The sequence below is a fragment of the Arvicola amphibius genome, chromosome 5, assembly GCF_903992535.2.
Source record: "Arvicola amphibius chromosome 5, mArvAmp1.2, whole genome shotgun sequence".
Taxonomy (NCBI): domain Eukaryota; kingdom Metazoa; phylum Chordata; class Mammalia; order Rodentia; family Cricetidae; genus Arvicola; species Arvicola amphibius.
The window spans coordinates 108831412-108975590 of NC_052051.1; the positions used below are offsets into that span (position 1 = coordinate 108831412).

At 42.0% G+C, this 144179-nt stretch overlaps 2 protein-coding genes and 1 non-coding gene across 7 annotated transcripts; 2 read left to right on the plus strand and 1 right to left on the minus strand.

The window, feature by feature from the left end:
• Nucleotides 1–3732: 3732 nt before the first annotated feature.
• Slc25a46 (solute carrier family 25 member 46) lies at nt 3733–30877 on the minus strand. The gene is made up of 8 exons (XM_038330460.2): nt 30487–30877; nt 27124–27166; nt 25664–25721; nt 22366–22443; nt 19793–19893; nt 16460–16516; nt 13884–13941; nt 3733–5936 (listed from the first exon to the last, which is right to left on the minus strand). Exons 1-8 carry the CDS (start codon nt 30767–30769, stop codon nt 5358–5360), a joined length of 1257 nt encoding a protein of 418 aa, XP_038186388.1. The 5' UTR covers nt 30770–30877; the 3' UTR covers nt 3733–5357.
• On the plus strand, nt 27581–27712 carry LOC119815968. The gene has a single exon (XR_005285639.1).
• A 9183-nt stretch (nt 30878–40060) lies between the features above and the next one.
• On the plus strand, nt 40061–119911 carry Sap130 (Sin3A associated protein 130). Of its 5 annotated transcripts, none has more exons than XM_038330933.2 (21): nt 40061–40169; nt 52849–52966; nt 64479–64711; nt 65566–65724; nt 67158–67269; nt 68367–68491; nt 70993–71117; nt 75152–75299; nt 75405–75495; nt 75678–75782; nt 77041–77182; nt 79947–80068; nt 83426–83728; nt 85153–85327; nt 91836–91940; nt 99205–99563; nt 112607–112855; nt 113012–113137; nt 116547–116650; nt 118428–118541; nt 119038–119911. In XM_038330933.2, exons 2-21 carry the CDS (start codon nt 52855–52857, stop codon nt 119194–119196), a joined length of 3168 nt encoding a protein of 1055 aa, XP_038186861.1. In that variant the 5' UTR covers nt 40061–40169; nt 52849–52854; the 3' UTR covers nt 119197–119911. The 5 variants fall into 5 exon arrangements, with proteins under 5 accessions (XP_038186861.1, XP_038186860.1, XP_038186862.1 ...); XM_038330932.2 differs by lacking the exon at nt 40061–40169 and adding an exon at nt 51178–51323; XM_038330934.2 differs by lacking the exon at nt 40061–40169 and adding an exon at nt 51989–52274.
• The last annotated feature ends 24268 nt before the right edge of the window (nt 119912–144179 follow it).

Sequence of the window (144179 nt, forward strand, 5' to 3'; positions counted from 1 at the left end):
ACCCAAAAAGATGAACATGGGATGTACTCACTCATAATCGGTTTCTAGCCATAATTAAAGGACATCGAGCCTATAAATTTGGGATCCTTGAGAAGATAATAAGAAGGTGAACTCCCAAAAAAGGATATAGTAATCCTCCTGGATATTGGAAGTAGACACAATCGCCAGGCAAAATTGGGAACTTGAGGGTTGGGCAAGACTGGGCCAAGGGAAGATGGGGAGAGAAAAGTGTGAAGGGGAGAACGGGGGGAGCTCGGTGGCTTACACTTTCAAACTACTGTTCTTCATTGAAGGAAGTCAGGATAGGAACTCAAACAGGGCAGGAACCAAGAAGCAGGAACTGATACAAAGGCCATCAAGGAATGTTGTTTACTTGCTTGCTCTTCATGGCTTGCTCAGCTTGCTTTCTTATAGAACCCAGAACCACCATCCCAGGAATGGCACCACCCATAATGAGTTGGATCCTCCCACTAAACTTCTTCAACTCCATCAAGGACTCCAGAAGGATATAATACTGCCTAAGTAAACAGGAAGTGCATTGTAAGCAACTTCCAAAACTCTAGAATTGACAGAGACATCTCACTGCCTGGACAGTCACCCAAAGTTCTTCTGTACTATTGGGGCATCCATCTTAAGCCTCAGGCCCATAGTATCCAATAGACTTTTCCACAAAGCAGGAAATTTCAAAGACAGTTCTGCCTATATTGGCAGTTTGTCAGTCACCTTCTTCTGTATCCTGCAGAATGTCTTGCAGACTCTTTCATGAAGCAGGAACCCCGAAGGATCATCTCACCTTTGGGCAAGTTCAGCAGTCATCTCTCTGTAGGTTTTGCATGTTCAGTTAAGCAGTCCAGGAAAGAGCAGTTTCTTGCCCAAATGGATAGCAAACTCCATAAGGAGCCTCTCCGATATCCATCTTCCTCTTGAAGTAACTAGTACTGCCAGGAGCAGACGTGTCACATTGTCATGAAAAGTCCTAAGTTATTAAAACATTTTAAAGCAATATTCTGAAGGTCTCTGAAAGATTAAAAGAATACCTATATGACATATATCTCTATACATCTAGAAAATCTAACATGACTACAAGCTTGACTATTAAAGATGACTATTAACCTATATTTCTTAATTATACATTACATTTTAAAATAAACTACATAATCACAATACCTTAATCAAGAGCAGAAATATACATATAACAAAATTGACCTTAAATTTGTATCAATAAACCAAGAATCATACCAATGCAAAACTCTATAGCATATCCCCCTTTAAATGTAAACAAACATTTATAAACCATATTTGGGAATATGGGCATAGTTTTGTTCATACTACTTCCTGCTGTTTGGGGACGCTGTTAAGTCTTTCATGGTGTATCCTGTGTGCTAGATTCATCTCAGTCAGCAGTTGGGCAAAGTAATTTTGGGGAGTGTTCTCGGCAACCTTTCAGGAGGGCGTGGTCTATCAAACCATATTTGTTTGGATGTATTCCACAGGTTCTCATCTTCTGTGGAAACAAGAGAAACCTCTTTTCCAAAGCAACTTATCCTTAGACCCAAATTATGAAATCATGGTACCTTTATAATATACATGCTGGTTTAGCTTAGCAGCCCATACAATGAAATATCTCTCTGTACTGAGCTCTCCCTGACTCTTTCTTTCTCCCAGCATTCAGTTCTGTTTTCCACGCCTACCTAAGTCCTGCCCTAGCAAAAGGCCAAGGCAGTTTCTTTATTCATTAACCAGTGAAAGTAACACATAAACAGGACCTTCTACACAGGACTACTCCAAAAAAAAATGCCACAGGGTAGCTGTGTAAAAACTGTTAAGACTTTTTAACAAGATACAATGCAGAAATTTACCTTAGAAAATATGCTGTTTTGTGTGCCACATCAGCAGACACTGCTCTGTGTGCCACATCAGTTATCCTATTTTTATGATGCAAGAGAATTTTTTAAATATGCAGTTTCAAATGTTAAATTTTACATATGTATATTTCTCTTTAATTTAATTTTTATTTTGTTTTGTTTGGGGTTTGGATTTTTGTTGTTGGTTTGGTCTGGTATGGTCTGGTCTGGTGAGGTATGTTGTGAGTTGATTGGGTTTGTTTTGGTGTGGTGTGGTGTGGCTTGGTGTGGTTTGTTTGGTGTGACTTGATTTTATTGGTTTTGTTGTTGATCTTCATTTCTATCTAGAAAAAAAATATCACCCCACCCTGAGTAGTACTCTAATATCAGTAAGAGAAATACCTTGGCTTGATTTCAACATTTTACCAAGCCTTTCATATTATAATTTATAATTAAAACATTTAAAATGGTAGTGTGACATTTAAAAAACAAAAGAAAATAAACTGCCTGGATGAGGTAATAAAAGATGAGTCAACATCAAACCACAGGTTTTGCTACTCTGCTATACAAACTATTATTATATTAATGAAAATGATTCAAACGTAAGATGTTAATCTATTCGAGAGAGGGAGGGGAAAGAGAGATGTATCATGCCACTTACTTGGAAACAGAAAGGCCAGCAGTGAAGTTCTGATAAAGCCATCTCTAGAGCCAGCTATGAGTAGTCAGACACCTTTGCAAAGTGTCCCACCTCCCCAGTCACACTACTGAAAACACTGGGTGAAGTACCAAACACCCCTGCCTGGGATCCACAGGTGAGCTTGCTTTTAGCATTTAATAACATCTGCTGCCGTGAATCTAGAGGATTGAGTAACTTTATTATCAGGGACTTTAAGGAGCCCATAATAAATTTCAGAAGGATATCTCGGAATTTTCAGTACTCACTGAAAACTTCCCTCCTGATACTATCCTATATGTTTTCATTTTCATTTCATTTTCATATTCTATACTATAGTTCTAAATTCCCAAACCTCCTCTAGAGAAAGGTATTTTTGTCGAGGCTGGCCCCCAACACATGGTGCCACAACATGGGGCTGACAGGTGAACCACGAAAAAGATGAGTGACCAGATGTACGAAGAACATGAGGAACCCACGAGAAAACTGCACCACAGGTAGAAAGGTAAGTAATAAGCACTCGAAAATAAATAGTAGATATAAAGAAGGAAAGCAAAGACAGGGCATAAAATCGGGAATAAAACTGTAAATATTTATAAAAATGGAGAAGGATATCTCAGGGAAGTGGATGCTAGATTTTGGCTTCTATAAGATAACAGAAATTTTTGAAAGGGAAAAAGTGAATCTTATGGCTATTATTTTTTCAATTCACTGAGAAACATCTGACCAGCTAAAATATGTTTTGCTTTCAAAGATTGTGTTTTAACCAATTCAGAAGAGCAGAAAAAAAAAAACCCAAAACAAAAAAACAATTAGGACTTTATCATTCTCCAACTTTAGTTTTTAAGGTAATTTGTGGGTATTTCTGCAAACAGTTAAATGAGACTCCAGATACAACAATTTATACTATCAAATTCATGGTAACTGCAAATAAATAATCCTTAAACATCTACACTTTAGATACATGGAAAATTTCACAGAATTAACCTAGGAAATACTTGGTTCCATTTAGACTGTTACAGGAATTTTCAGGAAACCGTAATCTTCTGGTTTCTTCTCGGAAGCAACCTTGACTTGTATATAAAATGTGATTCTGAGGATGGGGCCTATAAATATCTACAAACTTAGATGCTTAAAGTCAATAAAAACAACTTTAGCCCCATTTTTAGATAGAGAAAAACATATTTTAAGAGATTAATCATAAGTGCAAAATGTGATAAACAGCATTTATTTTCCTTTTTTGAGGAATTAAACAGCAGACATTACTTCAGTAACACAGGGCGGGGAGAGCCGCTTACTTACACATTACTTCATGCTTCTCCTTGTCCATGTTAAGTTCTTATCCATCACACTGACACTCTCTGCAACACTGAACATGTAACACCAGTTTTAGTTTGCATGCATTCTAGGTTGGCCAACATCTGTAGGCACTGCACTTCAGTGTTTGTAAACTTGATCATGCTCATAAAGAAATAAAACATTAAATATTGCATAAATGATCATTGATATATATATATATATATTGCTTTAAATGAAACGTTTAATGTTGCAATGTTGCATGAATGATCAGTGAACTATATTTCACTTCATTACAAAGTCTAATCCACCACAGGAAAACATCAGCTTTATTTTATTAAACTGATTAACAAGTTTCACTTGTTGAAATATATTGGTTCTCCCTCTCCTTAATAAAACATAAAGGCAACTTTCCTATGAGGTTTGTGTTTTTCTTCAGTACTTATCCAAGCAAGTTTAAATAAAATGTAACAAAGGATGTCTCATTTTTAGCTTTGGGTTAGCTCATTTGGAGAATAACTTTTCACAAACACACACACACACACACACACACACACACACACACACACACAAAGAAAGAAACATTGCAGTCATTATTGATGGTGAGCAAGAAGCCCAAATTCCCAGGTGAACTTTAATTTTGCCCCCTCTAAGATAAGTTCTGTTAGAAATAAGACAGGTGAGGCTCCTTTAGGTAAATGTGGAAACAGTAATGGCTGCCATGATTGTTAGGTATCTTTAAAAGTGGCTCTAAAATCATCTGATGATCCAAACGTCACAAGCATATGAAAAGTTTCAAGTTTCTGGTACTGCAATGCTGGGGGTGCTGCAACAAGAAAGCTATTTCCTGACGTTTTGATGTCATACTCTTGATGTTCAAGCAGAAAGTGTCTCCCTCCATTCGATGCAATAAGCTGGTCTATGAGAACTTGCAGGGATGAAGGAGTTCCCAAGTTACATGTACACACACAAATGGATCCATATAATAAATATATACAGCAAATAAAAAGGTTACATACAGTTTAAAACCCTTCAACTCCTGCTTACAGAGTGCCAAATCTAATCATTGGTTTTGCTTAAAGGAAAAAAACCCTGATACTATACACTGCATTAAGAATTAACACACTGACCTGAATCCAGGTTAAACAAATACCTAACAAATATTAAGGTTAATAAAATAGATTCAAGTCACTGCAATTTCATTTTATATTTGATACATTTTTCCTTCTACCCAGGATCAATCTTACTTCAGCATGAGTGCTATACCAAAATGTAACTTTACATTTTAAATTTAAAGTATTACCTTTATTGAGTTTTCATTTTTGGAAAGTTTTGATCCAGTATTATTTATATAGCTATATATCTATCTATTTATACCTAAGAAAAATGAGAGGTCAGTATAATCAGCACGAGCTTTCCACCAGTCTCAATTCCCAGCTTACTTCTCTCCACCCAGCATTGTACATTAATTATTACTTGTAATTTCAGAGAAAATTATCCACACCACTTCTTTTGGACCAGCCAATGATAGAAGCTAAATCTCAAATGCTATTCTGAAGAAGTGTGGAGTAAATAATTTTGGTAATCTGCAAGATGGCTGCATGCAGTGTATACTGTATTATAACAGCACCAAACCCTTTATAAAAACCAAATACTCCTTCCTCCTGCTTAATAGTGTTTATACAGTCTCTCATTCCCTCATACTGAGTATTAATTGGAAGTACTTCATAGCCAAGGTCTGTATTGTCAATTATTGTGCGTGTTCCTTGAATATGAAGGCGATGCAGAACGGTTTCCAACGGGTAAAGGATAACGTCAGAGCAAAGGCTGGCGGCAAAGTTAGCAATAAGTTCTGGAAAATAAGCATCCAGCATACTCTGCATGGGACTAGTACTCTCAGTTAGGTGGCTATTGTAGGTCTTTCTCTTCAGAATTAGGAGGACAATCTTCTGGATGATGGAGCTGATGATGTAATGAAGAACTCCATGCAGGACTGTCGGGAAGATCAGTGAGAGCAGTGGAAGAAGGCGTTTGCTGTGAGGCACTCCCAAGCCTATTACTCTTCCAATCCCTTCTTTAATACATTCCAGGATGCCAGTATTATCTCGGATTATCTCACTCTGAAACAAAAGTGATGAAAAAGGTCAATTTTACCAAAAAAAAAAAAAAAAAAAAAAAAAAAAAAAAAAAAAAAAAAAGATTTATTTTGTTTCATGTGTGGTTGTCCTGCCTGCATATGTATCCATGTGCATGCACGGCCTACTGAGTCCAGAAGAGGTCATCGCATCTCCCAGAACTGCAAGTAGTCAGTGTATCTTTACCACAGAGCTCTCTCCAGGACCACCAACTGAACAGTTTTTAAAAATTGCCATCAAAAGAACTGTTATTAGGTCCCTTTGAGATAAATGTATTGACAAAAGAAGAAAACATCACTGATTTACTGACTTCAGCTATAAGATTAGATTAGTACTAGATTCATTTTTTCAAAGAAAATATCAAAAAGAGACAGCAATGAGCAGGACATGCTCCACCTGCAGTCTACCTACAATGCCCTTCAGCTCCTCACTGACCCACCCAACCAGCCACTTCCCACTTCCTGTTCCAATGTCTATCCCAGTCCACAACTTGGAAAATTTAAGCCTGGTTTTTAAAACCAGTACCCTGGCCTAGGCCACCCCTACCTGAAATGCAACCAGCCTCTAGGCTTCCGCCAGTACCCGCCCTACCTGCAACCACCTACAGGCACCTTCTGTGTCATGTCCAGCCTACCCCCCCCCCCCCAGCCACACTTTCCACATCTTTCTCCGGAGTCTAGCCCCTGGCGGTCTCCCTGACCTCCCCATCCACACCTTCTCCCCAGCTGGCCAGATCTACATGCAGGTCCCACATCCAATGTCCTAGCCTACTTTGGCCTACCTTGCCTGCACAAGAAAAGTATCCCTGGGCTTTGACCAGGACCCTCTTTATCTACTCCCCGCCACCCACAGGACCATTAAACACCATATGCAACCTTTTCAACTTCCATATTCCAGACTTAGACCAGGAATCACAGTCCAGTCCCTTCTGTCCCCAACTCCACTCTACCCAAGCCATTTCCAACCTCTAGTCCAAACCTGCCCCCTACATCCTCTCTTTTACTTCAATCTACTCTGTCCATATCGGACTCAGAACTAATGAAAGAAGCTCACATGACCAGATCTCATTGCAAAATATCCCAATTATATGACAGATCAAGCTGGTATCTTCTCTCAAAAGTTTGAGAAATGTTTGACAATGTGAAATATTTCTAGATAACCCCAAGGATACAAAATTTGAAAGAACAATCATAAAATTCATCAAAGATGAAACATTAAAACAGACAACACAAAGAAAATTCAGAATATTATAAATGATTGTTTAAAAAAAACTGTACTCCATTAAGCTGGAGACCCTAAAAGAAATGGATTAATTTCTAGATTTAGGTAAATCACTAAAATTAAACCAAGAAGTTTAATTTTACTAAACAACCTAAACAGACCCTAACAAATGAGACTGAAATTGTAATAAAAAGCCTTCCAGCTAAAAACATCCCAGGATCATCAGATGGACTTGCAGCAGAATTCTACCAGACAATCAAAGAAAATCTACAGCCAGTCCTTCTTAAACTATTTAAAACAAAAACAAAAACAAAAAAGGGACAGCAATCTAAAACTACTCCTACAAAGATAGCATCACTAAATACAAATACCAGGTAGAGATAAAACAAAAAGAAAACTACAAGTCAATCTCCCTGATGAACATAGGCTCAAAAATATTCAATAAAATACTTCTTAACAGAACACATAAATACATCAAAAAGATTACCCACTATGACCAAGTTGGCTTTATCCCTCAAATGCAGGGATGGTTCAACATAAGCAAGTAAACAATGTACTAAACCACATAAATAGACTTACAAAAATCACATGATTATCTCAAAAGGTTCAAAAAAGCCTTTGAAGAAAATCCAACATGCCTTCATTATAAAAGTTCTAGAGAATGTAGAGCTAGAAAGAACAAACCTCAACACAATAAAAGTTATTTACAAGAAATGTGCAGCCAATATCTTCCTAAACTGAGAAATGCTTGAAGCAATCCCATTGAAGTCAAGAACTAGACAGGGATGTCCACTATTCCCAATCCTTTTCATCATTGTGCTTGAAGTACTAGTTGAAACAAATTGCCAGAGAGTTGGGGGGCAATAGAGGGAGAAAAGCAGAGTACAGGTGACCTAATTGGGGAAATAGGAAAGGAGGTCTCTACAGGGAAGGGGTAGAGGGATGAATTCAGAAAAAGGCGGGAGAAGGGCAAAGAGGAATAGCTGGGTACAGGTGGTCTGGTCATGGAAAAAAAGGAAAGGGGCTATTTAAGAAGGGAGGAAAGTACACTCAGAAAAAGGAGGGAGGGGTAAAATAATAATAAGGACATCTGAAAATATTATAAGGAATTATACTATCAATTATATTTTTAAAAACGTATAATACATGGAATTATGTGTATAATATACATATATAGTTTAAATAAACTTTTCTCATTTACCTCCAATAACCAAAGACCACCTAGCAGAAACCCCAATACTAGACTGAGTTCTCTTTTGAGTTGTTGGCCAGGATTGTCGAAGAAACTCTCAAAACATACAGCCTTTGCTATTGCCCAAAATTGCCCCCCAAAGCGGGAAGGTAATCCCTATTGCTGAAGACTTCATGCACTTCAGAAACAGGGCCCAGAGACCCCTGATCTGGAATTGGCCTGAATAACTCTTCCTGGAAGAGTAGCTTTCATGGTACTACAAGTAGCCATACAAACGGCCTAAGGAGGGAAGCAACCAAAGTCCAACTCAGCTATGCTGGATAAGAACCACAACAAGCATGGCAAGATTACCTTAAGGGCGCAGTAGTGGCACATATACGTTAGTGTAACCAATAGCTCTCTAATTGGACTTAAGTCTTAGCAAGAGGGAAACCGTATCTTGTGCTAGAAACCTAGCCAACAACTCCATGTTATAAAGTCATGGATCTTGTAACAGAAACTATAACCACAACTTTACTAAACTAAAAACAATCCAAACATTTGTCCTTACCCACAGATAAGTCAATCGTTAACAAAGAAACTACTTTTTGCATCATATGGAAACCATTACAGAAAATGATAACAAATCAAAATACAAGAGTTGTGGATCAGTCCCACAGGATGGATACATTTACAAACCACTCCTACACCTAAGGTTCAGCGAAAATTGCAGAAGGGATGAAAGATTGTAAAAGGCAGAGGACCAGTGATTTTGCTATAAAATTGTGATTCCTGGCAATGTCAGAAGCTGCACCCATCAAGTCTAACCAACATGACTAAACATGAGCTGAACAGGACAACACCAACAGAAATGCCAAAATGGACAGGAAAGAGTTCATGAGGCCTCAACCCTACACAAATACAACAGGCAACAAAGAAACACTGAGAGTGGGAGAAATAGTCTTCTCCAGAGAAGAGCACACCAAGTGGTTTTCCAATACCAAAGGTCAGCACTGAAAACACACATATGAGTATCATTATATAGACTGAGCAGGTTATATTTAGGAATATATGTCTATACATACACATATATGAATATAACAGCAAATAAAGGAGGTCATGAAAGGAACAAAAGGGGATATATGGGAGAGTTTGGAGGGAAGGGAAGAGGAAAATGGTGTGGTTATATTATATTCTCAAAAGTAACAGAAAAGAAAAAGAAAAGACAGCAAAAAAGTAGAAAGCTATTCTTGTGGGGAACTGAGATACAACAAGGAGAGTGGAAAGTCTGACTCATCCTCAAAACACTCAGAAACATAGCATGTGAAAAGGCAACGGTGGATGCTGAAATATCACCAATGTATGAATTTAAATCCTGTCTCCTTACCTTACTGCTGTGTAACAACTGTTACTATACTGAGCATCTCCTAAGCCTCAGTTCAACATTCTATAGAAATGGAAGATAGTATAACCTATTATTTATACGGTTGTTCTGTAATAGCTTCCTCCAAGATTGAAACATTCCATCCTGGGGAAAGCTCCTAAAAACAAAAAGGTACACAAATCAAAATAGCTTCAGGAAGTCCTTGAAACTGATCAAACTCATTAGACCCCTTCCTGCCAGAGTAAGCAATAAAAGCTGAGAATCATTCTTAGAAGAGTAGAGTTGAGCTGCAAAGACTCTCAGACAAGCTAAACTGCAGAGAAGATTCTCAGATACTACAAGCTACAAAGAAGGCTCTGAGCCCAAAGCAGCTGCATGGAAGAAGTAGAAACTAGCCAAGTTGCCTGGAAAAGGTTTGAGCTGCCTGCAGGCTATGTACTGTGCTCCAGGCTCCCAGCTTTGTAAGCTGTCACCCACACTGCTGCAGACTTTGCTAACGTAGCTATCTTTGTGTCTTTTCTATATTCTGTCAACTATACTCCAGTAACTCCAATAAGACTCATTGGTTCACCAAGGTGGGCTTTGGTTTGGTCTGTCGTGGGCTTCCTATCTGGGGTAAGTAGATGTATGTTACATCTCTCCAATAAAAGCTTTGTCATATTAAATAAAAGAGGCCTGGTACTCAGTACATCCTCAATAAATGTTAAGACTGATATCGCCTGAAATGTCTGCCTTTTCATGTTTGTTAAGAACAGAATGTTTATGATGCAACAACAGCGTTCTAGAGAGTCAAAAACAGAAGAGCTAAAACATCAATCACAGAACAATCACAGAAGAATGGAATATGAAGTTTAAAATGGCAGACAATGGCTATAAGATGTTTTTTTAGATCAGAGTATAATCTTTGGCTTCTAGTCATATGGGAAATAACTGCTTAACTTTAAGCAAAAGAACAAACTGGTGCAATCTAAGCTTTAAAATAACACTGCCTGTCGTGCCTAGAGTGACAAAGGTGGACGGTGAGTGTGATAGAGTTCCTGTGACTCCCCAGTGAAGAGGCAGTGGGGCTGACCTGGAAGGCAGCAGTGCAAGCCAACCAATTCAGTTGTGCTGCTAAGAGCAGAGTTACAGAAACTACTGCTGGACTATACTTGTGTGTCAAGGCAGAATGGCCAAGGGGCTGGAGATACAGCTCAGCTAGTAAAGGACTTAGCTAGCACACATAGCCCTCAGATCTCCAGTACCACATAAACCCAGGTGTGGCCGCAAATCCCTGTAGTCGCAGCACTTGGGAGATGGACACTGGAGGTTCAGAAATTCATAGCTACCCTTGACCATCTTAACAAGTTTTTTAGGCCAGCCTGGGGTACATAAAAGCTTGTCTCATGCAAGGCTGTTGGTGAGAGACACTAGAAAGGTAAGTGAAAGGCACTGCTTTGCTGAGACAAGGAACACTGCAGGGTTGACATTCTGAGAGGAAAGACTAAAGTTCATAAATCTTGGCATCAGTAAGATGCTAAGCCAGATTATAAAAAAAAGATCCAAGCTAGACATAAACTAGAAGTCTTCACGAAACAACTGTTATTTGAAACCTTGAGGCTAAAATAAGTTCACCTGACTGATAAGCCCAGTTTGCTGACCCTAACTATGGCCCCTTTCCTATGTGATTTTTTTTCCAATGTCATCAGCCAAAGTGATTCTAATAAAGATAAGAACCAGATTACATCACTGTTCTGCTCAAATCCACATCTCTTTAATGTAAGACTAAATGCTCACATTAGTTATTACAATGTGTATCATGATGAGGCCCCTCTTACTCCTCTAAAGTAATCAACTGTTTTCTCTCGTTTATTCAGAGCCAGTCCTCGCTACTCATCAAACCAGGTGATACAATCTCACTTAAAGGTCTTTGCATTTGCTTTCCCTCTGCTCAGAATATTCTTCAAAATAATCATGTTTCTCTCAGCCTTAGACCTTTGCTCAAATATCACCTCCTCGTTGAGGCTTCGCCTGATCTTCTTTCACAAATATTAACTGTCCCTCTCTACCCCACAGCACATCATCCTCGCTTTGCTCTCTTTAACACTTACAACTTTTCTCACATATAGAGATGTCTTGTTTATGTCTATCCTCCCCACAGGCTTTTAAGTTCTACAGAAGTGGAGGATTTTTGTCAGTATTATTTGCTAACGCATTATACAAGTCTATGACCCTCTCTGATATAGGTTGTTTCTCAATAGATATTTGATGAATTAAGAAAAATAAATTTTAAAAAGATAGAAAAAAGAGAGAAGTCAATAAAAAAACTTTGATACAACACTATTCTGAGAAGTCTGAAATTGATCTTGGGGAATCAATATGGGCCCTTATTTTAGTAAAGGTACATAACTACTGTAACTTAAACACTAAACTTTCAAGTGCATATAGACGGAACTCAAGCATTTTAAACAGTGGTTCTTCTGGTGATCTACATATCTCAAAAAAAAAAAAAGTTCTCTAAGAGGTCAAGGGTTCCTTACAAGGGCACAGGAGCACAGATGATACGGTAATGAGCAAAAGAAGTGGGAAGAGTGAGGTCCCCTGGTTAGGAGAAGGGACAGTCTTAGATGCCTGCTGATTCTCCAAAGGCATGATAGCCTATTAGTTATGCAGAATCAAAGCCAAAAAAAAAAAAAACAAAAAAACAAAACAAAACCCCTAAAACTAGAGTTTAGAAGATAGCAAGTTAGTACAGATAGAAAGGGGGAACTCCCTTTGAGGGTAACGAGGTTGCCTGAAGAAGCTGAGTCTGAGAGGAAGACTAGAATAGACAAGATTCACAGACATACAGAGCTTCCTAAGAGCTGAGAACAGATGAAAAGCAGGGAGGACCCAGGACTGAGACAGGTACAAGACAAGAAGCAATGGAAGGAAATGAGGCCACCAAAAGAAAGATGTTCACCAGGGCGGAAACCTAAGAAAAGAAAGATAAGCTTGTCAATACAGACAAAGGGAGTGGAAAGGAAAGCAGGGCACTAACAAGTGAGATACCAAGGACACACACAAGTACAGCATTAAACAGAGACAAGCAAAAACAGCACAGAGGAAAAGCTATTACTGCAATCTGGAGATCTACATAAATATAGGAATTGAGTTATTAAATACTATTCCTATTCTATGGAAGATAAAAATTGCAATTTAAAATGATTTTTAAAAATCTGTCTAAAGTCACAGTTCTAATTTAAATAGACAAATATGACTGTGGCAAGTCTGTCCCATGCTAAGACCTCTTTCCTGATATAGCATGTTGCTTAGTTATCTTGCCTAAAGTTATTATCTTTCTGATATTTTTTATCTTTAAAGTGAGACCACCTAATAGACGCCTAGCTCTGCAAACTACACAGCAGCACCACCACCCAAATGCAAGAGGACAGACAAGTCTGTTTAGGTCATAAGACATTAATTTCAGTTAACCAAAATTAGTTCTAACAGCAACAGCAAAATCAGAAAGTAATGATGTAGTAGGGACAGCAAATTAAGAGAAAACAAAACAAAAATCAGAAAGGCAAGGATGGCCCAACAAGCAGTTTATAGATCAGGCACTGACACAGGTGGGGAACGTATTCTTGAAGATCGGGTGCTGGCAACAGAAGACAGCTGTATAAACACTTTCATCTCAGTTTTAGCAGTAAAAGATGGTTAGGCTTCAAGTGCCACCATGTGGTTAGAAATAGTAAAACAAGCAAGCAGAATTTAAATACTAACAGGAGACTGCTTAAGCTTTATATTTATTGTACCAACAATGTTCCATCAGAGGGATGTTTAAAAATAATGCTGTTAGTAAATTATCTATGGGTACTACCTTATGCCCAGACAATTATTAATGAACTTGTATGATACGCCATAAGCATTTTAAATTGTTCTTGCACCTTGAAAGAGAGTTATATATTCAGAACAAGTCATAGTTCAGTTCTAGGATACCTGAATGAAGACTATAGTTGTGTATGGGAAGGAAAAAAATAATTAAAACTGTGTGACCCAAATTTACAATGGAAATATTACACCAGTGGTAATGTATGATAAATATATGTACCTGTGAAATAAACATTTAAAATCAGACATGTGCAGTGTACTGAATATGCTAAAGGTACTTAACAAAAGTTACAAGACAGCTCACCTGCACTGTTTCAATCAGACTTGCTGAATAGAAAGGCATGGCCACCATATATGTTAGGCTGCAGAAATAAACCAAACTTTATCAGTACAACCAAGTAAATTACAATGAAATTTTAAGATCTGTGTTAATGTATTCACCTAATATACATTCAAACCCAAAATGATCTTGATAAATTTTCTACTGTACTTCGGACCTAGTGATAGTAACTCAGAATGCTGAAACAGAGAGTACTTTAATGAATAGAAATGGAAATTAAAAAGTAATAATAATAAAGACAATCTGCCAAAAATCAACTAGATTATAGATTATACCTTTAGCAGAACGCAGACTGATTTATGATTAACTGTGTGGACGTCAACCCACTCTTAACTAGTGCTGCCTCTGTTTCTAAACCTTTTGGATGAAGAACTGTTCCATAGTCTGGTGTTTTACTAATATATCAGGATCCAGCAATACCACTCTTGGGAACAGACCCAAGAGATGCCCTATCATACTACAAAAGCGTTTGTGCAACTATGTTCATAGCAGCATTATTTGTAATAGCCAGAACCTGGAAACAACTTAGATGCCCCTCAATAGAAGAATGGATAAAGAAAGTGTGGAATATGTACGCATTAGAGTACTACTCAGTGGTTAGAAAACAATGACATCTTGAATTTTGCATGCAAATGGATGGAAATAGAAAACACTATTCTGAGTGAGGTAACCCAGACCCAAAAAGATGAATATGGTACTCACTCATAAGTGGATTCTAGCCATAAATAAAGGTCAGTGAGCCTATAATTCGTGATCCTAGAGAAGCTAATATCTGAACAAGAATAATTTTTGCTATTCCCTTATTATCACGTTCTGTGTCTACATTTCCCATCAGCAGACTAAGCCAGCTTTTAACCGTAAACAAAGTTCCCTGTTATTATGGAAAATAAGATTGTACAGCTTTCTAAAGCTGTTTCATCATCAATATTGTAACATTACTGCTTTGCAAGTCTGCAAAGTATAGTTATTAAAAATCATTTCAAGGGTGGGACTAAGCTAACAACACCCTTAGGGACCAGGTCCTCATAAGTACTGGCCTCCCAGATGAATGGAACATCAGCAAGTGACTATGTGCTAGACTGCCCCGCAGAGGGAGCGAGCAAGCTAAGCTAGAGGAATTTCCAATTCATAATCTTAAAAAATAAATAAACTTCTAATATGTAAAAATAGTCACTGAGCAAAATCACTTTAGACTACAATGTGACTATCGTTTTAAGTTTTCTCTTTACCATTCATATCTCTGACTAATAGCAAGACAAAGGTTTAGTATCCCTTCTATCAGAAATCCTTGATCAGATGTGTTTTAGATTTGGGGAAATTCACATATAACTAACTAGAGATCTTGATGATGGGAACCAAGTTTAGATACAAAGTTAATTTATGTGTTATACTCATTTACCAGCAAAGCTTGACAGTGTTTTTATGTAGTAGTTTCTGTGTGACTAGATTCTGACACTCCACCCCTAATTAAATAGGATCAGGTTAGAGAGATTCAACACATTTGACATGTACTGGTGTTCAAATCCTTCAGATTTTGATGTATTTTGGATTTCAGATGTTTGGCTTAGGAATGTTCAACACATAGTAGTAATTTTTATCTACCTACCTACCTACCTACATCCATCTATTTATCTATCTATCTATCTATCTATCTATCTATCTATCTATCTATCTGTTTTTAAGCTGGGCCAAGTGACTGGGGAGATCTCAGCTAGTGAAGTGCTTGCCATGGAAGCATGAGGACCCAAGTTTGATCCCAAGAATCCATGTATAAAGTTGGGCATAGTGGCATGCCCTTGCAATATCAGAGCTAGGTAGGTAGAAACAGGTATATCCCTGAGGCTTGCTTGCTGCCCAGCCTAATCAGTAACCCCAGACTGCACTCCAACTGATAATCCAATACCTAATGATCATCCCTAAAAACATATACATATAGTAACATTATGTAGACTGAGAAAGTTGTGTGTATGTAGCAATTTATCTTTGATTTTTCTATAATTGTTGTTACTTAGTGTATGTGTGTATTACTACATGCACACACCAAGTAGCAACAGTTAAAGAAAAAAGGCAATAAATTTGAATGACAGCAAGGAGAGACTTACATGGGAAGAGTTGGAGAAAACGGAAGGGGAGAAATGATATAACTATATTATAATCACAAAAAAAAAAAACCCACCTTAAAACAAAAACAAAAAACAAGGTTGATGGCTCCTCAGGAAACTCTGGCCTCCACGTTCACACAAGTGCACCCAAACACACAGACCCACCCCATCCCACCCTCAAAAATGAATAAAATGAAAAGTAACTTAAACAAAAGTAAGAAGTTGAACCATGACTTTTACCTTTCAAATGCCTAAGAATCATTTTAAACAGCATGTGTATTTCAGGATCTTAGCCTAAAACCTTGATACTTAGATTCTGTGAAGGTCTATTCCTATTACTCTAGCTTCTTTTACTATATTATGAATAAGGTTTGTTTCAGTTCTAACACTAAGAAAGCTAATGGAACTTTCTGCTAACAATGTCATTGCAAAACTTACCATTTCAGAAGAAGGTGTTCACCTATTAGTTTAGGATTCCACTTGTGTGAAACTTCCCTAAAATGTAAAAATAAATGTAAATAAACAAAATTGTGTGTTATTTTAAACATTTTTAAGTTAATGTTTTGATGTTTGGGGGTTGCTGTTGTTGTTGTTTTGATTTTTTTCGAGACAGGGTTTCTCTGTGTAATAGTCCTGGCTATCCTGGAACTCGCTCTGTAGACCAGGCTGGCCTCGAACTCACAGAGATTCGCCTGCCTTTGCTTCCCTGAGTGCTGGGATTAAAAGCGTGCGCTACCACCACCCAATTTTAAACAGTAATAATTTCTGTTTTGTTTTAGTCTTTAGGAAGGTCCTCCTTCTGGACATAATCTGACACGTGTGGCAGTTTAAATGGAGACAAGCGACTGTGTCTGCGGCAGAGGGGCTGCAGGGAGAAGCTGTGACTGGTGCATGGTGGCTACTGCTGTGTGACAGATGAGAAGGCCTAGGAGACACCCCAGGCACGTCTGTGAGAAAGTTTCAAGCCTGGGTGGATCCATGGGCTAGGATCCTGGACAGAATGAAAAGAGGAAGTTAGCTGAGCACCAGCACACACACCCTGCTTACTAAGAAAACCCAGGGTAGTGTTCTGTATCAGAAATGCATAGGATCGGATGTGTCCTAGACAGATGGCCCATTTTTCTCTGGGGAGTACCACTACTTTGATAACTGGTCTTGTGGCTCTGTGCCTATGGAACAGGTCTGTCAATTCCAACTTCCCCCTTCATCTCTCTCCTCACAGCCAATTTCCTACTTTCAGTTGTTTGCCTATGGCTCTGACACTTATGTTTCAGAAGCCAAACCACAAATATTATCATTGCAGATACTGAATTTTTACCACACTACTAAACTGAATGCCTACACTTTGTTAGCTTTTTAAAGATCTCTGTTTTGGCGGAAGCCTCAAAAACAAAGAGTCTGGTAATATCTATACTTTCCTGTGACATAAAAGTTGTAACAGATATAAAGTTAGCCCAGCATAGAAACTCAATTCTTAGAGTATGAGTCGAAAACTTTTAGCTAGCCACATGTTCCTCACTTTTAGCAAAGCTGTATTAATAAAGGAGTTTGAGAATACACAGTTCTTTGAAAGCAAATACATTAGAAAAAGTTTGCTCTCAGCCTCTTGCCTTCATTTCCTTCCCTTACAAACATATCCCAACATTGAGTACACGTGCAATACTAGTGGTTAGACTTTCAACTGACTCCCTTTCTTAACAATGCAAAATAATGTATTCTAAGGATTAACTTTAGATAAACAAGAGCTATTCAAAGGCTTTAACACTATCCACGAGTTCGTGCAGAGGAATCTAGTACTGGAAACAGAAAAGCGGCCAGGCAAAGAGTAGTCAAAAATTACAATCTCTCATTACTATCTACCATATCTTTGCTGCAGGTGGCCTTGTTGCCAACTGCCATTACTGTAGGACACTATCAGTCTCTCAGAGCTTTCTACAAGGCCAGTGATATCTTTTCTGCAACCAGTTTTAGCTGAATTTGACTGAGAAAAAAACTCAGCATATTTCCCTAACTTTATCTACCTGCTCTCTCCCAGTGTACCTATAATTGAAGTTTACAACCTTTGACTTCTAGAAACTATGTCATGAATCTTAACACTAATTCTGTTTTGAGGGTATCACAAACTTCAACTACTGCTCACTGCCCCCATATGACATATGACATATGCCCACATATGACACAGATATGTAGACGTACAGGTGGTCCAGGACTCTTCCCCGTCACATTTCAGAACTGTGGTCTACAATTCTCCACTAATTGAATTTCACTGAGTCTCATATTCTGAATAACATTTTATGCACAATACTCAAAGCTATCTCTTTACTTAAATAATTTCTGCAGCATCCTGATCCACAGTTCCAGTCACCTTTTAGTCATGTCCCCCTGTGGTCGTTTAAATGAGAATGGCCCCCACAGGCTGGTATATTTGAGGATTAGGAGGTGTGACCTTTTAGAAGGTATTCTGTCACTGGATGTGGGTTTGAGGTTTCTAAAACCCTTACCATTTCCAGTTAGCGTGATCTCGTGCTCTCTCTCTCTCTCTCTCTCTCTCTCTCTCTCTCTCTCTCTCTCTCTCTCTCTCTCTCTCTCTCTAACTTGTGCATCAGATGTAAGCTCTCAGCTACAGCGCCGTGCCTGCCTGACTGTCAATGTTCTTGCCATGATGGCCATAGACTCTACCACCCTCTGAGGCTGACTCCCAAACTAAACGCTTTCTTTTGTAAGTTGCCTTGGTCATGTTGTCTCTTCACAGTAATATAAAAGTAACTAAAACAACCCCTACAGGTCTGACAAAAATTTCAAGCTCCACTTATTGAAAGTTACATTTCTTATCTCCTTTATTCTTACTGAATTCTCCACCTTGGTTAGTATTCCCATTTAAAAAAAAAAATCTCACTTCCTGATACTCCCATTTCAAACCTAAAAGCAGCTACACATGTAGTGTATATTCCTAACTCAGCACTTTCTGTTCTGTTCCATAACTCAGAATGGCTCCAGTGTGGTTAGGATTAACACATAGCTCTCCACAAGCCAGTCTGAAGCAATACTCTCATATTACCTCTTGGGAATATCCTTGAGTAAAACACATCAAGAACAGATAAAATGTTTGATTCCAGGCCCAGAAATAGCCATTACAAAGACACAGTCATGGAGGGAGGAGACGCTTTGAGTTGGCTATGACCTAGATACTCGTATACATACAAATTATCAAAGAATAAATAAAAACATTTTAAAAGACATGCCCATACTTTAGCATCTCTGCTTCTTCCCATTCCCAAGCACAAGCTGCTTCTTTTCTTTTTGTCACCAAGATTGTCTAAGTTCCATGAGACCGACCAGGTATACTGCACCTTTTCTTGGAAGGAGCTTCTTTCCTGCCAGGTCAGTTATTACTCTAATTCAGACTCTATCTCAATTCTCAGGTTTTTTTTAATACATGCCAATAACTCCAGGTAAGCATCCTGGTCATCTGAAAGGGGCTTATTTAACTATGACACAAATCACACCGTGCACTATAATCAGATGAGCTACTTAAAGAGGCTGTAACATACTCCTGTTTGCCACTTGGCTGCCAGTGCAGGTACACAGCAGTAGGAAGGAAAGACACTAGGACATGGAAATCCCTACCATACCCTCACTCTGCAAGGTGTAACTAATAGAGTAGCTTAACTGTCCTCCTTCTCTGTGCTATTTCAGACACGTTTTCAGATTCGAGATATTGGCTTCCATATCTGATTATAAAACTAAGATGGAAAAAGGCTACACATGTACCTTGGTAAAGGTGTAAATTCACTAATTATGCCTTCTGCTCCAAGTGTGACTCCCTGGACAATAAATGTGCTTCCCATTCCTTTCCATAGAGCTCGTGGTCCCTAAAATCAAAACAAAAACAATAAAAATAGTTCTGTTAATGCCTAAATATGAAACATAAAACTTCTTAATGAAACTTAACATTGAAGGTTTACTGATATTTCCTAATATGTTATTATTCTAATATAAATCTTACCAAACTGTAGCTAAATCTAATAGTGGTAGATTTCTACCACTTTGTTCTTGTTCCACTGAGGCACACTCACACATAACCCATGCTGGCCTCAAATTCCTATGTAGTAGCTCAGGCTCACCTTGAACTTCTGATCCTCTTTCCTCAACCTCCCAAGTCCCAGGATCCCAAGTTATAGGCCTGTGGCACTACAGCAGCCTCAATTGTTAATGTTTCATGGTAGCTTAGTTTAGTTGGACCCAGATGAATACTCCATTTAATTAGGTGCTCCAAAATGACCTATTAAAAACCTCAGTTATCTCTATATTCAACTCCCTACTAGTCCAGCTGTTCCTACAACCTACAGATATCTCAAATTGTGTACATCCCCGACTTCATTGACTCATACCCATTAGCATCATTTCTTTTCCTTCTTTCTTGTAGTTCTTATTTCCCTTAACAGCTCCTTCATGATACTTATGTCCAAATCATGTATTTCTCATTCCCCCATCTAATCAAAGTTCTATAAGTTCTCTCAGACTCCTATAATTTTATGTTCTTTCCACCATTCTTACGTTATTACTTATATACATCTAATACTACAAGAGTTCATTGTTTCTACTATAATAACAGCAGTGGTGTTATTACTATCATTATTTATCTATGAATGAGAAAATAAAATATCAATACTGTAAAATTAGATGCAGCAATATAGTACCAGGAGAAAAATGTGTTTCTATTTCATCCTAGTCCCTCAGCAGAGGCTTTTATCTTCCAGTCTGCAGAGACAGCTCAGCATGTAACAGATATCTGTGTGCATGCAAAGATGTACAATTTTCTGGTTTGGTCATTTTTAACAGATATATCTTGAAACATAAAAAACAACCCAGTACACACAGAGTAGTTACTTATCTGTACAGGCCACCTGGTGTTTTACCACATGAATGTATCATCGTTGTTTTAGTGGTATCCTTTTGCTAGATATTATAATTTCTTGGTTCATTATTATGAACAATATGAACCATATTATGAACATTATTACCAGAATATGACATCCTTGATACACAATTTTTTTTTTGGGGGGGGGGGCGGGTTTCGAGACAGGGTTTCTCTGTAGTTTTGGAGCCTGTCCTGGAACTGGCTCCTATAGACTAGGCTGGCCTCAAACTCACAGAGATCCACCTGCTTCTGCCTCCTGAGTGCTAGGATTAAAGGCTTGCACCACCACCACCCGGCTTGGTACACTATTTTTACACATGTATATAAACATTTATGTAGAAAAGTCCTAGAATTCAAATATACAAATTCCAAATTTGATGCAAACAATCCATTGGTTCGCAATGCCATTGTCACTCTAAAACATCTTCAATGGTTCTCTTCTGGATTTTAGGATAAAGTATTAGGCCAGGGAAGGCCCTTTATGATGCTGTTACTTCTCTGGCTCTTTTTTCATCTTCCTCTCACCCTCCACCTCTGCTACAAGGTACTATTTACTGCATAATACCTAGTACCCAAACTTACAACCTCTTTTCCTTTTGCCTTTGAACGTCAACACATGAAACCTTTGCCCTCAGCTGTAAGAAGCAGACTTTCTGACAAGTGAGCGTACAGGCATGCGAGTCAGTGTCTCTTCTCAACAGCTTTCCCTCATCATACCCTGTGATCAGCCACAGCTGTGGAGCCAATATTCACTGAGGAAGACCCACCCTAAAAATTGGCAGCATCATTTCTTTACCATCGAGAGCTAAAGAAAGGCCAAAAAAGTTGTGTCTGCACTTATGTTTCTCCACCTCCCGATTACGAACCAAATGTGGTCAACTAGGTTGAGCCCAGGAGGCATGTTATCATGTTTTAAATTTTGAGTCATAATAAACCCCTCCTTCCTTATATGTTTCTGTCAGGCATTTTGTTACAGCGATGAGGAGACAAATGATGAGCTGTGACGATGCCTCTCATCTATATGATAATCAGGACTTTATCATTCTCGTACTGGACCGCAATCTTCTGCTGACATTTCTGTCTGTGACTAACTGTAACTCTCTTGATTGTATAAACATTACCTTCTCTGCTGCTAAATTCTTGGAACTTAGCATAGTTCTTTGCAATTTCGTTGAATTAAGTAAAATTCTGGATGACTCAAAGGAGGATTTTTTTTCTGAGACAGGGTTACTCTGAGTAGCCCTGGCTGTCCTAGAACTCATTCTGTAGACCAGACTGGCCTCAAACTCGGAGATTCACCTGCCTCTGCCTCCCAAGTGCTGGAATTAAAGACATGTGCCACCACCACCCGGTCTCAAAGTAGAATTCTTACTTTAATGCTTAACAAGCTTAAATATACAGCTTTAGTAGAATAGATTCTCACCTGCGTTTTGTTGAAGCTGTACATAATGTTGATGATAGTAAATGGTGTGAGATGGTAATGCCGAGCATGGTAATTAACCTGGAAAACACATATTATCTTTTCTGTTTTGTCAAGAAATAGTAAGGTCATGAAAATCTAAGGAGCAGATTAAACAACAATTAAGTTCTAAAGTCAAATAATAAGCACTTCAAATAGACCATTTCATGTTAGCATATGGCAATATAAATGCAATATGCAGAAAACTACATAAAATACCTAGTAATGAAGATATAGACAGGATCTTGCTGTTTGACAAATGAGGTTTTTAAGCTTTGGAATTAAATCTCATACTCATTTTGGCCAAGCAATTTTTTAAACTATGGCTTATAAAAAATAGACGAATAATAAATCAGCCAAATGTGTCAAAATGATGCAATACTAGATCATAATGTAGTTACCATCACAATTTAAATATATGCAAATCAATCTGACTGTTCTGGGGCATCTGCTATTCAGGTAGTTATTTCTCTATGCATTCCTATTTTTCAGTGACAAGTATAAACAGATTAATTTGTACTGGTTCATATTATCATAATGTTATGTGGGGAGATGATTTGGCAAAGAACTGAAATCACATTAACAGGACCTGCTACTATACAGGCCAGTAACTGCTGGGAGCCCCGTTACCTCACCAGGGGCCTGACAAGTTCAAAATTTTTACTCAGGCACCGTTTTCCATTTTCATGTGCTGACAGCACACTACGGGTGTAACAAGGGTGAATAAACTGCTGATTCTCTACAATGAATCGAAGCAGTAGCATCGGTTGTATTTCTCAATGATATTCTTCACCATCGCTACTCACAGAAAGGAAAAGCAATCTTCATCTAAGAGTGTCCTTGGTGAAGCAGTACAAAGGGTAATTATATGAATCTGATCTATAAGTACACACCACCTTTCTAATTAACATTTTGTGTGCTACCTAAAGAAGACAGCTGTCATGAAGGAAAATTCTTACATGATGCATTGCAAACTACTTAGCCACGTTTTATCACAGAATTTTTAAAATACCCTGTCAAACTTTTACTTTCATACAAACTATTACTTTCACACTTGGGACATACATCTTCCCCTTGCAGTAATGATACTTGAACCTAGGGCCAAGTGTATCCTCAGCCACTCAACTATATACTCAGACCAAATGTGTGCTTGTAAATTATCAAAGTGAGCTTGTGTGTTGTTGTTGTTGTTGTTGTTGTTATTCTTGATGGTGGTAGTGGTAGTTTTTTGTTTTGTTTTGTTGTTGTTTTTGAAAAAGAAGAAGATTCTCAAAGTGTTTGTTTTCAATTTTTTTCCAAGTACAAATGGGAAACACCTTAGTAAGATTTAAAATGTTGTTCTGGCCAAGAAACACATAGGAACTACACTTTAAAATCCTGGTGAAGGCTAGGGCCTTCTGAAAAGGACACCAATAACTTGGGAATAGTAGTAAGAATTGACAAATAGGACAGCATAAATTAAAAAGCTGCTGTTCAAGAAAGTAAACAAAGAGCCCACAGAATGTGAGCCATCTGACAGGGAACTAACTATCCAGAATATATACAGAACTAAAAAGATTAAACACCAAAACCCCCAATAATCGAAGCAGTTAAGTAGGCAAAGAAAATACTACTATTAGCCAAAAAGATTAAATACCACTATATAGCAGAGAAATGTAAATCAAAACCGTACTGAGATTCCATCTCAACCCTACTGGAAGGGCTATCACAAAGAAAACAAACAAAAGCAAATGCAGGTGACTATGTGAGGAAAAAGACACATAAGACACCACCACCTTCAGTGCAGTTACTGTGGGAATCTCTGCAGAGGTCCTTTGTGGAAACTAAAACCAGAGCTACTGCCTCTTCAGTTGTATGCTGGATTATAGCAGATGGACCGCAGTCAGCAGACACGGAGACACCTCAGCAGCCTTTCCTTGTTTCACTGATCACAGAAACCAGCTTATGGAATCAGACTAGACACACACACATGCACACCCATGCACATGCACATACACACATACACACACGCATGCACACACGCACACACAGACATGCACACACATGATTATCATTATGCAGCCACAAAGAAAAATACATTGGAAGAAACTAGAGATCTGACTACAAGTAAACCAGACTCAGACAAACAACAGACATTTTTCTCATTTGTAGAATATAGGACGCTCTGTAAATTAAAGAAATAATAACAAAATAAAAAACATGAAAGCAGGAAGTGCACTTTTGGGGACTAAAAAGTAGACCAGAAGTAGTTGGGTGGAAGGACAAGGGAAGGTAATGGGACAAGAAAAATCAAAGGACATGATATAAATGTATGAAAATGTCATAATTTTGTATAATTATTTTGTATAATTAATACATTTTAATAAAATGTAAAAAAGAACTTAGGGGAATGTACATCTCATTAAGAATATACACTGATAAAAGACTTCTTGTGGGATCACTGGTGTTTTAGAATCTGAACACATAACTCAGTGAGTCAACATCTTTCAAATAACCAATCCAGGGTGATAGAAATGTGTGATATAAATTATAATGCATCTGGATGCATTATAAATCAGTGTGAATTTTTGTTGTTGACTGTCTTAGGATTCACTCTGTAGATCAGACTGGCCTCAAACTCAAGAGATTTGCCTGCCTCTGCCTCCCAAGTGCTGGGATTAAAGGCGTGCCCAGCTCAATAGGAATCTTTTAATATAATGGAGTTTTTAAAAAAATTGGTTACTTGAGGTCTCACATTGTACACAAGACACCACCACTTAGTGAGTGCCGGTGTCGCATCAGAAGACACAGAAAAGAATAAACATACTCCTGTTTTCAAGGGCATCCCGTGTAGGAGGCTGATCATTCTTGTTTCTCTTAAAACAACATTCTACGACAGAGTAGCTGGAGGAGCAGATGTGAGGAGCTCGCTCCTATTATGACAGACATTTGAGAAAAAAACAACAAATTTCTGCAAGATTATTTGTTAATATCTGATGAGTGCATTATTATTTTAATGAGATCAGTATTATATCAGTTTTAATTTCTGAAATGGTAAATCCTGGCAGAAATGACCCAAATAAGCAAAACAACTTCAGAGTCCTGATAACTTTTAAGGTTTTTGAAGAAGTTTTAAGACTAAAAAGTTGGAGAATTGAAGTATTATAGATTTGGGGGCATTTCACATAGAATAACGGGTGTAAGATTTCGTGTCATTTTATCAGAATTCTGTGCTTCTAGTTAGGATTAGGCTTGTCTCAGAAGTCCAAAAGCTTCTATTTACCTGACACTGGCGGCGTAAGACAATGCAGGGATGGGCCAGCACATTTTCTGTGAAGAGACTACACAGAAATTATTTATATGTGAGTACAAATATAATGTTTTACACACATTTTATTTATAATATACATATACCCAAGGTTATTCTTACATTTCTGCAATTAAAAGAATTTAATATCTATACATCTGCAAATAATGCAAACAGCAAATTCAAAATAAATAAAATCTAGATTCACAAACTTGTAAATAGGTATTATCTATATAGTACAAAGATAAAAATAGAGCTCCATATAAAAAAGATTAACCATTTAACTTCCCTTTCAGAAAATACTCTATGAACAAAATTCTCACATGAAAAGTCATTCGCTTTTCAAGATCCTCATTCCAGAAGTTTTTATTTTGATATACTTGGTATTTAAGTTACAGTATTTTTAATGAACATGGCAGTTACTACTTTAAGTATCAAATATTTCTTTTGAATATGTTCTCCCCAAAATAATTATTTGTGTATTTAAGTTCTAATAGTGACATATGCATTTATATATGTATGCATATGTTTATATAGTATATTATATATGTGTGTATTATAAATATTATAATATACATACATATTATATAAACTAGCATTAAGCTTTAAGAATAAAAATTAGGCTAAAAAAAGATTAGCAAAATAGAAAATAGACTTTATCTATGCTGACACAAATATCCCTCAGTTTTTAATATGCAAATAAGATCATTCTACTGGTTATTTAAAATGATAGCCAGTTTGGTATGAATGATAAGCAATGCACAAGTCCAATATTTGTGAATCTTCATAATAGCATAAATAATACTGTTGAATGTTATAATGACCATTATAAGCAGTAATAAAACCAAAAAAGGAGATTGACCACCAAATGGTAAATAAAAAGAAAAATGAGTCTCTATGCTGCAAAACTACCTGGGTACCACTGCATGTTTAGAGAGCTGGCTCATCAATCACATCACTTTGAGAGGGAAGATTACATTCTATTCAATTCTGATAGAGTCATGAAAGTTACTATTATACTCATTACAAAATTACTTTTCTTCCTTTCTTTCTTTCTTTCTTTCTTTCTTTCTTTCTTTCTACAATGAGATGACTGGTTCCTACTTCTACTAGAAAAAATCAAGTTATGAATTCTTTCTTTTGGGGTTTTTTTGGGGGGAAAAGGGGGTTTTATAGACAGGGTTTCTCTGTGTAGCCCTGGCTGTCCTGGAACTCACTCTGTAGAGCAGGCTAGCTTGGAGCTCAGAGACCCATCTATCTGCCACTGCTTCCCGAGTGCTAGGATTAAAGGTGTACGCCACCACTACCCAGCAAGTTTATGAATTCTAAATAATCAAATTCTACAAAGTTAATAAAACCTAAAGGAAGAAATGTTAATTACTTAATATTATAACTAAAGAAAAATTCTTAAATTAAAAAAAAATTTAGAACATTACCTTGCAAGTCCAATACCAAATCCAGCAAATCTATTCAACTGCTCTAAAATAAAAATGATAAGATTACTTATAACCAATATTTACAACCAAAATATGTATAACCAAAATTTTAGAGTAACATGCTTTTATTCATTTACACCTCAGAATATGATGTGGGATAGGGCAAGTTCAATGGAACCACCCTTAACGGAGCAATTCTGTCTTTCATTCCAACGAACTATTGCCACAAGGACTTGTAAGCTGGGACATTTCTAAATTGTGACTATTTTAAATAATAAAATCTTGAAAGTTTAAATATTATCAAAAGCAGCTCTCTGAAAAAGTGTTAAAGCCCTGTAAGGACTATGTCAAATTTGTATACAGATGGAATCTAAGCATTGTCAGCTTTCTGATTACAATCATTCCAAAATTTTCTATGGGTGGCCATGACTGATACACTAAGAAACTGACTACTTTGGGCCTTTTGTCCATTGGGCCGTGGGGATCACATTCCTCCTCAGCCAGGGCTGGAGGCCAAGATGATCTGCGAGTGGCATCGTCGTCAGGACTGCCATGAGCAGGCAGTCTTGTTTTCCGGCCTCAGACATTGACAGAAGCTGGAGTGGGGTGGGGGAGTGAGGAAAAAAAAGAAACTGACTACTTGTGCTGTACAGTCAGTCATCTGCTATGACTAAGGGACAAGAGTTCTATGTAAAATACCTGAAAATTGTTCTTTTGAGAATACTGGTGCTATCAGTATAGGTTAGGTAGAGCTTCTCCCTATGCTCTTACATTGTAAAGAGTTGACGAACAGTTGTTTAATCCAGTCTAAGTGGCAGGACCCTAGGTACACATGTGCTCCCTTCTACAGCCCTGTAGGAAAGCTAATGGCTGAAAACTCCTATGCACCGCCAGAATAGAAGTCTTCCTCCTGAATAACCCTAACAGTGACCTAGACGGGGAGCAGACATGAAATAGCAACATTCACAAGAGACAGTCTCTTCGCTGTCATTTCAAATGAAGCAATGAACTTTATCACATGAATACTCTTATAAGAATAGGCCATAGGGCTGGAGAGATGGCTCAGAGGTTAAGAGCACTGACTGCTCTTCCTGAGGTCCTGAGTTCAATTCCCAGCAACTACATGGTGGCTCACAACCATCTGTAATGAGATCTGGTGCCCTCTCTGGCGAGTAGGCATATATGCAGACAGAACACTGTATACACAATAAATAAAAAAATTAAAAAAAGAAAAAAGAAACCGTGTTTAAAAAAAAAAAAAGAATAGGCCATGTAAGCATGTTCCTGAGGAAACTACCTGCTTCACCTGGAAAGATGTACAATGTAGTGCTGTTTCATTTGCATTTTAATAAATAAAGCTTGCCTGAAGATCAGAGAGTAAAACAGCCACACTGGTCAGCCTTACAGACCAGGCAGTGGTGACACACACGTTTAGACCCAGAGCCACACTAGTTTGCCATAGAAACCGGCAGTAGTGATGCATGCCTTTAGTCCCAGTCTTAGAGAGGAATATAAAATGGGAGGAGACAGCTCTCAGATACAGTCTCATTCTGAGATTCCTGGAGGCAGGATCGCCATTTGTGAACTGAGGTAGAGGTAAGAGCCAGTGGCTGGCTGTTTTGCTTTTCTGACCTTCAGGTTGAACCCCAATTTCGGTCTCTGGATTTTTAATTATGCTACAGCACAAGCTAGAAAGCTTCTTGTCATACTGAAGTACTTTCTTTTGGGTGCTTATTTATAATTCCCAAATACTAAAGTAAATATGACATTTGTGAAGAGTTTTAGGAAGGCTTAGTGCTGTTAATTATGTGGAAGGACTACTTGCTGCAAAGTTTTACTCAATTACTAGGTAACAACTTCAAAATAAACTGGTTGTGTTAGCAAGTTTCCCCTCACTGGAACTACCAAAATGTAATTTAAGAAAAGATTAAAAACTTTACTGCCTAAGATGGTGACTTTCCAGCAATCATACCTGTGTTTTGAATCATTTCAGAGCTTCAAAGAGTTTCCCAGCAGTATTCATACAGCACAATGAAACAAATGAGATGACAACCAAAAGCTTAACTATCAACCCTGGATGAGCCAGGGATCCTCCTTCACCTCATGTCCTCACTAATAATCAGGATCTTCCAGCTCAGTCAAGCATTTCTGCACTCCAAGTAAAAACTAAGAAATGAGTATTACGATCATGTACAGCATGTTTAATACTTAATGATACAATTTGTTATTCCCAGAAAATGAAGTCAGCTATTATATATCAAGAAAAAAACGAATTTTAAATGTATGTGGTTCGTGAAGTGTTGCAACTTAAAGCTCTCTGACAGTCCATAAAGAGTAATGGCTTACAAAGTCAAGTTATGGCAGTGTTTCTAACTCTTAGTGGAGGTTTTAGGTCAGATGAAGAGAAGGGAAAACTGCAGAGGTTTATGGATTTGGGGTCTAAAATCAGAACTCTCATGCTGAAAGGGGAAAGGAAGGAAACGAATAATTATCCTACTGTGCATAATTAATTATTATACTGTTATTCACTTTATTTAGCACTCGGAAAAATTACATCATTCGGCAAGTCTTTTTTTTTTTTTTGGTTTTTCGAGACAGGGTTTCCCTGTAGTTTCTAGAGCCTGTCCTGGAACTAGCTCTTGTAGACCAGGCTGGCCTCGAACTCAGAGATCCACCTGCTTCTGCCTCCCGAGTGCTGGGATTAAAGGCGTGCGCCACCACCGCCCGGCTCATTCGGCAAGTCTTAACGAGGGATCAGACAAAAATGTTTAAATTTATGATTGGTAAGCCGGGCGGTGGTGGCGCACGCCTTTAATCCCAGCACTCGGGAGGCAGAGGCAGGTGGATCTCTGTCAGTTCGAGGCCAGCCTGGTCTACAAGAGCTAGTTCCAGGACAGGCTCTAAAAAAGCTGCAGAGAAACCCTGTCTCGAAAAACCAAAAAAAAAAAGAAAAAATAAAAAAAAAAAATTTATGATTGGTAGAGCCAGGCTCCAAACCCAAATCTGCCTGTGCTAAAAAACCTCTTTCCAAAACACAAAGATAGGAATCAATTAACCAAATCTGCCAGAGATCTGACTGTGAATCAGACAACAATAATCTAATTTATTTCTTCCCTCCTTCAGGCCACCGGTGGTAACGTTCTCGGGCCCCTGAACACTCCAACCAATGCATCCTAGGCTACGCTGATGTCACCTAGAGTGGTGAGACCGGAGCACAAATCGCGTGCACAAGAGGCTCCCTTCAGGGCAGAGGACGAAAGGAGGGCAGAGGGTGTGGTTGCCTGTGCAAGGACCTAGGCGGGCCCTGCTCGCGCTTCCGGAGTCCGCCGGCCCACCCGCCCGGCCGGGCCCCGCACCCCTCACCGCTGCTCGGGCCCGGGCGCGGGCCGTCGCCGCCGCCGGGAAAAAGCTCCTCCGCGGGGCCCTCGAGCGTCGTGGGCGCGGACGGCACACCGTACGTCGGGCTCTTTTCGCCCCAGTGCAGATTGCGGCTGCCCGGGATGTCCGGGGGAGTCGTCACCCAGTGGCCCAGGTCGGTCCCAGAGCCGAAAGAGCGCGCATGGAAGGGGCCGCCGAAAGGCGGATCGTCCCGCACGCCTCCCCGGTAGCCCAGGCCATCGAAGCCGTCGGGGCGCCGCGGATGCATCTCGGACGGGCGGACGAGGACGAGAGGGGCCGGCCCGCCGAGCCCAGGCCTCCACCGCGTCCCCGCCGCAGTCGCCGCGCGTCAGGAGACTGACAACCGGAAGTCACGACTGAAACCCGGAAGTCCCGGAAGCACACGTGACTCTGCCTCGCCTCTCTTCTACCCAATTTGGTTGCCAGGGAGACGCGGCAGCGGTCTTAGGCTGGAAGGGGAAGGATGCTTGCTGGGCCTGGTTGCAGAAGATGCAGTGTGTATTCTCTGCTTTCAGGGATGCTTCGCATGGTACAGCAGCCCCGAATGACTTCGGCCGGTTGCAATATGCCGTCTCCCCTCACCCAGGTGCCTCTCCCTTCCCAGGGGAACCCCACATGAGGACAAGAGTGTCATTCAGTCTCCCTTTGTCTCCTGTTGTAGGGGCCACCAGGCATTAGCAAAGTACAAGTCAAGAACACCCTCCGTGCGAATACATACTGCCCTCTACAACACAGGAATAAAGTGTTTAACTTTTCTAAGATCACAAGGCAACTATAAACAACTTTCTTCTGATGTATCCAAATAACTTGAGGTGCTAAGATCACAGCGTTGATCACACCCCTCCCCATGAAGACTTCTATTGATTCCCCCCACTACCTGTTTTTATTAGTCTCTTTGGGTGTTGAGGCTGGGTGGTTCTCGATAGAGCTGATTGTGTTTTGCATGCCTTCTTCCTGAGCCTTCTTCCCAACTGAACGCTAGAATCTGAGGGCGTTCAGAAAAGAACCCTGACGTATTGCCCTCAAAAGCCATGAACCTTCGTTTAAAGGGATAACCACTTTTTTAGCAACTTGACAATTCTTGTGTTAAGTTGTGCTTTGGCAAAATGTGGTGAGTCTGAGCTGGTATTCCTTGAGTGCTAATATCAAATCGCTACTGGACATGGCAATGAAAGAATTTCGTTTCCTCAGCTTGCCAAAGGGAAGAAGTTTGCTAGCCCTGAGCCCTAGATGTTTCTGTATGTTTAGTGGTTTGTTTTAAAGAGTAGAAAGACAGGGAGTTTTAATACAGAAATGTTGCACTTCACAATTTCACATCCTTGAAAGTAGAGGGAGAGAATGAATTATACCTCAGGAGCTAGCTAAAGGGAAACAAAGCGATAAAAGTCACTACTCATAAATTACAGCTGTAATGCACTATCATCTTCCTTGTTTAAAAAATTGGAAGAAAATATGTGGATATTTTTATATAGTAAATTGGAAGACTTTCTAATCCAACATCAAACCTAAAAGTCATTTAAGGAATTGGGAAATATTGTAATTCATTTTACTGTAAATTTTAAATTCAATAAATTAAAAACAGCTGTAATCAACATTAAAAAATAAATGACAAACTGGAAAATGACATTTTAGGATGGCTTAGACGATACAGCATAACTCTACAAAGAGCTTTTGCCAATGAATGACAATAAATCAGTATAAATATAAGCAAAGAAGATGAATAAGCTATTTTAAAAGGTGAGTAATCATATAAACTATGTCTTCCAGCAATGAATCACTTTACATAAAGTCACCTTTCCTCAGTTAAAATGGCAATCTTGGCTAGGCATGGTGACTGAGGCCTACAATCCTGGCACTTAGGAGACTGGACAAGAGGAATGCCAGGAGTTCCTAACCAACCTGAATTACAGGTTGAAACCCAGTCTGAGACAAAACCAAAACAATAATGTCAGTCTTTATACAAAAATGCACATTGTTGTTACAGGTGAGAAGAAGTATCTTTCGCATAAAGAATGATTATAAAAATATAACAACTTTTTTTAGGGAGAGCAGTTTAGTAGTGTGCTGCCTTTTAAACTCTTAAATTTTAGGAAGTAAATCTAACATTTGTGCCCTATACATGCTTTGAGCTTATATAATATACGTGCTTATGACATACTTGCTAACATTAAGAAAAGCTTCAGGGCTCTAAGTAACAAATCAGTATTATCTTACTAATCATTAATAACCTAAATAATTACTAACCAACTAACCATTAAGTAAATATCAGTTCAGATCATTAATTAAAACATAGGTCATCTCTTGAGACAGATGCTGTTTGGGTTTGGTGTGTGTGTGACTTTTTTTTGCATGCATGTGTTGTGGGCATGTTCATGTGTGTGAATGTAAGTGCACATTCATATAGAGGTCCAAAGTTAACATTAGCGGTCTTAATTGATCTCTGCTTATTTATTGTAGTATAGCCCCTTATTAAAGAGGAGCTTGCCAATTGCAAATAATCTAACTAGCCATCTCGCCCCAGTGCTGTGGGATAATCCTTCTATACTCTATGAATATGTTTTAGTCTCATTGGTTAATAAGAAAGCTGATTTGGCTTGTAACAAGGCAGAATAAAGCTAGGCAGGAAAGCCAAACTGAAAATACAAAGAGGAAGAAGGGCAGAGTCAAGAGACAGGAGCCAGTTGCTGAGGAAGCAAGATACTAGAAGATAGATAAAGCCACAAGCATATGGCAAAATATAGATTAATAAAAATGAATTAATTTAAATATAAAAACTAATTAGCAATGGGTCTGAGCTATCGGTCAAATATTCTGTAACTGATATAAGCTTCTTTGTGTTTATTTGGGACCAGGTGGTCTCGTTTGCAGCCCAGGAATATGCTGCCTCTACCTATTGAGTGCTTAGATTACAGTCCGCCTCCACACCCACCTGGCTTTTATTTGGGTGTCGGGTGGGCCATCTAAACTCCTGTCCTCATTCTTGCACCACAAGTGATTTATCCAATGAGTCACTCCCATGCCCCCTCCCCATACTGTTTTAAACAATAGGCATGCAATGTTAAATGAGCCAGACATACAGTTTAGAGAGACAAACAGCAGATGTGCATGTACATGCAAACACACAATGTCAAATAATAAAGCAAACACAAGGTAATGTCAAGTGATAACTTTGAAAAAACTGAGCAGTAATTTGGCCTTTATAGACTAGTTGCTCTAGAAGATAGTCCTCTCTGAAGAACTGGCCTTTGAATTCTGAAAGAAACAAAACAAAACAAAGGATAGTTGAAGGGAGTAGAGCCATGTCTCACAGGCAAGCTGGATGCATCCATAATTAATAAGAAGTTTCTGTGTCGTTATTATTAAAAATTTGTACTCTACCAACCTGGAAAATCTGACCCACAAAAATTAATCAAGGTGAAGTGGGAGCCAGAGCCCAGGGCCAGATGGATTCAGAATTCTGTCAGGACTTCAAAGAAGATAGAACAGCAAGCAGTATGTTTTTAGTTCATTGATTTCTGTTCTGATTTTTATTATCTCTTGTTGTCTTCTTGGTTTTGGTTTGGTTTGTTATTATGTCTCTAGATTCTTAAAGTTGAATTATTAAGTATTTTTGTGCTCTTTCTGATTTTTTTAATGTAAGCACTTAAGCCTCCAAATTTTTCTCCTAGGGCTGCTTCTAACATGTCCCAGAGGTTCTGTTGTGTTGTGCTTTCATTTCCATTGAGTTCCAATAACTTTTTAATTTCTTTCTTGATTTCTTGTTTGACCTAGTCAACATTTAACAATGAGTTATTTCCTCTTCCTGAGGGTTTGTACTCACTAGAGTTTGGTTTGCTATTGATCTTATGATCAAATAGGATACACTGTTATTTAAATTTTTCTGAAGTTATTTAAATTCTCTTTTAAGATTTGCTTTGTATCTTCAAATATGTTTATTTTAGAGAAACTTCAGTGGGCAATTGTGTAGAAGGTATTTCTTTGTTGTTTGAATGAAATATTCTGTAGATATCTATTAGTTCCATTTGATGTGTAATGTCATTTATGTCTGATGTTTCTCTATATTTTTGTACAGATGACCTGTCTATTGGAGCATGTGGAGGTATTGGAATCACTCACTATTAATGTGTTGATGTGAATCTTCATTTTTAATTTTAGTAGTATACATTTTGTTAAATTGTATCCACCAGAGTTTATATATAATCATAAATAATATATATAATCACATATTATATATATAATCATATAATATATATGATCATATAATCATATATATAATATATAATCATAAATAATACAATGTAATGTTATAAATAATACAATGTAAAGATATGTAATATTACATATAATACAATACAAATATATGTAATACAATTATATATACACAATTGTATTGTCTTCTTGGATAATTGTTTCCCTATTTAGAATGAAGTGTTCACTTTATCCCCTCTACTCAGTTTCATTTTGAAATCTGTTTTGTCAGTATTAAGATGGCAAGCCTGCTCGCTTTCTGCTCGATTCCCATCCCTTTCGTCTGAGTACCTTTTACCATCTTTTCACTTTTAGGTGGTGCCTATTCTTAAAGAGAAATCAACAGAAAGATGAGTTTTGTTTCCCAATCCATTCAACTAATCAGTGTCTTTAGACAAGGGGATTGAAACTATTAATATTAAACTTGTTATTGAAAAGTGCTTGTTTATTGTAATCATTTTATTTTTTAATGTTTTGTTGTTTATTTGTTTTGCTTTTCTGTTTTGTTTTGATAAAGGGTTTTTCTGTGTAGTCCTGGCTGTCCAAGAGCTCTCTATATAGATCAGACTGGCCTCAAACTCACAAAGATCTGTGTATTGCCATGTGGTTGTGACCTACATGTGTTCCATCCAGTGTCCAGCGTCTGTCTCCCATGTCGGCTATATGGCTTCTCCTTGATTTTGTCTATTCTCTCTACATCTCTGTTTGGATTTTGCACCTTCCCTATTCTGGGCTGGCACAGGACCAAAGCAGCTTCTTTAGTAGCCAATGTAATGAAGCATATTTACAGTATACAGAGGGGAATTCCATCCACATCAGGTGTTTTTAATTCGTGTAAGTATGGACTGCTTGTAGGCCTGTGTACCACTTGCATGTAGTACTCCCAGGGGCCAGAAGAAGATGTCAGATACCCTGGGACTGGAGCTACTGCCCATTGTGAGCCTCCATATGGGTGCTGGGGATTGAAGCTCAATTCTCTGGAAGAGCCGTCAGTACTCCCAACTGGCGAGCCATCCCTCCAGCCCTATACACTTCACGTTTGGATGGAATCAGAAGCAACGCTATATTGTGGAAAGGCCCATCAGGGATAACAGGAAATTTTAGTTTAGATGTTGTACTCTTCGATGAGTGCAGGCTGAGATTTGTATTTTCAGAAAGGTAAGTGAATCTGTGGTCAAAGAAGATTTGAAGGAAAAGCCTTACAGTGTTGAGGTCATTGCAGAGGTCTCTGAAAAGACAGTTCATCCTCTGCTTCCAAACTGTCTGGAATTGAAATGTCTGAATACATTTCATACTGATATTAAAAGACAAAATGATGTGAGGAGACAAGTGACCCAGAGGGACTATCAGTTCAGACTTGATTGAAATAATTGGTATGGAATAAAGCCATTCCAGCGGGCTGAGGCGATTTAAAGGGAGAAGTGTGTGTGTCACTTTTCCTTAGCATCTGGGTCACCAAGAGCATAGGAAGCAATTGACTGAAAATGTGTTTCTGATGTGGTGATCCACTTAAAGGAGTTCATGTATGGGGGGAATGAAGAATATTCGCACGTTAGGAGCTATGAGTCATAATCTCAACATACACTGTTAGCGATCAGAACTATGCATTATCTTAAAGGATGGTCTGAAAATGTAGGCAAAGACTTTCATATGTGTGGTTGGCAGTTCTTGTCAACTTGTCACAAGTTGCCAAACTAAAGTCACCTGGGAAGGGGGAAACTCAATGGAGGAATTACATTTGTCAGATTGGCCTATGGGCATATCTCTGGGGTATTTTCTTGCTTGTTGATAGATGTGGGAGGGCCCAGTTCAATGTGGATGGTCCTGGGCTATCTAAGAGAGTAGGCTGCCACAGTATGGAGAGCAAGGTGGTCAGCCATATTCCCCACCATCTTTGCTTCAGCTGCTCTCAAGAACTTCCCTTGATGAGGAGCTATAACCTATGAGATGAAGCAAACCCTCTCCACCCCCTACCTTACTTTTGTTCACTGTTTTCTCACAACAGAGAAGCAAAGTAATTTATGTATTTGGGCTTTGGGGTGAGTTGCTTTTAGCTTTTTAACTTTGAAACAGAGTCTCATTGTGTAGTCCCAGATGGATAAGGTCTCACTGTCTCAGTCTCCTGAGACCTGGAATTCCAGGCTTCTACCACTATGATATATATTTGTTTTTAAATAATATAAAATGCCTTTATTCTTGAATTTCATACGTGTAAACCACAAAATGTGATCTTATCTATACCCATATCCTCCATTTAATTTCCCCCAAATCACCCCAAACAGGCCTTCCCAAACTTCATGGCCCCCTTTTTGGTGTGTCTGCTTCTATACTCACCCAGCATTGCAGCCACATGTGTCCACATCCCAGGGGCTGGCGTATGACAGAGGCCCAGGCTGGGAGAATGATGACCACTGGCGCTGCACAGCAGAGATAGAGATAATAATGGCTTCTCCAGCTGCCTGGAGCAAACAGTCTGAAGAGTCGTTAAGCTGCTTCTGTGTGTGTTTCCTAATAAATAAAATACATGGTGCAGGAGTGATGCTTGGGCCACGTGTTGACATTCGCCTTTTGTTGGAACTCAATTGCTTTGTAACGTGGGCAAGGAACCTATTGTAGTGGAAATTACTAGAAAAAAAAACAGTTTGGTTGAGAACATGATTTCAGAATTAAGGATTTGCCTAGTGCTCTCTATCCAGGATTTAAAGTTCATATATGTGTCAATATCTGAGTAATCCAATGTTCTGTGACCTATAATGGTAGTGTGTTGTTTTATCTTTTATTTATGCAGATGGAAGGCTAAGTAACTGCCTCTGTAATTCTCTGTATTGGGTTAAGCAGTTGACAGGTTGGAGTTGGCTATTAATAAACAGAGTGCTGGGCTGGAGAGAGGGCTCAGAGGTTAAGAGCATTGCCTGTTTTTCCAAAGGTCCTGAGTTCAATTCACAGCAACCACATGGTGGCTCACAACCATCTGTAATGGGGTCTGGTGCCCTCTTCTGGCCTGCAGGTACATACACAGACAGAATACTGTATACATAATAAATAAATAAATAAATAAATAAATAAATAAATAAATAAATAAATAAATAGACAGACAGACAGACAGACATACAGACAGACAAACAGAGTGCTACAAAGACTGCCTGCAGGTTCACAGGTTAAGCCCAGCTTTTAAATACTGGTTTCCAGGATGTTTTAGCCACATCCATCCCATTTCCCCTGAATCTAGTGTCTGTGATTTTTGCTTTAGACATTCTATACATCACTGTTGAGTGTAAATTTTAATTTACCAAGATCGGTATAGTTTGATTTACTTTCTTTTTTCCTTTTTTTCAATTAAGATGGAATGCCTGGACATCCCAGGCAGTGTCTGAAGAGTGGTCTAATAAATGCCCATTTTGGAAGAATGCCAAAGAAATGATAGCTACAGGGAACATGAGTTATGCCCATTCTTGAGTGATTTCCTCACCATACTTCTCATGTAGCCATATAAAGTACACATTTTTCAGAAATCACATAAACAGAGTACAAACAAATGGTACAGTTCTAATTTGGACATCCACAGAGACATTAGAAATGGTTGACAAGTATCACCTGAAATGCTTACCACTTTGATTCTGTTAGCTCACTGTCTTCTGGTCTCTGAAATCCCTGGTGGCAGATACCCTTGCTATCTTATTGATGGCCTTTGCCTGTGTTGCCATTTCTTGTACTTGTGTACTGAAGACTCACTTTTTACCTAGCTGTGATGACACAAATGTGTTCTCTAGCACTGAGGAGCTTAAGCTAGGACAGCTGCAAGGTTTTGTGGAGCCTGAGAAAACCAGCAAATCCCTGTCTTAGAGCAACAATAGGATTCTTTGTTATTGTTTTTTCAAATTTTGATTTTAAAGAGTATCAGGGTAGGTCTGAGTTTATGTTGAAATTCGTTGAGTTTCTTTGTTAGCTATACTACTAATAAAAGGATATTACTAAAATTTAAAGTTTTCAGATATTTCTTCACCTATCCTCTCTGTTACTTTCTATTCTCCTCTGGTGATTCCCATTGTACAAAAATATTTTGTGTGTCTTGAATAGGTATATGCATATGAATGCAGGTGACTACAGAGGAATTGGACCCCCTGGAGTTGGGAGTTACAGAGAGTTATGAGCTGCCTAATGTGGGTGCTAAAAATCAAACTTGCTTTTTCTGGAAGAACAGTTTGTGCTCTGAAATGCTGAGCCATCTCTCCAGACCTGTTCATTATAAATGGCTTGGAGGGATGCAAGTCAGCTGTAAAAGTCACACAGCATATAGATATGGCTGTAAGGGACATGTTATTTCCTGAGATTGCTGAGAGACAAGATACATTTTGGGCATTGGAGAGATGAATTCATTGGTAAGAGCACTTGCTGCTTTTGTAGAGGACCCTAGTTTGGTTCCCAGCACCCATATCTGGTGACTCACCACTGCCTCTATCTTGAACTAAGGGGATAGGACTCTCCTCAGGACTCCAAGGGCACTTCCATACATGTGGTACACAGATACACACTGAGGCATGGACACAGACAAAAACAAAATAAGGAAATCTTTGGGAAAGCAGAATGTCATTGAAAAGAAAACTTTTAGATAAAAAGTTGTTTTGAAGCCAGGCGGTGGTGGCACACACCTTTAATCACAACACTTGATTAAAGAGTCAGGCTGAACGCTATGAGTTCAAGGCCAGCCTGGTCTATAGAGCTAGTGCCAAGACAGCCAGAGCTATGTAGACAGAGACTGCCTGTTTGCTCCTGGATTCCCAGATCCAAAACAATTACACAGAAACTATATTAATTGCAATACTGTTTGGTCAATAGCTTAAGTGTATTTCTAGCTAGCTCTTACATCTTAAATTAACCTCTTTCTATTATTTTATATTTTACCACGAGACTCATGGTTTACCAGTAAGGTTCCTGGGTGTTTGTCTCCTTTGGCAGCTACATGGTGTCTCACTGACTCTGCCTTCTTTCCTCCTCTATCTGCTTGGAATCCCCACCTTGCTCTATTCTGCCCTGTCAGAGGCCCAAAGCAACTTCTTTATTAACCAATGGCAGCAAAGCACATTCACAGCATCCAGAGGGGAATCCCACATCAGAGCTACACGGAGAAACACTGTCTCAAAAAAACAATTATACTCAGTGGTTAGACTGGAGTGGTAGCTAGACACTGCATAGCATGGAAGTGACAGCATCTCTCACCTTTGGCTTCTATGCTGACACAGGGATGGTGTTTACTGTGGACTTTGATGTTTGATTTGGGGATCCTGTGTGCGGAGATTAGGAGTAGCTTTCTGTGTTGGATTCTTCCAACAGAGAATGATCCCGTGGAGAAAAGCAGGAGTCCTGTCCATCTGCACTTCTCAGACCCTGCAGACAAAGTGGTAGGCGTGTGATGGGGTTGCCCCTTTACCATATGCACCGGGAGAGCCAGACTCCGACGTGTAGGGCCAGGGTGACTGGGCAAGTGGAAGTCTGCACTCTGCTGTAGGGAGGAGCTGGTGACCCTTTAACATTGTCCCTACTTGCTCCAGCATGGAGAGGGCAGGCTGCCTGACACATGTGCACGCTGCTGCTCTTTGTAGGGAATCATCACACCGCCATAACTGAGAGTAGCAGGGATTCTGGAGGCATGTGGCCATCATGACGCAAGGCCACCTCAAAACTTTTTTGTCTGATTAGGCAGGTTATTTAACTTTTTTGCAAAACCAAAGCTTTGTCACAGTGGCAGCAATGGCGGAGGTGGCAGCAGCAGCAGCAGCTACTGATGCTGCTGCTGCTGTGTAATTTTTACCTGAGTTGTTCAGGGTGGTACATGAGAGAGTTTTCGGGTATCTGGTGGTTTTATAGCCTGTGTCTATCATGTATCTATCGTGTTCGCATAGACAAGATGTTATAAATGTTTGTAACAGACACATGTGACTTGTGTGTGTATACTTGTAGCAGTGGTAGGTGAATATTCAGGCTAAGTAGAGTTTTTTTTTTCTCTCTGTGAAAGTTAGCTAGTAGCAGGTGTTATGAGTGTGTATTCAGGTCTGTGTAGCACTTAAGATGTGTGTGTTCATAAACTATAATGGGTGAATGTCTGGAAACATGTGCTATGGCTTGGGGTTTGTAGTGGAGACTTTTACATGATGTCATAGTTAGGGTTTATATTGTTGTGAAGAAATACCATGACTTCTAAAGGAAAACATGTAAATGGTGTAGCTTACATTTTCAGAGGTTCAGTCCATTATCACCATGGCAGGGAGCATGATAGTGTGCAGGCAGACATGGTGCTGGCTACATCCAGATATGCAGGCAACAAGAAGTGGACTATGACACTGGGAGCAAATAAGAGGCCCCAAAGCCCACCCCACAGTGACATACTTCCTGCAACAAAGCCACACCTACTCCAACAAAACCACACCTCTAATAGTGCTTGGTACTCTCTTTGGGGGCCATTTTCTTTCAAGTCACCACACATAGGGAGCAGGTAGATTGTGTACTATAGTCATATGGCAAGAACTGACTTTTGATGGCAGATGATGCTCATCTCTTCCCAGTTCTGTGTTCAGTAGCATCAAATTGGTAGGTTTACATTGGTCCTCATGGCATTATATGATGCAAAATCAAACCTCATCTTTCTTCCCTGTAGACTATCTTAATATTTACTGGGGTGTGTGTATGTATGGGTGTGTGTATTCATGCATGTGTATTTATACATGCATTCATGTGTGAAATATATGTGACCAGATGTTTTGTGGAGAAGATTCAGGAACAATGAGTTGTCTATATGAATTGTTAGTGGTTCATCAGGATATTGACCCTGGTCATTCTGAGCTTTTTAAGGTCAAAGAGTTCACTTCAGGGTTGAGTTAGGGCTCTTTATTCAGATAGATTGAGAGATGTCTGTATCATAGGCAGGTGCTCCTTCAAACTTTCTGTGGAGTGGGATGTGGGTGTCAAATTGCTTGTCATAGGCAGATGGCTTGTAGAGTACATAACTTATGTAGTGTGTTATCTGTATGATGGGAAGCAATCACAAAATTGTGTTCTTTGACAGGGATTTGAGTGAACTAAGTCCTCTTATATGTCGGTCCTCCCTGAGAATCACCTGAGTAGCCAAAGGTCTCCTGACTCCTCTGTGGCAGAGACACATTTCCTAGAGTACAGCCATTAAAAGGCTTCAGACCTGTGTTCCCCCACTGCCATCTGTCCTTCATGTTTGGAGAGGTGTCTGCAGTCATCTGTGTCTCTAGTTTTGAGCCGACATGTCTCCATGAAATCTGGGGCTTCAGACACTAGATACAACCTCCGAGAGTCCCTTGCCCTGAGAAAATGTTTTGCTTTGTGTTAGGGAGGTCATATTTTCATTGGTCATGCTTAAAAGAAATGGCCTCATCTCTGTTGGCTAAGAATTCCTCAAACTCTGGGTAGCTTGGCTCATCTTTGTGTTTTCCCAATCTGTATTCTGATTTTCTTTAATTTCTCTACTCCAGAGCATTGTTGGCTCTGGAAGGGTGTGCATCTCAGAGTTGCCTTCAGCTGACACCTCTTTCACTATGTCTCTCTCACTTCTCTCTGACCTTTCTCTTCTAATATAATGCCTGAATATTACCTCTCTCTCTGCTTCCTATGTCCACTCTCCTTCCCCTCCCCTGTCATTTGCTCTCTCTCCTCTCTCCTCCCTATTCATCCTTTCTTATATTTCTTTTCCCCTCTGCTCTCTCCTCTCACAGTCTTCATACTCTTGCCTCTCTATCCCCTTACTCACATCTCTCACCCCTCTCTTACTATCTCTACTCTCTCTCCTACTGTCTCCACTTTCTCTTCTGTCTCACTCTATCTCTTCTCTTTTCCCTCTATCCTTTCTGCCCCCTCTGCTCTCTCTGTTCTCTCTCTGGATTCCCTATCTCTCATTTCTTACCCATTTCTCTTCTCTCACCTCTCTACCCCTTCTTGTTTTCCTCTCTCTCTCTCTCTCTCTCTCTCTCTCTCTCTCTCTCTCTCTCTCTCTCTCTCTCTCCTCCATCAATCTTAACCCTGTCCTGTCTCTTTTCTCTCTTTCTCCTCCCTGTCTCCTCTTTCCTCTTTGCATATTTATGTAAATAACAGGAAGAGAGAAAGAAAAGAGAGAGAGAAGAGAGGAGAGAGGAGATGGAGAGGAATGAGTATGAGCAAAAAGAGGGAGAGAGGAAAGAAGAATGAAAATAGATCCATATCTATCACCATGCACAAAACTCAAGTCCAAATGGATTAAAGACCTCAATATCAATCTGAACACACTGAACCAGATAGAAGAGAAAGTGGGAAGTACTCTACAACACATGGGCACAGGAGACCACTTCCTACGTATAACCCACAGTAACACAATAAAAACAACATTGAATAAATGGTACCTCCTAAAACTGAGAAGCTTTTGTAAAACAAAGGACACTGTCATTAAGACACAAAGGCAACCTACTGACTGGGAGAAGATCTTCACCAACCCTACAACAGACAAAGGTCTGATTTCCAAAATATATAAAGAACTCAAGAAACTACACTTTAAAATGCTAATTAACCCAATTAAAAAATGGGGCACTGAACTGAACAGAGAATTCTCAACAGAAGGTGAACCCAAAGAAAAACATATAGTTATCCTCCTGGATATTGGAAGGAGACAAGATTGCCAGGCATAAAATGGAAACTGGGGGGTGGGGTGGAATGGAGTTAAGGGGAGATGGGAAGAAAAAACTGAGAAGGGGAGGATGGGGAGAGCTTGGGGGAATGGGACGGTTGGGATGGAGGAAGGGTGGATAAGGGAGCAGGGAAGTATATATCTTAATTAAGGGAGCCATTTGAGGGTTAGCAAGAGACTGGACTCTAGAGGGGTTCCCAGGTGTCCAAGGAGATGTCCTCAGCTAGTTCCTTGGGCAGCTGAGGAGAGGGAGCCTGAAATGGCCCTATCCTATAGCCACACTGATGAATATCTTGCATATAACCATAGAACCTTCATCTGGTGTTGGATGAAGCTAGAAACAGAGACCCACATTGGAGCACTGGACTGAGCACTGGACTGAGCTCCCATGGTCCAAATGAGGAGCAGAAGGAGGGAGAACATGAGCAAGGAAGTCAGGACCGCGAGGGGTGTGCCCACCCACTGAGACAGTGGGGCTGATCTACTGGGAGCTCACCAAGGCCAGCTGGACTGAGACTGATATAGCATGTGATCAAACCGGACTCTCTGAACATGGCGGACAAGAAGGACTGACGGAGAAGCCAAGGACAATGACACTCGGTTTCGATCCTACTGCATGTACTGGCTTTGTGGGAGCCTAGTCTGTTTGGATGCTCACTTTCCTAGACCTGGATGGAGGGGGGAGGACCTTGGACTTCCCACAGGCCAGGGAAACCTTGACTGCTCTTTGGACTGGTGAGGGAGGGGGAGGAGGAGGGGGGAGAGGAAGGAAAATGGGAGGGGTGGGAATTTTTAATTAAAAAATAAATAAAAAATTAAAAAAATAAAATAAAGAGATGGGGACAGTTGGAGGAAAGAGAGGAGATGGTGAGAAAGAAAGGAGAATGAGCAATGAAACATGGGAAAGAGTGGGGGACACTGTAAAGAGATAGAGAGGGTTGAGTGAAAGGAGAAACGGACAGGGAGACAGAAGGAGAAGGAAAAAAAGGAGAAAGAAGGGTGATGCAAATGAAAAGTAGGAAAAAGAGCGAGGGGAGAGAGAAGAGAGGAGGGGAGAAAGAACAGAGGATAGAGAGAGAGTGAAGAAAGAAGAGAGAACAGAAGGAATGAGGAGAGAAAGACAAGTATAGATGAGAGGTGAGAGAGAGAGAGAAAGAAATGGAGAGGGTGATGAGAGTAGAGAGAGGAGGGGAGGAAGAGATGGGAGAGAGGGACATAGGGAAAAGGAATGGAGCAGAGAGGAGAGAGAGGAATGCAGAGAGAGGAGAGAACATGGAGAAAGGAGAGAGAGGCAAAAAGTTGCAGAGTGATGACAGAACTTTGAGGAAGATCAGAGAGGGAAAATTGCTAGGAGAGTGAGAGAGAGGGGGGAAGAATGGAGACAGAGGAAGAGAGAGGGAAGAGAAGGGATAGAGAAATGGTTCAGAGGACCAAATGTGAGAGAGGAGAGAGAAAGGGGGAAATGAGTAGAGAGACAGATGAGAGAGAAGGAAGGGGAGAGCAAATGAGGGGAAACAGAGGGTGGGGATCAAGGGAGAGAAAGAAGAGAGAGAGGAGATAAAGCTGGAAGAGAAAGGAGAAAAGATGAAGGGGAAAGGAGAAGAGGAAATGAGGGGAGAAACATGAGAAAGCAGAGAGGGGGAGAGAAAAAAGAAACAGTGGGGAGAGGGGAAGGAGAAAAACAAAGTTTCAGTGCTCTGAGAAAAGGGGGTGAGAGGAAAGAGCAGAGACTGAACTTAGCAAGAGAAAGGAGACAGAAGGAAGAGAGGACGGAGAGTAAAGAGATGATAGAGAATGTGAGACAAGGAAGAGAAAGACAATGAGGGTGAAGTAACAGTAAGAGAATGGAGAGGCAGGGAGACATATTAAGATAGGAGAGAGAGCCGGGCGGCGGTGGCACACGCCTTTAATCCCAGCACTCGGGAGGCAGAGGCAGGCAGATTTCTGAGTTCGAGGCCAGGCTGGTCTACAAGAGCTAGTTCCAGGACAGGCTCTAGAAACTACAGGGAAACCCTGTCTCGAAAAACCAAAAAAAAGATAGGAGAGAGAAGACAGAAATGCAGAAGAGAGAGAAATGTGAGGACAGAGAGTAAGAAAAATGGTAAGGAGACAGATGCCAGAGGAGGAGAGGAGACAGGAAGAGAGAGAAGAGAGGGGAAAGAGGAAGAGGAGCGTGAGGAGATGCATAGAAAGAATGGGGCAGAGGGAAGAGACAGAAGGAGAAAGAGTAAGGAGAGAAAGATCTGAGAGTGAAAGAGCTTAAAGTTCAGAGAAGAGAGGAGAGATGGGGAGGAGGCAAATGGGGAGAGGAAGAAGGGAAATGAAAGAATGGAGAGAGAGCTCTGAGAGATGGAGAGAGACGTGTAATCAGAGACTCTGTTTTGATTTCCAAGATGCCCAAGCCCAAATAATCACACAGAAACTATATTAATTAAAACACTGTTTGGTCAATGGTTCAGGCATATTCCTAACCAGCTCTTACATCTTAAACTAGTCCATTTCTAGTAATGTGTGTATCACCATGAGGCTGTGGCATGCCAGTAAGGTTCTGTTGTCTTTCTCCTTCAGCAGCTACATGGCATCTGCCTGACTCCGCCTTCTTTCTCCCTGCATTCAGTTTAGTTTTTCTGCCTAGCTCTATTTTGCCCTGCCATAGGCCAAAGCAGCTTCTTTATTACCCAATGGCAAAAAAAAAAAACATATTCACAACATTCAGAGCGGAATCCCACATCAGAGAGGAGATACAGAGAAAAGGCTACGAGAGAAAGGAGAGGAACAAGATATACAGAGGGGAAGGACAAGAGAGATAAAGGGGAAGAGAGAGAGGAATGAGAAAGAAGAAGAGAGAGGAGAGTGCCTTCCAGTGCCATGAATACTAGTCCATAGGGGTGAAGGCCCTAGGAAGGCACCAGCTCTAATTCTCCATGTTCAGTGAATTTTGTAGGTGTTATCTTACAAAATAGGACATTATCGTTGGTCTATGAGGAACAACCACTCTCATCTCTCCCTCATCTGTCCCCTCTCACTCCTCTCTCTCTCTCTCTCTCTCTCTCTCTCTCTCTCTCTCTCTCTCTCTCTCTGTGTGTGTGTGTGTGTGTGTGTGTGTGTGTGTGTGTGTGTGTGTGTGTCTTTCTCTCTCCTTCTCTCTGCTTCTCCCAGGGTTGAGGGTTTAGAATGAATACCACCTGAGAGCAATGTTGTGAGAATTCATTCAGCCAATAGCTTTTGGGATACCAACCCTTAGGGCATGGTCTGAGATGCTACATATGGACTAATAAGCAAAGAGAAAAGCATGCTCGCTCTCTTGGGAGGTTGGAGCAGAAGCAAGCATGTGCTTGTTCACATCTCCCTGAGGCATAGCAACAGTACAGGGCAAATTCCACCCTGTCCAGTATTCTGTGAGTCTGTGTTTTCACTTTGTATCCCCATAATAAAGACAATTTGTAACTCTTGCAATACCCCTCCTTATCGCAATACTGTATTTCCTACCTCTCTCATTAGGACTAGGTTACTGTGCAACCCAGTACATTACTTACTGTAGGATATAAAGTTATCAAGATCACTTCCTTCCCTCTCACTCTCTCTCTTATTTCTCACTACCCTCTGTCTCTAGTCTCTCTTCTCAATCACTCTCTCTCTCCTTTTTCTCTACCCTCTATCCCTTATCTCTTCCTTCAGTCCTTTCTTGTCTCTGTCCTCTTTCTCGCTTGCTCTCCTCTTTCATAGTCTCATGGCTCTCTCTTCTTTCTCTGATCTCTATTTTTTAATTCTTTTTCTTCTCTTCCACTCTTCTCTGTCTGGTCTCTCTGCTCTTGCTCTTATCACTTCTCTCTATCCCTTCACTCTTCTTTCTCTCCTCTCTCTCTCTCTCTCTCTCTCTCTCTCTCTCTCTCTCTCTCTCTCTCCCCCTCCGTCCCTCTCTCCCCCCTCTCCCCTCTGTCTAGTCATTCTCTCTCCTCTCCACCCCTCTCCCTCCCTTTGCCATTTGAGGGTTCAGAATATGTGTCTCACCTAAGATCAGTCCTGCCTTTCCTACTCCTAATGGAGACCTGGTGTTTTTACTCTTACAATGTGTCTAAAATGATAGGTGAGCCTATCTCCTCTCTGTGTCTGTGTGTCTGCTTCTATCTATCTATCAATCATCTATCTATCTATCTATCTATCTATCTATCTATCTATCCATCCATCTATCCATCCATCCATCCATTTATCTATGTATCATCATCATCTCTCCTATCTCTCCTTACCCTATGCTATGTCATCTCTCTCTACTGTCTCTCATTCCTGCTCTATCCTTTCTATCTCTCATCTATTTCTCATCTCTTGCTGTCTCTTCTTCTCTCCTCCCTGTCTCTTACTCTCTGTCCTCCTATATCTCCTCTCCCACCTCTCTTCTCTCTCCTCACTATCCTCTATGTCTCTCTCTCCTCCCTCTCCTTTGCTTGTATCTCTTCTTCCCTCTTTCCTCTCTCTGTTTACTCTCTATCCTCGCTCTCCTCTTTCTGTGTGTCCTCTCTGTCCTTCTTATCTCCTCCCTTCTCTCTCATTCCCCCCTCTTACCTCACTCTGTTCTCCCTCTATGCTCTCCCTTTCTCTCTCCTTTCTTTTTATTGGTTCTCTCTACTCTGTCTTCTCATTCCCCTTATTTCTCCTCTCCTCTCTTTCCTCTCCCCCCTCTCTTTCGCTCCAATCTCACTCTCCTCTCTCTGCCCTCTCTAACTCTATCCTCACATTTCTCCTTATTTTCTCTTTATTCCTCCCTTCTCTCTCTCCCCTTTCTCTTTTCTAACTCCTCTCTCCCTCATCTCCCCATCTCTCCTCCCTGAATTTTTTCTGTTTCTCCTTCTCTTCTCTCTCCTCTTTCCTCTCTTTTCTTTCTCTCTCCTCTCATCTCTATTGTCACTCTGCCTTCTCTTTCTTGTCTCCTCCCTCCTCCTCCTCCTCCTCCCTCCTCCTCCATCTCTCTCCCCCTCTGCTCTCCCTTTTCTCTATCCTCTCTTCGCTTTCTCTCCCATTTTTCCTCTTTTCTCTGTCTCTTCTCTTTTTCCCTCTTTGTCTCTCTCTCCCCCTTCCTGTCTCCTTTCTCTCTCACCTTTCTCCCCCCTCTTACTGTCTTCCACCCTCCTCTCCTTTATGTCTTTCTCTGTAGGAGGCACAGAGGTCTTTGTGTTCACAGATAAACACTAAGGGAACCTGGAATGTTAAACACAGGAGTTGTTCCTTCCAAGGAAGGAATGCATAACCAGTTATACCGCCAGAAGGCAGGGAGTATACACGGTTATTTGTGCTATCTGTGAGGCTGTAGACCACACTGGATCCTTCCCCAGACCTTATAAATCTTTTTTTTTTCTTAGTTAATCAACAGAATCAACCCATGAACTTTACAAAGAGTTTTGAGGCAGTCACATCTGATCTGTTCAGCTTCATAAATGTGCCATGTCCCAGTACTCTCATGTAATGGCACATGCATGCCTGTTCAGACACATGGCATATCCCATTGCTATCCCATGGCAGTATGGACACACATGTCCACATGTGTGCCATGTCCCAGTCCTCTTAGGTGGTCATGTGGGCATGTCTGTTCACACATGTCTATCACCATCACATGGTTGTACAGGCACCCATGTTCTCATGTGGTTCATAGTTCTCATGTGGTTCAGCATGTGTGTTCACAAACCAGCTGTGTCTCAGCAACATTATGTGTGGCATGTGCAAGCCTGTTTACATGTGTGTCATGTCTCACTACATTCAGTGTTGACTTGTGCACATCTGTTTATGTACATAAACATGTACATATGTTACATATGTTAGCATGCTGGTTCATACACGTGACAGCATGGTTCCATGATGGTGTGTGCTTGCCTGTCCCCATGTCATATGACATTGCCCTCCTCTAATGGTGTGGGCAAACCTGTTCACATATGTGCCACGTCCCAGAACTGTAATATGGTGGCCGAGACACGCATGTTCACAAGTGAGCAAATATCAGCATCATTACATGGTGGCATGTGAATACTTGTTTACACATATGCATGATCCCAGCACCATTAGTGGTAGTGTGGGCAAGACCATATGCCCATATACCATGTCTCTGCACCATCAAGTGTCAGCTTGGGCATGTCTGTTCCCTCACATGCCGGTTCACAGTATCATTGCATTTTATCGTGGATTCATCCGTTTACATGCATTCCTTGTGCCAGTGCTATCATGTAACAGCAAATGTGCATCCCTGTTTACACATGAGCAGTGTCCCATGTGGTAGCATGGGCATGTGTGTTCTCATGTGGACTATGACCCAGCACCATATAGTGGCTTGGTCATGTATGTTCACATACAAACCATGTCCCAGTACAGTTATGTAGTGGCACAGGCACATATGCTTACATACATACCATGTATAGGCATATGTGATCACACACATAGCATGTCCCTGCTCTACCATGTGCTAGCATGGATAAAACTGTCATACACAGTGCCATGATATAGTAATGTGGACATGCCTGTTCACATGTGTGCTGGGTCCCAGAACCATCATAATGCATAATGAGCTAACCTATTCACAAGTACGCCATGTTCCAGCACTGTCAAGTGGCAGTGAGGGCACACCTGTTCACATGCATTCTGTATCTCAGTCATGTGGTGGTGTGGGTACATCTGTTACACACAAGTAGTGTACCAGCTCCATAACATGATGACTCAGGTACACATCTTCACATGTATGGTGTGTCCCTGCTCCAACACGGGGATGGCATGGGCATACCTATATACATGTGTGCTATGTCCCAGCACTGTCATGTGGCGGTGTGGGCAGACCTGTTACACACATGTGTCATGTCCCAGCGCTGTCACATGGTGGTGTCAGCATGCCTGCTCATATACATGTTGCTTCTCTTAGGAGCCAGAGAGTTAAAGGAGGATGTGAGAAAGGAAAATAGTATCAAGAGGGGTACTTGAGACTCCGGCAGGCAGGAGCGACTCTTTTCTTCCCAAGCAGCTGGCTCATTGTCATGCATGTCAGAAATAATCGATAATGATAATTTCCATTTATTTTCTAACAAAGCATAAAACTCTAGTTCTAAATGACCTTCTGGGAAGAGGAGTTCGTAATCTCTTAACAGACAAAAAAATTTATAGCACCATGTCTGGCAAAGGCATAAACTCTATAAACTTCCACCATAAACAAAACAGCACCCCACCCCTCTCTTTGTAATCCGGAAGACCTAATCCAAAGTGGAGCTGCCTTCTCCAATTGTGTGTACTGAGCCGGATTCAGCAGGGTGCTCGGCTCCTGTGGGGCTCAGTCCCTTCAGTGATCCCAGAATGCCAAGACCTACGTGCAGGAGGAGAGGAGGGCAGAAGGTGGGTACCGCGGGCTCCTGGGGCAGCCACTGTTAACCTCCTTTACTACTTGCGCATCGCACCGCCTCCACCTCCGGGGTAAAAATGCAACCGAGTGCTTTCCAGCTGAGACGAAAGCACGGAATCCTTTATCTTCTCAGTCCCAAAAAAGAAATGGCATAAACAGTCTTCACATTTGGCTGCGAAGGAATGGGAAGCCCGCCTCGGGTCTCCCAAGCCCCGCCTTCCTAGGACAAGAGACTACATTTCCCAGGGGCTTCTGTGGGTCTGAGAGGCGGGACCGACGGCCTTCCTGCTCTCTCCAGGCGAGGAGTGGCTGTCTGGGAGAGGGGCGGGGTTTGTCGCAGCCAGTGAGAGAAAGTCTCGTTACGGCGGCGGAAGCAGCGGCGCTGGAGTGAGGGGTGGGGGACAGAGTGCAATCGGCCCGGTGGTGGCTGCGGGTCCGGAGCCCGAGGACATTAGCCCCACAGGCGGAGAGCGCACAGGAGCTAGCTAAAGGCGGCGTGGCCGCGCCCAGGTAATGGCGGAACGAGAGCCGGGAGGGAGGGGAGGAGTCGAGGGGGCGGGACTGCATGGCCAGTCCCGGTGCTCGTCCCTGGGGAAGGACAGAGTCGCACAGCTCTTGCAGTCCTGATTCCAGCTCTTTAGCGAGCTGAGCAGAGCGGTTGAGTCGGCGACAGGGCCTGGGTGCTCGGTGCTCGGAAGAGCGAGAAACACCGAGGGGTGGGTGGGCAGCCCCGGGCGTGGGGGCGTGGCGGACGCGGGCCTCCGCAGGGCAGTCAGCGGGAGGGAGGACGGCCTAGGGAGTTTGGCTGCTGGAGCAGTTTAAAGTGACTCTCCACATCCGGGCCCTGCGCCCGCCGCTTTCAGACCCCTGCCGGGGCGGAGCCTCCCGAATCCCCGCCCTTCTCGCCGGGGATCGCCTCTCTTTCCCGTCTATTGGCCCAGCCGCGGAGTTTAGGCTGCTCCCCGCCCCCAGCGAGGCTGGCGTCTTATTGGCTGGCGGCCGGCGGGAGGGTGGGGCGGGCCCGGAACGCGCAGGCAGCTGCGGATTGGTGCTGGGTCCAGTGATGCTCCTCGCGTCTGGCCAATGGGCGGGCGGGGGAGGCAGGGGTAGGTTGGGTGGTAAGAGGACTGGGAGCGGAGCGGCTGGCCCTGGGGGTGAGTCTGGCGGGCGGGCTGAACCAAGGCGGGCCGGGGACGCGTTCCGAATCGCGTTCTCTCTGTGCCTGCGGAGCCTCTCGAGCCCTCCGTGGCGGCCACAGATAAAAAGGCACTTTGCTTATCTTGCGGAGAGGGCCCCGTAGGACGTTTTCCCGGGGAGACAGAGCCTCGACACCCGGAGTGTCTGGAAACGTGTGTCCTAGGATCCCGGAGGAGGAATGGGGTTAACTGGGGTAGACGGGAGATCGGCGAAGCCTGACTCTGAAGGAAAAAGTGGAAGACGATTTTAGAGACTGTGGAAAAGGTCGAATCCTACCCCTGTCTCGGGTTGGGGGGGGGGGGGAATTGTCCGTGATGAGGAAGAAAGGAAATCCTTAAATGGAGGCCTTTACGGAAAAGCGTTTGAGGATTCCGCAAGCATCGGGTCTTAATGTAAGATTTCCGATCCTTTCTTGGGGCTGGGCATTATGACATACTAATTACGGTTCTGTTTATCTTGGTGTGAGGCTTGAGTCTTTAAAAGAATCAAAGTATTTTCCATAAAATTTTACATAGATAACCTGTTTATGATAATAACTAACATTTGGCGGCTTTTTAATATTCAGTATCATTTTAAAAAAATATGGCTATCCAAGAGTATTTTTGGAAGGTTATAGTATCCTCCAACACTTGTATAAAGGCTGTCATTAATTTAGCCGTAATACATTGAAGTCCTCAATTAGATGTCTGCACCGTTGATCGTAACTCACTGTTTTAGATAAATGAAGCTGTATTTGTGTTTCTGAGAGATGTTGTGATTACCAAAGATGCTTTGATCTCTCAGTATTGGTTCTAATTTCAGAATCTGGTAATAATGGAATGAATGGCTTGTTTTGCAGGTGGAAATGAGTTCCCAGCAGTTTCCTCGGTTGGGAACCCCTTCCCCTGGGCTCAGCCAGGCACCTTCACAGATCGCAAACAGTGGTTCCACAGGCTTGATAAACCAAGTTGCCACAGGTGAGATGTGTTTCATTTCATTCATATTGCTTACTGTTTAAGAATGTTACTAACTTCAGATTAGCAAGTCCCATCTCATAATCACTAGCCTACCAACTTCGAGGAAAGGATACGCTGTTTTAAAATAAGGCATATTCCCTCTTTTTAAAAAATCGCTTATATATTCTCGGGTAAGTGTAACTTCAGTCAATCATGCTTATAAAACTCATTTTTTAAATGTGTTAGTGTGTTAGCATTTAATTAACTCTTGGCATAGATATGGTGATAGCTGCACGAGAGAACACCACAGTGAGAGGGACAGAAGTTTTACTTCTTAGGACCTTACGATCTAGGAAAAGAAAAGTAAATAGCATGTGTCTGTGTCTGTCTTCTGCATGTGTGTTTGGAGGCCAGAGGCCAACCTCATGTGTGCTTCTCCAGGAGCTGTCCACTTTGTTTTTGGATGCAGGGTCCCTCGCGGAGTCTGGGACTCTGAGTAGGCTTGGCTGACAAGTACTTTATTGACTGAACTGTTTCCCCAGCCCTGGAAAAGATGGTTGAAAAGTAGTTTTCACATGTTTGCATCTTGGTTTTTCTTTGTAATATGTCCTTTGAGTGCTGTAGGTTGGTTGGTTCTCATTGGGGAGTGATATTGCCTATAACAATGTTTGGCCATAACATTTGTGGTTGTCACAACTAGGAGATACTAAATATCCTAAAATGCACCAGACAAACCTCTTCCGCCGTCTAATAATTATCAAGGCCAGTGAACAATCTTCAATTTTTTTTCACTCTATAATAAGTAAACATTGCAAGCTGGAATAGAGTCCTTTTCCTGGTCTGTTTCATCACATCCAGTATTTTTTATGGCAAATGCTCCTGTTGTTTAGTCGCCTCTCAAGCTGAAGGCTGAGGCATCTTTAGTTGTAATTGACTGTGTTCTCTCTCTGCTCTTTCCTCCTTCTCTCCAACCCTAGCATTGGCTCATAATGTAGTAGACTGGCCTCAAACTCTTGATTCTCCTACCTTAAGAGAGTTCTAGGATCACAAGTTTGTGCCACCAAGCCTGGCTGATATTACCTACCAGTGAACTGTGTCCTTACTATTTTGGGCTCATTTCTATTGCTTTGACTACTTCCTGCTAACTTAGTTTTTAACTACAGATTTGTTTTGGTTTCCGTAATCTGCTCTGTGCCTGCCATTAGACAGTATATGCTCATCTTTGTACATACAGTGTTTCTCCAGTTTCCGTGGCCCAGGTCTGGCTCCCATTTCTCTGATGGCACTGCTTTTCTTCTTTTCCAGGTCTAGTTGTTTGGCTAATTGTTCTCATCTTAAATGCCCTTGGTTTTGTTTTTTGGTTTTTTTTTTTTTTGTTGTTGTTGTTTTTGTTTTTTTGTTTTTCGAGACAGAGTTTCTCTGTAGCTTTGAAGTCTGTTCTAGAACTAGCTCTTGTAGACCAGGCTGGCCTCGAACTCACAGAGACACCTGCCTCTGTCTCCCATGTGCTGGGATTAAAGGTGTGCTCCACCACCTCCTGGCTAAAATGCCATTTTCTGAATGTCTTTGCTGACTTTCTTTTCTACTACATTTCAGATCCTATGTGTCTCATAAACCTTTGTAGGCACATACTTACTGTAATGGATATAGTACAGGGTTGTAATTAACTTCTCTTAGAGCCTCTAAAGTTCTTTGTTTCTTGTTAGACTAGTGATGCACATCTGTGACCCAAGCACTTGAGCAGTTGAAGAAAGCTAATTCGTGTAAGCAATGTAGCTGGTTTGGCTAGAAAGCAAGTACAAGACCATGGACACTGTGAGACCCTTGCCTACCCCAAAAGAGTTCTGGCCGCATTTTGTCCTTAGCATAAGTTCTCAACAGTGTATGAAGAGCTGAAGCTAAGAACATTGGTTTTTGAAGGGAAAGAAATGAGAGCTAGCTGTACCTATGGGGGGAGGGGGGAAAGCAGATTATCTTTGGAGCTTGGCAGTGTGCTGCTTGATGCTAAGACTTCCTTCTAGATGTTTCCATAGTTCACCCTCACACTCTGATGCCTCCTGCACGTTTCAAGACCAGCTTAAAACTTAATAGTTTTTTGCTATTTTCCTGAACAGTTTGTTTGTAACTTTCTCTTTTCATTCTCCAAATCATGTTTTTTGTTTTCTTTTTGTTTTCCATTTCCTTTTATTTTCTTAAGTAAATCAAATTCATTTTCAAAAAAAAAATGTTGTCTGGGATTAACGAGTCCAACATGATATAATAGCTTCATGGTTATTCAGGTTCCTTCTTTTTAAGCAGCTGTCAATGCAGCTCTCTTGACAGAGGGCTTGCCTAGCCGACTGAACGACTGAAGCTCTGGGCTCTGTCCCTAACACCACATAAATGGGATATGGTGGTACAAGTTTATAATCCCAACTTTTAGAAGGCAGAGGAAAGGGGCTCAGGAGTTAAAGACCAACCCTGGCTACATAGTGTATCCGAGGCTGTCCTGTATTACATGAGGTCCTAGTCATAATAAAAGAGGAGGATGGAGGAAGACAGGAAGTTTTCACCTCCGTAGATATTTCTCTGTTTCAGGAGAGATGATCTGGGGTCCATCCTGAGCATGCCAGGAATTAAAGTGTATGTTCAAAATTAGGAAGTAGAGATAGTTAGTGCTCCCAGATTCTGTTTTGTTGAAAATGAGTGGACTCGTGGTTGGGATATAACTCGGTGGCACGGTACTTATCTTGAATGTTTAAGATCTCTGGTATTCATCCTCAGCAACTCCAGCCCTCCCGAATAAATAAAGAATAAATGTGTAGAGGAAACACATAAATGAATTCCCAAATAGTGTAATGGGTAATAATTAATACATTCCAGTTAAATATTGTTGTTAAAAATCGTCTACATGAACCAAAATAGGCTTTGGGAAAGTTTAGGAAACTGTCCATTTTCATAATTTTTTTTCCTGGTTTGGATGACCAGGAAAGTAAACAGTAGCTGGGCAGTGGTGGTACACACCTTTAATCCCATCTCTTTGGTTGCAGAGGCACGCGGATCTCTGTGAGTTCAAGGCTACCCTGGTCTACAGAGCAAGTTCCAGGACTTGCTCCTTAGCTACAGAGAAACCCTGTTTCAGAAAGAAAAAAAAAAGAGTCAGACATAAAAGACAGAAATAAAACTGCCTTTATTCATAATATGGTCATATACACAGAAAATGTTATTTTGTTAAAAAGCTGTCAGAATAAGTGGCATTAGTAAAATAATAGGCTACAAAATCATTGTGCAAAAATTCATTATGTCTGAATACTGACAATACACAGTTTTTTCATGGGTCTATAGTTTATGTATGTTTGTGTGGGTTTGTATATGTGTGCCAAAAATCATGTCACGTCTTCCTTAGTCACTCTCTATCTTTAATGTTTGAGACATGGTCTTTTACTGACTCTGGAAGTCATGGATTTAGCTAGATTGGCCAGCCACTGGCCTTCAGGGATCTGCCTTGCAGCCCCCGTCCCCACCAAGGACTGGGGTTACAGGTACGTGCCACCATGTTCATCTTTTCTGTGGGCACTGGGCATCCAAACTCGGGTCCTGTGCTTGTGTAGCAAGCACTTACTGACTGACCCATCTTCCCCGCTTAGACACAGTGGGTGGTGTTGTTGTTTAATGTTGATTTGCAATAGCTACAAAAAGTGATAGAAGAAAGATTGAAGAAAATCCTTGTAAGGCTGGGTTAGGTGTCACACTCCTTTGATCCCAGTACTCAGGAGGTCAAAACAGACTGAGCTTGAGGTCACCCTCATCTATATAGGATGTTCCAGGCCAGCCATGACTACATAGTGAGACCCTGTCTCAACATAATATATTTATGTCAAACACATTGAGACATTGACACAAATGAGATATTGCTGAGAGATCTTAGAGAACTAGATAAATGGGCTGAAGAGATGGCTCAGAGGTTAAGAGCACTGGCTGCTCTTCCAGAGGTCATGAGTTCAATTCCCAGCAACCACATGGTGGCTCACAACCATCTGTACTGAGATCTGGCGCCCTCCTCTGGCATGCGGGCATACATCGAGGCAGAATGTTGTATACATAATAAATAAATAAATCTTTTAAAAAAGAACTAGATAAATAAAAAAATCTATGGTCACAAATTGAAGTACTTAATATTTTCAATACCATCGTTTCTTCCCTAAGTGATAATACATATGCAACAAAATAATCATAATGCCCTTGTGTACTTTTTTTATATAATCTTGATAGCCTGATTCTAAAATTTATGGGGAAATCCAAAGGGTTTACGGATTTTTTTTCAGTGTTTCTAGACAGGGTTTCTCTGTAGCTTTGGAGCTTGTCCTGGGACTAGCTCTTGTAGACCAGGCTAACCTCGAACTCAAAGAGATCTGCCTGCCTCTGCCTCCTGAGTGCTGGGATTAAAGGCGTGTGCCACCACTATCTGGTTTGGGTTTAAGGATTTTTAAAGCAATTATGACCCCAGAGAAAGGAAAATCATTTCACAATTTATTACTAAGCTTCATTAATCAAGATGGTATAGTATTGACATAATATAGATGAATAAAGTAAACTCTCTGGAAAGTCATTTATAGAAAGTAATTTCTAGATAAATATAGCCAGTTTTTTTTAACAGAAGTGTATAATTAAATAGGGTCATGAATTGGAATAAACATAGCAGTATGGAGGGAGAAAACAACTTTGAAGGATTTGTTTATTTATTCTACCCTGGGACCTGGAGGTGAAACAGGTCAGCAGTCTTACATGGGGGTATCTAGCTAGCCCCAAATACCAGGATATGGGGAAAAATAGACTTTGACCATTGCTTTCTTAAGTAAAAATTAATTCAAGATGTACCATGGATCTAAATATAAAAATTTTAATTTCTAAAAGAAAACATAGGAGAAACAGTTTGCAACTTCTCAGATCACGAAAAAATGCTAATTGTAAAAAACAGTTAATGTAAATTGAAAATAACTTAATTTCAAAAGACATCACTAATAATATCAAATGGAATCCCACAAACAAAGAGCATAAGGGTATTTTTAATAATGTATCTGTAATGACTCATATCCTGAATGTAGAAAGAACTCCTGTAACTGAATAATAAAAAGATTAAGAGCCTAATTTTTTAATTGTGTACTTAATAGATACCCAGCTATAAAAGCTATCTATCTAAGTGCTAAAGAAGTACAGGAAAAGATGCATATCATTTCTCATCCTTGGACCAGTAAAGATCACCACCTCAGTAAGCTAGCATATATCCACAGAATAACTGAAGCTAGTGACTAAGTGCCTCGCATTGGATGAATGTGAAGCCCCAGAGCTCTTAGTGTTGGCGTGGGGTGGGGGAGGGGACAACAAAATATCTAGCAACTTTGGAAAACAGTTTGGCAGAATCTTACAAAATTAAACATGTAGTAACTCACAACTGACCAATCCTGTTCCTTCAGTATTTAACCAAGTTAAGTGAGTATGTGCTTATTCAAAGATTTGTACTTAAATGTTTAGAGAATTTTTGTTCCTGATAGCCAAAAACTGGGAGAATTCGGATGTTTGTCAAATGGTGACTAGATAAGCTGATTGTGCTGTGCCTGTTTAATAAGCTGCTCGTACACAGCACCAAAGCCCCGGCATCAGTACACGTGCACATAAGAACATGGATGGAAAAGAATCCAGACTCACGGAACCACACATTGTATGGTTCTCTCTGTGCGGAATCCTGGACATGACAAGTGTAGTAATAGAGCAAGTCAGTAATGTCTAGGGACTCGGGATCAAGAGAGGGAAGTGAGGAGTATGAGAAAGTAGTTAGCAGTGTTCTGATGGACAGTGTCTGTGTGGTAACTGAGTTATGGCTACAGCATTGCAGACTTTTGTGAAATTTTTATTTTTATTAGCATATATTATTAGTGGATTTTATCTGTAGATTATACCTCAGTAAAGCTGATTGACTAAGAATGGATAAGAAATGAGCATATGCTTCACTAAAGAAGACAAATAAATGCTGTGGGAGCACATTCTGCTCCTTCAGCCAATAGCTTTTAAGATACCAGCCCACTTGGGCGTGGCCTTTTATACTGTAAAAGCAGTTATAAAGTGTGCTCTGCTCTCTAGCAGCCAGAAGCAAGAGGCACACTGCCGGCAAACAGCAAGAAGCTGAGTTAAACGCTGTTTGTTTTTTTTTTTTTTCCTAGAATTCCTTTTCAAGCTTTCTCAGGTTTTACATGGATTTAGTCCACCACATTGAGCGTCAATTGTTGCAAGGAACCACTTGGCCGCTTGTTCGTTTCCCAGCCACACAGATCCCAAAAATAATCACACAGAAACTGTATTAATTAAATCACTGCTTGGCCCATTAGCTCCAGCTTCTTATTGGATAACTCTTACTCTTAATTTAGCCCATTTCTATCAATCTGTGTATCACCACGAGATTGTGGCCTACTTGGAAAGTTTCCGCATGTCTATCTCTAGCAGCAGATCCATGACATCCCCTGACTCCGCCCCTCTTTCTCCCAGCATTCAGTCTAATCCTCCCCACCTACCTAAGTTCTGCCCTATCAACAAGCCAAGGCAGTTTCTTTATTCATTAATGGTAATCACAGCACACAGAGGGGACTCCCACATCAAATAAATGGCTTTTGATCATTAAAAAAATAATAAACTGTTGAGCATTGCTGGTCATTGTGGCAGTCCTAGTTCAAGCCCTAATTAGATGTATGCTATCATCCACTAGAATGGCTGTGTATGTATCAAGGATTTGTGAGATGGAGAGGCCTGGAACCCACAAACACTGCTGGCACAATCAGAGGGGCACAGCTACTTTGGAAACTACTCTGACAATCTCTTACTCAGTTAAATATTAATATTTTACATCACCATCTGCTCACAAGAGTGTTGATAAAGATCCTATAAAAAGCCATTGAATTCTCTTCAGATAGACACTATTGCAGTGGTTCTCAGCCTTGCTAATACTGCAGCCCTTTAATACAGTTCCACATGTTGTAAAACCCAACCTTAATTTATTTCTGTTGCTACTTCATAGCTGTAATTTTGTTACTGTTATGGATCGTAATGTAAACGTTTGTGTTTTCCAAAGGGGTCTTGACCCACAGGTTGAGAGCCAGTGCACTATTGTATATACATTGTAACTCAGTCAAGTAATTATACAAATCCCAACTGTAATATTTCTGAGTCCTCTGGAGAGTCAAGTCAGTTGTGTGTAAATAAAAAATACACTTGCAGCTGGACAGATGACTCGGCTGTTAAGAGTACTTCCTACTTTTGTAGGTTAAGCTCCCGGCACCTAAAATTGCATCTAACTAACTCCAGCTCCAGGGACCCTGACACCCTCTTCAGGACTCCAAGGGCACCTGCACTCAACATGCGCGTGCGCACACACACACACACACACACACACACACACACACACAATTTTTAAAACCTTCTAAAAAGAATATGAACAGAAATCATTTCATCCAGCTCTTGTGCTTTCAGAAGCAGTTTCCTGAAGAGTTTTTTGGGGCTTTCGGAATAGCCTAAAATAACCATAAGTAATACAGCAGTACATTTCACAAATGATGCAGGAAGTGGGGGCTAAGGAGATGACTTGGTGTGAAGTGTTTGGTGTGCAAGCATGACCTGAGTTTAGATTCCCCACACCGTGTTACAGATGGGCATGTGGACACATGCCTGTAACTACACTTTGGGGCACAGAGACAGGCAGATCCCAGGGGCTCTAGCCAATGTGGCGAACTCTCCCTTCCTCAAAGCATAAGGTGGAAAGAAGTAGAGAAAAACACTCACTGTCAACCTTTGGCCTCCAGAGGGCACAGAACAGATGAGTGCACCTGCATATACTATACCCCCCCCCCAAAAAAAACCTGTCATATATTATAATTGTTACATGACAACAATAGGTTTGTAGCCAGTAGAATATTATTAGCACTGCCATTTATAATAGCAAAGCTTGAAAACTATCCTAGATGTCTCGTAGCAGGAAGACAGAGAACTTGTGACCTAGTCACATAGTGACTGACCTGCTATGACATGCTGAGAATGAAAATGTTCTGCCTGCATGCAGTAGTATGCCCATCATATCTGTAAGAAAGAAGCAAGAAAGTAGGGTATGCCTGTCATAAGTTTGGCTGTATAAGGCTCAAAATGGCACTAACCTAGGGTTAGAAAGTAGAATAGTGGACATTTTGGGAAGGATGATCTTTATAGAGCTGAGTGTCAGGTGTCTGGGGCAGTGGTGTTTTGGTTTTTACCTGGGTGTTGGTATTTTGGGTGAGTTCGGTTCTTGACATTGTTCCTGGGGAGGTGTGACTAAACGTCCACTAACCACACATGGGGAACCACTAGAAGGCCAAAGTAAGAGTTCTACCAAAGTCCACCTTGGACCAGTGAGGTCTTATGTTGTTTTTGTTGTTTGGGTTTCAGTTTTTGTTTGTTAGGTTGGCTGACTTTTTTTTGTTTGTCAAGACAGGGTTTTTCTGTGCAGCCTTTGCTGTCCTGGAACTCTCTCTCTCTCTAGACCAGGCTAGCCTCAAACTCATAGACCCTCCTGCTTCTGCTTCCTTGAGTACTAGGATGAAAGGTGTGTGTTATCACTGTCAGCAAACCAATGAGTTTTATTGGGGTTAATTATAGAAAATATTGGTGAGAAGTTTCATAGAAGAGCAGACATGACACAAAGACAGTCATCTCACCAAAGCCCACCTCAGCATGGGTGACAGTTCACAAGCTGGAGATGGAGCGCACTGCACAGACCTACCAGCAGTTCCCAGGCTGCTCTGCCTGTTTCAGGTTCCTTAGCTACTACTGAGTGTCTCTCAGTGGTCCTTACAGCTCATCTGCTGTGCTTGAGGAGGAGAAGCTGGGCGAGTCTTGTCAGTTCAGGGACTTTCTGAAGCCTCTGGATGGTTTACTTCCTCAGTGTGATAAGATGCACAGTAGACTGTTTCACCTCCCCATATTCTTTTGAAGATGGAAAGGTTTGTTTAGAGGAAATTGCTACACAGCCCTGACTTAATCATCTCTTTTTTTAAAAAAAAAAAAAAATCAAGTTTATCTTTGCTATATAATATTGAATTTATAAATCTTGTTAACAGAATAAATTTTTATTTAATAGAACTTTTTGAGATTTATTTATTAGGTATACAGTATTCTGCCTGTATGATTGCATGCAGGCCAGAAGAGGGTGCCAGATCTCATAGATGGTTGCGAGCTACCATGTAGTTGCTGGGAATTGAACTCAGGACCTCTGGAAGACCAGGCAGTGCTCCTATCCGCTGAGCCATCTCTCCAGCCCTTAATAGAAAATTTTTTAAAAACATACTTAACAGACTTTTGTATTAAAGTATTCATGTTTGTTAATGCCAATATTCTTAAGAGTTCACAGGATTTTTCCCCTTTTATTGAAAAGAGATTTTTTTCATACACTATTCTGATTATAGTTCCCTCCCCTTACTCCTCCCAGTTACTCCCCACCTCCCCTCCCATCCAGATCCACACCCTGTTTCTCTTTAGAAAACAAACAGACATCCGAGGAATAATAAGATAAATCAAAATCAAATCTTAAGATGACAGAAGAAGCAAACAGGAAGAAGAGCTGAAGAAAGAGCACCAGAGCTGCACACAGATGCAGGGAAACCAGCTCTTACACCACAGGAAGCCACAGAAACCCAGAACCGGAAGGTGCATTCACACAAAGGACCTGTAAAGTCCTGGTGGGGGTGGATCCCTGACTTAATTTCATTAGACAAAGAGCCTCTAAAGAAGCCATTGAGTTCATTTGGGGTTGGCCATGTACTGCTGGGCATGGTTTGTCTCCAATTAGACTCCCTTGGAGGAAACACAAGTGGATATCAATTGGAGATTGCTTACGGATTAGGGATGGGCGCATGTGTCCACGTCTCCCAGCTGTAGGACCCCATCTGGTGCAGACCCTGTGCATGCGGCCACACTCTCTGACTTCGTATATAACCAGCCTGTTGTGTCTAGAGGGCCTTGATTCCTTGGTGGCCTCCATCCCCTCTGGCTCTCACACTCTTTCCACATCTTCTTCTGCAGGGTTCCCTGAGACCTGAGGGAAGGAATTAGGACTTAGTGTTCCTCGATCTCTCACTCTGCGTATTGATTGGCTGTGGGTATCCATATTTGTTCCCATCTCCTGCAGGAGGGAGCTTCTCTGATGATGCCTGAGAAGACTCTGACTTATGAGTTCAGCAGAATTTGTTGTTACATTCCTTTAGCAGAGCACTAGTGTTTGGCCTTCCCCTGGAGCCATGGCCTGTCTAGTCATAGGTTCTTGGCTACCCAAGCAGCATTAGGCATGACTTCTGTCTTGTGGCATGGGCTTTAACTCAAATCAGATATTGGCTGGTTACTCCCACAAACATTGTGCTACTATTGTACCAGCGTATCTTGCAGGCAGGACACATTTGTAGATTGAAGATTAAACATCTTTTGAATGCCAAGTTTTTAAAACTTTAACCAGGCATGGTGGTGCATACTTGTAATCTCAAACACTTAAGCTGAGACAGGAGGATCACAAGTTAGAGACCAATCTGGGCTACAAAATTACACATTCTTTTGAAAAACAATCAAGTCATTTAAAATGAAGTACTGTATCCTATCATATGCTTTCAACTATTTTGTTTTAATTTTGCTTGTATCTGTGTGTATGCGTGTGTGCAAGTCAGAGGAAAATTGCAGGTATTGCCTCTCTCCTTCTACTATGTAGGTTCTAGGGATCAAACTCAGGAGTCAGCCTTGGCAGGAGGTGTCTTTTCCCACTGAGCCATCTCTCCAGCTACTGTTTGAGCTTATTTTCAATGACTGTCAAGACGTTGTGTTCATATTCAGAGGAAACCGTACATCCCACAGTTTCGACTCTTGGCTCCACTTAGAATAAGCCTCAGAAGGGGCTGGAGAGATGGCTCAGCCATTGAGTGTTCTTGCTGCTTCTGCAAGTTCCTGGGTTTGGTTCCCAGCTCTAGATGGTGGTTCACAACCATCTTTCACTCCAGTTTCAGAATGTCTGATGCCTTCTGACTTCCACAGGCACCAGGCACACACACATGTAATACATGTAGACAAAGAACTTATTAATGAAAGAAAAAAAGAAAGCCATACATGTCTTAGACATGGGGCACACTCATAATCCCAGCAGCTGGAAGGCAGAGGCAGAAAGATTGCTGCAAATATGGCGTTAGCTGACTGCATAATGAGTTCCAGGTCAGCCAGGACTATAGAGCAAAACTCTAAAAAGCCAGAATGGTAGAAATCCTTGTAAGAGAATCAGTAACAGCATATACATGTAACCCCAGCACTCCAGAAGCTGGGACAAGTGAATCACAAATTAGAGGCTGTCTGGACTGCAATAATGAAGCCCCTTGTCAAAGAAGAAAACAGCATCCCACGGAATCGGTCACTGTTTCAGTCCTTGACAGCAAGGTATACTCTGTGTTATATTGATTAACGTTAGAAAATTGTAATAATACATTTTCCATCTTACTATCTTCACTAGTTAACGATGAGTCTGGCCGAGATGCAGATGTCGGTACCAGGGAGCACGTGGGCACTAGCAGCTCCCTGCCACCCCGGGAAGAAAAGCAGGAGCCAGTGGTGGTAAGGCCCTATCCACAGGTACAGATGCTGCCTGCACACCATGCCGTCGCATCAGCCACCCCCGTCGCAGTGACAGCCCCGTCGGCACACCTGACACCAGCAGTACCACTGTTCTCGGAAGGAATTATGAAGGTAACGGAGTTTAAAGAGTCGCACTGAACCACAACTGAAGGCAGCTAGCACTTGTAGCAAAGCTAACAATCTTAGTTGTGTCCTAGGATGCTCCTTCAACTTTTCCTTTTTGGCTGTCCATTTAGACTCCCCTGTAATTTGGGGCTTTGCAATGCTACAATAACTAGACTGTGCTGGGCAGTTGTAATCACAGGACCTTTTCTGTTATCCATTGTTGCTGTTGTTGTTATTGTTGTTGTATTTTTATGGGGTTAATTGTCTTTGAAACACAGTATTATATACTACAGTCCAGGCTAACCTGGAATTCCCCGTGTAGACAAAGCTAGCCTAAAACTTCTGACAGTTATCTTGGTTCTGCCTCCCAGTTGCTGGGATTACAGGTTTGTTCGACCATATCTTAACTTTGTTACATAAATGATAATTGTTCAACTTGCAGACATGCTAAGTGAGTTTTAGCCTGGCACTCTTTAATAGCTGATTAATTTGGAGGTATCTGAGCATGTTACTCTGTGTGTTAGTAAGTTCATGCCTTGGTTACTGAGAGTTCTGTCTGCTTCTGCCCGACCGTGTGGAAGACAAGGATATAGTGTGAGCAGTACAAATCTGGGCTGTCTGCCCAGTTCTGCTTTGTACTTGATGTGGGGCTGAGTGAGACGTTTAGTCTTGTTTGTGCACTTCTCTCTCTGTACTGTAAAACGCCAGTAATTCTGCAGAGAAGCTGTGCCGCTGACAGGAGCACATATGATACCTGTCTCGTCGTGTGTGCCGCTCTCCAGATTGGATTTGTGCTGTTAGCGTGGAGTGCAGCTCAGGAGCAAAGCTATTGACTGTCCCCTGTGCTCTTCTGCTTGCAGCCACCGCCGAAGCCCACCATGCCTAGCCGTCCCATTGCTCCTGCTCCTCCTTCTACCATGTCACTTCCCTCTAAGGTTCCAGGACAGGTTACTGTCACCATGGAGAACAGCATCCCTCAAGCTTCAGCTATTCCGGTGGCAACAATCAGTGGACAACAGGTTATTTTTCCCCTTAATTTGTTAGTTTTCTAGCTACAGTCTTCACGGGTACATTAGGCACTGTCCTAAATAGTTAAGTAGTTTCTGATACCCACAGAGAAACAGTAGCATTGAAATCAAAAGGAGTAAAACCCAGGCTGCTTAGTGGGTAGGCTGTATCTGCTGAGCATACTATGCCAGGCACTGCCTTCACTGTAAGATCACAAATATAGTCATATGCAGTCCATGTCCTAGAAGTGTTCAAGTGCCCATGTGCTTGATTAGAAGGAAACAGCACTGAACAGTCGAGAATACCTCCCAGCAGTATTGTTGGGTGTATTCTGGGTTTTCTTGTAGGTTGGTAGATGTATATTTGGGGCTGGCAGGTTCCCTCAGGTAGCCTTCTAATTGTGAGCATTTATTTTGAAGACTCTTGTTTTAACTTGAAATTTTAATTGCATTCCATTATGTATAGTTGACTTGCTAAATACTTTGAATTATAACACTTATCTATGAAGAAACTAAACCTCAAAATTCTTTTCTTTTGTGTTTTCAAGAAGATTAATATTACAGAAAGATGCCCTGGATTGTTTTCAGTTTTATACCTTCCTAAGCAATCTCAGAAACCCGGGACTGTCACCTGAGATGCACTTATGTCAGTGTGCTGGGATGCTGAAGGGATAAGCTGAAAACTTAAAGGCAATAGCTATTGGATACTAACTGACATGTATCCAGAAATCTTCAGTAGTATAAAGAATAATGGATGCAGAGACCTAAATAAATAAACGAAATAGAAAGATGGGTGTAGTGATGCACACCTTTAATTCCAGTACTTAGGAGACAGAGGCAAGAGGATCTCTGTGAGTCTGAGGCCAGCCTCTACAGAGAAAGTTTCAGGACTGGCAGAGCTACCTAGTGAGACCTTGCCCCCCCCCACACACACACCTTGCAAACAAACAAACAAACAAAAACAAATAGAGAAGAGTAGGAGGTAAAACAGCCCATGATCAGGAAAAAGAAAACAAGTACGAAAGACTGATGTTGCAGATATGAGTGGACAGGTATCTCATCTGGTCCTGGGATCTATAACTAGTGGGGCCTGCTGGCGCTTCTAACACTCACTTCTAACATACTTGTTGGCAGGATCGTTACAATGCAGTAGGTGAGATGGGGTAGCTCAGTGCTGTGGGGTACTCGCTATCTGACAGTTGGGGCTGGGTGTGCTCAGGGTGGTATGACTGTAGATGCTACCCAGTGTCCAAAAGGAGTGACTGCAGGAGTGTAGCAGTATACAGCACTCCACTCGTGTATACTTTTGCCCTGGAAATCCCCAAAACTGCAAAAAGGGAAAAAAATTGTAAAGAACAAACTCACCCAATTTGAAAGAAACTGATCTGTATAGATAATGGCTAAGACCACCCTTGTGAAAATTGCGTTCTCTCCTGTTCTTCTAGGGACATCCCAGTAACCTGCATCACATCATGACGACAAATGTTCAGATGTCCATTATCCGCAGCAATGCTCCTGGGCCCCCTCTTCACATCGGAGCATCCCACTTACCTCGAGGTAACAAACACATTTTGCTCAAATTCTGGAAATACTGTAGCAGATGAACATTTGATAGACGGTGGGTGACAGAGTGTATCATGTATAATGTACACAGTCACCCTAAAGTTACAGAGCAATAGAGATAAACCTAAAACAGCACAGATCTTAACATGGTCTGTTGTGTGCTTCTTAGAAAAAGTCTCTGTGTGTAAACCTACAGGAAAAGAAATTTTTGCTGTCATTCTGAGACAGTCTTCCTAAGTAACCCTGGTTGGTCTCAAACTTGCGGTCCTCCTAAGGCTTCCTCCTAAATGCTGATTACAGGTACACCACCACTCCTGGCTGTTGTGTGTTGTGTTTGTGACAGGGTCTTGCTGCGTAACTCTAGTGGGCCAGGAACTTGATAGCATGCTGGCCTGGAATTCACAGTAGTTATCCTACCTCTGCCTTCCAATTACTATGATGACAAGTTTGAACCCACTCCTGGCTTCTAATATTTTTTTAAGTTTACTGAAAATGTTTTAAATTTTGTAATATTCATTGCAACAAGATTGATTTATTCTTACAAGTTAAAATAAGCTGAAATAAATTTAAGGCATTTTAACCTATTAGAAAGTGAGACCTTTGAAGACTGAAAACCAGGCTGACAAAACCAGCTTTGCTCAGTCCTAGCATAGCCAAGCAATTCCCAGCTGACTCTTAACTCTGGTGTCAAAACTACCTTAGTGGAAATGCCTTTTAACAATGTTGATGTCTGCACTAAGGGAACAAAGGCAGCATGAGGAGGTGACATTATTACTAGTGACTAAAATGTTGAAGCCATAATCAGAATCTAGGCAGTGACACTATACTGTGCCATTCTCCTGGCACCAAACAAGACTGTTAATTGTATCCCTCCCAATGGCAATTTAAAATACAAATAAACAATTTTTTTAAAGGCTCAAACTTTGAATACATGTTTTTCTAATTCTCTTCATAACAAAATAAGTTTACCTATATAGTATCCTGGAGCTGAAAATCCACATGCTGCCATATTTTAGCAGTTATGTGTTTCCTATGGCAACAGTTGGCTTTATTAAGTAATGTATCTATTCTGATAATTTTTTTCTTTTCAGGTGCAGCTGCTGCTGCTGTGATGTCCAGCTCTAAAGTGACCACAGTCTTGAGGCCAACTTCACAGTTGCCAAATGCTGCTACGGCACAGCCAGCAGTACAGCACCTCATTCACCAGCCAATCCAGGCATGTTGTGGGTCAGGGACTTGGCCAGCAGGCCGTAGTGCCTTCCCCTAGCTGTTACTCTGCCAGACCCTGAGGGAGCCCATGGCCCCGCAGCTGAGTTACTCCTCTCAGTTGGGTTTTCAAGGCTTTGAATAGTTCGGAGGATGCCCTTTGAGCGGGGATAATAAGAATTGGATGGGATGGAAAGTAGTGAGTGAGACAGCTGGTGCCAGAACAGTAATGAGGGACCTGCGCAGCAGCAAGGAAGCGGTGGCTATGGATAGTGTTCAGTGAGGGCTGGCTCAAGTGGAGAAGGATTGTAACTTAGAGAGAGCTGCGAACACCTGAAAGTTTTATGTACATTTTATGCATATGAATAAATATATGTCTTTTCAGCCAGTTCAACTACTAAATGCATCTCTGGTAGTACCCACCTTCCTTTTTCATATTGAGAGTCTTACGCAAGGCCTCTCGCATGCCAGGCATGTGCACTAGTGGCTAAGCTACACTTGAACCTCTTGTAATTCCAACTTATTCAAGGAATTCTGTAGTCTCGGTACGAATAGAATTATTCTGTATCAGAAGGAGACGCAGGTGCGGAAGAGTCGGATGAGCAGTTAAGAGCACTAGCTGCTCTTCCAGAGGATCCAGGTCCATTCTCAGTACCCACATGGTGGCTAACAACCATCTGTAACTCCAGTTCCAGGGGATCCAATGCCCTCTTCTGACCTTCACATGCCCTGTGTACATGTAGTGCACAGACATTTATGCAGGCAAGACACCCATACACATAAAATAACAACTGTTTTAAAATCTCAAAGGAAATGTCAGAAAAAGTAAAGAAGGAGGTTTAGTGCTGTTTCTAAAATAAGTCCTCTAAGATGGAGAGTGTGAACTTGATGTTGTAGTTAAACTACAGCTTGTGATCAAGTGATCTTAAGGTGCATCTAACTTGGTTACATAGCAAAGGTAGAAATTCTAGCGCTTTCAGGGGAAAAAAACGGTAATATTTGTGACTTAGATGATCTTTAAAAAGCAGATGTGGCCTTGTGTGGTAGGGCATTCCTTTAATTTCAGCTCTTGGGAAACAAAGGCAGGCAGGTCTCTGAGACCAGGCTAGCCAGACCTAAAGAGAGAGACCGTGTCTCAAAAAAGAAAACGAAAAGCAAAGGTGGTTGGCCGCGTCTGTGATCTCAGCACATGGGAGGTAAGGCTGAGAACCAAGTCACAGAGCCCACCCGTGGGGGAGAAAGAAGGAGCAGTGGCCCTGGTGTGAGGTGGGCAGCTGTACATAGCAGGAACAGCAGGTAAGGGCAGAGGTAAAAGTAGGGGCGAAAAATGGGCAGGTAGGTAGCCCTGCTGGTAAAAGCACTTGCTGCCAAAGCCGATAACCTGAGTTCAGTTTGGACCTACATGCTGAAGGAGAGAATAAGTTACCCTCTCACGCCACACTCTGGTGTACAGAAACACATGCATGGGTTATACATGTATGCACATTTACAAAACGATTAGAAAGTGTAAAATATTTTTAAAGGATGGGCAGGATTTGATGATTAATTGCATTTATAAAAATCAGGAAAAGGGTGAATCAGGGCTCGGGCGATAGGACTAGGGATAGTGGACAAACGGTTGATGCACACAGACTAAACAAGGTTAGGACTGAATATTTGTATGAAAATGTAGAAGGCACCTCAACACCTGAGGCTTTCTCCCTTCCCCATCTTCACTCTTGTAACATAGAAGCCTGTCATCCCATTTGCCCTTTGTGTCCCCATTTGGCCGGAGTTGTTGGCCTCATAGGCCCTCTGGGGAAAACACTTGGATGTACGACATTTTAAATGTCCACTCAGCACCATAGTAAACTACAGGGATGCTGGGCCAAACAGCTAAACCCCAGTTTATACTGTTACTGTAGTTTTATTAAAAAGTCATGGACTATTTAAACATGGTAGGAGCATTTGGTTGCATTGAAATAGCCTCCCTATGTACTCCTGGCCTGGTCTCAAACAAAGAGCCACCTGTCTCTGCTTCTGAGTGCTTGTACCACCACACCCGGTATAAAACAGGAATTTTCTTACCTTTTTAGTGGTGCTGGGAATTGAACCCAGAACCTTGCATTTGCTAGTCTTCCACTCAGCTGCATGTGTCCTACTCTCACATGTGTGTTCTTTCTCCCACTCCCACCCCTTTGCTTTTTGGTTTTCTGAGATAGGTTAGGTAGCCCAGCTCAGCTCTAGCTCACAGTTCTCTCAGCCTCTCGAGTGCTAGGATTATAGGCGTGCACCAGAGTTCCTGGCAATTGGGTTGGTTGGTTGGTTGGTTTGTTTGTTTGGGTTTTTTACTTGTTTTGGTTTTTGTTTTTCTAAATTCTGATCTTTTTCTTGTAATAACTCAGAAAAAATGTCCGTCTGGGCACAGACATACTCATCTGGAGGCCAGAGTTTCAAAATTGAGTTTCAGTGTTTGGTTTCCTGTTTTTATTCTGCTTTTGCTTTAAGTATTTTTTTTTCTCTCCTGTCTAGTCTCGTCCACCTGTGACCACCTCCAGTACGATCCCTCCTGCTGTGGTAGCAACGGTCTCAGCCACCAGAGCTCAGTCCCCCGTCATCACTACGACGGCAGCGCATGCCGCTGACTCAGCACTAAGGTATCTATAGGTGTATATATAAGGGCTGCCCTGCCATTCCCCTCTTGTTTGCTTGCCTTCCTTCATTTAACTCTGTGATTACAAGGCTTTCTAAGTTGTACTCTAGATCAGGGCATCTTAAACTTTTTTCAACCAAGAAATTTTCATATGACCCTGGATGTATAGATATATAAAATAAGTACAGAAACCAAACATTTACTGATAATAAATCCTAACAAAATATATTTTAAGGTGCTGGAGAGATAGTTCAACAGTTAACAGTCCTTGTTGGAAATGAATGAACGAATGCTTGTTGCTCTTCAGATGACCTCAGTTTAGTTCCCAGTACCCACATTGGACAGTTCAACACTCCAGAGCCTAATGCCTTTTCTGGTCCTCAAGGGCACACACACACACACACACACACTAATTTTTTTACTTTTTGGTTTTTCAAGACAGTTTCTCGGCCATAGCTGTTCTAGAACTCACTCTGTAGACCATGCTGCCCTCAAACTCAGATCTACATGTCTCTGCCACCCTGGCTTGCACCACCACCATCCAGCAATAAAAATAAATTTTAAAGAAAAAAGTGAAATGTATTTATTTTGAAGCAATTCTTTAGTATATACATAATTTCACCATTTATTAAAGATGACGTTTCATCATGAAGTAAGTTTCAATACTAAGGAAGTGGATGTGCTTATTTATTTTTGCATAAGGAATTAAATCTTGGCTCAGTACATCTTTGAAGCATCTTCAACGTTTTACAGAGTTGATTGATACTTTGGTTTTATAATTGTCAATACTGAATGCCACTTTATATAATATAAATATACAGAATAACAGAAATATAGGACAATTTGCAAAATTGCTGGAAATTCTATTCTAGTCTCGTAATTTATAGCCATAATTCATTTTGGTTTTGGGCTTTTAGATTTTTTTTTGTTTCATGGGTATGACTGTTTGCCTGCATGTGTGTATATGCACACTTGCACATTTGTGAATGGATGGGTGAGTATTGCCACAGCATATGTGGAGATCAGAGAGCAAGCCAGTGTCTGTTCCAACCTTCTACCTTGTTTGGAACAAGGTCTCTTCCTTCTTCTCAGCATACCAGACTAGCTGGCTTTTGATCTTCCAGCAGTTCTCCTGCCTCTGTCTCCCATCCCTGTAGGAGCCTGAGTTACAGCCAGCCAAGCTCTATCTTCTGCATTTTTGTGAGGTCAGGGGATTCAAACTCAGCTTCTCATCTTGCACAGCCTGTGCTTTTCCACAGAACTGCCTCCCTAGCCCCTGAAATGGTTTTGGTGCTCTTCCTTGTCACTCTTCTCTCCCTTCCCCCGCTGCATCCTGTACTCTTCATACCTACTAGTTTCCTTTCCACATTAGATGACATGTATGCTATTGTCCTTACTCGCTCTACTCTCAAGACCTGCACACATGTATCCACATATTACATACATAAAAATTAAAAGCGAGGATCTGCAATTGGAAATGTACCTGTCATTTGAGTCTAGGTTGCCTCGCTTAATAATTTCTAGTTGCATTCGGTGCCTTGCAGATTTCATTTTTCTTTATTACTAAATAAAACTCCATGTGTATTGTGTGCTACCTTTTTGTTATCCATTCATCTGTTGATGGACATCTAAGCTGACTTAATTCCTTACAATTATGAGTTGAGCTATAATAAACATAGCTATACAAGAATCTCTGTGGTCTTAGGAACGTGTCCAAGAGGGGATTAACAGAGTCTTGTGGTAATTGTAATTTTAGTTTTTGAGAAACCTCTACCCTCCATTATTCCAGTTTCTACATCTGTCAGCAGTAAGGTTCCTCTTCCCCCATATCCACATCAGAATTTGTTACTTTTTTCTCAGGCATGCATATCAAGCAATCTAACACAATATGCTTTAGAGATGTCCTAATTTGATATTATATACTAAGGAATGATAAGAAAATACTTAAAATCTTCATTTTCCATAATTAAACCAATATGTTTCTGTAAGAGCAGAAACCTTTGTATGTCCAGTAAAGCAGTGCCGCTCTCAACATGCTTTTTTGAATAGGAGCCAGACCATTTCAGGCCTTTTTCATTACTGTTGCCTGGCATTAGCAAAGTAGTGCAAAGTGCAAGTGTTGTGTGCTCAGAGGGCTGAAGAGAGTGTTCTTGGGAGAATCAGCATTCATCTAGACCAAAGGGAATATAAATGCCAAAAGAAAAAAGTTGAAGATACAAGGTGTATCTCTTGCTGCAGACAAACTTCGAGCTGCATAGGTACATGGGATGATTGGAGGTTTGAAAGGGATGCTAGTAGATTTAAGAAATTTACAGGAGCCAGGTGCTGTGGTGTACTCCTGTCGTCTTAGATATGCAGGAGATTAAGGTAGGAGATCACCTGAATCCAGGAATTTGCGACTAACCTGGGTAACATAGAAACCTGTTTTAAGAAAAATTACAGAGCCAGAGAGGTTAGGTCTGGTTACTGAGGGATGATTGTGGAAGCTTTTTGTTAGTGAATTTGAATTACTTTAGATTTGTTTTGATTATTTTTAAATGTGTATCTGTGTATGGGTGTGTGCACATGAGTGTGGGTGCCTGCAGAGGTCAGGGTATCAATACCACTAGAAGTGGACTTACAGCAGGTATAGCCCACCTGACAGGCATGTTCATAATCGAGGTTTCAGGTTCCTGCCTATTCCCTTTGATGTCCCAGACCAGTACCTGGACCCACAGAGGTCCTGGCTCAGGTCTACTCCCTCTGAGGTCCCAGACTCACCTGGCCCCGCAGAGATCTCTGGTTCCTGCCTACTCCCTCAGAGGTCCCAGATTCACGCCCAGACCCACAGGGGTCCTGGCTTAGTTCTACTCCCATGAAGATCCCAGATCCAAGTCCGGACCCTCAGCGGTCTCTGGCTCAGGCTCTGGCTCACTCGCTCAGTGTGAGTGAGTGTTACATCCCTGTACCTGTTCCAGTGGAGATCACTGGCTCCTTCCTGATCTGCCAGCATCCTGGGACTAGATTGGCTCCTGGCTTCTGCTCCCATGGAGCTTGCTTCCTCATGCCCACTCTGTCCTGGTTCAGTGGTGCCTCAGTTCTTGAGGCATAAAATCATATACCCCACCCCACTGGACTTCATATACCCCTTTTCTTTGAGAAGTCAACTTTAGTCTTTTACTATTGCTGCTACCAGTGAGTCTGGCATGCAGTCTGTGTTTGAATCCCTTTCATTTGTTAGTCAGTCATAACTGTAAGTTTGTATTTGAGTAAGGTTTTTCTACCTATACAGATGTTATAAAACTAGGGGAAAGGTCAGTACTTGAGGTATGTGCATAAGACTAGTCATAGTTATCTGGAATCTTTCCTTAAGAAACTTGTCAAAAATTCATAATATGAGAGCTTCATTGTCTTTGGATTTTCCACAGAGAAATGTGGTTGTTATAAGAATGTCCATTCAAATATCAGTAAGTAAGATAGAGTACATCCAAAATCCTGGAACTTAGAAGGCAAAGATCTCAAGTTCAAGTGGGTTACAAAGTAGACTCTGTCTGTAAAGAGCAAAGACCTCAGATGTAAGTATTAGTAGAGCCCCTGCCCAGCATTTTCAAGAAACCCTGGGTCCCATCTTCAGCGCGGGGTTTGGGGGGGTGGCCTCAGGTGAAGCTGTTCTCCTCTTGCCTCAGTCCCAGAACTCACATGGTAGAAGGAAAAAAACAAGTCCTTCATGTTGTCCTCCAACCTCCACACATGTTCTGTAGCGTGTGTGTGTGCATACACAAATAAAATACATGTGTGGACTGCATCACGGACTAAGAGCTAACTTTCACATTTTTGGTATTTATTGCTACTGTTTGAAGCAAGATGACCGCCACAAGAGAGAAACCCCAGGGTCATTTATTTCATTGGTAAAACTGAAGACCAAGTGTTATTTTTAGCTATAAATTCGACAGAACTGTGAAAACAAAGTTTGTATGATCAGAAGAACAAGATACTTTGATTACCTTTCTTGTGTCTGTGGACAACTTGTAAATCACGCAGTGCCTTCTCTCCCCACAGTCGGCCTACTTTATCTATCCAGCATCCACCATCGGCAGCCATTAGTATCCAGCGGCCTGCGCAGTCTCGTGATGTGACAACAAGAATCACCCTACCTTCTCATCCTGCATTAGGGACGCCGAAACAGCAGCTCCATACAATGGCTCAGGTAAAATCAGGGTGAAGAACCTCCGGGGGATGCTTGCGGATAAACTTGAATCATGCCGACTTGTTAAAGTCTTGTGTGTAACTGTGTCCTGGGGTCCCCTCACAGAAAACCATCTTCAGTACTGGCACACCAGTGGCTGCAGCTACAGTAGCTCCTATTTTGGCAACTAACACCCTTCCTTCAGCAACCACAGCTGGTAAGTCAGTGGTCCTGCTCTTTGTGCCAGGCAGAAAGGAGTGGTGAGTTCGTTTTTGTTTTTCACTTTCCCTTCAGAGGAAAACTCTTCCCTTTCCCCGAGAGCTTTCCCTGGGTTTTAGGAGTGTGTAATGCGAACAGGGAGACTACTGTTAAGGACTCTTCTTTTTACCCTCCTTTCAGGATCTGTGTCGCACACACAAGCTCCCACAAGTACAATTGTTACCATGACAATGCCCTCCCATTCATCCCATGCTACTGCTGTGACCACCTCAAATATCCCAGTTGGTAAGTGTTGTACGTGTTCATACAAAAGCCTGTGTGGAATTTCCAGCCCATATGACCAGGCCTTCATGTCAGAGGTAGTAGGATTGTTTTCATACTGTTTGTTTTTTAGGGTGTGTGTGTGTTCAGTACATATGCATGCCAACTCATTTTCTGGAGACAGTGTCTGTCACTGAGCTGTAGCTCACTAACGAGGCTAGGCTCATTGGCCAGTGCACCCCACAAATTTGTCTGTCTCTTGTCTTTTTGGTGCTGGGATTGCAGGCACACAGTGAGTGCCACGCCCAACTTCCTGCATGGTTTCTGGGGTCTAAGCTCAGGTCCTCGTGCCTCACAGCAAGTCCTCACCAGCTGAACCGCTCCCAACCTCCAGAGTTAGATTTTTATATTTTTGTTTTAACTGACTTTATTGAAATCACTGATTACAGATTAGCCTTTCCTTTCCTACAATGTCATGATCAATTTAGCTTGCTTCTGCATCATCTATTGTCTTTTAATAATTTTTTTGTTTTGAAATTACAGTTACATAATTTTTTCCTTCCCTTTCCTGCTTCCAGCCCCTCCCATGCACTCCCCTTGCTCTTCTTGAAATTCATGGCCCCGCCAGGCTATGGTAGCGCACGTCTTTAATCCCAGCATTTGAGGGGCAGAGGCAGGCGGATCTCTGTGAGTATGAGACCAGCCTGGTCTGCAGAGTTAGTTCCAGGACAGCTGGGGCTACACAGAGAAACCTTGTCTTGAAAAAAAGAAAAAAAGAAAAAAAAAAAACATGGCCTCTTTTTCTTAAATAATTGTTACATATATACATACATGTGTACACACACACATACACAGTTTGCTCCATCCATATAATGTTACCTATTTGTACACGATCTCAGGATTGACTAACCACTTGGCACTGGATAATCAGTGGTGGGCGGGGAGGTCTTTCCTGCAGAAGATCGTTTCTCCTTCTCTCAACATTCCCCAGTTACCAGTAATTTTGTTGTCTAGGGTTGCTACCCCATTTGTTCCCCCCCTTCCGTGTGTGCATGGCCTTTGGTGTAGCCCTTGTCCAGTCAGACAGGTTCATGATGAACTAGCTCTTGTAGACCAGGCTGGCCCCGAACTCACAGAGATCCACCTGCCTCTGCCTCCCGAGTGCTGGGATTAAAGGCATGTGCCACCAGTGCCCGGCAAATTGTTAGTATTTTAACAACACCGCTAGCCATGTTTGGCTTGCCAGTGGGTAGTAACGGAATTGATGGTTTACTGTCTGCAGCTAAGGTGGTGCCCCAGCAGATCACACACACTTCCCCACGGATCCAGCCTGATTACCCTTCAGAGCGGAGCAGCCTGATTCCCATTTCTGGCCATCGGGCCTCTCCAAATCCTGTGGCCATGGAAACCCGAAATGACAACAGGTAGGAGGCCGTGTCTGAGTTACTCTCCTCTTGCATGTCAATATTTGCTTTTACAGATTTTCCCTTCTGAAAACTATTATACTCTATTATAATTTCTATGTTAGTGTTATGAAAATGTAATTTTCGTTAAGCTTTTGTCCTTGTGGTGGACAGTCTCCTTTTACCCATTTCTTTGTTTGGTGAGTTCTGTTTTGTTTCTGGGTTTGGTTGTTTTATTTTTATTTTGTTTTGTTTTGTTTTTAACCATTTTTTTTAAAGATTACATTGCAGGATCTTAACCTTTATTGCTAAGTTCTTATGTTTGTTTCTCCTAAAAGCAATGCATTCTTCTAAGCAGTTGTGGATAACTGAAACAGTTGTGTAGCTCCGTCCTCCTTTTGACATCTTCAGAGCATTGATAGGCCAGTTGTCTGGTAGAATAGCAGTGTGGTTTTGTCATAGTGTTTCCTCACAATTAGGTTGAAGTTTTACATTTTAGGAGCTATATGATCTCACATCAGAGAGTACGTGCTAGCTATTAGTCCTGTGATTGGCTGGATTAACATTAATTAGTTATGAAGGTGAGGTTTTTCATCATTAACATTCAATTATCAAGGCACTTTTTTGTGAACAATATAAGGAAATACTTTGGGTTTTTTGTTTTGTTTAATAGCAAAGAACTTTATTCAGAATTGGGTATGCAAAGTCAGTACACTGCAAAAAAACTCAAGCAAGATGCTTTAGAGCCTGAATGAAATACCAAGACTGGCAGGTGCCGTGGCGCACGCCTTTAATCCCAGCACTTGGGAGACAGAGGCAGGTGGATCTCTGTGAGTTCGAGACCAGCCTGGTCTACATAGTAAGTTCCAGGACAGCAGAGCAACACAGTGAAACCCTGTGTCAATAATAATAACAATATAATAAAAGTACTAATAATTTGAGACTGAATAATTTTCATTCATTGTAGTATTTTTAATAATTTGTGGCTGAATTAAATATATTTGCAAAGTAATGACTTTTCTGTTGTTTCTTTCATACTTTGGAGAAGTGAAGAAGCTTTTCTACATACAGCAATTATTTGCTTGAGTTTTGTTTGTTAGTCAGCCTGAGCTTGTGAATTTAGGTTTATTAATTAATAGGCTAGGGATTTGGCTTTATTCATTGCTGTCATTTGTTTAGAGTTCAAATGGCCTCCTCCTTTGGGATACTCTTAAGACCCTATCTATGGGTTTCAGCATCTTCCTTGTGTTCCAGTCCTCCTTTATTTTCTACCAAAATGTGTATCCATTGAGCTCAGGTGTCTGCTGTTTGCCAAGGGCCTTTGCATCATTTGGAAACCTACATTTCAGCTCTAGCCAGGCTTTGCTGTAGATTGTTCTTTCGTGCCTTTGCAGCAGGCACAAGTGAGTGCCATAGAAACAGAAGTATTTGAAAACATACCTCCAGTTCAGCCCATTCCATATTTGTATTTCTTTCCTCACAGTGTAAATCTTTTAGGAATACCTAGTTTTATTTAATAGAGTACTTTTATATCTATCTACCTAGCTAAATGTTCTTATTAGCTCTAAAAGTTTATAGGTTCTCTTGGATTTCCGATGTAAACATTTACATTCTATTTACAAATAGGCTGGACAGTCATTTATTGCTAGAGCTTTACTCACATGGTGGCTCACGGCCATCTGTAACTTCAGTTCCAGGGAATCCGAGACCCGCTTCTGTCCTCCAGGGAACTGTGTGCACATGGTGCACATACATACTTGCAGACAAATGAAGTAAATAGTAATAAGAAAATTATACTGTTAATTAAAATAGTGAGTGCCCTGTCTTTTCTAGTAGGTTTCATTTTATACTATCTCCAATGTGATAAATAAAATTTCCCTTTTTTTGGTTTTTTTTGGGGGGGGTTGTTTGTTTGTTTGTTTGTTTTTGTTTTTTGAATAGGGTTTCTCGGTAACTTTGGAGCCTGTCCTGGAACTCGCTCTGTAGACCAGGCTGGCCTCAAACTCACAAAGATCCTCCTGTCTCTGCCTCCAGAATGCTAGGATTAAACGTGTACACCACCACCACCACCCAGCTGATGAGTAAAATTTGTATTCCTATTTTAAGCCTTTCTTTCTGGTAACGTTGACTGTGGTGGACTTGACACTATGCTTACTTCAGTTTTATGTAGAACTTTTCTTTTTTGGTCTAATCATAAAGAATAAGATGTGTTTGTCATCTTTTCTCATACTTTCCCTGTCCCTTTTTCATATCAAAACAATATTAAGTTCAAAAAACAAAGTAGATCTCATTTCCTATGTTCTTGTCTCTGAGCCAGTTTCTATAAATTAGGTTTATTTGTTTTATGCATGTTTGATTAAGTTTTCCAATATAAACTGTGTTTCCAGTGGAATTGATCAGGAAAGGCTTTTGCATTCTGAGTGAGTTGGATGATTGATCCATTAGAGATGGGATCTTGCTATGTTACACAGGGTCATGTCAAACTTCTTCCCATCTCCTGGCATTTTGTCATTTAGTAATTTTTGGTAATTCTCTTTCTCAGAAAAGTCAATAATTTTTCTTTAAAATCACCCACAAGATACTGTTTTTTTTTTTTTAACATTAACATAGGTACAATAGTAATCACTTACTGTTTGCGGTTTCTTGGTTGTGTCCTTTGATGTAAGGTTGAGGCATTTGGGAGCTGCTCTATGGTGCTGTGAAGATGTCAGGAGGATCTGGGGGACAGGATCATTGAATTGAAGAAAATAACTTTTATTTTGTATAATCTGTGCTGTGTTTCTAGACCTTCAGTTCCTGTTCAGTTTCAGTACTTCTTGCCAACTTACCCCCCCTCTGCATACCCACTGGCTGCACACACCTACACCCCCATCACCAGTTCTGTGTCCACCATCCGGCAGTACCCAGGTAAGCTCCACTTTTTCGAAGACTTTACACATTGTCATTTTTGTCAGCAATGAGAAGGAAATGGATCAAAGTATTTCAGTAGAAAAGAAAATATTCCAGCTCCTTTCAGATTCAGATAACATCGTATCTGAAGACTTTAAACACTTCAGTCACCATTTTTATGATCTATGAAAGGGTTGTAACATATTTGTAATTTTTTTATTATTATGTATACAATACAGTGTTCTGCCTCCGTGTATGCTTGCATGCCAGAAGAGGGCACCAAAATCTCATTGTAGATGGTTGTGAACCACCATGTAGTTGCTGGAAATTGAACTCAGGACCTCTGGAAGAGCAGTCAGCGTCCTTAACCTCTGAGCCATCTCTCCAGCCCCTATTTGTAATATTTTAATGGTTTCAATCTACCCTGAAAATATTTATGCTAATAAATTTTGCTATGCCTTAAACTGGCATCATAATTTCTATGAATAATGTTGTATTCTACAAGGATTTTGTGGGTTTGTTTCCTTTGTATTTTTTATTTTAGTCTTGGTATTATTTAACTCGCCAACCTGATTTGTAAATACTGATCTTTCATAATCCATAAAAAATAAGTCTTTTTGTGTTTGGTAAGGTTTATTTTATTTATACATAAATCTGTGTGCACATGTGTCTGAGTATTCGGAGAAGTTAGAGGTTGGTCAGATCCTTTGAGTTGCCAGCATTTGGAAGCTGCTGAACATGAGTCTGATAGAGCAGGAAACATGATTAACTGCTAAGCCATCTCTCCAGCCCTAGAAGAAATTCTTAGTTTTGCGTTTGAATAACTTTGAGCCAGGTAGAAGGTTATAATATATCGTAGACTACCGGCAATTGGGAAACTGGGGGAAGAGTGTCACAAATTCAAGATTACCCTAGATTACATAGCACTTTCCAGGCCTACCTGTATTACTTTGCATGACCCAGTCCAAAAAAAAAAAAAAAAAAAATAGAGCTGAGGATGTGGCTCAGTTAGGAGCATTTACCTAGCATGTGTAAAGCTCTGGACTTCACCCACGGCATTATAAACCGAGCTTGGTGGTCCCAACACTGAAGAGAGACATAGGGAATCAAAAAGTCAAGGTCATCTTCCGATACTTAGCAAGTTTGAGACCAGCCTGGGATTTGTAAGAGCCTGCCTTTGAAAACCAAAACCATAGGCAGGTACCTGTTCCAAGTTTCATGGCCTGAGTTTAATCCCCAGGGTCTATATAGGGTAGAAGAGAAGCCACTCCCCCAAGTTGTCCTCCAGCCACCACATGCTCACTGTGACACGTGTGTGTATGCGTGTGCCCCAGAGTAGGTGTTGGAATCGGAGAGAGACTGTGGCCTTGGTTCTTCCCTTTTACCATGTGGGTTTTAAGGGTGGAACTTATGTAATCAGGCTTGACCACAGGTACCTTTAACTGCTGAGCCGTCTCATTCCCCCTATTTTGGGGCTGATATGCAGTGTAGTGGAGATGACCTTGAATTTCTGATTCCCTCCCCCACTCCACCCCCCAGTGTTTTGGGATTGCAGGCATGGACCACCACACCAGGTTTCTGATCTGTTTATTTTTGTCATTCCGAAATGGTATTTAAAAATGTTTATTTAGTTGTGTGTGTTCGTATGCGGACGTTATGTGTATGAGCACAGGTGCCCGTGGAGGCCAGAAGCTGGCTCTGGCTCTTCTAAAGCTTCATTTTCAGATGGATTTGAGTCACCAAACACGGTGATGAGACCAAGCTGCTGAGCCATCTCTCCAGCCCCCTATTTGCTTATTTTTTATTTTTGGTTTTTCACGACAGGGTTTCTCATAGCTTTGGAACCTGTCCTGGAACTCACTCTGTAGACTGACTTCACACTCACAAGTGCTAGGATTAAAGGTGTGCGCCACCACCACCCGGCTTATTTTTGTTTTCAGTAGTGTGAGTATGTGGAGAGTGACATGCACACGTGGAGTGCTGGTACCAAGGAATCCAGATCATGGCATGGAGTCAGAGCCCCTGGAGCTGGAGTGGCAGGTGGTCATGAGCCATATCTAATCGATGCTGGGACCCAAACTCACTTCCTCTTCAAGAGCGTGTATACTCTCAACCACTGGGCCATCTCTCCAGCCCTCCCTTCTTACTTTTTAATGTGGCTACTGGAAAACTGAAAGTTATATGTGATTTTTTGTATTTCTATTTGAACCGTGCTAGTTTAAAATTTCAACCCCTCTAAAATATTTCATAGTCGTGGAACCCTTTCTTGGTTATTCTGATAACTGATAAGAATTGCTTTGTGAAGCTGAAACAGTGGCTCAGCAGTTACGAGTAGAGTGTGTGCTGCTTTTACAGAGGACCCAAGATTCCCAGGCCCACATCAAGTAGGTAGCTTACGTCTGCCTATAATTTCAGCTCCAAGGAATCCAATGTTCCTGGCTTTCAGGAGCACCCACACATATGTACACATGCCCACACAAAGACACACATAATTAAAACTAATTTCTTAAATTACTTTTATGTCAAATTGTGCCTGTGTATGTGTTGCTAATAATCCAACACATAGCCTTATATATGCTATATACCTGCTCTATTATTGAAACACATCCTTAAACAACAATCTTTTGTTGTTATTTTCTTTCCTCAAATAAGGAATTTTGCTTTTATTTGAGGTTTTAATGAGCTTGGTGGATGAGATTTGTATTGTAGTGGGAAGGATTCTTCTGTTCTCTATCTCTAGTAGGTATAAACTGTTGGGAGTTTATTTTAACTATTTTAGAAGTGCCTTGGATAGTGAGTGGTTCTATTAGTTTAAACAAAGATTCTTGATCTGCTACCCATGAGTTATTTCAGAAGTTTATTATTTTAGCACTGTTGCTAGATAATATGTAATTTGATAGATTTAATTTCTTTTTTAAAACAGATTCTTAAACTATATCCTAGGATGACCTAGAAGTCACTGTGTAACTCAGGCTGACCTAGAACTCACAGCAATTCTCCTGCCTCATCCTCCTGAGAACTAGGATTATAGGTGTTATAGAAGTATAAACTTTCTTATTTTATTGTATTGCTGATAGTTTTCATAAAGATTGTCAAATGTGTACTTAATTAAAAGAAAAGCAATTTCTAGTACATAGTTTTAAATAGCAAGTACAGTCGCAGCTGAGGCTTGAACCCTGAGCCTTGTTAAAAATTCTAGGTTAAAATTGTTAGGTTAAAAATTCTCTGCCATTCAGATGCGTGCCATCGCCTGATGCTTTGTTTCTTAAAACGAGGATTTAGCTCTTACATGATGAAGAAACTGTGTTCACTTTACGATATCTTTGTGTGTAGACTGTCCTAACTAGAGCTGACCTTCTGCTTTTTTTTTTCCAGTTTCAGCTCAGGCCCCAAACTCTACCATCACAGCTCAGACTGGTGTTGGTGTAGCATCTACAGTACACTTGAACCCCATGCAGCTGATGACGGTGGATGCTTCGCATGCCCGACATATCCAGGGGATCCAACCAGCACCCATCAGTACACAGGGAATCCAGCCAGCCCCCATTGGGACGTCAGGGATCCAGCCAGCACCAATTGGCACACAAGGAATCCACTCAGCAGCCCCCATAAACACACAGGGGCTTCAGCCAGCAACAATGGGTAATCAGCAACCACAGCCTGAAGGAAAAACATCAGGTAAATTTAACCCTTCAGGAAAATGGGATTGGGGGCAGGGAACAGGATGGTTCAGCAGATAGAGGTGCTAATCACAAAGGGCAGCCTCACCACCTGGGGTTGATCCTCAGTACTCACATAGTGGAAGGAGAGAGCCAAGTCAAGTTGTCCTTATGTATGCATACATGAGAGGAATGAGTGAGTTTTGAAACAAATACATAAATGAACTTATCTCTCGGCCTGGAACAAAAGAAGTAAATCTGGATTTTAATCTTGGGCCTGCCACTTCCAGGTTTGTGGCCTTAGGTGATGTCTCCAGTGTTTAGTTTTACCTTTGTAAATTAAGCTACCTAGAATTTACCTATAGCTTCACACTTAAAGCAGTATGTGTAAACCCAGAGAGGTGGCACACACCTTTAATCCCAGCACTTGAGAGGCAGAGGCAGGTGGATCTTTCTAAATTCAAGGTCAGCCTGGTCTACCCGGCAAGTTCCAGGACAGTCAGGGGCTATGTAGCTGAGACCCTTTCTCAGGTAGGTAGGTAGGTAGGTAGGTAGGTTAGGTAGGTAGGTCTGTAGGTAGGTAGGTAGGTAGAGATAGATGGATGGATGGATGGATGGATGGATGGATGGATGGATGGATGGATGGATGGATGGATAACAACTAACAGTGCTCTCTAACTCCAGTTCCAGAGGATTCCACCTCCATCTCTTAGCCTCTTCAGGCAGTGCATACACACAGTACACAGACATACATGTCGGCAAACACCTATACACATAAAATGAAAATAGAAATAAATCAATAGAAATAGCATGTGTGAATATTCTGTATTTGCACTTAGGCAGAAGCATTCTATAAAAAACACATTAAAAGAGCAAAATTTACCTTACACTGTTCTCAGTTTTCCATTGTATGTAAAGTAGTAAAATCTTAATGCCACCTTAATATTGCTAATGGTCACAACAAAAAAACTAGTAGAATAATCATATAAAATGGAATGAGTCATTGTGCTTGAAATATTAATTATCTGTTTTTCTAATGTGTTTTCAAAAAGATAATAATACCCATACCAGCTCTTAGGATACTGAAGTAAAACATTCATACACATCAAGTAAAAATATATCTATTTTTTAAAAAAACAGATATGTGGTATTATAATCTGTATTAATAGACTTGGCAACTTTTTTCACTGTGCCTTGTAGGCAAATGAACCTTGTGCTATTTCTTAGCTTTTGAGAACAGGAGTTTTCTAGGGATCAAAACCAAGACTTGAAATATGCTAGGTATATGCCAGAAAACTAAGCCACATCTCTAGCTCTTATTATCCTCTCATATGGGGCATTTATAACGAGAATGCCTAATACCTGGGTCTCGGTGGTCTTGTAGGTCTTACATGGCATTTCAGTAAAGTCCTGTTTCTCTTGTTCTCACTTCTCTCTCAACAGTGGTGTTGGCAGACGGAGCTACAATTGTAGCCAATCCTATTAGCAATCCTTTCAGTGCTGCTCCTGCAGCAACAACTGTGGTACAGACTCACAGTCAGAGTGCTAGCACCAACACCCCAGCCCAGGGCTCATCTCCCCGGCCAAGCATACTACGGAAGAAACCTGCGACAGATGGGTGAGTCGATTCAGAAGTGTACTTGGCATAAAACATAGATTCCTACATCCAATGCCAGTAACAGCTTAATTTTATCTCTGTTACACTTCAAATTTTTCTCCAGGGTCTAGAGAGAAGATTCAGTAGTCACGAGCACTTACTCCTCTTGCAGAGGACCTGGGGTTGGTTCCCAGCACCCACATAGCATTCACAGCCATAGCCATCTACAGCCATAGTTCCAGGGATCTGATGCCCTCTTCTTGACACCAGGCATGCACATGGTACGCATACATGTGTGCAGGCAAAACACTCATACACATAATTTTTTAAATAAATAAAAGTTCTTCCATACACAGGATTGCTCAGGGAGCTGCATTCTGCTCAGACTACATCAGGACTCTTCCAGTCAGTGGATAATGGTTTCAGGCATGTATTGTATACTGTGTGCTTAGAGTTCTCTCTAGATTTAGAAGTCTTAGTTTGCCTCTGTTGCTATGGTAAAGACCATCACCAAAAGCAACCTGGGAAGGAAAGGGTTTCTTCGGCGTACAGATCAGGGTTCATATAAAGGAAGTCAGGGCAGCAGCACAAGGCAGGAGCCTGGAGGTAGGAACTGAAGCAGAGGCCATAGAGAGAGAAGTGATGCTTTCTGGCTAGATCTCCTGGCTTACTCGGCTTGCTCTTAGACAACCCAGGACACCTGCCCAGGAGTGGCACCACCCACAGTGAGCTGGTCCCTCCCATATCAATCATTAATCACGAAAATGCAGTTTTACCCACAGGGCAGGATTATGGCAATGTTTGCTCAGCTGAGGTTCCCTCTTTAATGACTCGAACTTTTGCCAAATTGACAAAAGACAAGAAAGGGCCGAAAGTCTAACCAGGACTGTTAATTACCCTTGTAATTAAGCCTTGAGTTTGTTTTAGGGTTTTCTTAATGAGGACCTTTTTTTCTCATCAAACATGAAATGTTGCTAAGGACAAGTGGTTTTTCAAGCATCTTAAGGCTGACTTTTAGTGACAGAACAGTATTTTCGTGTGCTCTAGATGCCTTCCGGTGTAGGGAGCCTTGTTCTGTTGAAGATGGTGTGAGCACTCCTGTTAGCCAACCGAGTGTCCAGCTCAGCCAAGATGATGGCATCAACACTGGACAAGTCAAGTAGAAGCCAAGCTTAAATCACTGGAATGAGGGTCAGCGCAGGGCTTTTAGATATGTCATTCTTTGCGTGGACCAGAGTTACTGCCTTTTCTTATTAGGAATACTTTGTAAAGAAGTTCTTTTTAAAAGCTCCATTTAGCCCCTGGTAAAATAACCCTAATAAAAATAGAAGACAGAGCTAGGGGCTCAGCGGTTAAGAGCACACACTCTCCAGGCAGTGGTGCCTCATGGGCCTTTAATCCCAGCACTGGGGAGTCAGAGGCTCAGCTGTTCAGAGCACTTACTGCTCTTGCAGAGGTCACAGGTTCAGTTCTCAGCACTAACATGGTGACTGTCAGCCTACGTGTAAGTGTAGTTCCAGAGGATCTGATGCCTTCTGAGCTCCTTGGATGTTAGGCATTCATGTGGTGCACACACCCTCAGGCAAAACAGGCACACACAAAAAATAAAACTAATAAACCTAAAAAAAATGCAAGTACTCAAGATGGTGAAAACAGGAGAGGTCACAGCTGCAACAACCTTTAAAGCAGAAAAGCAGCAGCAATCCGTGCTCACGTCCTTGGCTGTGAGGAGGCCAAATGTTTGCAGAAAGTTGATATGCATTCTTATTGAAGCTGCATGGTTTTGGAGAAGACGAGAAGAAATAGGGTTAAAGATGGGGCCTGTTCTTTTAAGGAGAGTAAGCACAAGCAAAGCCTAGAGTCCTATGGAGCACACTGCCTCCAGCCTGAGGGGAAGTTCTCAGGACAGGAGCCAAATGAAATTCATTGTAGACAACTCCGCCTACATGCTCAGAAGACCCGCTGCTTTTTAATCTCCTGATGGGTTAATCATGGACATGCCACCATAGACAACTAGATACGACAGGCAGTTAGCAGTACAGGATAGAGAAGCCTGAGGCCCACAAAGGATGTAGGGATGTGAGAAGACCAGACAGGAAAAATGAAATTCAAGTAAACAGACCAAAAAACTATCTGATGTCTTTAGAAAAGCAGAAGAAATCATGACCTTTGTGGAAGAAGAGCATAGATAGTATACAAATGGCTCATTCAGAGAAGAGGAGGAGCTTGTTCTCTTTGGATACGGTGGCACACACCTGATCACCAACATTTGGGGGGCTGCTGACACAGGTAGAACTTGAGTTCAAGGCAAGCCTGGGGTGGCGCACACCTTTAATCCCAGCACTCAAGAGGCAGAGACAGGTGGATCTCTGGGAGTTCAAGGCCAGCCTGATCTACAGAGTTCTGAGTGTGAGTTCTGACTTGTACATGAATGCACCTTGTTAATTACTAGGATTTGCTCGGTCATGAGTGTGTCTGCACTCACCTGTACGAACATCTGCCTATGACTTTCTAAGTGGCTAGACCTGTTTATACTCTTAGCAACAGAAGGTGTGTGCGTGTGTGTCCTTATCAATTCTTGTAACTAGAAGTTAGGTTAATTCCATATAACCTCATATCTCATGAGGTTTGATTTGGTTTGATTTTGATGATTTTTGCCAATGTTTGGTAGATAGTTTGGTTGAGCTTGTTTTGTTTTCATGCTTTTTCTTTTTAAAAAAAATATTTATTTGTTTGTTTGTTTGTTTGTTTATTGTATATACAGTATTCTGTCTGTGTGTAGGCCTGCAGGCCAGAAGAGGGCACCAGACCCCATTACAGATGGTTGTGAGTCACCATGTGGTTGCTGGGAATTAAACTCAGGACCTTTGGAAGAGCAGGCAATGCTCTTAACTGCTGAGCCATCTCTCCAGCTCTTCATGCTTTTTCTTTTGGAAAGGTTCATAATAGTACAGTAAAAAAGTTAAATGTAGCCAGGCAGTGGTGGCACACGCTTTTAATCCCAGCACTCGGGAGGCAGAGGCAGGTGGACCTCTGAGTTCAAGGCCAGACTGGTCTACAAGAGCTAGTTCCAGGACATGCTCCAAAGCTATAGAGAAACCCTGTCTTGGAAAAAAAAAAGTTAAACGTAGGGCCAGGTGTGGTGGTGCAAGTCTTTCATTCCAACATTCAGGTTGCAGAGCAGGTGACTCTAAATTTTAGGCCAGCCTGGTTGTCTAAATCATGCTTTAATATAGTCTTGTCTATCCAAGGCTAGCTTCAGACTAGCGAAGGATGACCTTGCACTTCTGATCCTCCTGCTTCTATATCTGGAGTGCTGGGAACTGTACACCCACCACGACACTTGGTTTATGATTGCTGGAGATCACACTGTCTGTTTCCCCAATTTCGAATAGACTTGGTGTAGCTAGCCAGGCTAACCTCAAAGTCAAGGACAGCCTAGAATCCTCAGTCCTGCTTTCACTTAGCATGTGCTAGGAATACCGGTATGTGTCACCATTCCCCACTATTTGGGTTTTTTGCTTATTTAGTTGGTTATTTGGATTGATTCTTATGGTCTGAGTATCCAATCTAGAGCCTTGTGTATTCTAGGCAAGAGCTATATACCATTAAACTATCTCTAGCTCTTACCATCTTATACCATATTAGTTTGAAGCAAATTTTGATCACATTATTTCTATGTGTTTTATATGTGTTTGTTAGAATATGCATACTTAAAAATAGGGGAAGGCAACTTACTGGCATCAAATGCCAGTTATTCAAATTTCTACTGAGTTGTTGGGGTATCACAAATTCTGTTTTATAGTATTTAAATCACTGTCAGCTTTTGTTTATTATTTTGTTATTATTTGGAGTTTTTTGGTTGTTTTGTATAGTGGTTTTGGGGTTTTTTGTTTGTTTTTTAGAAGCAGAGTCTCCATAGCTCCAGGCTAGCCTTGAACTCACCACTATCCAGCCTCAATCTCTCAAGTGCTCAAGTTATGAGTATATTCTACCATACCTAGATTTCTTGAAGTTGGCGTAGTAGAGAAATTTGGTCTTTTTGATCCTCACTGTGGACTTTTCTCAGAGACCATCACTGTTTCATTGTCACCAAAATCTGGTGCTTAATGCAGCAGATACATATCACCGTCCCGAGTGGACGGTGACGCAGTTCCTCTGGAACCTTCTTGAATGTATGTTCGTCCCTCTGTCCTGGCTCCTAGTGGCACTAGTCTCTCGCTACGGAGTGACCCTATCTTTGTGTCTGTCTCAATTCCCATTCTCCCTTGCTCTCAAGTGCTAGGGATTACTTTAAGAACCCTAAATCTACAGTGATATGACTGGAGACGTGTAGTTTGTTGCACTTTCAAAGACCTGCTTACACTGAGCTGGAGAGAAGGCTCAGTGACCACGAGCACTGCCTGCTCTTCCTGAACCAACCTGGTCTCAAAGCCATCTGTAAATCCAGTTCCAAGGGATCCAGTGCTTTCTTCTGACCTCTGAGGGCACCAGGCCCACATGTGGTATTCAGACATACATGCAAACAAAATGCACATGCACAAAATAGTAACAAAGACGCTATTCTCAAGAAAAGTTAAATTTACATGTACAAAAATTACATGTTCATAGTCTGTAAGTTCCACTGAACACACCTAATAGTGGTGTTTCGTTTGTTCTAGCCTATGCATTTCATGGAAGTTGTTAGAGTATCTATAAAGGGTCAGACATACGACTCATCAGTTGAAGGCTCTTGCTGCAACTATTGACCTTAGTTTCATGCTTGGAACAAATTCATGGTAGGAGGAAAGAACTGACTCCTACAAGCTGTCCTATGACACATACACCAAGGTGCATACATGTATGCACATACAATGTAGTTTCTTTAAAAATCATAATAGTAATAAAAATAAAGCTTGATTAGATTCACTTTCTTTATGTATTCAGTGCTTCTTCTGGGACGAGTGCTTGATTAATAAGGAGATGATTAGTCTCATCAGGAGACAGGGTGCTAATAGCTCAGTGAATATGCACTGGAAGTGTTATACTCTGATTCTACCATCCTTTCTCAAGCCCATTCTCTTCTGGTTCTTGGTCCCACCACTGTTCTCAAACGAAATGTAGTGAGGTCACTTCTGCCATCCATTCCACTAAAGCCCAGGATATGTTCTCACCCAGAACCTTGTGTGGCCTCTTGCACAACACACACAGTGGTTCTCCAGTTCTTCTGTGGTCAGTTCTTAGTATAGAAGTATACGCTAATGTTTGTGAACACCTTGAAATGGGTTTTAATAATAATGACTTAGAGGTGTCACATGCTAGAAACAGCTGGAATCACAGTCATGATGTGGTTGCCCTTGGAGTTTACAACAGGAAGTGAATAGAAATGGGCCAAGGAATTTGCTATATTTTGTTAAAAGCCATTTCAGCCTGGTGTAGTAACAAACATCTGTGGTCCCACTCCTCAGAAGGCTAAGACAGGAGGATCCAGAGTTCAAGGCCAACCTGAAATACTTAGCAAGACTGTATCAAGAGAAGAGTCAAAAACAATGCTTGATGAGTTGATGATATATACATGTAATCTCATCATTCATAAAGACAAAGAAGGGTGATCAAAGTAAATTTGAGACCAACCTGGTCTACATAGTAATTCCCAGACCAGCCAGTTATATACAGAGAATGTTGCGTCTGGGGCAGCACAAATATTGGGGGACAGACCACTGAGATCTATGAAACCAGAAGTAAACTTTATTCCAGAAATCGCCACGAGGCACACAAAGCTTACCAGCTAACTGGGACCACAGCCAGAGTTTGGGCTTCTGAAGCTGTGGCAGTGGGGGCAGGTTCTGACCCCTTTTTATAGTAAGAATTAAGTGTTAGGCATGGACAAAGGAATTTTTACAATTTCGAGGGTAAGCTTAGAGACATACTGCATTTTAAGATTTACAAATTTTGCTAACAAGGTTTCAGCTAAATTGTATTTACAGAATACAATTCTTCCACAGCTAATAGTGTTTACAAAGAACTTTGCAGCTTTCCTGGCACTGGTTTCCCAAAGCAGGGAAGGATACGAAACAGTGTGAAGCCAAAAGTCATGTGGGAGCATTTGGTTCAAGTTTATGGGCTGGGATGTATGCTAGCAGTCCCGTACACCTTTATTAAAAGTTAGTTTTAGCCCATGCAGTTGTCAGTTGTAAGTGGCAGGGGGTTATCATAAAAAAAATAAACTAACCCCCTAGCTCCAGAGAGCCATTGTAAAAAGCTAACCGTTGCTCATAGCCAGAGGTGCCAGCTGAAAGCAAAGAATACCATTGTTAAAAGTTAATCCCTACATGCTGACAGAGTTGATGGCTGTCAATTCCCATTTCTTTAGACTTAAAATTTTATATTTCTACATTTCTATTCCTGGACCCTTCAAGACCTTGTCTCAAATATAAACAAAGAAACAACAACTAAAAGGCCTTGTCGTGGCAATACTTTTATTTTAGCAGATGTGCCTGGCAAATGTATCTTGCACTACTATTTTCTGGATTTGTCTCTGTTCTTTCAGAATGGCAGTTCGGAAAACCCTCCTCCCTCCTCAGCCTCCTGATGTGGCTAGTCCTCGAGTAGAAAGTTCTATGCGGAGTGCATCCGGGTCACCTAGGCCTGCAGGGTGAGCTCATATATTATCATCACTCTTATTTTAAATTATGTATCATTGTATAGTAGATTTTAATATGACCAACTTTACACTTTGGGAGGGTTTTTTTTTTTTTTGGTACCTCTTTGCATAATGAATGGCTTTTCCAACTTCATGATCTGGGCACCTTCTCAGCCTTGCCTTTTGCCATTTGTAATTTATGGAATGAACACACTCCTAATAGCTAACATCTACCTTTATAGCATTCTAATATATTTAAATCAAATGTTAAAGCATATAACATGGAGCCTGCCTCATAATAAACACCCAATTCTTATCCTTTTTTTATATGGCATTATGGGACAGGAGAGCTGGCTGTCCATAAACTACCTGCATCACAAATATGAACACCTGAGTTCTGATCCTCAGCAGCCACGGAAAAGCCAGGCACCAGGTGCTAGGTGAAGGTGCTAGGCTGCCATATCCCTGAAACTTCCCAGTCTAGCCAGCAGTGAGTTCAGGTTCAGTGAAAAATCTCAAAAGAAAGGGTAGAGTTAGAGAGATTGCTCAGTACTCATACTGCTCTTGCAAAGGACAAGTTTGACACTTGTGACCCTCAAAAGGTAGCTCACAGTCGCCTATAACTTCCTACATAATTAAAATTATAAACACAGTATAGCTGAGCTATGTTGTACACACCTTTAATCCCAGCATTTAGGAGGCAGAGGCAGGTGGATCTCTGTAGCACAAATCTAATTGGTCTTAATAAAATCCCAGAGTCAGATATTAGGGGGTGAAAGCTGAAAGGTCAGAGAAGCAGAGCAGCCAGCCACTAGTTCTTACCTCTATGAAATCCTCAGACTGAATGCCTTGAGCTCCTGCCTCCTCCCGCCCAGCCATATCACTTCCTGTCTCCTTCCTTAGTGCTGGGATTAAAGGTTTGTGACTCCCAAGTACTGGGATTAAAGATGCGAGCCACCACCACTTGGCTCTGTTTCTCTGAGACTGGATCAATCTAGTGTAGCCCAGGGTGGCCTTCAACTCACAGAGATCCGGCTGTCTCTGTCACCTAGTACTGAGATTAAAAATGTGCCACCACTTCCTGGCCTATATAGCTAATTAGTGGCTTAGCTCTGTACTCTGATCTTCAGGCAAACTTTATTTGTTACAGCACAAACAAAATATCACCACAGATCTCTATGAGTTCAAAGCAGTTGGTCTGCAAACACTGCAAATGGGGAGCCGTGTGGCTGAATGTCTCAGCAGTTAGGAGCACTTCAGCTCTTGAAGAGTTCCCAGCATCAACAAGAGTTCCAGGGGATCCAGTGCCCTCCTCTGGCCTCTTTAGACAGTCATGTGGTACATTTACATATATGTTGGCAAATAGTCATACACACAAAATAAAGATGAATAAAGTATTTTTAAGTAAAAAACAAAAAATAAAAATGTCAAATGATCAAAAAGGGCACCTGATGTCAACCTCTGACCTCCACACAGGCGTTCACATGTCCTTATGCCCTCACATATATGTGTGTGTACATGGTATACATAGACCACATAGATATACAAAATGGCTTCATAATCAAGACATGTTGTGGCACTCCTTTAATCCCAACACTCAAGGTGAGACAGGAGAATCCCTACCATATCATAATCCCAAAAGTAATATTAAAACATTGGGAAAAGCCGGGCAGTGGTGGCGCACGCCTTTAATCCCAGCACTCGGGAGGCAGAGGCAGGCGGATCTCTGAGTTCGAGGCCAGCCTGGTCTACAAGCTAGTTCCAGGACAGGCTCTAGAAACTACAGGGAAACCCTGTCTCGAAAAACCAAAAAAAAAAAAAAAAAAAAAAAAAAAAAAAAAAAAAAAAAAAATGGGAAAAAAGTTACCAGACAAGATAAAAAATATTTAAAATATGAAAAAAAATTGAAGTACAGTTATAGAATCATTTGTGTTCCTGAGTTTTAGACCAGTCTGACCAATATAGTAAGACTGTATTATGAGGGTGGAGGCATTTCTTTTGTGGGGACAGCTTAATAGTTGAATGCTTGCCTGATATAAAGAAGCCCTGAGTTTGACCCCCAAATTCCTCAAAAGTTAAGTTAATAAAACTTTAAAGATAAAAAGTCAGGGTCAGCCAGGAGGCTCACTGAGTAAAGATAACTTATCAAGCCTCATGACCCACATAGTACAGACAGGACCGATTCCTTCAAGTTGTCCTCTGATTCCACATGTGCGCCATGACACTCGTGTGCTTCCATAGTACATGTGCACAATGATAGTCATGTGTGCCCCATAATAAATGTACATCATGACACTCATGTGTGCCCCCAGAATAAATGTGCACCATGACTCTTGTGTGTGACCCCCATAATACATGTGTACCAATGGCACTAGTGTGTACCCCCAATAATAAATGAAGATTTTTAAAATATGTAGGTCTGGAGAGAAGGACTCAGCACTTATGAATACTTGCTACTCTTCCAGCAGTCTGTTTGCTTCTTGCACCCACACTGGCTGCTTATAAATACCTGTAACTCCAATTCCAGGGAAAATGACACACAAGTGAAAGATAGATAGTAGATAGTCTTTTAAAAATAAAGTTAAAATTAAGTAAAAGCAAATTAATTAAAATTTAAAAATGAAAAGTTGGAGAGTGTGTGTGTGTGTGTGTGTATACACACATGTAAACGTGTGTATACTTAATTATAAAGTCAGAATCATCTTGTTCCCATCCACTTTACCAGTCCGGCTTTTCACAATAATGTTGATTGATAACACTTACAATAATTGTCCTCCCATACTCTGTTTATGCACATAGATAATTTGGTTTTGGACTGGAGTCTTGATGTGTTTCCTAGGATTGTCTCCAATGAATGGGGTCAAGTGATCCTCCTACCTTAGCCTCCCAAGGAGCTGGGTCTACACATACCCACTACCCTACACAGAAGTTTTACAAGTTGTTTGTTTGCTTGGGAATGGTTTGATTGTCTATTTGTTTTTCAAGACAGGGTTTCTCTGTGTAACAACCTTGGCTATCCTGGAACTCACTCTGTAGACAGGCTGGCCTTCCATTTTTCTCTGTTCCCCTCCCTGCCTCTCCCCTTCCCCCTGCCTGGCAGTTTTATAGGTTTTTAAAACCAAAGTTATCTGATTAAACTATTGGGTATTGTGTAGTTTTTATTAATAATAACTTGGCATGTTTCTGTATTTAGATATGCTTCTTAAACCTCATTTAGGAAGAAAATGCGTAGATGTCCGATGTCATTTTGGGATCTGGAGGTGTAGTCTGCTAACTAAAACAGATGTTTACATTGCCTCAACCTTACTTCTTCTGCATGTGAGACATGGGGAACCCACCCCTCCCCCCAAAAAAGCACAAGGGTAAAAATGGAGACAAAAGTGGCAGAATGAATAGGTAGGGCTTTACAGAAAGATTTCTAGAGCAGAGACTTTAACAAGTAAAAGAGATACATACATGCTCCCTGGTGTTTACTGTATCAGGAAAAGTGAAAAGGACCAACACAGTGGAGGGATGCTATCAGTTGTCACTGGGGACCTTTCTGCGAGGTTATGACATGTCTGCCATACAAGGTGAAACTATACAGTGATTTTCAACAATTGACAAGAGTGTTTGGGGCCGGGCGATAGCAGACGCCTTTAATCCTAGCACTCAGGAGGCAGAGGCAGGCCGATCTCTTAGTTTGAGGCCAGCCTGATGTACAAGTTCCAGGACAGCCAAGGTTACATAGAGAAATCCTATCTTAAAAAACTAACAACAAAAAAGGTGTTTGGGAAGTCGGTCAGGCATTGTAATGCTTGTCACATAAGCATGAATACCTGAGTTCAGTCCCCAATGTCCACATAAAAGCTAAGCTTGTGTACATACCTGTATTCCTACCACCTGGGAGGCAGAGACAGGAAGACTCCCTGGGGCCTGATGCCCAGCCACTATGAGCCAAATCACTACACTCCAGGTTCAGTTAGAGACTCTTCTCAAAAAATAGGAAAGAAAACACCTAAAGTCAACCACTAACTTCCATGTACATGTTTGTACATATGCATGTGCAGTCCCACAAATGTGTGTGTACATACACACACAGTACTGTTATTAAAAATATTTGCAGGGATGTAACTTAGTGGTAAAGCACTTGGTTGGTATATGTGAAATCCTATGTGTGATTCCCCTGTGCAACAAAAAACAAAATTAAGATATTATGAAAATACTAAAAACTGTTTTGTCAAGTAAGGAAATGAGAAAAACTAGTAACGTCGGTACTTACTGCATCGTAATTTGAAGCAGCAGACACAGTAGTTGAAGTGGTGCTTGCCCCCTCTTTATCACCGTGGAAAGCATGAGTTGGCCTGAACTTCAACAAGTGACCGTGCTCCCTTCTGACAGGATCCGCTCTTGACATTTTAGTCTTTGTATTTTGATACTGTAAAATAGCCCTGAATTCACTGAATGGTCAGGTTGTTGCCAGCATCACTTTTAGGAAATACTGCTCGCTGTCACTGCTGCTTGAACTCTGTACAGGTTAATGGCCACACCTGGGCTGCTTCCTCACTGACTGAAGGAGCTGTAGGCTGATAGTCCACCTTTACTCACAGTAAAGGGTTTTCTTCATTTTCCTTGTAGTTACTGTTCTCTTGTTTTTTCATGTGTGTGTGTGGGTACATGCTATGCCATGCATGTGGAACTCTAAGGACAACCTAGGGGGGTTGGACCTTGCCTTATACCTTGTTTGGGGACAGGCTCTCTTGTTTACTGCTGTTTGTCTCTTGAGCTTGCAGGAATTCTCTCTCCATCTTCTACCTTGCAGTAGGAGAGCTTGAATTGTAAATGAACGCTGCCGTGTCCGCCTTACCTGGGTTCTGAACTCAGGTTCACGCTTGCGCTTGCGGCAGTCGTCCCCCACAGCCTATAGCTGCCGTCTCTTCAAGTCGTTGTGACTAACTCCACATGCTTGAGACCAGAGATTCAATCCCTGGTACTGCCACAAAACAGATAAGAAGGAAAAAATGCCCCTTTCAAAACTCAAACAGCCAGAAAAACGTAGTATCCATATTACCTTTTTTTTTTTTTTTTTTTTTTTTAAGAACCTAAATGATTGTGGCTTTGGTTCTTGTTTTTTCTTTTTACTCGCTTGGATCCTAATTAGTAGTAAATATTTATTGCAGCCAGAAATGACTTTATGTTTCTAGTAGAATTTTAACTAAAAGGTAGTATTCAGTGACTCTCCCTTCATTTTTCTTTTTTTTTTTAAATATTTATTATGTATACAATATTCTGTTTGCATGTATTCCTGCAGGCCAGAAGAGGGCACCAGACCTAATTACAGATGGTTGTGAGCCACCATGTGGTTGCTGGGAACTGAACTCAGGACCTTTGGAAGAGCAGGCAATGTTCTTAACCACTGAGCCATCTCTCCAGCTCCTCATTTTTATTTTCATTGAACTTTTTCAGTATAGAGGAGAAGCCCAGTCTGGCTGCACTCTCTTTCCTGAGCCATTGAGGCCATTTCTACTGCAATCATACCTCCTTTCACTCCCAACATCATTTGAGGGTTTTGCTACAAGTTCATCTTTATTGACTAGTTCTCATTCTTCTATTTTTTGTTAAATTTCACATGGATTTGTCACTGGAAAATAGAAGCTTGCAGCCACACGCATCCTTTTCTGTTTGTGAGCGTTACTCAGATCTAAAGTACCCGGCACCACCTTCTAGAGAAGGGTTATGACAGTACTGTTCACAGTTCTCATCCGTTAGCTCTGCAAGCTCCAGATGATATTTGAATTTGTGCCATTATAGTTAAAGTTCAGTGGTAACTTAGTGTTTGGCCGACTGTTATAAAACAGCTAGGCCTCCATACATGTTATAACACAAAGTAATACAGAGGAATATCAAGGAAGAGCAGCCTAGTGTAAGAGGGAAAGCTCATGCCTGCAATCCCATCTCCGAGGAGACTTGCCCCAAGCACTAGGCTAACAAGAGCTGTCTAGTGAAACGCTGTCTCAGAAAAATAAAACAAAGGACTGGAGACACGGCCAAGTAATTAGGCGTGGTACTACTCTTACAGAAGATCTGAGTTCACTTCCTAGCACCCATATCGGGTAGCTCACCACCACCTCTCTCCAGTTCCAAAAGATCTGATGCCTCTGCCTCTGCAGACACCTGCACACACACTTGATGCAAATACATTCACATAGGCGCACACACATAAATAAATCTTTAAAACCCATTTCAAAGCCTTTGGGGTTTTTGTTGTTGTTGTTGTTCTAGATGAAATAGAAATTCATTAACCCATTAAAGTATGAGGGCTGCATGATTTGACTTTGTTATTTTTATTTTGTAAATTGTGCTGGAGATTGTACCAAAGGCCTCATATAAGCTAAGAAAACAATCCGATGTTTTTTAAAGGATTGCACTAACACTGGGAGTATAGTTTAGTGGTTGAGCACTAGACTAGCTTGTGTGAGAGCCTGTGTTTAATCCCCCGGCACTATACACAAAAGTGTAATAAATGAGTCAATCGGGTATTCTGGCTACTGTCATTTTAATTGCGAGAGAGTAAGGGTGGAAGTAAGACACCAAGAAGGAATGAGAATCTCATACCATCCGAGTGGCTTAAAGCAGCTTGAAAGTAGAGAAAGTCTTGAAAGCAGGCATGGTGTATGTATCTTTTATCCCAGCATTTAGGTAGAAATGGGTGGATCTCTGTTGAGTTTGAGGACAACCTGGTCTACATAGTGAGTTCTAGACCAACCAGAGTTACAGTGGTAAGTAAGACTTTGTCTTAAAACAAAACCAAAAAAATACAGTTTTGGTGGTGGTTTGTTTGTTTTTTGTTTGGGTTTTTGTTGTTGTTGTTGTTGTTGTTTTGGTTGGTCAGTCGGTCAGTTGTTTTGGTTTGGTTTCATTTTTTGAAACAGGGTTTCTGTGTATAACAGTCCTGGCTGTCCTGGAACTCTTCTTTGTAGGCCATACTGGCCTCGAACTTATTGAGATCCTCCTCCGCTGCCTCCCAAGTGCTGGGAATAAAGGCATGTACCTGTACTGCCTGGCGGTGGTGACATTTTTGTTTTCTGTTTTAAAAACTAAATTCACGGCCTTTTGATAACGTAAGTAGAGAGCTATTTTCTTTCTGAGTCAACTTAAAGATGAACATCTACAATTAAAAAATAGAGTATCAGTTGTATGTGCTCTATAAAAAGAATTAAACACCCCTCCTTCAAGTTGTTTCCAGGTAAGACAGTTTGTCTCAGATGCTACATAATGCTCTCTTCTTGTGTTTCAGTGCCAAACCGAAGTCCGAAGTGCATGTATCTGTGGCCACTCCAGTCACAGTGTCCTTGGAGACCATATCCAACCAAAATGCCGAGCAGCCTACCATTGCAGTCCCACCAACGGCCCAGCAGCCTCCACCAGCCATCCCAAGCATGATTGCGGCAGCCAGTCCTCCGTCCCAGCCAGCCATTGCTCTTCCCACCATTCCTGGAGCAGTTCCTGTCACTCCACCCATCACCACCATTGCTACTGCACCCACACCATCAACCCCCGTGGGTGGCAGTCTGTCCGCGGTTCTAGGGCCTCCTGTTCCTGAGATCAAAGTAAAAGAAGAAGTTGAACCAATGGACATCACGAGGCCTGTGTCCAGTAAGTCATTCCCAGATCACTGTTAGCAGTCTCGTTCCTAGTTCTCTCCTGTGCTGTTAGCCAGGAAGCCACATCAGGTGACCTTTCCAGTGTCTGCTGCCAGCTGTCTTCCCTTCATTTCTAAGAAATGAAAGATTACTTTTGAAAAACTAGTTTTTCTATGACTTAATTTGTACATTTATGTGTGTGGATTCATATGTTCCACCGCACTCATGAATGTCAGAACAACTTGGAGGAGTCAGTTCTCTTCACCAGTCAGACCCCAAGGATCAAACTCTGGTCATCAGGATTGACTTTGCCTATTGACCCATCTCACAGGTCCCTTTGGAAAAAAAAAAATTTTTTTTTTGTTTTGTTTTTCAAGACAAGGTTTCTCTGTGTAACAGTTCTTGCTGTCCTGGAACTTGCTCCATAGACCAGGATGGCCTCGAACTCACAGAGCTCTGCCTGCCTCTGCCTCTCAAGTGCTGGGACTAAAGGTGTGTGCCACCATGCCCAGCTGCTCTTTTGCAGTTTTAATTCTGAGCTATAACCATAAGAAAAAATCACCCCATGTGTATCTTTCAGTATAGCTTCCTTGTGCTGATTCAGGAAATACTATTTAAAGGGTTTTAAAGTGATCCTAGCTAAGTACTGTTAGTTGATAATATACTCCATATTAGGTTTCATTTTATAAGATTTGTGTTTTAAAAATACTGTCTTCATAATAATCACGATTAGTAAAATCTTAAAATTGTTTGTTATCCATTTTCCTCTTCCTCTCAGTTCGGTTTCCAGCTTGTGAAAGTCTGGTCACTTCTTCATTTCCTCCGTTTTTATTTTACATATATATGGATGTTTTGCACACATGTGTGTCTGCGCACCGTGTGTTTACCCGGTGCCCTCACAGGCCAAGAGGCATTATATCCACTGGTGCTGTTGTAAGATGCTGTAAGATGCATATGGGTGCTGGGGATTGTTTCCTAGGTCCTCTGGAAGAGCTGCCAGTGCTTAACCTCAACGTCAATTCTTCAGCCCTAAAACTTCAGTCACTTTGAAGGTTTTGTTTTCCAACACTTGGGAGGCAGAGGCAGGCGGATCTCTGTGAGTTTGAGGCCAGCCTGGTCTACAAGAGCTAGTTCCAGGACAGGCTCCAAAGCTACAGAGAAAAACCCTGTCTTCAAAAACAAAACAAATTTTTTTTTTCTTTAGGTTTGTGTGTGCTAAATAATTTAGTATGGGATCATCTGTTTTCTAATTACTTAAAGTAACTTAATCACTACGTAGTGTTTACTGAATAGAAAATCTGGTGTGGAAGTCAAGTCATTTTGTGCTCACTCTGCTGCATGTGAGAAAAGGCCTGTTTGCCATGTTCTATTCAGTAAAGCCTGTGGTTGCACCATCTATAATAGCTTTTTAAACTTACTGTTTATCCAGGTAACTTAACACCTAGAATCTCAGGGCTTGGAAGCTAAAGCAGCCTGAGTTCAAGTCTAGCCTAGAGTAACAGTAAGTTTCAGGCTACCCTGAGCTACCATCTCAAAAATTAAATAAGCAAACAAATAACACCTGCTATTTATTTACATTCAATTCTTTTATTTTTATTATTCCATGGATTTTTTTTTTCCTTAATACTGCCATTGACAGATGTTGTGGAAAACCCTGAGGGGAATGAAATGGTCTCATTTCTGTTACCTGCCTATTGGCACATTGTCCCCACTACTGTCTGTCCAGAAGCCAGTAGTAGTCCTGCATCAACCTACAATGCGCTGAAATTAAATAGTACCATTTGATAAATCAAATGTCACCATCTTCTAACTTATGTGCTAGTAAAAGGGACAAAATGAAAAAGGCAAATATTTCAGTTTGTTCTACTGCATCCTAAGTGGATGAAAACAAAGCAGGTCTCGGAAGTTGACGCTTGGGTCCTCCCTGGGACTGAATACCTGGGGGAAATAATTTGAAGGAGGACTTAACTTGTACACATGGTTTCAGTGGGTTCATCCATAATAGTAGGGAGGGTGTGGCACAGCTTATGCTGCCCTAATGAGCAGTTTCCTGATGGAGGAGGGTCATCTGTCTATGTGTTACTTTCATTGGTTAATTAAGAAACTGCCTTGGCCCTTTGATAGGACAGGAAATTAGGTAGGTGGAGTAGACAGAACAGAATGCTGGGAAGAAGGGAAGTGAGACAGACGCCTCAGGCAGATGCCATGCTTCTCCGACCCGAGAAGGATGTAGACTAGAATCTTTCCCGGTAGGCCACCACCTCGTGGTGCTACACAGATTATTAGAAATGGGTTAATCAAGATGTGAAAGTTAGCCAGTAAAAGGCTAGAGATAATGGGCCAAGCAGTGTTTAAAAGAATACAATTTGTGTGTTGTTATTTCGGGTGTAAAGCTAGCCGTGCGGGAGTCAGGCGGGACGAAAAGCAGGCCTGCTCGCCTCCTCACTACAGTTTCCTCTCCCTCCCCCACCTTTTTTCCCCCATCCTGGCCTGCCAGCTGGTCGGTAGTGCCATCCTTAGCCAGGAAAATCTTACCCCTTAAGTCACTTTCTGCCTCCTGACTTCTATGAGGTGAGCAAGTCTATATCACTGTACCCCTGGGCCTAGAAACAGTGGAACCAGCTATAGGCTAAATTATGAGTCCACACAAGATTGTGGGGTGAAAGCATGACTTAGAGGGAGAGCATTTTGCCCGGTGTGCACAGGCCCTAGGTTCTAGACCCACACCACCCATAATAGCAGTGAAAACAATAAAACACATTTCATTTTTCCTTTGTGTGTTTTGTCATGGCAATGAAAACTTAACCCGGAAACTTAGAAGAGGCTGATAGAAGTCTCATTGAGGACTGGTGAGATGCTCAGCTAGTCCAGATGCTTCCTGCCTATCCTGTGACCTGAGAATTCCACCAGTCCCACGCGGTAGAAGGAGAAATCTGACACCGTTTTCCTCTGATCTCCACCTATGCCCAGGCATACACACAAATAAATAAATGTTTAAAAAAAAAAAAAAGAGCCTTGCTCTGGAAGTGACCCTTGAGTCACATGAAAGAACCAAAGTGTTGGCCCTGATGATGTCTGCAGAAGAGCCCTCCAGGCCTAGAGAACAATCAGTGTCAATGCCCGCCCGTGACAGGAGTGCCCCAGACGTGCTTGACTCTAGGAGAGAGATGCAGTTGGTTGGAGCCCAGTGTGTAGTGAGCGGTGAATCTTGAACCCTGTAGCCAGGACTAGCTCTGAAGTCCCTGTCCTTCTGCCTTTACCTCTCCAATGCTGCAGTTACATACATATATCACCATATCCACCTAAGGTTCTCTGCCTCTTGTCTCCTTACTGTGTAGCCCTGGATAGCCTCAAATTCTCATTTCTGAGGTTAGAATCAAAGTTCTGCAATATCTAGATTTTGTGGGGTTTTATATTTTTATTTTTGAGACGGCCTCTCTGACTCTAGGTGGCCTTAAACTCACTGTGTCTAAGGATGACTTTGAACTTCCTGATCTTTACCTCTCATCTCACAAATGCTGGATTACCAGCTTCTGATACCACACCTAGTTTTTATTATTGTTGTTGTGTTGTACTTTGTTCTGTTTATGTCATTGGGGGATTTATCTCTGGGCTGCACACACTCCACCAACTGAGCTACATTTCCATTTCTAGCCTTGAGTTTGTTGTTCTGTTTTGAGGCAAGTTCTCACTGCGTAACTTAACTTTGCTCACCTGTCTCTGCCTTCCAGGTCCTGGGTTTATAGGCATATGTCCAGCCCAAGCAATGCTTTTGAGGAGTTTATCATAGAGAAGGGTGTTGCACGGAGAGAACCCACTTGTTTATCCCAGCTGCCCGACTAGCTTACACCCGAAATAACCACACAGAAACTGTATTAATTTAAACACTGCCTGGACCCATTAGCTCTAACTTTTTATTGGCTAACTCTTACATCTTGGTTTGGCCCATTTCTATTAATCTATATGTCGCCACGAAGCTGTGGCTTACTGGCAGGATTCTCTAACCGGCATCCATCTCAGGCAGAGGATCCATGGCTTCTCTGATTCTGCCCTTCTTCCCAGCATTTAGTTCTGTCTTCTCCACCAACCTAAGTTCTGCCCTATCAGGCCCAAAGCAGTTTTTTTATTCATTAACCAATAAAAGCAACACACGAACAGAAGAACTCCCACACCAGAAGGGTGAAAGTGTTGTACCTACACAAGACATAGGAAACACCACCCAGTGAAGGTCAGAGTGACAGTCCTCTATTTGCCAGTAGGTCATGCCAGAAAGGACTTTGGGCCCAGAGAGAAAAGGGGTATAGTGTATAGAGACCCAAAAACAAAATTATGCGGGGTTGGAGACAGTTTCTGTGTTGTAAACTGTCAGACCTCAGAAGCTGCAGGTGTATTTGAATGAGAATGCCCTACTCAGTAGGGTTTGCTTGGTGTGAACTGGGGAGCAGATGGGGAAGCTCAAGATGCAGTCAGTTAAAACTAGGACAAGGTAAAGTTACTTGGCAGTTCACTTGTCTTAAGGAAGAGTCAGAGGTTGTATTGGGCCCTTAGGTACAAAAAATTCACAGGTTAGTTCTTGTTTGGCAAAGTTTAATAATCAGTTAATTAAACAAGGCCCAATTGTTAGACTTAGGAGAAGGACATTAGGCCCATGGGGCCTGTGAGTAAGGTGATTAGCCATGGATTCCAAGTAAACCAGCCATGGAACCGGGGATCACTGGCCTCTTCTTCAGCAGTTAGTAGTGTGGGCCTTTTACAGAGTTGTAAGGCCCTATGTATTTTCAGAAAATACTTGTATTATCTATAAAAGAACCAACTGTTACTTGAATGCATAGCTGAGCATAATCATTAAGAAATCATTTTTTTTTTTTTTACAAACCTATTATTCCTAGATACAGCAGAGCTGGTAAAATCCTCTGTGTCAGAGTTTAGTCCTGGGGAGCTGCTGTGCTAGCTCTGTAGGAAGCATATGGCTACTATTACCATGAGTCCAAAGGGAGGGAGGGGTATCGTGATCCCTGTCACCAAATGTGACTTACTGGATTGTTCGGGCTTAGAGCTGGTGACCCCGAGAGACAGATGTGGGTGGCCTTTGATACTCCAGGTGTCTTACTTCTCAGGCAGTGTTGCTTTCTTTACCTGCATGCGGTGGATCCACAGGTGGCACCTGCAACCCAGTGTTTAAATGAATATCCATACTGCTGACTGGCCCTGTGGCTGAGCCCGTCTTACACAATCAGGTGTTGACTGCTTGCCCTGAGCTTAGTTTGCTAAGAGGAGAATAGAAAGCCAGTTGAAGTAGTATGCAGGTCCATACCAGTCAAGTGGCAGGCTTGTATACGAGGTTCCTGTTTCACAACATCCTCCTGTGTCGGTTCCGGAGACAATGAGTGCACAGTAATTGCTAACTTAACCCTTTGTTGCTTGATACACTATGAATGTGGGTGCAGACTATTAAGATCCTCCACTCTGCCATGTGAGATAGGAGTGGTAATTCAACTTCCCTAAAGATAAGGAGTTTTTCCTGCGCTGCCTACATGACCAGAGATGGGACCCACGTAAGCATGCTTTGTGAAGTCTTGTTCCCCATACGTCTTCATTCTGTAAGGACTAACACAGTTCATTCTGCTGGAGTCAGTGTCCCATTCAAGGGAAATAGTACTACTTGAGCCTAGGGCTGCCCCGCCATGCAAGTATATTGTAAATTTAGCCCATTTTACTCAAGTGTTGAATTCTCCATAGCCATTTATTATACCTGATTTTGAATATTATATTAAATTTCAAGTTTACTTTTAAACTTGTTTTGAGTTGCCTGCTTTAGGCTAAACTTCAACAATATATATTAAAGATGCCATGAATACCTTTTTTTAACAATTTGCAAAAAATTAGTAAATCTCACAAGATTAGGATTTTATACTAGAATAATTTATCTCTGTTAAGAGTCTGAGCCTTAAAAATTACAATTACTAAATTGAAACTTTTAGTAGCTAAGTTTTGGGGGGGGTTTGTTTTGTTTTTGTTTTTCAAGAGAGGGTTTCTCTGTGTAATAGTCCTGGTGTCCTGGAAATCACTCTGTAGGTCAGGTGGCCTCTCCCAAATGCAACTTTATTTTTTTAATGATTTTTTTAATTTTATTTTATGTGCATCGGTGTTTTGCCTGCATGTATATCTATGTAAGGGTATTGGATTCCCCTGGAGATGGAGTTACACAAAAAATTGTGAGCTGCCGTGTAGGTGCTGGGAATTAAACCTAGGTTCTTGAAAGAATAGCCAGTACTCTTAACCTTTGAGCTATATCTCCAGCCCCCAAACTAAAATTTAAAATAAGTACAATTCACTGAAAATTTGGGCACCTCACTCTCCTGATCCTTGTATATTGTGCTTTTACAAAATCAAAACCAGGTTTTTTTGTTTGGTTTGGTTTTGGTGTTTCAAGACAGGGTTTCACTGTAGCCTTGGCTGTCCTGGGACTTGATCTATAGACCAGTCTAGCCTTGATCCACCTGCCTCTGCCTCCCAAGTGCTGGCAGCCAGCTGTCTCTGTCATTTCTCACATTGTTTAGAAGTCACTGGCTTGCGCTTCCTGCTTACTCAGTTAATATTATTTCCTTCTCAGGTCTCTAAGGAAGTTGAAGACTAGATAGTTATAGTTTTCCTTGTTTACCAGACTTAGAAAAGAAATTTACCAAAGAAATGTAATGTGTATAAGGTTGAGAGACATAAAAAGATAATTTGGGATTGGTAATGCAAGTTAGAATAAAATGTAAATTAGGTACAAAACTTTGGGGCTCACCAAGATGGGATATATAATGGAGTATTTTCTCTGAATTTGTCAAATGCAAATAGACTAACCATTGTGGATGTACTTATTGTCTATATATATTATATATAGTTATTGTACTTTTTGTACACAGTTTTTCTTATGTTAGTTACAACCTTTTATTTTAGACAAAAGGGGAAATGTAATTATTTTATTTGTGCTTTAACAAATAAGGCTTGCCTGAAAGTCAGAGTGTGGAGCTAGCCACACTAGGTAGCCATAGAGACCAAGCCGTACTGACACACACACACACCCACACACACACACACACACACACACACACACCCTTAATCCCAGCATTCAGGAGATAGAGAGGCAGGCGGATCTCTGTGAGTAGATCCACAGTAGCCACCCTGCGCTACACAGGATTGAATCAGTCTGAAGGAGAAACAGCCAAGCAGCGATGACTCACACCTTTAACCCAGCACTAGGGAAGTAGAGGAGAGAAGTGAAATGGCTTGCGGAGAGCGGGAGGAGACGGGAGCTCAGGATTCGGTCTGAGGACTTACATAGACAGTCTAAGGATTTTGTAGAGATAAGAACTAGTGACTAGCTGTTTGGCTTCTCTGATCTTTCAGCATTAGCCCCTCTATCTGACTCTTGAGTTTTTATTATTAAAACAAATTAGAATTCATGCAGCAAGTTACTAAGGTGACAATTGATTCTACTTAATATTACCTGTGTATATACTGTTAAACCATTAGGCCTTGTAAATTTCTGGCTAAAACTTACAGAAAACATAAGACAGTATTTATGATGTGGATAGTGTGTAGAGTTATTTATCCTAATTAGCATTAAATTGATGTTTACAGCATCGAACAGAATTTAACTGGCTATGACGTTTGAGTTGCTGAGAGATTTTAGATAGAGGGTCCCCTTTTATCCTTTCATGTGTGAGCATCTCATTAGTTATCTTAATTATAGATACCTTTGCACCATAAGATAAATAATAGGAACCACTGTTGGAAATAGTTTGCCTCTTAATTGTTCTCCAGTGCACAGTGCCTTCTGGGCTGTTCTGTTATTCTCCCTGTCGCAGAGACAGGGGCCTGCCTGACCTTAGACGGATTTGGGGGGAACTCTATGACCATCATTTTTAAGTCTGAAGTGGGGTTATTTATTTATTTTGTAAAAAAGCAAGGATATTCAGGCTTGGTGGGAGAGAAACAAAGGCAGAGGGCACAGCAGTCCCCAAGACAGAAAGAATGGCCTCTCGGTTAGAGGAAGCAGGCTTAGAATTCAGTAGGAAGAACCACTGTGGCTCCTGCCATCAGTCTTTCACCAAAACAGTGCAGGTAATGGACACTCTGGCACACCATTGGCCACTCTGAGGTGGGACCCTGAACTCATCCGTGGGCAAGGCTGCCAGGACACCTGGCGTCTGGGCTCAGTAAAGGAGGGAAGGACTGATCCGCACTTGTACATACTGCAGCTCCTCTAGTGGCTCCTACAGCCAGACAGAAATATTAAAACCTACCTCCAGGAGGACAAGAAGGAATCAACCACTTGTGGTGTTGGGAAACATAGCAGTCTTTTTCCAGGACTCTGGCCCTGGAATGCCTAGGGGACTCCTCAGATACAAAAACCACCAAACTGGGGAGACCCAGAGCAAGCCGGAGCCCTTCGAGGGATAGAAAGCTCACTGGGACCTCCAGATACTGTTCGTAATCATTACAGAGAGAATGCCACTTAATGAAGGTCAGATTAGGGGTCTTTTATCTGCTAGGGATGGAGAGCAAGCAAATGCCAGCAAGGGCTCTCAACTCCAGGGAAGGCAGGGTAGGTTTATAAAGCCAGAAGCAGTTATATCACACCAGGGATGACCAGTTCAGTTAATTAAAACAGTTTGTTTCTTGTACAACGGTGGCCCTCCGGAAGCTGTGGGTTCAGCTGCTGAGAGTGTCCTGCTCAGCAGACTGTGCTTAGCAGCCTTGGAGGCAGGTGGGTGGAGCATGAGGTGGAGTTGGCTAACCTAGGACAAAATGGAGTTACTATGGGCAGTTCAGTAGGTGAAGGGAGATGACAAAGGGGAATGTTTGGGATCTTGTGGTACTAAGAATTAACTTCAGGACCTAGCATTGTGTACTGGTCAAGCACTCTGCCACTGAGCCATTCCTTCATTCTAAGTTGTTGTGCTTTTAATGAAGTGGCATTTGAGGTTGCTTGGCCTCATTTTTTTTTTTTTATTAAAAATTTCCATCTCCTCCTCTCCTCCCGTTTCCCTCCCCTCCCCTCCCCTCCCCTCCCCTCCACCCACACCCCCACTCCCTCCCTCTCCAGGCTAAAGAGCAGTCAGGGTTCCCTACACTATGAGAAGTCCAAGGTCCTCCCAACTCCCCCCAGGTCCAGGAAGGTGAGCATCCAAACTGACAAGGCTCACACAGAGCCCATCCATGCCATAGAATCAAAGCCCAGCGCCATTGTCCTTGGCTTCTCAGTCAGCCTCCACCGTCAGCCACATTCAAAGAGTCTGGTTTGATCACATGTTCCATCAGTCCCATTCCAACTAGCCTTGGTGATCTCCTATTAGATCAGTCCCACCGTCTCAGTGGGTGAACGCACCCCTCGCTGTCCTGACTTCCTTGCTCATGTTCTCCCTCCTTCTGCTCCTCATTAGGGCCTTGGGAGCTCAGTCCAGCGCGCTCCAATGTGGGTCTCTGTCTCTATCTCCATCCATCACCAGATGAAGGTTCTATGGTGATATGCAAGATAATCATCAGTGTGGCTATAGGTCAAGTTGGCCTCATTTCTTTATGCTTATAATGGGGCAGTAAATTATGACAGGAAGGTGTAGTGGAGGAAGTGGTTGAATTTCTTTGCCATGAAGCAAAGAAATTTTGGGCGGGGTTGGGAGACAAAATACATTCTTTAGTAGAATATCCACCACAGTGACTAGTTGGACTGTGGTTATGGGAGTTTCAGTGCCTGTATTCCTGGTGGTAAAGCTAACTTTCATTCTGAAAGCAAAACCTTTCCAGTGAGTTTATATTTTGGACCTTGCCTTAGGTGGGCTTGAGTGGGTCCTACGATAGTGACACGGCCTTTTTCTGTATGAAATTGTTTTTCCTTTAGATTTGTAATAATAAGGCTTATTTTTGATGAAACAGTATTAGAGTTTATTAAAAAGATTTTAACATAGTTGTAAATATCAGATTAATAGAGAGAAAGTAACTTAGGAAAAAATGTTATATACCCGGTTTGCGTGTGGGATTCTGAAGAGTGTCATGTTTAAGTGACTTTACCAAAGCTTTGTATGTATGACTTAGGAGATGAAGTTATGTCAGAAGGTTGCTAAGGAAACTAAATGATCATAGGGTGGTTCCTGGTGTGCCTTCAATGGGATAACAGCTAATAAGGGAAAAACCCTTGATCTGGAGAGTTAAATTAGGTTTGGTTTGATTTGGTTTGGTATTTTAGAGACAGGATCTTACTATGTAGCTCTGGCTGTCCTGGAATTCACTGTGTAGATGAGGCTACCCTTGAACTCAGGCATGACACCACTCTCTGCAAAAGCCATTCTCTCGGGCTGGAGAGATGGCTCAGACGTTAAGAGCATTGCCTGCTCTTCCAAAGGTCCTGAGTTCAATTCCCAGCAACCACATGGTGGCTCACAACCATCTGTAATGGGGTCTGGTGCCCTCTTCTGGCCTGGAGGCATACACACAGACAGAATATTGTATACAAAATAAATAAAGAAATAAATATTTAAAAAAAAAAAAAGCCATTCTCTCTGACTTCTTGCTAATGAACAGGAAGGGGAACAGCCTATTCATAGGAAAATCTTGACCTGTCTGATCTAAGGAATAGATGAGAAGGCTTCAACTTGGAGAATGGAGGGTCTGTCAGTGCTAAAGTGAACATCTTACCACATAGGCAATATAGTAGATTGCTGTGTCTGAGCTTAACGTTAACCCAAAGTACGATAGAGCAAAGCTTCTCAGTCCTGAGAGGCCTGAAAACAGTGATGTTAGTAATTATCTAAATCTTAAATTTAAGACAACGGGAGGCACCCTTAATCCCAGCACTCAGGAGGCAAAGGCGGGAGGATCTTTGAGTTTGAGCTAGCCTGGTCTATATAGTGACTTAGCAAACCAGCTAGTACTACATTGTCAGGCCCTCTCTTTTGTTTGTTTGCTTGCTTTTTGTTGTTTGGTTTGGTTTGGTGTTTTGTTTTGTTTTTGAGACAGGATTTGTATAACCTTGACTGTCCTGCCTTTGCCTACCAAATGCTGAGACTAAAGGCGTGTACCTTCACTGCCCTTCTTAAGACCCTGTTGTTTGTCTTTTAATTTTATATATATACACAAATATGTGTGTGGTTATATATAGTTGTGATACATACATACGTGCACGTGTATGTGTGTTTGTGTGTGTGTGCATGTACAGAGAGAATGAATGAATGGATATGTGGAAAAACAGAGAACAGGGATTTGTTTATGGGCTTTTGATCGTTTTGGGTTTTGTTTTCTTTTTTTTTTTTTTTTTTTTTTTTTTTTTGGTTTTTCGAGACAGAGTTTCCCTGTAGTTTTAGAGCCTGTCCTAGAACTAGCTCTTGTAGACCATGCTGGCCTCGAACTCACAGAGATCCGCCTGCCTCTCCGAGTGCTAGGATTAAAGGCGTGCGCCACCGCCGCCTGGCTGTTTTTTGTTTTTCGAAACAGGGTTTCTCTGTGGCTTTGGAACCTGTCCTGGAATTCACTTTGTAAACCAGGCTGGCCTTGAGCTCACAGAGTTGATTAAAGGCATCCACCACCACCGCCCTGCTAAAGAACAGTTTTAAGAAGGAATCCAGGGCTGGAGAGATGGCTCTGTGGCTAAGAGCACTGGTTATTCTTCCAGAATGACCCGGGTTCAATTCTCAGCACCCGCATGGTGGTTCACAGCTGTCTGTAACTCCAGTTCCAGGGCATTTGACACCTTCACACCAACGCACATAAGATATAGTTAAATAAATTATTTTTTTATAAAAAGAGGGAATCCAATAATGAAGTAAATTAAAAGGAAAACAATGTAAAATTGTCTTTCATTGACTGTACCATAGCAACAGGGCCTAAAAATAGTGAAGCAAGCCAAAATATAGTAAGATCACACCTGCTGTTAGATGTGTGGACAGAAGGAATTTTTCAAAGGGACAGAAGGATCTGGTCAGGTGGCTCACTATCTGTAGTGAAAAAAAGAAAATTTAAATTAGTCTTTTAATAGTTTGCAGGTGGGGCTGGAGAGATGGCTCAGAGGTTAAGAGCACTGGCTGTTCTTCCTGAAGTCCTGAGTTCAATTCCCAGCCACCACATGGTGGCTCACAGCTGTCTGTAATGAGATCTGATACCCTCTTCTGTCATGCAGGCAGAATACTGTAGAATGGATGAATGAATGAATGAATGAATAGTTGGCAGGTATAAATGGCTTTGTCCTGATGGTATTCTTGAGGATGTGGAAAGTCAAGGGTTTTGTTCTAGGAAATCACTTCTTATTCTTGCAGTCTGGTCGGAGTGGGCCACTCCATCCAGCACTGTGTCAGAGATGACTGAAGCAGTCAGCCTTTGTTGGAATAATGATAAGAGAGTATGTGTGGTTACAGGAAAAACAGGGAAATAAAAAATTGATATCTTAAACTGGGCAGTGGTAGTGCACGCCTTTAATCCCAGCACTCCGGTGGCAGAGGCAGCTGGACCTCCGAGTTCAAGGCCAGCCTGATCTACAGAGTGAGTTCCAGTACAGCCAGGGGCTACACAGAGAAACCCTGTCTCCAGAAAAAATAACCACTCATGGGAAGGCGAATGGGCAATAGTTCCTTGTGATGTCTAAGGTTTTCTGGGAGCCACTACTCAAAGGAAATTCCTGGAGATTTTTTGTTAAATGCAGGTGATTAAGGTAGCTGTGAGGCTGTTTGGTGGTATATTAACAGCTATGGCTGTTAGAAGTGACACGGGAAACATGTTCATGTGTGATGAAAACTCAGGTGAACCTGTGTGATTGGTAAGTCCTCGCTCTGGTCCTCGCTAGCTCAGACTAGTGTTAGCTTTCCTGCTCTACAGACCGTTCCTCTGCACAGTGTCTGAATAGTAGGAAGCAGTTGTTCACAGTTCCTGCCTCAGAGTTTTTTACATGCTGTAGGGCCCAGAAGAAACCTCTGTGCTTGTTAGCCAGCCAGCCAGCTGTCTTCGTAATTGTTACTCTGGAAATTGAGAGAAGCCTCCCAGTGTTTGGTGCTCACTGGTTTGTGTGCTTCACCCCAACAGCAGTGCCTCCTCTGGCTACCAACACTGTGTCTCCATCTCTTGCTTTGCTGGCGAGCAACCTGTCAATGCCTACAAGTGACCTACCACCTGGTGCCTCCCCAAGGAAAAAGCCTCGAAAGCAGCAGCACGTGATCTCAACAGAAGAAGGGGATATGATGGAGACAAACAGCACTGATGACGAGAAATCCACTGCCAAAAGCCTCTTGGTGAAGACGGAGAAACGAAAGTCTCCTCCCAAAGAGTATATTGGTAAGACCGCTGGGGCGAGCGGCTCCTGTTCTTACCCTGTCAAGTCTGTCTCAGGGCATCAGTGTGATTGCATCTCACTTACTAGAACTGAACTTTAGAATTATGTAAAATATATAATATGCCGTTTAATGTCCTCGTGTTTTCTCGTGTGAATAGATGAAGAAGGAGTGAGATATGTCCCAGTGCGACCAAGACCTCCCATCACTTTGCTTCGTCACTATCGGAACCCCTGGAAAGCTGCTTACCACCACTTTCAGAGGTACAGTGACGTCCGGGTCAAAGGTTAGTTTCCTCAGAAATGTCTAGTACTCATGAAATGGCATGATATGTAAGCTATTTGGTAATCACAATAAAAAGAACCACAGTTCTCTAATTTCCAACTAAAATATGCAATATCAGTTGAATATAAGAGTGGGAAATTATTTGCTCCCAGAAACCTGTGTGCTTATTGGAATCCCAGTAAAATGAATAAGGGGAAGCCTTAGTTATAATAAATTCTGTGTGTTAACAGCTCCCCAATTACTGCAACATTAACCTCTTTGGTTCCCCAGTACTCACAGAAGAACCTGTTACTGTATTGCAATTTGACTCAGGGGTTAAGAGCACTGGTGGCTTTTGTAAAAGACCCCAGTTCAGTTCTCGGCACCTACATGGTGGCTCACAACTAAATAATTAGATGACCCAGTGCCGTCTTCTGGCTTCCGTGGACACCAGGAACAGATGTGCTAAATTTAAAAAAATAAAAATTAAAAATCGACTGCTCTAGGGTAAACGCTTGGTATTTTGTTTTGTTGTTGAGCTTTAATATGACTTTTTTTTAATGACTTATTTATTTCATGTGCATTGGTGTATTGCGTGGGGAGGGGGTGATCCCCTGGAACTGAATTAGAAGCAGTTGTGAGTTGCCATATGGGAACTGGACCTTTATCCTCTAGAAGAGCAGACAGTGCTCCCAACCGCTGAGCCATCTCTCCAGCCCACTTGGTTTTGTTGTGATTAAAGTTGTGTGCTACCACATCTGGCTTTATAAAAAAGAATAGACAAAATAACCTAGATTCAATCTCATAACTTGATTTTAAAAATAAATTCAAATGAAGTACAATGGGAAAATAGTAAAGATGAGAGCAGACGACAGTGAAAATGAAAGCTAGAAAGAACAAATCACTGAAACAAGACCTCACAGACCCTGTCCCCTGCAGCTGCTTGCTGGCAGCCTTGGTCGATCCCACTGTGCTCTTCTTGTGCCTGGACCTGGGCAGCCCTTGGGTCAGAGCTCCTTCAGGCTGCTTTCAGACACTGTGCCAAAGACAGTAGAAAACGGTTGTGCTCTGAGCACTAGAGAAGTTTCATAGGATTCGTGTGCCAGGGCGGTCCATCTACGGAGAGATCTGACAACATGGACTTAACCTGAGCATACAGGGCCTGCACGTTGTCCATGGCAAATACTGCACCAGCACAAATGGTTCCCAGCTTTTCATCTGCACATGAAAACTGAGTAGCTAGGTGGCAAAAACAGTCTTTGGAAAAATAAAAGAAGGCTTGAATATTCCTGGAGCAATTTGGGTCCAGGAACAGCAAATCCAACAAGATCTCCCTTGCTTTTAACTGGCGTGTATAGCCAGTAGGTCATTCTTTCTATGGCTCAGGAGAACACCCCATCCCAACCATCTGTGCATAGTACCCCATAATCTCTGCTTTCACTGCAATTCTTTGGCTTCTGTAGTTTCATCATTCCCTCCAGGTCTAGGTAGAACACAGAGTCAAGTCTATGGTAATGAATAAAAACTAAACCAATGACATGCATACACACAAAATCATTCTCTGGAAAAGTTTTTAGCAGAATTGAAAAGAATAAAGAGAAGACACAAGCAAGAATGAAATGATAAAAGTTATGTAGCCATTCAAAGCATAGAGACCTTCAAAATATGTAATCTAAAAAAGGAGGAAGACAGCTACACAGTGAACACACCTGCTGAGAAATGTCTCAGTACCACGTATGTTGGATGCAGTATAATGTGTTCAAGGCCTTGGGTAATAACCGGACTTTATTTTTTTTTTGTTTTTGTTTTTGTTTTTTTTGTTGTTGTTGTTTTTTTCGAGACAGGGTTTCCCTGTAGTTTCTAGAGCCTGTCCTGGAGCTAGCTCTTGTAGACCAGGCTGGCCTCGAACTCAGAGATCCGCCTGCCTCTGCCTCCCGAGTGCTGGGATTAAAGGCGTGCGCCACCACCGCCCGGCCCGGACTTTATTATTTAAACACATTATTTGAACTTGAGATCCTTGTGCCTCAAACTTGCCAGTATTGGGATTATAGGTGTGCACCACTGCAGGTGAACAGACAAGACATGGTGGCACATGCCTAATCCCAGGGCTCAGGAAGCTGAGAAGGATTATGACTTGGAAGGCAGCCTGGGTTGGGGATAGAGCTCAGTTGGTGGCATACCTGCCCAGCCTGCAAGAATCCCTAGGTTAGGTTCCCAGCAGCAGCGCATAAAAGCAGGAGAGTAGTGCAAGTCTGCTGTCCTGGGACTCCGGAAGTAGAGGAAAGAGGATCAAGAGTTCAAGGTCGGCCTTATCCACACAGCATTTCAAGATCTACTGGGCAATACTGGTGTTTTAATAATTGCCATAATGAATACAGTTTGTAAAACAGAGTAGGGTCACCTCAACTGACAGGACAAAGCTCTAGCAAACCCTGATTGAGAGCGCGCTCTGTCCAGCAGCTTCGCGTATGAAATACAGTCCGGGTAGAAGGCCTACAGCAGAGTAATCAGCACTAAACTCACCTTTTACAGGAACCCCTCAAGCCTAATCTCTGCCTCCCAGGCTTAGTAATGACATCATGTTTATTTTATTTATAGTTATGTTTATTTGCATATGGTTTCATAGAAAAGTACCATACTACAGGAAATAGCTAATCAGAAAGGAATGTTCCTTTGTGCTCAAGGCAAGAATCTCTACCTCTGTGCTACCCACCTACTATATAGCTAAGTCATTTCTCTATTCTCCCACTTTAGAAATACGATGCCCCCCCCCCCCAAAAAAGAACTAGGTATTGGTGGCACAAGCCTTTAATCCCAGCACTCGGGAGGCAGAGGCAGGTGAATCTCTGTGAGTTCAAGACCAGCCTGGTCTATAGAGAGAGTTCCAGAAAAGCCAGGGCTACATAGAGAAACCCTGTCTTGAAAAACCAAAAGGAAAAAAAAAAAAGAAAGAAAGAAATGCAGTTCCCACTTGGGAATACTCTTAAATTATAGGTAACACTAAAAAGCTTCCAGAAATTCTGGTCCAGCTCTCCAGCTAAGCCCCACACATAGAACAAGACTCGGCTTCCTGGACCATTTCTCTCTGCGAGATTACCATAGCAGCTTGCTGTCCTGCCTGCTCACCCTGTTAACAGAGTATGTCTTAAAAGCTTTCCTGTGGAACCAAGGAAAATACAGAAAATACTGGTGTGATGGTGGATCTCTGTGGGCGTGAAGTCATACAGAGCCACATGGTGAAACCTGTCTCAGAAATAAAATACAGAAAGTTTTATTCATATCATTGACCCCTATTCCCCCTGGTGTAAATGCATAAAGATGTTTGAGAAAAGACATTTTGATAAAATATCAACACTTAAGCTGCTTGAACCCAAATGACTTTTGCTTTTATAACAAATGCGATATTTAATTGTATCTGTGTGTGGTTTCAGAGGAGAAGAAAGCAATGCTACAAGAAATAGCTAATCAGAAGGGAGTGTCCTGCCGCGCCCAAGGCTGGAAAGTCCACCTCTGTGCTGCCCAGTTGCTGCAACTGGTAGGTGCAGTCTGTCAGTTGTGTGTCAAAGAGGTAACCCAGTGGGTAGCCGGGCCGGTGTACCATGGGCCTGGGTTTCATCCCCAGAGCTGTCTAAAGTGCTGTGAGAAAGGCACACAGGCCTGTGGTCCCACAATTAAAGCAAGTATATTGCCTGGTAATTATGATTATTTTTTATTTAATTGAGGCAAGTCAGAGGACAGCCTTTGGGAGTAGGTTCTCTCCTCCATGGGAGTCCTAGGAGATCAAACTCAGGTCGATGCTTGGGAGCAGGTGTCTTTCCTCACTGAGCCGTCTGTCCAGGCCTACATTTTAGTTGTGATTTCCTGGATTCGAAACACATGAAAGTGCTGGAGCAGAACCTGAAATCAGAGTTGAGTATCACGTCCTGGCAGGACGGAGGGAAAGAGGGGGACTAAGTCGTCTTCCCATGAGCCTTTTCTCCTGACCACTCTGCTTCAAGAAGGTTCTATAGCCAAGCAGCCCCTTCATGGGCCACCACACAGTTTGCTTCTCACCAAGTAACAGGCTTCAGTAACCTACCATCTCCTGGTAGGACGCAGACCTGTGCCATCCTGCCTTAGAGAACAGGCAGGAGTCTTCTCTGCGGAGCCTGCTGTTCCTGAGAGCAGCCTGTAGTGGCCTGTGTGGTGCACTGTGCCCCCTCTGACACCTCATGAATAAATATATCCATGAACATGAACTGCACCCTCTGTCATCTGTCAGTGCAGATCTTAGGTGACCCACCATTCCTAGAAACCTGGGACAGAAATCTCTTCCCATCTGAGTTAAGGCAACACAGCCAGAGTATGCTCCCACAGTGTTCCTGTATTTACAGTAACAGTGATCTCAAGACCATTTTCTACTGAGTATCAAAATGCGGTAATGTTAGGAGTATTTGTGAGGCTGAAGTAGTAGGGATTTTGTGATAGAGACCAGCCTGAGCTACTGAGTAAGGCTTTACCTAAAGGGTGAGTCTGGGCGGTGGTGGCACACACCTTCAATCCCCACACTTGGGAGACAGAGGCAGGCGAATCTCTTGAGTTGGAAGCCAGCCTAGTCTACAGAGTTAGTTCCAGGACAGCTAGGTCTATTACACAGAGAAACCCTATTTCGGGGGGGGAGGGGGACAAAAAGGGTGAGGAGAGAGCTTGCCTGGCTAGCATAAACAAAGGCTTGAGTTTGATGCCCAACACTATATAAACTGGATGTAATGGCACATATCTGTAATTCAGTGTGATCAAAAGTTCTGAGTCATGCTTGGCTACATGGTAGGTTGAAGGTCAGCCTGAGGTACATGAAACAACAACAACAGAAACATTGGGGGGCTGGAGAGATGGCTCAGAGGTTAAGAGCACTGGCTCCTCTTTCAGAGGATCCAGGTTCAATTCCCAGTACCCACATGGCAGCTCACAACTGTCTGTAACTCCAATCCCAGGGAATCTGACACCTTCACAGCAATGCACATGAAATAAAGTTAAATAAATTAGGGGGGAAAAAACACCATTGTACTGTTGCTAGGGTTAAATTTACATAAAATCGTATTTCTGTGAAAATGTTACTTTTTTGGGAAATTATGGATTTGGTGTAGTATTTCAAAGTTCTCTTTGAAGATGGACTCTGAACTATGTCCAGCTGTAGCATAATGTATTTATTAGGTAATTCCTCTGTTGTTCATTGGTCTGTGCAAGCAGGGTCTTCATTACCCATGCACTTACAGCAGTTCACAGAAGAATGGGCTCTGCAGTGACAGCGTGCTCCCTCTTGTGTGTTGCAGACAAATCTAGAACATGACGTTTATGAAAGGCTTACCAACCTGCAGGAAGGGATTATCCCAAAGAAAAAAGCAGCAACCGATGATGATCTCCATCGAATAAATGAGCTAATACAGGTTTGATGAGTTCTTTTTTTCCCCTTCATCTATTTATTTAGATTGTGTTTTAATTGCAGCATTTCTGTTTTCCCTTTCTTTTCTCCATACCCTTCCATATACCTTTCCCCACTACAAGTGTTTTTTATACAAACTTATTTACTTCAGTGTACATTGTCAGGAGGTGCTTGGCCACTTTTTAGTTTATATATATATATTGTACACAGGGTTCACAAGATGAGAAAGACTTAAGTAACTATTGATAACAATTCTCCCAACACAATAAGGGCTAGCCAGCAAGAAGAAAATCTACTTCCACCTTGATTTCCCTTTGTCCTTCTACCAAGTCGTGCAGTTTCTTTAGCCATAAGGTCTTACAGATTCTAATTGGGGCCAAGAATTCCAAGGGATAGTATAGTCAACCTTGTTATCTGTGGAATACCTCTGCCAAGTGAACAGTCCTCTAAAAGCCATTCATCCCCATGACAGCCAGGTAATGCTGTGCCTTCTGTTCCAGGGAAACATGCAGAGGTGTAAACTAGTGATGGACCAAATCAGTGAGGCCAGAGACTCTATGCTTAAGGTTTTGGATCACAAAGATCGGGTCCTCAAGCTCCTCAACAAGAACGGGACTGTCAAGAAAGTGTCAAAATTGAAGCGGAAGGAAAAGGCGTAGACCCAGAAGAATCGGACTTGGAAACAGAATTTATGAAGAATGATGATTTGGGGGGAGGGGAAAAGGCTTTGGCTGCTTTCACAATGGAGCATTGAAGTGCAGGACTGTTTTCTTCATTTACTTGAGGAAGCAGATCTGGTAGTACAGAAGGGTCAGAGCTGGACTGACACAGTGAGTCCTCCTTCCTCCAGGTTCATGCCTGTTACACCTCTCTTCAGCAACTCGTGATGCTCAGTGACACAGATGGCCAGCTGAGTTTGCAGCCTTCCTGTCCATAGACTGTATTTATCTGGTGGATTCCTGCAGGGCCTGAACTGAGCCTGGACTGAAAGCATCCACTTGGGACAATCTGTTATCTCTAGACTAAACATAAAACCTCTTCTCACTCCAGTCAGTTCTTCTGTTTGACCGTCCAGTGCCCAAATTGGCCTTCGACAGTGGTGCCACAGCACCCAGAGAGCTGCCACATCTCATACGAAAGTGATCAGTTATCATTGTTTTCAAAAGAACCATTTCCAAGTGATGTTACATTGTCTGTCCTGCCTGTGTCACAGCTGGATTCCTGTGGAGGTCGAGAGCAGACAGCACTGAACTGCTCTGGGATCCTGCTCTGGAGCACATCTTTGGTTGTCTGTACCTTCCTCCTGGTGTGACGCCATTAATCACCTGTACCACGCTCTCCTAATGTTAATAAAGGATAGAAGAGGTTTTTGTAGATGAGCGGTTTGCCTCTTTCTACAAGGTATTCGCCATGCTGCACTTACGGTGTTCAGTCTAATAACGCTAAAGTTTTGTTCCTCATTGAGTTCACTTTCCCCAGTAACCTGATGGTGTTTTCAATGGTAAAGTCCCTTTGTCTTAAAATAAGCCTGATGTAAGCCAGGCAGTGATGTAGCACACCTTTAATCCCAGGATTTGGGAGGCAGAGGCAGGTGGATCTCCATTTGAGGATAGAGCCTCCTGGTGCGTGCGTGCGTGCCTGCATGTGTGTGTGTGTGTGTGTGTGTGTGTATTTTAAATAAGATTGTGGAGGCATGTCTAAAGTTATATGTGTGGTATGATAACCAGTCTTGATTTCATTCATTTATTTATTTATTTATGGGGGTGGCAGGCACAATTGTGTGTGCACATATATTTGTCCATGTGTGTACAGTGTCACCTCAGGTATCTTCCTGTTTCTTTCTCTATTTTATTTTATTTTATTTGTTCAAGACAGTATTTCTATACTTCTGGCTGTCCTGGGACTTGCTCTGTCAACCAGAATGGCTTCAACTCAGAGATCTGCCTGCCTTTGCCTCCTGAGTTCTGGGAATAAAGGTGTGCACCACTATGCCTATATATATATGCCTAAATATAACTTGTCAGATTCATGTAATGTTACTTGTATGTTCGTTTTCAGGGCTGACAGTTGGGCACTGGACGAGCACTTGTGTGCTATCACCTGGGAAGAACCCTTCCTCCTATTCTCAGCTTTAGTCAGTTGCCTGCAGTTCTTTGTGTAGGGTAGAGACCTCGTGGAGTTTTCTCCATGTGATTTGGCGTGTTCATTGGTGTCATTCATGTTCAGTTTATACTTGGGTAGTCAGAATCGTATACTCTTAAAAACAAATAATCAGAAAGCAACTTAATGCCAGTTGTGATAGCTCACACTTGTAATTCCAACATTTGGGAAATAAGCAGAAGGGTTAGGTGTTCTAGGTCATCATCCTCCATGACACAGTCAGTTTGAGGCCAGCATAGGCTACATGACGTGGCATGCCAGAAAAACTAAAAATGAAATGAATAAATATAATCAATGATTCTGCTGTGTATGGCAACCCCCAAGAATCAAGGCAGAAGCAATTTGAGGATGTCCTATACTGTGTAACAAAATGCTTTCGAAAACAACCAACAAAAATTTACATTTATGCCAGATGAGGTTATGCACATCTTAATCCCAGCACTGGGGAGGCAGAGGCAGGCAGATCAGTGAGTTCCAAAACAGCCAGGGTTATACGGGGCTATGCAGAGAAACCCTGTCTTGAAAAATATATATAGTTACACTAATGTATTTATATAAGGAAACCAAATGTTTCCTAAGCTAAATATATATATATATATATATATATATATATATATATATATATATATATATATGCCTCATAAACTAGAAATTCTATCCTAGCTGTAAGAAAATTCCCTTGAAACCTTGTGCTATGTACAGTGAATATATACAAACTGGAAAAGCGATACAGACAGGAATAGCACTCGGGTATAAAGAAAAGTAAGTTCTTGGACTGCAGAGATGGTTCGGTGGTTAAAAGTGTGTAGTGTTCTTTAGGGAATTCAAGATGGCGGCAGCTGCCAGCACTTCAGGGTTCTTGGATAAGGAGTCTAAGAGACCGAAAGCCTTCAAGAGAAGGGAAGATGGGCTGGAGAGCCTGCAGGGTAACAACTAAGAGAAGGCAAGTCTTAGGGGAAGATGCCTTGAAAAGATGGTAGAGTGGAGGGGCACCCATGGCAGAGAGAAGTGGAGCTAGTGACTTGGTGATGGCAGGCACGGAAGCATGAGGCTGTGACTGACGAAGGAGTGTGACTTGAGTAAATCTAGTCCTTGGGCTGTTGCCGGATCAGCCACCCCTGGCCTACCCTGCCCTGTCCACACCGGCCGCTAGGCTAGTGCTGCCACTCATAGTCACTGCCACCCCTGCTGCAGCCACTTGTGCACGGCAGCCTACACCTCTGCTGGTCCTGCCCGGCCATGCCCATTCTGAACAGGGCATCTGAAATGAGGACTAAGTCTCCTCCAAAGACCTCCCTGGTCGGCGCTGCTGCCTGAGGTCATACTAATTAATGTCTGATTTGTGCTACTGCCACAGGCCTTGTTGATGCCCATGGTCTCTGCTGCCACCAGAAGCCATGTTGATGTCCGAGCTCCATGCTGCCACTGGTGACGAGGCTGATTTCTGTGATCTGAGCTGACAAAGGAAACTATATCGAAGTCTATGCATAAACCATGCTGCCGGCTGAAACCATGTGTGTAAAAGAGGATGCCCCCCCCACCCCAGTTGGTACAGGATAGACCCAGACACCAAATTCTCCACACAAAGGAGCTTTATTATTCTAGGGGGTGGGGACTGCCTCTGGATGGGGCAGAAGCAGATAGTAAGCAGCAGCAACAAGCAGCAAGCAGGTGGTTTTTTTGCAGGAATGGGTTGCTAAGTAGAAAAGGCGGAGTCTCTGTTAGGGTAAGTTCGTAAATCCTGATTAGACATGTTAGCCAAATAATGAATTTTGATTGTTGGACCTTGGTGTTTCGTCTTAAGAATGAGTCAGAAGCCAAATAAGGGGATGGAATTTGGGGACTAGCTGTAGGAATGTAATCCAGGGTTCTTAGCAAGGGAGAGGAAAGGGTAGAAAAGGGCAGAACCTGTCAGTGCTGTGTTTGCCATGCTTGGGCCTGTTGGAAAGCCCTTCGATGTGAAAGTCCGGGATCGGATCTGTCTGCTGGCTGCTACAGCGGGAAAGCTTCTTTTGCAGTGGTATCAGTGACTGCAGACTCAATGAGAATGAGAGAGACATTGAAGGCTTCTGTGATAACCTCAACCCCCAGCACACACCCTAAAGAAGAAACAGGAAGCTACTGGAGAGAGTCCTTAAAAACAAACTGTGATTAAGATACTGAAATGTAGCTCTTCACCATTAATGACTGGAGTCGTGGGAAAGACCTGGATTTGTTAAGGGTCTAGCCACTGGAGGTTTGACCATGTTACAGTTAATATATGGGCAACACAAATTGAACATGGGCTGTTTTTGTTGTTGTATAGTGGAGGGGGGGAGGCAGGCACAAGGGTGAACCTGGGAAAAATGGGAAGTGAGTGCGATCCGGGTGCACTGTACAAAATTTCCAAATAATAAAAGTAATTATGTTGGCGGAGGGCAGGGGTGGAGCATGTGTTGTTTTCTTGCAGAGTACCCAGGTTTGATCCTAGAGCCCACCCACATTGGTTGGCTCACATTTGCCTGTAATTTCGGTTCTGGGCGGATGTAAATGCCTCTGACCTCCAGGGGCATTCTCACTATACTAAGTGAGACAGACAATAAAACAGCAAATATTCTGCAGTTCTACTCGTAAACATTATCTCAAAAATATAGGCACATAGAGACAGAAAGAAGATGAAAGTGTACTAAGGACTATTATAAATTATAGGATACAGGGACATAAAGAGTTAGGGTGGAGAAGCCAGGTAGTGGTGGCACACACCTTTAATCCCAGCACTCTGAAGGCAGAGGCAGGCAGATCTCTGTGAGTTCAAGGCTAGCCTGGTTTATAAAATGAGTTCCAGGACAGCTTAGGGCTACACAGAGAAACGCTGTCTTGAAACCCACCCACCCCCCAAAAAAATACATATATGCATGTAATAGCAATTAATGAAAACATGAATTTGAAGGAGAGCAGGCAGGGGTATATGGAGTGTGATTAAACTACAATATCAAATTTTTTAAAAAAATAATAAGGAATTAGGGCTGGAGAGGTGGCTCAGTGGTTAAGAGCATTGCCTGTTCTAACAAAGGTCCTGAGTTCAATTCCCGGCAACCACATGGTGGCTCACAACCATCTGTAATGAGGTCTGGTGCCCTCTTCTGGCCTGCAGACATACACGCAGACAGAATATTGCATACATAATAAGTAAATATTTAATAAATATTTAAAAAATTTAAAAAATAAGGAATTAATAATAATAAAAAGAGTATACAATTTTGCTGGGACTGTGGCACATGCTTTTAACCCCAGTACTCAGGAGACAGAGGCAGGCAAGTGGATCTCTGAGTTCAAGGCCAGCCTGGTGTAGAGTGAGTTCCAGGAGAGCCAGAGCTACACAGAAACCCTGTCTAGGTCTACCTAGTGAGACTATGACTAAAGTATTATATAGCTTATCTTTGTGTATTAATTTTCATCTGAGATTTGATCTGTGTTTACTCTCCCTAATAGTGTGGAATTCAGTTTGTCTTCATTTCAGGTCATGTCATCCGCTTCCACACTGCTCAGCTGAATTGAGACCACAGAAGTGGGCATTGTTGCCTCGAGTATGACAGAAACGGAAAAGCATCCAGTCATTGCCAATGACAACCATGTTGGCTGTAGACCCTTACTTCTGTTTCGAGGTTTTGGTTTTATTTTAATGGTGGAGGGTTAGTAGCCAGGATCTCGTGTAACCCAGGCTGACTTCAGACTCAGCTAAGGCCTTCAACGCCTGATCCTCTTGCCTCAGAGACCACTCAGGTACTGGTGTTAGAGATGTGGCCCACCACAACAGGCTAGATGGTTGTTTTTCAAGGGCTACAGGGCAGTTTGTTTGCTGGTTTTCTGAGGCAGGTTTTCTGCTTTTCTCCAGTCCAGGCAGGCTTTGAACTCACAGCCAATCCTCTTACCTCAGCCTACAAGCACAAGTGAGCTTTCCCTTCGTAAAGGTTTCCACGGGCTTTGTCTAGCTCACACTTCTTTATGAGTGTGTCAGAGTGGTGGCCATACGCCACTTGTCATCTTCAACACCATGTATCTTTCTTACTGTACATTGCAGCTTGGGTCCATGATGTGGGATGTTCTTCTGTATATGTATTCTTTTATTGGTTAATGAATAAAGCTGTTTTGGCCAATGGCTTAGCAGAGTAAAGCCAGACACAGAATTGCCTGAAGTCAAGGCCAGCCTGGGCTTCAGAGTAAAACCATCTCAAAAAAGGGGGAAAAAAGGATATGGTCTAGACCTGCAGTGTTCAGAGAGAGCCTATCTCAGAAACAAGATGGAGAGGAGACTGAGGATAACCTAACCTCTGGTCTCCACAGCACCCACCAGGCTGGCCTCGAACTCAGAGGGCCGCCAGCTTCTGCCTCCTGAATGCTGGGATTAAAGGCGTGTACACCCTGCCGGGCTACAAGAGAGCAGGCAACTGTCCCCTATAATATAGATGATGTCTTCAGTTTCTTTGCTCATAAAAAAGCTTGAAAATGCCCATTGTATAAGGTTTAAGTTTTTATGCATTTTTCTTGAGAATTTCATGTGTATATAACAAAATTTGGTATCATTCAGTTTCTCACCTCCAGTTCCCTTCTGTCCCCATTGAGAATCAAAACTCAAGTTATCAAACTGGGTAGCAATCTCTCTCTCTCTCTCTCTCTCTCTCTCTCTCTCTCTCTCCTCTCTCTCTCTCTCTCTCTCTCTGTGTGTGTGTGTGTGTGTGTGTGTGTGTGTGTGTGTGTATAAGCAAACCCTGTCCTCCCCAAGTTGCTTTTAGTCATGGTGTTTTATCACACTAACCCTAAATAAGGCAGTTCATGTGTATGTACATGTGCTTGGGTATACAAATGTGGAAGTGAGAGAGTTCTCAGGAGTCAGTATGTTCCTTCCACCATGGGAGCCCCAGGGATCACACTCAGGTCATCAGACTTGGCAGCAGGTGTGCTTACAAAATGCTTGTTATTTTTTCAGTGTATAAGATTATGTTTCATAGTGATTTTTTCATGCATATATCTCTATATATTACCTTGTATACCTATGTATATATGCATGTTCATGTTTTTGCAACAGGTACATATATGCATGTGCTGGTGGAGACCCGAGGTCAACTTGGGCTGTCATTCTTCAGATGCCATTTCTGGGTTTGAGATTCTCTCCTCTCCTTTCTTTTCCCTTCCCCACCCTTTCTCTGTGACACACAGGTCATCAGGTTTGAGTGGTAAGTACCACGATTCAATCTCACTGTCCCTAATCATGTTATGATGTGGGAGTTCTCTCTGTGTGCTGTGATTACCATTAATGAATAAAGAAACTGCTTTGGACCTGTAGCAGGGCAGAAGTTAGGTAGGTAGGGAAAACTGGACTGAATGCTGGGAGAAAAAAGGGCAGAGTCAGGGAGACGCCATGACCCACCGCCAGAGATAGACGTGCTGAAACTGCTGGTAGGCCACGACCTTGTGGTGATGCACAGATTCGTAGAAATGGGTTAACTTAAGATATAAGAGCTAGCCAATAAGAAGCTAGAGCTAATGCCAAGCAGTGATTTAATGAATATAGTTTCTGTGATTATTTCAGTTCTAAGCTAGCCAGGTGGCTGGGAAGAACAAGCACCCCCTCCTCCAACAATGTTACTTTCCTTTTCAGATGAGCCATCACGGAAGGATCAGAAGTTCAAATCATCCGTGATGACATAGCAAGTTCAAAGTCAGCTTGGTCTGCAGAAGACACTGTCTCAGAAGCCGAAAGGGGCTGCACATATAGCTCAGTTGGTGTTGCTTGCCTAGCACGCACAAAGCTTTGAGTTGCACTGCAGAAAGCAGAAATGCAGAGCTCAGTTCACAAAACAAGACTCGTTCTCTGGAACATGATTTTTCAGCAGGGAGATTGGGGATCCAATATTCTATGGGAACACTCCTGTGCTGTGCTTTTTATTAGCATTTGCATGCTCAGATACTCTACAACCATTAAACTATGCTTACCAGAAATAGAAAGTTCTGCTTGGTGGTTAACCAGCGAGAACACAGACAAGGAAATATGACTAAGAAATATACAGGAGCATGATTACAAGATTTTACATCTTAAAAAAAATATTCCATCTTCTTGAGCAGGAAATGTCTGTTATACAGATCATTGTCTTCTGTCTTTAGTGTGATAAAGATCAAAGTGCTCCTAGATACAGAATGTGTTTTTTCTCAGACAAAACTGCTGACAATAATGCACAAATACACAGACTCAGGTAGGCACACACATACACAATACATCTTTAAAATAAATTTAAGCTCATCTTTGGCTCCACAGTGAGTTTGAGGCCAGTCTTTCTCAAATACATACATACATACATATGTGTGTGTGTGTGTGTGTGTATGTGTGTATACACACACACACACATATATATATATATATATAGATATATAGATATATAGATATATAGATATATAGATATATAGATATATCTCAGGAAGATCCCTGAGTTTGAGACCAGCCTTGTCTACAGAGTGAGTTTTAGGAGCCAAAGATACACAGAGAAACCCTGTCTCGAAAAAAAAAGTAATCAAAATATTAAAACCCCCAAAAATACAGAAAAAGAGGAATCATAGAACAAATACCATTGAGGTGGCTGAGCAGATGACCCAGTGAGTCAGCACTTGCTACAAAGCAGTGAGGGTCTTAGTTTGGATCCCAGCATCCAAATGATGAGCGGGACATGGTTTTGTGCTTACCCTGATAACCTAAGCACTAGGAGAGTGTGGGGAATGTGGAAACAGGAAAATTGCTGTGACAGGCTGGCTGCCAGCCTAGCTGAAAAACATACTCTCCAGGGCTGGAGAATGGTTTTGGAGTTAAGAGTACTTGCTTCTCCTATAGAGGACATGGTGTCAGTTCCCAGCACCACAGCATGGCTCAGTCATCTGTCACTCCAGTTCCAGGGGATCCAGTGCTTTTTCTGACCTTTGAAGGCATCAGAACAAACAAGGTACACATACTAAATAAGTCAAAGAAAATTTAAAACCCCAGATTCAGGGAGAGACCCTGCCTCAAAGAAAAGAGACAGAGAAATAGAAGAGGACACCCAATACCCTCTTCGAGCCTCAAACATGCATAAAAACAAACGAACTAAAAAGCAATTTAAATATCAAAGATACAGGAAACAACTTAATGGCAGGTATAGAATTTTCTGTCAATAGTTGTATTCACTAGATTAAATTCTTCTGTTAAAAGGCAAAAGGCTTAATATGGTGGCACATCCCTTTAATTCAGAAGACCGTTGTTAGAGACCAACCTGAACTTTATAGTGATACTATCTCAAAAATTCCCAAAACTAAAAGAGCAAAATCAAAAAGACAGCATGTGGCATATGACTATAATCTCAGCATTAAGAGGCAGAAGGATATGGCTTTAAGGTTAGCTTGGTCTACACAAGTTCCCGGCCAACATAGGCTGAGATACATAGACAGTCTCTGTCTCAAAAACAGTGAAGCAAAACCCCTCAACCCCCTCAAAGATAGAGGCTAGCAGATCAGATTAAGACAAAAAGGGAATTCTGGGAAGATGATGCAGGTATTAATAGCTCACAGTGTTCTTGCCCCATGGGGGACTGTTCTCCACTTCCTGCCATTCCAGTTCCAGGACATTTGACAGCTCCTTCCGGCCTCCAAAGGGACCTGCTCTCATGTGTACAGAATTACATACACATAACATTTTTCAAAAATTAAAAAAAAATCGTGTTCTGTACATGAAACTCACATTGGATATAAAGAAGCAAGGAGTTAAATTATAATATGATTCCTTGGTGTTTTGTCAATCAACCTTAATGTTATTTGTCACCTGTCCTTCTATGTTGATCCCCTCCATTTTCCCCAGTTGGAGTCCACTCATTTCTGAATTCATATCACCTGTGTCCTGCTAATCCCCTCTCAGGTCCTCACCCAACTTGTCCATTTATACTTTCCTGGTTCTGTGGTTATCCCGTGTTGTGTACTCACATCTGAGGATTTGGATCTGGGAACTGCCGAGGAGAGAATGTGCGGCATTAGCCTTCCTGAGTCACCTTGCTCAGTGTAATTTTTGGCTCACAAATACCTATAACTCTGGCTCCAAGGGAATCAGACACAACTTGGCCTCTTCAGGTACCCAAACACACACACACAGAGAGAGAGAGAGAGAGAGAGAGAGAGAGAGAGAGAGAGAGAGAGAGAGAGAGAGAATGGCATACACACACAAGTATAAACAATAAAAAATAAACCTTGGGTCAGATATAGTGATACACCTTTAATGCCAGGACTCAGGAGGCAAAGGCAGATCTTGATGAGTGTGATAAAAGTCTGGTCTACACAGTGAGTTCCAGGTCAGTTAGAAATACATAAATTAGACCCTGGATCAAAAAATAACAATTTTAAGCTGGGTGGTGATGGCACACGCCTTTAATCCCAGCACTCGGGAGGCAGAGGCAGGTGGGTCTCTGAATTCAAGGTCAGCCTGGTCTACAGAGAGAGTTCCAGAACAATCAGGACTGTTTAACTGAGAAAGCCTGTCTCAAAAAGCAAAACAAAAAAATTCAAAATCCATTAATTTCTAAAGTGTAATAAAAACCAACCAATAAACAAAAAGTTGGCCATGGGAAAGAGAAACCAGATGGTGAGCCTTGGACAAGAAGCTGAGTCAAGAACTCCACACTAGATTGGTGGCACACACCTTTAATTCCAACACTCAGGAGGGAGAGGCAGGCAGGTCTCTGTGAGTTTGAGGCCAGAGTGGTCTAAGTTCCAGGACAGCCAGAGCTGTTACACAGAGAGACCTTATCTTCCAACAAGCAAACAAACAGCACGCCAGCTGACTGCCTCAACATTCCCAATGGGTTTATGTTTGAAGTTGTGGACACCTGATTTGATAATAGTGTCTCTGTTAGCTGCTATTTCTTCATTTGGAAGCCTCACTGAAGGAGACATTTGGCCCTGCCCAAGACTCTTTTGGAGAGGGGGGACAGGAAGAGTTTGAGACAGGGTTTCTTATGTAACAGTCCTGGATGCCCTGGAACTCACTTTGTAGACCAGGCTGGCCTTGAACTCACTGAGATCCCGAGCCTCTACCTCCTAAGTGCCAAGATTAAAGGTGTGTGCCACCACCATCCAGCGAGACTCTCTCTCTAGAACTCCAGCTGACATTCTCAACAGGACTTCCTTAATCAGCTTCCGTTGGACATTTTGAGCACCCAAACTGATGCTATCCATATTGTGCTATTTTTACCCTGGCTTGCTATATACTTAAACTCATTCAAAATCAAAAGTATGGCTACCATGGATCATTTTCCAGGCCATACAGAACATCCACATTCACACACACCAAAAAAAGTGGAAAATATGTTTAATGCAAATAACAACCAGAAGATAACCAATGTTGGTATATGATTGTTAGATAAAATAGAAGAGATGAAAATGGTTGCAGAAAAGAACAGCTCCCAGAATCCATGTTGGGAAGTTTACAACCACCTATAACTCCAGCTCCAAGATACCCAATTTCTTCTTCTGTCCTTTGAGGGCACCCACATACATGTGACATCTACTCACACAGATATACGCACATATACATAAATTAAAATGTATAATCCAGCATGAACACACAACGTGTATAAATATATTTGCACTATATCACGTAGCTCCAAAATGAACAGAGCCAAACTGGCAGAACTGAAGAGGAAACAGAAGGTTCCACGTTAACAGACACTGCAGTACCCTCTCCTGATAGTGAATAAGGTAACTTGACAAAGGAGCACTAAGGGTTGGGTCGACAGATAAGCTCTCTGTGCAAGCTTGACAACTTGTATTTAATCTCTGGAGCCCATGGAAAGGTGGAAGGAGAGAACTAGACTCCTGAAAGTTGTTCTCTGAAATCCACACATGCCCTGTGGCATGTGGAGTGTCTGCCGAGAGTGACAGTTTTTTCTTGTCAACTTGAAAGGATCAGTGAAGTAGTCTGGATGAGAGTGGCCCCCATAGATTCATATATTTGAATGCTTAGTCACCAGTGGAACTGTTTCCAAGGCTCAGAAGGATTAGGAGGTGTGGCCTTAAAAAAAGTTGTCTCTGGGGGTGGGCATTGAGGTTTCAAAAGCCCACCCAAGTTCTCTCTCTCTTTCTGTCTCTGTCTCTCTGTCTTTGTCTCTCCATCTGTCTGTCTCTCTCTCTCTTTCTTTCTCTCACACACAAACACACAATAGTAATTAATAATAAAATATTTTTGGTCTCACCATATAGCTCTAGATAGCCTGACTGATCCTGAACTCACAGAGATCTGTTACCTCTGCCTCCTAAGTGCTGGCATTAAAGATGTGTGTACCACACCTAACTAATAATACATTTTAAAAGATCAATAAGGAAATATAGAACTTGAACAATACTATAATTTAACCTGATCTAACTGACATACATAGCACACTGAGCAAGAGAAGAATATACATTATTCTTAAGTGTGGATGAAGCATTATCCAGGAGAGGGCATTGGTTAGTCACAGAATAAGTCTCAATAGAGTGTGTGTGTGTGGTGTGTGGTGTGTGTGTGTGTGTGTGTGTGTGTGGTGTTGGATATTGAATGCCTCGTGAATGCAAGGGACATTAAACAGGGATCTCTAAAGGAACAGAACCAGCAGAATATGCATTTGTCGTAAAACGGACTTTATTAGATTGGCTTCCACGATAGGGCCCAGGTAGTCCACTGACTGTTGTGGAGGCTGACAACGTCGCAGCTGCTCATTCTGAACTGGTGCTTCCCTCAGCAGTCGTAATTCAGTGCTGAAAGTGTGGAAACTCCAAAAGAGTCGCTGGTCATCAGTCCACATTGGAAAGCCAACGAAACTGGATTCTGATGCCAGTGGTGGATGCCAGTGGCAGGATAGACACACAAGCAAGAAGCAAAGGCAGGCAGACAGGTGATCTCGCTCCTTCCTCAGCCCTCTCCCCATCTGCACTACCCCTCAAATGGAGCTACTTAATGCGAGTGTGGGTCTTCCCAGTCAGTCCATCCTCTCCAGAAACACCCTCAGAGGCACACCCAGAGGTGTGTTTCCCAGGTGTTTCCAGATGAGACAGCATGACCAAGGCAACTCTGTCGGGGGGTGGGGGGCTTCTGAGTGCCAGCCTCAGTGTCCCCTCAGGGTTCAAACAGAAGGTTCACAGCAAGTGCGGGGCTTAGGAGGATCTGAGGGTGGAATTAGCCCTCCACTACATACTTTTCTGCATCACTTTCTTTATTCTTCTCTCTGCTCTCATTCTGTAAAGTTTCCAGTTCACACACACACACACACACACACACACACACACACACAAAACAAAGGCAATTCTCTGAGCTTGCACATCCCTTTATCTTTGAAGGTCCCAAATGTGATCTATACGAAAGACTCCTGCTTTCCTGACTGCATGTCCTGCCAAATGGAAGATAGCTGCAGGGAGGTGGCTTCTGACAATCTCAGGGAACAGAATGAAGGTTTGGCAGTGGAATTTGTGTTTTGACTGTGACTAAATTCTCTCACTGGAGGTCTCAGAGTAAGGGAAGTCACCGAATAAGCAAAAGAATGAGGCAGGCTTTTCATTGTTCACAATCCCTGTGGAACAAAAAGATTCAGTTATGAAGCCTATCCCAGTACAAACTCTATGTATCAAAATTATTTAGTCAAATGAAAAGTCATGCTCCGACCACTCAGATATATGTGCCCATAAGACTGAGATGCAGCTGGGCGGTGGTGGCGCACGCCTTTAATCCCAGCACTCGGGAGGCAGAGGCAGGCGGATCTCTGTGAGTTCGAGGCCAGCCTGGTCTACAAGAGCTAGTTCCAGGACAGGCTCTAAAAAAGCTGCAGAGAAACCCTGTCTCGAAAAACCAAAAAAAAAAAAAAAAGACTGAGATGCAATCATGAGAGTATGTATACACATCACTACAGTGCAGGTATAGGGGAGACACCAAGCTGCTTCAGCAAAAGTGAGCAACAGCTTTCAGAGTCAATGGTCCTGTAGACCTTGTCTGGGCAGGATTAACCCTCCATCAGATAACCATGCCTCTGGTGGGTTGACGTCTGAACACTAGTTGCCACCTGCTTCTCATAACCTGTGGCACAACTCTTATAAAGGAAGCATTTAATTGGGGTCTTGCTTACATTTCAAGGTTTAGTCCATAGCGATTATGGCAGGGAGCATGGCAGGGAACGTGGCAGCACACAGGGCTCTGGAGCATGGATGAGAACTAATCCAGATCAGCAAACCAAGGGGGAGGGGGACAGGGAGAGAAAGACAGAGACAGAGACAGAAAGACAGAGTCTGTGCTTGGTGCGGAGTTTTGAAACCTCCAAGCCCACCCCCAGCGACACACTTCCTCCAAGCCCACACCTCCTAATAATCCTTGTCATCCTTTCAAACAATTCCACTGGTGACTAAGCATCCAACTAGATGAGCCTGTGGGGGCCACTCTCATTCAAGACACCTCACAGATCCTTTCAAATTGACAGCAAGATGGACTATCCCATTAGGCAGGCACTCCTCCACAGAACTACATCTCTAGCCTTCAAGATATATAAAGAGACAAATCATAAATGTGGTTCTACCAATCATAATGGGATGAAGCAAGAAAACAGGAATGCAAGTAAAGCTAGAACATTGACAAGTACATGGAAATTTAATTCTTAGCACAAAATAATCCTAAAAGAATTTAGAAAGTACAAGACAAATCTAAACAATAGCACAATATGGAGAAACAGAATCACGGAGAGCAATATTAAAGGGGAAATCTACAGCTATAAAATATCAGTGTGGATAAAAGAAAGTGTATGTCAAATCAGTACCCTAAGGCGCTAGGAATAAAAGGACAAACGAGGAAGGACATATTGAAGATAAACTGGAAGTAAATCAAAGAGAGCAGAGCCGAGCTTGGAGAGACACATCAGACATCTTGGCACTTAAGATCCTCTCAGGCCATCATGGCTGCCTGGAAGGATCAGGTCTCATATAGCCAGATAATTCTAAGCCAGGAATCCATCTCCGCCTCCCAAATTCTGAGATTACAGTCATAAACTACCAACTCTGAACTATTTTCATATAAGCAGCATTAAATTCCATTTTCCTTCAACAACCAATTGAACGCCAGCCTAACATAAGGAAAATTTTTAAAAATTTTTTTGAGACAGGGTTTCTCTGTGTAACAGTCCTAGCTGTCTTGGAACGAAAAATGTAGAACAGGCTGGCCTCGAACTCACAGAGATCCACCTGCTTCTGCCTCCTGAGTGCTGGGATTAAAGGTGTGAGCCTTCACCACCCAGCAAGGAGAATTTGTTTAACCTACTCATTACCCAACAGAATGTCATATCCGAGCACCTTTCTTTCCTGTTCATGCTTAGGAAACAGGTTTTTCCAATGGCTTCCCCACAAGTCCTCCTACCTACAAGAGAACACAGGGACATGGACTGGATGTAGACATTGGATCCGCAGCACAATGAAAGGTTGCTTCCTGCAGTTGCTGCTAAAACATGGTATGTGAAAGGCTAGAGAGAGGGATCATCAATCAGTCAGTAGTGCTTTTTTTTTTTTTTTTGGTTTTTCGAGACAGGGTTTCTCTGTGGCTTTGGAGCCTGTCCTGGAACTAGCTCTTGTAGACCAGGCTGGTCTCGAACTCACAGAGATCCACCTGCCTCTGCCTCCCGAGTGCTGGGATTAAAGGCGTGCGCCACCACCGCCCGGCCAGTAGTGCTTTTTGAACAACAACAAGGACCAGAATTTAGATCTCATCGTATACATGTCAAGCCAAGAATCCCTTGGAGGTTCATGACCCCAACTCTAAGGGGGCAGAAACAGGAGAAATGCTGAGACTTGCTGACTGCCAGCCTAACTGAGGAAATGGGAGTGCCAGATTCAAAGACACTGCCTAAAAGGACTAGGTAGAAAGTGACAGAGGAAGACACCAGATGCCTTCTGCTGGCCGCCATGAGTGCTCATGACAGAAATAGAAATGAATAAATAAATAAGTAAATATCTAGTGGGCTGGTAAGATGACTCATTGTTTGCCCCACAAATCTGACTACCTAAGTTCGATTCCAAGGAACCCAAGTAGAGACCTGACACCCAAAGTTGTCAGTTGATCTCCATGGCACATGAACCCCTCCAAACAATCATATCATGTGCACTTAAATGCATATACACACACACACACACACACACACACACACACACACACACATATATATATAACAATTTTTGAAAATATAGCTGCAGTTATTTTATGTGGATACTTATTCTTACTTATGAATGCCCAGCCTTAGCTTGGCTTATTTCTAGCCAGCTTTTCTTAAATTATCTTGTCTACCTTTTGCCTCTGGGCTCTTATCTTTCTCTATTCAACATCTTTCTTTCCTTCTTACTCCGTGGCTGGCTGGGTGTCTGAGTGGCTGGGTGGCTGGGTGGCTGGCCCCTGGCATCCTCCTCTCCTTCTCCTTTACTCACTCCTCCCTCTTTTTCTCTTTCTATTTATTCTCTCTGCATGGCAGTCCCACCTATCCCTCTCCTGCCTAGCTATTGTCAGTTCAGCTCTTTATTAGACAAATCAGGTGTTTTAGGTAGGCAAAGTAACTTCAGAGTCAAACAAAAGCAACATCAAAGAATGCAACAATCTTTGCATCACTAAATAACTACTCCACAGCGTAAACAAATGTAACACATCTTAAAATAATATTCCACAGCATATGGCATGCATCCTCTTAAACCTTGCAGAAACAGACATGGGAAGAGCAGGATGATTAACCTCTGGCAGCCAGGCATTAGAAACCACTGACTTTTTGTTTTTTTGAGACAGAATCTTACTACTGTCGCGTTGACTGGTCTAGAACTTGTTATGTAGATAGGGCTGGCCTTGAACACCCAGAAACCCACCCACCTGCCTTTACTTCCTAAGGGCTTGGATTAAAGGTGTGAGTTACTAATCCCAGATAACACATGGAAAGCATCTGCTATCTGTTGTATACAAAGACCTGTTGAGTAGCGGCAGTTAGTGTGTTTTCATATGTGTGCACACATGTACTTGTATATACGCACTCGTGTACACATGGAGTACAAACGCTGTCTTCCTCAGTTGCTTTCCACCTTATTTCTGAGAGCCCAGAGATCATTCATTGGCTAGGTCACCTTGCCAACGAATTCCTGAGATCTTGACTCTTCTCTCCCCATCGCTGTGGCTATAGAGACATGCATTTAACTTTCTAAGGTGGACACTGGAGATCTGAACTCAGGTCCTCACTCTTACACAGCAAGTACTTTTAACAATTAAGTGTCTCCATGGGGCCAGTGTCTGTCGTCACTATCCACATGGATGTGCGCTTCAGTCTGCTTCTTGGGAACTTAGCTGGACAACTGTACCTGCTGAATGAACAGTATGAGCAGGAGACAATAGAATCTGCACAGATATACTTCCCTGCCAAGCTTCCTGGACGAGATGGAGGCACAAGCAGCCAGGATCAACTCCTGCTGGCAGGTCAGAAATAGGAATGGCTTCCATGGGACATCAAGTTGCCATTAGCTTAATTTTTTAAGGTCATTGTAGAAGATAAATTTGGCACAACTGTCTTGGCACAGTCATGACCAGCAATAGGTTTAATGCAAGTTCACAGCTGTTGGAACTGTGAGGCATTTCCTTGAAGCCAATGTGAAGGCTTTTCTTGGAGAGTTGACTTTCCAGAACAACACTGGAAGTAGCCGCCAACTAAAGCTCTGGGGTCTGGAAAACCTTTAAGGCAATCTGCCCACTGGCCCAGCCTGATCCTACCCATCACATTCAATTCTATTTTTTTTAATTTTATTTATTTATTACGTATACAATATTCTGTCTGTGTGTATGTCTGTAGGCCAGAAGAGGGCACCAGTCCCCATTACAGATGGTGTGAGCCACCATGTGGTTGCTGGGAATTAAACTCAGGACCTTTGGAAGAGCAGGCAATGCTCTTAACCTCTGAGCCATCTCTCCAGCCCTCAATTCTATTTTTTTAATTGATTATATTGAGCTATACATTTTTCTCTGCTCCCCTCCCTTCCTTTCCCCACCCCTTCAGCCCTCTCCCATGATCTCCATGCTCACATTCAATTCTTTGTCTAGGCAAAAGAACCAGCTAGGCAATCAGTTAGATGACCACCAATGCCCTGTTATATTTCTTTTTTTTTTCTTTCTTCTTCTTCTTTTTGTTTTGTTTGGTTTTTGTTTTTTTTTTTTTTGTTTGTTTGTTTTGTTTTGCTTTTTTGTTTTTTTGAGACAGGATTTCTCTGTAGCTTTGGAGCCTGTTCTGGAACCAGCTCTTGTAGACCGGGCTGGCCTCGAACTCACAGATATCTGTCTGCCTCTGCCTCCCGAGTGCTGGGATTAAAGGCATGCACCACCACTGCTTGGCGTCCTGTTATATTTCTTGGGAGGAGATTCTTTTCTGGAACTTGAGAAGACCTCTACTCAAGGCCTTACTGAAAATTCCTGGGAAGGGCACCACAGTGTCATTGGCAGTCCTACAATCCAAGGACTTAATCCAAATGAGGGAACACCCCCAACAATGTCTAGCACAGTCTGGATCCTCAGTCAACCCCAACTTCCATGGGAGTAAGCAGAATAGGGCATTGGGCTCCTTGTCTGGACCAGCCGACTTGTTTGCATGTGCCTGCAAAGGGGAATGAGGATTAAGAAAGAAAGACACAAGAGACAGATGACAGAGTCAGGAGGCTTCCAGTGACTACTGTGACAGCCCCAAGTCTATTACTCACAATCCTACTCTACCCCAATCAAAGGGGGAGGGCACAGGACTTCCTTTTCCTGGAAGCAGCAAGTGTAATGACCTCCTTACATTTCAACACACCTAGTAACCACATCAAACATCCTGTTGTCTGGTCTTTGAGGTGCAGAGACCAGTAGCCACACATTTGGCTAAACATCCTGTTATTTGGCCTTGAAAAGCAAGACTAGGTTTGAGCCAGGTGGTGGTGGCACACACCTTTAATCACGGCACTCAAGAGGCAGAGGCAGGTGGATCTCTGTGAGTTCGAGGCCAGCCTGATCTACAGAGCTGTCCAGGACAGCCAGAGCTACACAGAGAAACCCTGTCTCGGAAAAAGAACGGGGGGTGGTGGTGAGGGAGGACAGATCGCTGAGGATAGTTGATCATCTACTCAATCACTTCCCGAGTCCTGTCTTCGGTTCCTGAATAGCTGAAGTGTGGCCACCCGAGTGTAAGTTGACTCGATGAAGAAAAGACTTGCTCAGCTTTCTCTTTCTTGAGCTATTCTAGCCCATAGGCAAAACCCAAAGCAGTCTTAAGGTTTTCCGTGTAGAGAAAAGGAAACGATACCACACTTGCGTTGAGTTCAAGGTGGAAAGTGTCTGAGATTCAAACGGAGGCTGCTATGGCTGGGCTAGGAGGGAAAGTTCTGCGTCTGGGTAGGAAAGCTTCCTTGGCCCCTGAGGGCCAGTAGCTGTTTTTTCCAAAAGGCACATGACTACTGGAAGCTTGTCCTTGCTCTCCCTTAGAGCTCTCAAGAATAGAAGTAGAATGTTCTCATCAGCTGCAGTGACGCACACCTTTAATCCCATCTCTCAGGAGGCAGAGGGATAAGATCTCTGAGGTTAACGCCAGTCTAGTCTACAGAATGAGTTTCAGGACAGCCAAAAAAAAAAAAAAAAAAAAAAGGAAGAAGAAGAAGTAGAATAGTAGATGCTCTCTTGTGCTCTCATGTGAACTGTGAGGGAGTGCACAGGGTGATAATAGAACAGTCAGAGTCTCCATCAGCGGCACTGTCTGGAAGATGACAGCTCTGTCTTCACACGCCCCTCTACACCAAAACATCTCCAGAGAATGTGCTGGAGAGAGAGAGAGAGAGAGAGAGAGAGAGAGAGAGAGAGAGAGAGAGAGAGAGAGAGAGAGAGAGAGAAGATTTGAAAGAAGGGCCAGTATGTCTTCTTTTGTCTTACAGATGGGGAGACAACAGCAAAGGTTCCCCTAGAGTGTATCCTGACCCTTTGGGATCCCTTCCATCCAAGGAAGAAAGGAATGCCAGACAGGCGGTGGTGGCCCACTCCTTTATTCCCAGCACTTAAGAGGCAGAGGCAGGTGGATTTCTGTGAGTTTAAGGCCAGCCTTATCTACAGAGTGAGTTCCAGGACAGCTAGCTACATAGAGAGAAGAGACCCTATTTCAAGAAAAGACTATATTTTTAAAAAGCATATTTAAGATAGCCACCATGTGCTAGTTAGTTTTTGTGTCAACTCAACGCAAGCTACACTCATCCCAAGAGAAGGAACCTCAATTGAGAAAATGCCTTCATAAGCTTGGGCTGCAGGCAAACCTGTTGGGCAATTTCTTAATTAGAGACTGAAATGGGAAGGCTCAGCCCATAATGAGTGGTGCTATCCCTGGACTGGTGGTCCTAGGTTCTTAGAAAACAATATCAGTAAACTACAAGGAGCAAGCCAGTAAGCAGCACTCCTCCATGACCTTGGCATCGGATCCTTCCTCCAAGTTCCTACCTTGTTTGTTTGTTTTTATTTGTTTTCTTTTATTAAAAATATTTTTCTTTTTTTAGTATTTATTTATTTATTATGTATACAATATTCTGTCTACATGTATGCCTGCAGGTCAGAAGAGGGCACCAGACCTCATTACAGATGGTTGTGAGCCACCATGTGGTTGCTGGGAATTGAACACAGGACCTTTGGAAGAGCAGGCAATGCTCTTAACTGCTGAGCCATCTCTCCAGCCCTGAAAATATTTTTTCATACAATATATTCTGATTATGGGTTTCCCTTCCCCTGCTCCTCCCAGTTCCTCCCCTCTTCACCTCCCATTCGGATCCACACCCTTTCTGTCTCTCCTTAGAAAACAAACCAAACAGGCATCTAAGAAATAATAATAACAAAGTAAGATAAATCAAACAAATCAGAGTATGACAAAACAACCAAACAAGAAAAAGAGCCAAAGAGAGAGCACAAGAAACACTTTTATTCAGAGACATACATGTTCACACACACACACGTTCACACACACACAGGAAAACCCCAAACCAGAAGCCAAAATATATATGCAAAAGATCCATAAAGTTTTTTTCAAAAATGCCTTGACTTAACATTATGAGACAAAGACCCTTTGAAGACACTGGTGAGCTCATTATCGGTCGGCCATCTTCTGTTGCACATAGAGCTTACCTTTAAGAGTGGTTCGTTTTCCCAGTGAGACTCCCTTGAAGAAAACTAATCTTTCATTTGCAAGTGGATATCAATTGGAGATTGCTTACGGATTAGGGATGGGCGCATGTGTCCACGTCTCCCAGCTGTAGGACCCCATCTGGTGCAGACCCTGTGCATGCGGCCACACTCTCTGACTTCGTATATAACCAGCCTGTTGTGTCTAGAAGACCTTGATTCCTTGGTGGCCTCCATCCCCTCTGGCTCTCACACTCTTTCCGCATCTTCTTCTGCAGGGTTCCCTGAGTGGAGTGATTTGATGGAGATATCCCTTTTATGGCTGAGTATTCCAAGGTCTCTCACACTCTACCCTTTGTCTAGTTGTAGGTCTCTGTATTTGTTCTCATACACTACTCTGATGATGGCTAAGTAAGGCATCTATGAGAATAGCAGGAAGTTGTTAGGAGTCATTTTATTGCTATTTTTAACAGAATAGTAGAATTTTTCCCCTACTCCCTAAACTATCTAGTCTCAGGTTCTTGGACACTCAGGTGGTGTCAGGTATGGGTTCCATCTCATGGAGTGGGCCTTAACTCAAATCAGCTATTGGTTGATTACTATAGGAACTGGTACCAGTTCAGGACACCCAAGACTAAGTTCTCAGCACAAAAGAGATGTATTTGCCCCAGAGGGACAAATGGCAGGGAATAAGAGACAAAGACAGGAAATAGAGGATGAGGGAAAAGGGGATGGGAACAAGGAAGAGGGGGGAAAGGAATATTTGTCCTGTGGGGAACAAAGGACTGCTTCTGGATACAAAGGAGACAGATGTGACCAATAGACTAATGGTGGTTTATAAAGGTAAAAAAAAGAAAAACCCATGTTAGGAAGAGGTGTTTTAATTGCACATGTTAATTTGGTAGCCAAACCGGGGAGGGGTTTGGGGAGGTTGATTGTTGGACATCAATACTTTGATAGCTGGACCTTGGTAGTCAGCCTCAGGAGGAGGTAGTGGCCAAATAAGGGAATAGACGTTGGTGGCTAGCTTCAGGAATGTCATCTGTTTTTAGCAAGGCAGAGGGAATGCGGGAAAAGGGCAAGAAGGCCTGCCAGAGCCATGTTTGCCATGCTTGGGCTGGTTAGAGTCCCTTCAGTTCCTCCCACAGGCTTCTTGCCATTATTGAACCAGATGGAAGTGTTTGCAACGAGGTCGGTGTTTCCCTGTGGTAGAAGACAGAGGACCTTACAAACACTAGTCCAAAGGGGCAAAGGCTCTCGGGAGGCACCAGCTCCACGCTGCTGTGTTCAATGACACACTGTAGGTGTCTTCAGCAACAGGACCTACTGTCAGTCTGTGGAGAGCAAACAAAAGTCTTAGCAATAACAAGGTTTTGGGGGGATTCCCCCAACATCTCAATTTTATGCAGCCCATTCCCAGCCCTGGAAGCTTCATTTGGTGATGAGAGATATGCAGTAGGGCTCCGTCTCCCTCTTTGTCTGGCCATTTCATTTAGATCTATTAGTGTCTATCCTTCTTCCCCTTTCTAGCGAGATCCAACTCTTCCCCCTAGTCCCTTACCCTCTGCCTAACCTCTGTGGCTATATGGGTTGTAGCCTGCTTACCAACTTTCATCTTACTTAACAGCTAACATCCACATAAGAATACATACATATTTGTCTTCCTGAGTGACTTTTCTCACTCAGGATGTTTTTTCTAGTTCTATCCATTTCCTGTAAATTTCATGATTTCATTTTTAATGGCTGATTAATATTCCACTGTGTAAATTGTACCACATTTTTAACATCTGTTCATTCACTGACAGACTTCGAGGCTGTTTCCAATTTCTGGTTATTATGAATAGAGCCAAAATGATCATGGATGAGCAAATGACTCTGTAGTAGGATATAGAGTCTTCGGGTATATCCCCATGAGTGGTATATCTAGATCTTGAGGTAGATCTATTCTCAGTTTCTGAGGAACTGCCACACTGATTTCCATAGTGACTGTACAAGTTTGCACTCCCACCAGCAACAGATGAGTGTTCTATTTACCCCACATCCATGCCAGCATGAGCTGTCATTTGTTTCATTGATCTTGGCCATTCTGATTGGCGTAGGAGGAAATCTCAAAGTAGTTTTGGTTTGTATTTCCCTTCTGACTAAGGATGTTGAACATTTCTATAAGTGCTTCTCAGCCACTTGAGTTTCCTCTTTTGGGAATTCTCTGCTTAGATCTGTACCCCATTTTTAATTGGGTTGCTTAATTACTTGATGTCCAGTTTTGTTTGCTTTTAGTTCTTTATATATTTTGGATATTAATCGCCTATCAGATGTGTAGTTGAAAAAATATTTTCCCCTTCTGTAGCCTGATGCTTTTCCTGAATGATGGTGTACTTTGCCATACGGTAGATTCTCAGCTTCATGAGGTCCCATTGATAAATTGTTGTTCATTATGCCTGTGCTATTGGTGTGCTATTGGTTCAGAAAGTCATTTCCTGTGCCAATGAGTTAAAGACTGTTCCCCACTTTTCTTCATTCAGATTCAGTGTATCTGGGCTCATGTTGAGGTCTTTGGTCCATTTGGAGTTGAGGTTTTTCTCGGGGTGATAGTTATGGATCTATTTACATTCTTCTACACAGTCATTCAATTTGACCAGCACCATTTGTTGAAGATTCTGTCTTTTTTCCAGTGTGTATTTTTGGCTTCTTTATTTAAAAAAATCAAGTGTCCATAAGTGTGTGAACTTATTTATGGATCTTCATTTGATTTCATAGATCAATATATCTGTTTGAGTGCCAATACCATACTGTTTTTATTACTATAGCTCTGAAGTACAATTTGAAGATCTTATTTTCTCCATGTCTGGTGACTGAAAGTTTTGCTGGGGATAGTAGTTTGGTCTGGCATCTGTGGTCTCTCAGAGCTTGTAGAACATGTGTTTAGATCCTTCTGGCTTTTACAATCACCACTGAAAAGTCAGAAAATTGGCTGGGCAGTGGTGGCACACACCTTTAATCCCAGCACTCAGGAAGCAGAAGCAAGCAGATTTCTGTGAGTTCAAGGTTAATTTGATCTACAGAGTTCCAGAACAGCTAGGACTGTTTCACAGTGAAGCCCTGTCTCGAAAAACAAAACAAAAAAAAGAAAAAAAGTCAGATATTATTCTAATAAGTCTGCCTTTATATGTTATTTAGTCTTTTTCCCAGATGCTTTTAATATTCTTTCTTTGTTCGGCACATTTAGTGTTTGGGTTGTTATGTGATATGTGGTATTTCTTCTTTTTTTCTTTCTTTTTTTTTTTTTTTGGTGGACAGAGGCACCAGGAAGGTCTGCAATCAAGTTGAAATGAAAGGTTTCTAGTTTGCACTTTATTTTAAATGTTATTTATTTATTTGGTTTTTCGAGATAGGGTTTCTCTGTGTAACAGCTCTAGATGTTACATGTCCTGGAACTAGCTCTTGTAGACCAGGCTGTCCTTGAACTCAGAGATCTGCCTGCCTCTGCCTCCTGAGTGCTGGGATTAAAAGCATGCTCCACCACTGCCTGGCCTAATTTTGAATTTCTACAGAGTTTTTGCTTTTAGCTGTTTTCGTTTTCCCCAAGACGTTGCATTTTCCTATGTTTCCCAAGTTGGCTTCCTAGGTCCAAGAGATGCTCCTTGTCGTAGAAGTGGTGGCCTATAAGTCCCCACGCTCTCAATGCTGAGGTTGAAGGATGAAGAATTTGAGGTCAGCTTGAGCTTTATGGTGAGACCGTCTCAAAAACAAAACAAAGACCATGGGGCTGAAGTTGGTGGCTTAGTGGTTAAGAGCACTGGCTGCTGTTCCTAGCGCTTACATGGTAGCCCTAAGAGCCTATATGCAGGTCCTAGGGATCTGAGGCCCTCTTCTGACCTCTTGGGTATCAGGCACACACAGGGTGCCCAGACATACATGTACCAATACACAGAAAATTATTTTTAAATTACTTTATTTTTTTACTGAAGTCTTTAAATAGTATCATATTTTATTTCATCTTTTTATGTGTATGGTGAGTGTTTTATTAGGATAGATGGTGATAAGAAAATAAAACATACAGGTGTTTCCAGAAGCATAACAGTTCTTTAATCAGAAGAATTGAAAGGCCGCAATCTCTCTGCAGAAGTGGAGTGTGTGCACGTGATTTGGGATTCTTGCAGTCTTATAGGACAGAAAAGGGGATGACTTTGGAGATGGGAGGGTCCATCTGCAGGCCAGCTCCCGTGCAGTCTGGAGACTGTAGATGCCAGCGGGTTTGGCATGCTGGTCTCCTGATCAGAGGCTTTCCACAGG

Bases quoted from the DNA above. Each gene is read 5' to 3' on its own strand.
- Sap130 (XM_038330931.2), top strand. From the start codon at position 52,349: ATGGAGGCCTTTACGGAAAAGCGTTTGAGGATTCCGCAAGCATCGGGT. The intron at 99,564-112,606 runs GTAAGTCATTCC...TCACCCCAACAG, and splicing joins CATCACGAGGCCTGTGTCCA to CAGTGCCTCCTCTGGCTACC. The intron at 112,856-113,011 runs GTAAGACCGCTG...TCGTGTGAATAG, and splicing joins TCCTCCCAAAGAGTATATTG to ATGAAGAAGGAGTGAGATAT.
- Slc25a46 (XM_038330460.2), bottom strand. From the start codon at position 30,769: ATGCATCCGCGGCGCCCCGACGGCTTCGATGGCCTGGGCTACCGGGGA. The intron at 25,722-27,123 runs GTAATGTTCTAA...ATTTCTGTGTAG, and splicing joins TTTGGTATTGGACTTGCAAG to TCTCTTCACAGAAAATGTGC. The intron at 19,894-22,365 runs GTGAGAATCTAT...TTTTGATTTTAG, and splicing joins ACAGCTTCAACAAAACGCAG to GGACCACGAGCTCTATGGAA.